The following is a 121,896-nucleotide window of genomic DNA, read 5'->3' as shown; positions in this document are numbered from 1 at the left end:
ACTACTTTTATGACTGCAGTGAATGATCATTTTCATCAAAATTAATCAGCTGATTTTTGATTAATCAATTGAATGTCTGGTTTTAAAATAAAAATAAAAAACTGTGAGAGATGCTGTCACAATTACACAGAAGACAACGTGTCCAAGAGTAAAGATCTCAAAATTACAAAATTGAAGTAATTCAAAAGAAGAAAATCTCATCTCATTTATGAAGCTGGAACCATAAACTGTTTTTGCATGAAAACTGGCTTTAGTTATAAAAACAGATAAGTTTGTAGAGAAAATCAGGGTTTTGACAATCGATAATGGACAAATTATTTCAGCTGTCAAATAACTGTACTGGAGGACAAGGTCAAATATTTCCCTCTGAACTGTAGAGGAGCAGAGGTAGAAAGTGGCAGGAAAAACACTGAAGTACAAGTACCTGAAATTTGTACTCAAGTACAGTATTTGAGTAAATGTACTTACTTACATTCAACCACTGAGTATATTAAATGTAAGTTAAATTTTAGAAAATTAGCAGGACCTGCTCTAAAGCTTCTGTTAGCACCCTCAACAGCAACGTAAGCTCAAACAAGTGAAATGTTTTTAGGATGCAGCAACTCGACGACGCCATTTTGAAAGTTTTCGCTGAAAACGCGCTCGCGCAGTTGTAGTTAACGGAAGTGTTTGACACGTACCGCGAGCCTGTTTTGCCAGTTCTTATCCATCATAAAACCCGTGAACACATTAAATCGCACGCTGGGCTTAGTTTCAGGCCTACAGGCAGGTGATTTCCTCTCATGAGTAACACAGCGTCCGTCCCACCTGTACCTATTTTAACAACACCCGCCCACTTCGCGCGTTGACCAATCAGCGGAGCTGACGTCTTGACAGACGCGTTTTCCTCACTTATACAGGTAAGCTCCAGTTGGGACCGAGCAGAGCGTGCTGATCTGTAGATGAGTAAATCTACTCCAGTCTCAGTCAGATTTGTTTGTATATTCAGTTTTTTAAAGCATCTCCACTCCTCGTGATGGCAAAGCGAGCCGCGCGCCAGAGGACTCAGCTGCCAGCTTGTTACTTCGAGGGTTACCTGGAGAAGAGGTCGTTCAAAGATAAGGTATCTTATAATGATGGAGAGATTTGTTTTGGGTTATTCTGTGCAAACTCTGTGCGAACACTCTTTGTTGTGGGCAACAGGTGACTACAAAAAGCTTCCTGTTGTTGTGACTTCTTTGTTTTTATATCTGTTGTTTATTTTTGGGATTTTAGCTGTTTTAGTCAAACTGAGTCAGAGTTAGAGAAAAATCAAAAAATCCATCAGAGCCAGTTAAAAGACAAAATGTTTAGCGCTCAGGAGATATAAGATCAAGATTTTTTGATGTAATTAATGATGAATGAGTCTCAATTGTCAATTAATCTGTAATGACTGTGAAAATGACTGAGGATTGCTTTTCTGTTCTTCTTTGGTGTAATGGTCAGTTCACTAGTTATTTCTGGTGTAAATGGCTGCTTATGTTTGAAATAGGTCTGCTGTTGTTGTTGATGGCTGCTCTGTGTGTGTGTGAGAGAGAGAGACACACACACACACACACACACACACACACACACACACACACACACACACACACACACACACACACACACACACAAACAGACATGCATGACTGACATCTCAACAATGTGCGGAAGATGCCAGGGATCCTGTGAACACTCACGTCAGCTTTAACATGTTTTAGTGTCAGAGCCATCCAGCACCTCTTTGATGAATGCATGTTGTTGTGCAGAGGGGCTCCGTCCTACTTCGCTGACCCTTTAAGGAGGAGCTGTAATTTGTTCCTTCATCTACCTGCGTTGGCCTGTGCTAAAAATGACAAAACTGCAGTTTAAAGGCATGCATCAAACTTTATTTGTCATCTGTCAGAGCGAGCATCGGTCTCGCAGACAGGTGAAGTCAGGTGAAGCGCTGTTTCCATGGGAGGAACCTGTCTGTCATGATGTCGTTTTTTGGATGTTGTGTGGTCTTTGAGTTTTTCACCTCTCCAACTGGTCTGACTGCCTCTCTGCTCGTCGTGCCATAAAGATTAGAACAAACCAAGAGCTGACAGAGAGCTGAAGACTGAAACAACTGGCAAGGCAGGCTTTGTTAATAATAAATCCTGTGCGCTGCTCAGCCCAGCCCTCGCTGATAACAGACCGTGTACACCGAGAGCAAACCTGATTCTAAAAAAAGGTGGGATGTAAATAAAGCAGAATGTGACAACTTGCTAATCCTTTTTGACATATTCTCAATTGAAAGCAGCACAAAGACAATATATTCAACATTTGATCTCATGGGCTTCATTGATTTTTGTAAATATCTGCTTATTTTGAATTTGATGCACATTTCAAACGTGTTCAATCACCTGTTTGGATCATTCCACAGGTAAACAGGTTGATTGGTAACAGGCGATAGTATCATGATTGTGTATGAGAGGGGCATCCTGGAAAGACTCAGAAACAATGATCAGGCAACTCTGAGTCATACAACTTACTGTAGACACCTACACGAAAAATGAATCCACTGACATACTTACCCGCTTCTCTTCACATCCAGCGTTAACATTGTATTCATATCACAAATTGGTTTCTGTCATGATTATAAAGGCCTGAGTCATCAAGTCTAATCCTTTAATGTCTCCCGCTCAGATCACAGCAGCCTTCTTTATTTCCTTATTGTGCAACCCTCATTTATTTTCCTCCTCTTCTTCCTCTCATGTCTTTGTGCTCTGTTCAACACAATGACAAATCTGTGGCCTTTCCTCTTCATATCTCCATTTTGTCCCCGCTCTCTGTTATTCAGCGTGTTTCTCTGTGTTTGTGCAGACATCTCTGAAACTGTGGACGTGCCTGTGCGGAAACACGCTCTTCTTCTTCAATGACAAGCGAGACACTGATGTAAGGAATCACAGAGATTTGCGTTAAAATAAGAGACAGAAATTGTTCTTTATGTCGCTTAATGTGTCTTTGTGTGTCTCATCAGTACGTAGAGAAACTGGATCTCAGTGGATTTATCTCAATAACAGATGACAACAGCCAGGATCGTAACTTAGACGCAGCCAGACTCAACCTCCAGATGAAGGATGGAAATATCAAATTCACTGTGAGGGAATGTGCGGAAAACGCAAAAATAATCCTCTTTTTTCCAAAGCGATTCCTCATTTTCACGTTTTTTGTCTCTTCTGTGGTCACAGGCCCCTAATGCAGAGGCTCGAGAGCTGTGGAAGGGCTACATCTGCTCTGTGATAGAGGTCTGTGGTGTTTACCATTTAGCTGTTACTCTGTGATTTAATTAGAGGACACTGGTGCTTAGATGCATTTAACGTCAGGCCAAAAGTAGGTAATTGCCCCTCGCTTGCACAGATCATTGAAAACACAAACTGTGCATCTCCCTGCAGCTGTCGGTGCCTTCCTCCCTCAACCTGCTTCCAGGCCAGATCCACATGCTGAAAGAGGTGGTGGAGAAGGAAGTGCAAAGACGGAAAACCGTCCCTCCACCTGCTGTCATCGACTCCGACTTCAGTCCTTATGTCAGCCTCACAGCAGACATGCCAGCGTGAGTATTAACATGTCTCCACGCTCTTCTTTAAAGTGGCCGCTGATACTGCGATGCAACACTCTGAAAATACTAAAATTAATACTTAGGAGGAGAATTTTGAAGCAAAAATCAGTCTGCCAGTATTTCAGTATTTAATTAACTTTTACCACTGAAAACAAGTTAAAGGGCTACAATATGACCAGAATCAAAGAACAGGACAAAGAAGGCTTTATGTATCTGTGTCTTGAAACGTTCTGGAAAAAAACAAATTTAATGACTTAATTCAGCTTCACTTCAGGCCATATTGTCTTGTATAGAGTCAATAGACACCTGCATTTGAGCCTCTGCATCATCACAGTTGCCTCCAACAGTTTACAGTGTTCACAATTTTGCATAGGAGTGCTCTCCAGGCAAAACTGTACCTGTATATTTGGCTTTCAAATAAACTTATGGCTCAAGAAGTGTCACCAAAAAAAATGCCCCAATTGAATCATCTAAAAAAATGCAACATTATGAAGCTTAAACCCAGACTGATGTGTGTGAGGTGTCAGTAGGTTTCAGGGCCAAAAAATCCAGACTGGAGCATCACAGGTATAGATTTCTCCTCTTGTATTAAGCTCAAAAGGCAGAAACACACCACACATGTCTACATACTGGATGCATCACTTATTAATAAGCCACTAAAATCAGGTTTTCTTTTGGTCTCATGGCTGTTTTCTGGCATCCTGCAGTTGTTACCACAGTGTCTCTCGACTGGAGGCAGAGCTGCTGCTTGAGAAAGAGGCCAAGAGAGGAAACCTGCTGCTGAGGCCGGGGAGTGAAAGAAACTCGTTCGCTGTCACCACCAGACAGGACCTTGATGGGTACACACACACACTGCATTTGTCTCACCTTTGCAAATCTGCCGTTGTTGCCTGTTGTTGTCTTGTTTTGATGGCCTCCCTCTGTCTTCCTCTATCAGCGCAATATTCAAACACTACCGCGTGGCTCGGAAACACGAGGGGGGCTTCACCATTGATGTGGACAATCCTGTGAGTATTAAAATAATCAGACCCATATTAAGGCACTGAAGTGAGAAGGAACCAGATGCACTTGACAGCTGGAGTGTTTTATTGCTCAGGTGAAAGAGGAGATTAAACGGGTTGTTTGGGTTATTTGAAGCAGAGCTGTATGAGCCACTGTGTGACGCCGCAGGGTCAGACTTTCAGCAGTTTGTGGAATAGACGACAAATACAAGACAATAAAAAATAGTTGACTGTACAGAAGAAGAGCTTTTTCAGAGAGAAGAAGCTTCTGTGGAAGCGACATTCTTTACAGGTTGTTTGGCGAGTCATGTCATTTTATTTGCAGTAGGTGATGGCTGAGTGCAGTCAGCTGGCTAACTTAGCGATGGTCTGGACCCGTGCGTGGAGTGTTGTTGAGAAATGATAATGCCAAAAGAAAGAGCTGTCTGACAGCAAGGCAAAGAGGTGAAAATCTTCACTTCAAGAACCCGAAGCATGCCTTTAATTGTGGCATATGACCTCCTGGAAAAGCAGAGGGCGGTTACAGGTAAACACAGAGGTGGCAGTAAACATGTCACATGTCAGCTCAGATGTCAGCCATATTTCTTCTGCTCTTGTGTTAGATAAGACTTTATGAGAGGACACGCCTCTGGTCTTTGCATGATATTTACTGACATGAGGTGACATTTTTTTATATTCGACATGACTTCCTTCTCAGTAATCAGTAATTAAAATAGTTTATTGTTCTGGAGTTGTTAAAAGGACGTTGTTCTCTGTGCAGGTCCCCTGTGCGACGCTGCACAACGTGGTCAACTATCTGGTGGAAAATACGGACCGAGCTTTAATTCCGCTCATCATTGAAGAGACATATGAGAAAAACATCTGTACGTTTTCATCGTCCTTTCCCTGTTTATTTTTCTATCTTTTCCCCTCTTTTGCTCACTCAAAGTCACTATTAGCTGTGTAATTATTATCCATTATGCCAACATACTTTCACCAAGAGGCATACATAACACATTGAAGCTCTGGCTTTATTTATTTTATTTTTTTTTACAGCTTTTGTTCGTTCTGATAATGAAAATGGAGAGAAGAGCGTTCAGCAGGCCTCGTCAAACCCCGTCCCACCAAGTCTGCCCCCCAAACCAGGTACAGAACTGTCTGTCAATGCAGAAACCCACTAACATGAACACAGACACATCCAGCGACTAATCTCTTTGCACTGTTTGCCCGACCTGTTTGCTGTGACTCCATGACGCATGCAGGCATTTGGAAATTCCACCGCTACAAATGCGTGGTTCAAAGTTGGACTTTTTCCAAATTTCAGTGACATTAAGAATTACTTTTAGTTGGACCATAAATCAACCACTTTCAGAGCAATTGTCAAAAATAAAGAAATGTTGTATAATCTTGTATTTCTTATTGTAAATCTACAAACAACAAATCTTGAGTGGTTGTTTAACTTGCTTTGTACCAGCAGGTGTGTTTAAAAACTGGCCCTAAAATATGATTACCAATCAAATACTCTTGAGCCACTGTGGTAACACTGAAGTTTTCCTGTGCAGGTATGACTGCACTGTGACGTACCCGCACCCACCCGATCACTCATGCTCTGCTTGTTTTAGAGCATCAGGTAGAAATTCCTCTGCAGTGTTTTGTTCTGCTCTGGACTTTGTAACTCAAGTAAATGTTAACCAGACTAAAAGTCTATGGTAATTGAATTTCATAGCATGTGACGCCTTAAAACAACACCATGTCTGCTCGAGGCCCCTCTTTGCACGTTGCATTTGTGTGCTGGTTGTGAGTAGCTGAACCGAGGAGTGGTCTTTTTCTGTGGTCTCAACTATTCTTGACTGAATAGTTACAAAAAGTTCCTGCAGGAGACGTGAATATCTAAGCTAAACTTTAGGGCCATCCATTTGTTGTGTTTTGGTGCATTATAAACCAAGATGTGCCGTTGGCATGGCTAGAAATGTTCATGTTAACCTTTATTTTACTGAACATGCATTTTCCCACTGTTCATGTTCTGTGTAAAACTCAGGGTTTCAGTGATTTCTCACCTTGTCCTTTTATATCTTACGTCAAAACTGCACTAATTATAATTACATTGTTTGTTTTGCAACAGCTCTCAAAATACCGACATTTGAACTGGCCCCAGCAGCATTTGAACACGAGCACATATATATGAACGACAAGCGTGAGTGTAACTCTTCTGCAGTCCCATTAATCAGTCCATCCATCATTCCTGTCGTTCGCCCGCCTGTCGTGCAAACATAAACAGGTGTGACTTCATTTTTTCCACTGCTGCCTCTAACTAAAGTCTGTGTTCAAACAGTGGAGGAGAAAGAAAGGAGGAGAGCAGAATCTGCAGCCGTTCTACTGCCACGTAAGTCCTCCATCTTATCTGTCAACTTACCCTTTTTACGAGCGTGAATCATTGTGTTTTTTTGGTCTTCCACAGAACCGCAGAAAAACGCTCCAAGGAAAGCAATCATGCCTCCAACTCCCACTCCTCGCAAATGGGCCTCCGCTACATCCCTCCACTCCTTGACCTCCTCCACAAACAGCTGGGATCCGAAGATGAGGACCCACACAGACAGTCTGGGACAGAGTAAGTCTGCAATGCTTCACTGAAGGCAATTTATGAAAATATACGTTCAGCCTCAGTTCATGTGTCTAACATCAAAGCTTCTCATCTGATTTGCTCTAGTTCCTCCGGCCACGCTATCTGAGCTGAAACTCAAGCTGGAGCAGAAGACGAGGAGTCAGGAGTGACCCCTCCTGGCGGGCGCCTGTCAGAGCATCAGGGACTCATCGGGGACTCGTCTGTCCCTTCAGGACGAACCAAAAACATGAGGGCAGAGACCAGCTGCTTCCACGCAGACGGCCTCTTCCTCAGCGGCATCGTGGCTCCGCTCCTCCTCGTCAGCTGGCTGTCGGCGGTAAAGCCTCTCAGAAGATTAACACTTTATTGATTCACCCCGTTCAGACACTCATTAGCGAATGAGTCGACTGTAACGAGGGGTGTACATGTCACATTATCTTCGCCGTGTTTCTCTGCACATTGTGTACATTTTCCTCATCAGATTCTCTGCATTAGTGTTGTTTTTGTCTGCCTTTTTTTGTATTTGTATAGTTTTCTCCATCGCTAAGATGGCTGTATTTATTCTGCCTTAGAGGCACGTGATGTTTATATGTATATACTGTTCCCCATTGAGTTGGCTTGTGGTTAATGTGCCTACTTAATGTGGATGTATTTAGTTTTTAAGTAAAATTCTTGCTTCTCTCACATCAAATTAGATGCATGTGAACAAGCAACTTCTCGTATGTGCCATGCAGCAGTTAGAGATCAATCAATCAGTTTTATGATGCAGCCCGTCTCTTTCCTGTTCCCGTGTTACACCTCTTGTCTGTCATTTTTCTCGCTATCATTGAAGCAGAAACCCAAGAATAAAGTGCTCTCTCACTCCTTTATTACCTCAATGACTGATACATTATAGTGGAAAAATTAAACTATGTACAATAAATTGTGACTTTATGTCAGCATGTGAAATAAAGTTAACATAATTCTCAAGCTTCTTTAAAGCATTGCAGGCTACAGTTACTCAGGAGATGCATACAGGAGGAGCAGCACGGCTAAGCGGGACTGTTACCGTGTGTGTGCGTGACACGGAGGTCGGGGCGGTGCACAAATAACGACTTCAAACATTTCTGTCCAGAGTTGATCACCTTCCCTTGGACCCCAACTCTCATGATGCAACTGGTTAGCTGAGGCTACTCGCTAGCTATTTGTTATATTTGGACCACAGAGGGTCCACTACTCATAATGGGATTCCTCTTCAGAAAATAAAGTGGTGTTATTAGATTGGACACATACACACTGCACGGATGAGCATGAGGGTGCAGTCAGGCTAACAGAGCGTATACAGTACGGTCATCTCCAAAATCCTGAAGCCATATCTGATGACTCCTCTACATGGGATGTAAAAAAGCTCCCCTCTAACGTCCTGTGCAGAATCTGGCTGTAGGACCTCAGCAGGAGGCTTAAGGACTCAGCTTCTTGCAGGCAAAGTGTGGAACCTGACTACAAAGCGTGAAACGCAGTAAACACTGTTAAGTCTGCATGCCTTGGCAAGAAATAAATACAATCCCTAACATGTGTTGTTCGTTTCTTATGATCTATTAGCTGCTGGCAAAGTCGAGTCTAATAAGTCCTGACTGAGTAATGAACTACATTCTATTCAGTAGCGTCGCCTAGGAGCAGGTTGTTATTTGGGTTACATACTGCAGGTTGGTTGGTGGATAGAGGCAGATTCAGTAGGTGATAATTACCACTAAGCTACGTTACAACCATGTTATATTGACACTGACACAATACATTGTTTTAAGTTGGAAGAAGGAGGCCGTTTGTTGCAGTGAAATACTAGTATGTTGGTACGGATCACCCGATTTGGCCTATCAGTTTGGAAATGAGGAGGAAGGCACAGGGAGAGCAGACAGGACGGGCCTTGACCCTGCGCCTGCAGCTGGCTGCATCGACAGTACGACTGACAGTTTTGTTGATGGAGAGGAGAGGAGGGGCAGCGGCCAGCGCTAAATCATTGCTCTAGCAGCAGCGGGACAGTGCTAAATGAATGTGTAGACACGAGAAAACTAGTAAGACTACAGCTAATATGTCCCAAGCAATCACAACAGCCAGAGTCATACATCTGAAGAATTCTGTCACTGACTGGCGGAGATGACTCGCTTGTTCCCAGAAACCATTTCTGTCGTCATGCAACACAGACTGCGCGCGTGGAACAAGCGGAGCCATCGTCTTCCAGTGATGTAACTCTTCCGTGATATGGCTTGGACCGCAGCCAGGGCAGAGGTGTGGCCCCGCGGCGGCGACCGCGGCCGAGCAGAGCTGGGAGGCGTCCAGCTGGCTGAGCCGAGGGGTCTAGGTGAGGCTGGCGTTGGAGCTGCTGGTGCCGCTGTTCTTCCTCTGGCCGCTTAGCACCACGCTGGGAACCTGCAGGCCCGTCACGATGGAGAAACTGCCGTTCCACACCTGTGGAGGGGGCGCATCGACAGGCAGTTTAAAAATATAAAAAACTCTTATACAACAGAGGAAACTTCCAGATAACAGACATACTTTAAAGGCTGTGGAGGAAATGTTTCTCACCATGAAAGCTGGTATAACTGGCTGTTGGAACTTGGTTTTGAAGGTGTGCATCAGCTGTTTAGTTTTGGCGTTGTAGAAAGACAGTACACCTGGAGAGAAGGGGAAGCCCACACAGTGTGCACGAAATTAAACAGCAGGGCTGCACCGAACATTTTCACAGCTGACTGATCTGTCAATTCTTTTTTAGTTTCTAAAATGTTTAAAAAGAGGTGGAAAATGTTATTTAAGACAATGGACCACAGATTGTTCAGCATTTTTGTTCAATAACTGAACCAATGAATCAGCTGAAAATGTTAAAAAGTATTTCTCCTTATGTAAAGACATAATTTCCGCTGATAATAAAAATAAAAAACCTTCCCAGATCAAAGTGGAACCTGATTTGCAACATAATTTTCATATCAGTGACAAACTGCAATGTTTATTTTGTTGTTTTGTGAAACAGACCATCGGTGATCCCTTCTGCACTCTTTCAAACACCGACCCTTTGTGTTGACCGTACCTTCATCGTAGTTGACGTAGACTCCTATACTGTTTGGGATGGGACAGTCCAGCGTTCGGGCCTTGTTGTTGTGCTTGGCCGTGAGGCTCTGCTGCAGCCAGTTGTTCAGGTGGATGCACCAGGAGGCGCTGCTTTTCCCCAGCTGGTCGAACCGGCCGAGGCTCCGCAGGGCGATGCCCACGGCGAAGGCTTTGCTCTCCTTATCGAAGCGCACCTCCCAGTACTGCTGGCCAGCATCGATCATGGTGTCAGCTGTTGATATGTTGAGTGACAGGTCAACACACTGCAGAGTGCTGCTTCATGCTCGAGAAGTGTGCCAGTATTTGAGCAGATTGAGGCGATTGCATAACATTTGGTTTGGCACGACTGGAGCGAAACTTCTTTGAAAAGTTATCTGTGTTGGCAGTTTCACAGAAGAACCATCCAGTAAAAATGGGCTTGGATTGTTTGAGAAATAGCAGCAATTAAAATGAATATGGAACGTATAAATGATGCCACAAAACCAGCTTTAAAGCAAAGAACTGCAGTGTTTACAGCACAAGATGGCCAACTGCGTCTATTCAGGAGAGTGGCATTTAGCAGGCTAGCTATCTAGCTTAACTTGGTAGCTACAGGCTAGTGTAGCAATAAGCTAGTGAGCTAGCCTGCAGCTTAGTTTCAAATAAATGTGCAGCCGTAGCTTCAGTGTGCTGTGTTTTACTCCTGGAGACTGCAGAAATGTGTCTGTTGTGCAGAAATGTGTCTGTTGTGCTTTGTCTCTTGCTAACTGTGTGTATTCTTACCCAGAACTGTGTAGGACTCTGCTGTAAAGCGGTCTCTGCTGGCCCGGGCTGTCGGTGCTCTCTTAGGTGACATCAGGGCTGACCTGATTACAGATGGTGGAAGATGCGTATTTCTGAGATTTATTCTTAACGTAAGTACATGACCACAGACTTTATGAGGGTTTTAGACTCCTGTTAAAGGTCAATTCTCAGATTTAACGACCCTGCATGTTCACATTGATGCAAACCTGGCTGGAGAGTGCATCGGGGAGTTGGTTCGGTTCTTTTCCTTGCGGATGTCCTGAATCTTTCCTCCACTGCTGTCCCACTCCACGCTCAAGTCCTCCACCTTCAGGTTCTGGTGGGCTGAAGCAGAGTCCAGCTTGAAGGTGAAGGCTGTAAACGGAAGTTGAGATGCGTTTTATTAACAAACACAATCTGATATTTGCATTCCTATCAGCAAAGACCCCAAAGACTTTTCATGTGTTGTCAATCACAACAGCTTTATGAACCCAGTCTGTGTGCAGAAATCTCACCGTGGGTTTCGAGTGTGATGGGCTCGGAGAACTCTCCCGCCACCGCCTTGTTGCACGCTTTCACCCTGAACGTCATGTAGCGGGTGTCAAAGCGCAGACCTGAGAGTAAAAACACAGTGAGCAGCCACCCATCAGTCATCCCAGCTCAGACAGCAAACATCTCCTCCTCCTACCTGTGATCGTGTGCTCCATCTCTCGTATCCCCTCCACCACCATCCAGGGGTAGTCCTCTCGGATGCGAGGCGGACCCTCGTGGTTCGTGCGTCGATGCTCCAGGATGTAGTGGTCAATCTTGCTGTCGGGCTCCGGCAGGGTCCAAACTATGCACACGGTGTTGTCGCACACCTGGCACTCCGACACCTGGATCTCTGGAGTGGCGGGAACTGGAGAGGGGAGACAGCTTGTCTTTTAGAGAGGACAAATAATATTTAGTACTGTGTGAAGACATGAGCGGCTTAAGTTGTAATTTAAAAACTGTTTACATGCAGCGGATCAAGTTCCTTATTATTTGTGACACATGGGATTAATGCTTCAAAAGCTGCATCAACTGATTTTTGCCACTTGGGGGCAGAATGACCCCACAGCAAGCTGACAGGTGTGCAGCTGAGCTTAAACTTCTGGCTAAAGTGTTAGCAGACAGGCGTTCATATACACATCAATCAGATGGACATGGAGTCTGTGCGAAGCTAATCAATACTATTATTTGTTCATCTGTTAGCCAATGCTAGCTAGCGTCCGTCCGTCCGTGTGCTGTTTGGTGCTGAACAGCTGGCGTACAGTGGCTTTATCAGAGCATTGTTTACTTCAGTCAATACGTGGGCTGTAAAACCACACCAGTGCACAGAGAGGTGAACCAGTCTGACACAGCTGCAGCCTCTGTAGAAAATTTCCTGTGGTTTCATCGCTGCAGCGATTACCTGTCACACTACATGTAGCCATGTGACTCATTAACAAGGAAATACCGAGAAGCAGAGCTGAGTGGAGCCACTGCGGCAGGCAGCTCGTAGACTTTCTGACTGAGTGCTTGAAACAAAGACCCAGAGAGAGGTTGTGTGGTCGCTACCCGTTTACTTCTGACTGAACAACTTTTTATTCTTTCTGCACTGTCCTTGCAAATATGACAGACCTTACTTAACTACAGGTAAAAATACAACAAGGTAAAAATACTATGTCACTAGTAAAAGTCTTAAAAGTATTTTCAGCTAAGTATACTTTCTGCTTATGTGTACACGTAAAGAAAATTTTATGATTGCAACTGGTTGAAGTGGAGCTGATTCAAAGTACTTTATAAACTGCTGGCTTCAGCCTTCAGTCTGTGACCTTATTTTCTGAAAACAAGTGAAAAAAATCTGTTGAAAAATGGGACCTGATATCAGAGCATACTTGAAACAAACTGAGCAAAAACAGGCTGAAATATTGTTACTGCACTGGAGGATTTTTGCTAAAGGGTATGAGACATAAGACCCACATCCATGTTCAGCACCAACCACTTTGTACAAAGAGACCTATTGCACTATGGAGCCACGGTATTTACGCTATATTGTGTATGGCAGCTATTTATCCTGAAACTCTTACATTTCTAGTACTTTTCAGCAGTTTTGCACCTCTGTATTCATTTTTAAATACTTTTTGTCTTTATGTTTTTGCAGACAAAAGGCGATTTCAGATTTTTTTGTATGAATGAAAGTAACCAGCAGCTAAGTAACTGTTAAATAAATGCACTGGAGGAAAACCTCTGATAAGTCCCACTGAAAAGCAGCATGAAATAGTTAAGTACAGGTGCAGACGTCGTCACCGTCCGCAGCTCTTTGCTTCCTATCTGTATGTCTTTGCATTAAAAGTGGAGCAGACCTGGCAGAAATTTGAGGCCCTGCAACATCTCCCTCTCCTGGCTGAAATCCACCATCAAGTGACTCATGTTGTCACTGGTTTTAGCCTTGAGGGAGAGGCGAAAGGCTGGAGCCATTGTCACGCTGTGGACAAAGAGAGAGACACACAAGAAGACACAAACACACGGAGTGGAAACAAGCGTGCTCCATTATTCAACTGGATCAGAGGCAAACGAGAAGGGGGCTTCTAACACTGCTCGCTAACAAACAGGCCGCTAACTAGACTTCTGCCACTACCGCCGGACTCGTCACCCTGATGGACATTTAAGAAGCAGAGCTAGAGGGGGAGCAGCAGTCGTCCAGGGAGGGGCTGACACAGGATGGCACAGACTTGAGAGGACAGTGGGAAACACAAGGACAAAAGGCTCTCGAGTGGACAGTTTTCCATTGTGCTTATTGTCTACAGAATGGGTGCGGTGGCTAGATAGTTTGAATGCATGCATGCTACAGTATGAGATGGCTCAACGGTTACAAAGGAGGCTAGGACAAAAGGGAAGCAATGGATGGCTGAGTACTATACCTATCCTTAATGTCTTTGGCCGCCTGGAGAGGAGAAGCAGAGAGGGAAAGGAAAAGGAGAGATACGGTGCCCATCATGTCGTCATGTAACACAAACAGTCGCCGGTGGCTGTGTTAAAATAAATGGCAGCATGACACCGCGAGAACGGCAGATTAAATCATATACAAGCCCGATTCCCAAAGAGTCGGGACGCAGCGTGAAACGCAATCAAGACAGAACGTGATCGCTTGTAAATGAGCTGTGATCATGTGTCCATCCTTTATCCAATCATGTGTTCACAGAGAGGTGACCCGCGCTCCATCCTCGCCTGTGAATGGCTGAGCCTTTCCAGGACGCCCCTTTCAGACCCAATCATGATCCTATCACCTGTTACCAATCCACCTGTTTACCTGTGGAATGATCCAAACAGGTGTTTTTCCACATCTTTCCCAGCCTTTAGCTGCTCCTGTCACAACTTGTCCCAAATTCAGAATGAGCAGATATTTCCAAGAGTCAATAAAGCTGATGAGCTAAAACATTAAATATATTATCTTTGAATTATAAATTATCACATTCTGTTTTATTTAAGTTTCACACAGCGTCCCAGCTTTTTCTGGAATGGGGGTTAAACAGTATATGGACAGTGAATGCACCATCGGTCATTAAGAAGTGGAGTTACAAACAGCGGGCAGAGGTGCAGCAGCAGGGCAGCGGGGCGGCTCGGTTACCTGAGTGAAGCCGTCCGTCTGAGAGGAGCACAGCGTCTGATTGGCCAGCTCCAGCAGCTCCTCCGAACTCTCCAGGGCTTTGGAGCAGGCGCTCAGCTGACTCTGAGGAAAACACGTAAACAGAGTCACATCTGCACACTCGCACACGTTCGTCTTCAGTACAATGGGACCGCTGTGCTCGCCGCAGGAGCTCAGCTGCATCATTTGAGAGTCATGGTTTGGTCCTGAGGCCGCACGGTTTTTGATGTACACAGTTCATGATGGCTCAGTCTCAGCGGCTTTAGAAGCTTCATATCACTGTGGGTAAACAAACCCAGCACACATGTAAACACTCCTGCTGTCAATGCGTCAATCTGTCTCTCCCCACATACAGCAGACTTCCTCCTTTCTCTTCTTCTGCTGCACCCATCTGTATATTTGTACAATTAGTTTATGTCAAAGAGCAGCCGTCTGTAATTTGTGTGTCGTCTAACGTTTCCTCTGCAGAGCCACCTTCTCTCTCTCAGGACACCTTTTCAGTTTTTAGTCAGGCACTAAAAGGTCAGGCGCTTTTTGTTTTTTAATGTGGGGACTTCAGAGCAAAAACACATCATTTAGGGATAAAGAAAGGTCAGAAAACTGACTTTTTTGCTTGCCACAGCTTCACTTTCTCTCCCATGAAACTTACTCTGCTCTCCTTCCTGACTGACACACACGCGTAGCAATTAAAGGCAACACCTTTGAGTGTGCAGAAATGCAGCTACCTGCAGCTCGTAGGTGCGGCTGGCTCGCTCCTGCTTGATGCGCGTCATCATGTTTTCCTTCATCTCGTCCAGGACAGCGTGGAGGGAGCTGAACTCAGACTCCAGGTCCTCCTGCACTCTGTTGGAGTTCGCCTGGAGTCACAACAACAACAACAACAACAAAAAGAGTGACTGCAGGAAGTAACCCGAGCAGGGATCAGCCGTGTGCGGCGGGGATGACGTTTCAGCTCAGCCTCTCGTGTTTCTGTACCTCCAGGTTGTCGAGGTTCTGCTTGAGAGTGCAGGCGAAGTTGGAAAGCTCCTCGTTCTTCATGGCCAGCGTGTGGGTGATCTTACGCAGGGATTCCTAAAGAAAGAGACAAAACGTCGACATTTTCTCATGTCTGGGGGGAAATCTGAAAGAGCCTGTAATGCTGAATATTGTCCTTTAAAGCCTGTAGCAGAGGGAGGTGGAGGAGGTCACGTTTCTCCTCCACCAGCTCCCTTCACTGCGTCCTCTGTGGTTGAATTTGTGCTCCTCACTGTTGGTTTGGAGAGCTTTAGGCTTTGAGCTCCTTTAAAAAGACGCTTAGACCTTCGGTGTCCTGCCTCAGAGCTCAGGGAGGGAGGACACTTCACGGGCGGAGGGATGCGCATTCATAATTTAATAACGCAGCTTCGCCATCTTCCATTGAACAGCGGACTTAAAAGAGGACTGGGCGCACGCCGGGTCGATCATTATCCGGATCACAGCTCTGATATGTCGTCACTCTGCTCGGATCGCATCTCAAGCTGGCGAGCGAGCCCATTCATGCTGAAGGACTGTGTAATGTTTGTTGATGCGAGAGGAGCTGCGCCAAGGCCCCCCGTCCCCGGCTGAAGCGGCGATACATCGATAAGAAAGTGATCGATGGCGAGCGCGAGGTAAAGCACCTTAAACTGGACGAACACTGACCCGAATAAAAGCGTCTCTGTGAAACACAAGTCCGGACCGCATCCACAAACTCCACAATTTCGCGGCTTGTCCCCCTCCTTCCTTTGTACGCTACGCCCTGAAACGGCTTCCCCCATCAGAGACACCTGTTCCTCGGGCTCCGGCTCACCTTCTGGTCTCCCATCTCGCCGCTCCGATGCACCGGCGCCGCTCGAGCCGCAAACCCCGCCGGTATTTCTGCTCCGTCGCCCGGTTTTTTTGGTTTATTAGCACAGCGGAGCTGGTACTGATGCTGCCGGAGTGCGACGCATCTTCGTGCGGACACCAACCACCAACGCCTTTGGGCCGTAGTGCGTAGTGCGCATGCGGCAGAGGAGCATTGTGGGTACTGATGTTTCTTACAAGCGGGTGAAGGATGCTGCCTTCAGGGACTGGCGGAGTTCAGGAGAGGCTGTAAAGAGGATTTTATTTTGTTCTCCAAACGTGGTTCATCAGCCGACTTTATTCAGAATGAAAAATATTAAAGAAGACACTTTAAAATAATAACAGGATCACCGAAAAGAGAATTTATTTAAAAATTAAGAGAAGTCAGTCAAAAATATATTGTGTTAGGTGAGGTTTGAGGTATAGTGTGAATAAACAAATTAAATAGACAAACTTTAAAGCGAGATTAAAGGACTGTGAAACACAATTAATGAAAGTTGAAATAAAGGGAGATATTTTAATGAACTTAAATATTTATGTGTCCTGACAATGGACATCCAGGGACAAATTTTAAATATTTTTAGGAAAACTTCAAATTGACATTATGTGACCGGTCAAAATGACAGACTACCCTTTCTACCCTAGTATCTACCCTTTCCATAAACTGACGCTGTTATTGATTGTGTGCCTCTCACACACAGGGCTGGATTTATCTGTTTGGGGGCCCATCAGGTGCAGTGCACATAGTACACAATAGATGGTGTATTTTACTCAGGGACTCAGGAACCAACCAGCTCTTAAACACAATAATACCACTTTGGAAAATCATTACATTTCCAGCATGACGGAGCTAATGTGTATTTGACTTTGATGCATCACCTTCGACCGTAGTATGAAAGCAGGTGCAGTTTATTAAATAAAGGCAGTATTCGGTCACATAGTGTGTCGCTTCTGGCTATGTCCCCTTTCTTGTCATCACTTATAGAACTTCTGAATGACACAAATATCCTTTCACCATTTTCACTCAGGTAGCAGTTCGAGAGATGACAGAAGCACTGCATCCGTGTGATTGTCAGTCTTTTTAGTATAACAGGATGGGACCAAATGTCCATAGCAAACTTCATAATAAACCCTTGATTAAAAGAGGTTATTAATATTGCAACTGAATATGCAAACTGTGAAAGTATGTTGAATGTTAACTGGTCGGCCAATAAGGAAAATGACACGCTGGATCATTTCACTCTCAAACATCAAAAAGCATTTTTGCTTTGCAGTCACACCTGTCACTGTTTCCAACCACAAAGTACTTAAACGTGCAGAAGTTACTCATAAAATATGGGAACACAGGAGCTGATTCACCAGTAGTAAAACAGAGGAAAGTCATAGTATTTCCAGTTTAAGTGAAAATATAAATGAGCTACATTTCACCCACAGCAACCTCTGCAGACTCCTGTCCCACTAAACAAATGATTTGTCTACATGACATTAAAGGCAGGACCTACTTTCAGTCTCTTTGTGAAAATGAGCTTGTTGAGGTTTCAGATGTTATACACCCCCTGTAAAGTAGAGATGTCTCTTTCTGAGGCCTTTTTTTCTTCACTGTTCACCCACATGAACAGATAATACACCTTCACATAATCATCAAGCTGCATCCTTTGACTTAAAGTGGGTTCAAGACAAGATTATACTAGATATCAGAGTAGATCTATGCCACATAGATTTTAGACACCTGTAAACATTTGAGATTATCATCTCATCTCTGTTGCCCCTTCTACAGTAAACTTGTCATTTGTGGTTGGAGTTTAATCAGAAAGCTCATCCACCCATAGTTGTGTCTTCTCACAGGAAGCTAAGCGTGCCTTTCTAGTCAGACGCTGTGGGGACAGAGTGAAATGCGTTTTCGCACCCTTGCACCAAAACCCACAAGGGTTTCACAAACCCCTCTTATCACTGTCTTGTGCCCTGTTTTCATCTGATGCCATTCAGCAAGCCAGTGCAAGCACGTTAATCTCACTGAGGCGCGCGCTGCCTGACACCAATTTGCAGAAGTGTGCCTTCAGCAGGATGTACATTTTTAGCAATGAGGCGACAGCAGCAGCTTTGATGTCTTTTGATTGAAAGCAAATGAAACAATGGTGCATTATTGTTCGGTCAGGTTCTCTGAAAGCCTACAACACTTTCCACCTTCACCTGTTGTTTATGTAACCCCCACACCTCAAAGAAAGCAACTTATTGTCAAAGCACAGCAACACACACACACAAAAACTCCACCTCCCACCCACACAGGTTTTCATGTCTTGATCTGTCATGTGTGCAGACAGGCAGCAGAGACAGGATGAGTCTGAAAGGAAGACCACCTCTTACATGAGATGATGGAAATGTGGCTGAAACGGTCGACGCTGGTGTTCCTCACAGGTAAGACCTGATATTCAACAGCTGAACGGAGACAAAACGCTACAAGCAGCAAAACCATAAAGATGTAACATGAGGCTGTTTAATGAATGAGCAGACTGAGAGTTCACCTGTTTTTGTTACTGCTTAACAATGTTTTATATATTGCTGTATTGAATTTAACTACAACTCCACTTCATCTGTCTATCTATAGTAGCAGTAGCAGCCATGGGGGTATCAGGCCAAGCTCCTGTGATCCTGAATGAAACACAACACAGAGTCAGCGTCTCTTTCGGGTCCTCTCTCATTTTCCACTGCTGCTTGGGGACCCAGACGAACGGACATACAGACAGATCAAGGGTGCGATGGTATTTTAACCCCAACGAATCTTCATTCAACGAATCCCACAAATTCCATGAAGAGCTCTTTAACAAATCTGAACGGACCTCCACCAACGACACAGAGCAGACTTTGTTGAAATACACCTTACCATATGCAAGGAAGGAGCACAGCGGCTGGTACTTCTGCAAAGTCACAGTGGAGATTCCCAAACTTACTTCTTCTGACAGCTCTGGAACATATGTAGCTATTAGTAAGTATTACTCGTAACTGATAAAGCTGGCAACACCCCACATCCAGTCGCTGTGCTTAAGATTTAAGAGCAGCACACAAACATTTAATAAATTGTTTATAATGCACTGTAGAGTAGTTGTTAATACGCAGCATTTGTCAATAGTTATAGCTAGCTTCATAGTTCACCTATGAAGACATATTTTATCATTCGTTAGCTGTTCATACACCAGCTTCCATGTATGGGTGCTCATAGTAGGAGTTATAGCTGTTGACAAACACCATAAGATAAGATAAGATAAGATAAGATAAGATAAGATAAGATAAGATAAGATAAGATAAGATAAGATAAGATAAGATAACACTTGAAATTAGGGAAATTAGGGAATAACATGCAGTACTAAACACTCAAACCTGCTTGCGATTGCATTAAAGTGGGTTATAAACCATTTATTACATGTTTATATGCTGCTTATTAATACAAAATATATATTCATAAAGTTTTGCTATGAAAGCTGTTGTGAAGGGATTCATTGATACTCTCATACTTGTCTAAATGAATGCTCCTTTAAGTTTGACTTTGCTTCCTTCATGACAGCGAAGAGCGTGGAACACACAACGCACCCGTCACTACCCATAGTTACGGATAAACAAGGTGTGTGTGCGTGTGTGTGTTCATGTATTTGTGTGTGTGCGTGTGCATAGTCCTCATGAGCAATCGTGGCCCAAATATCTTGAGGACCGAGCACAGTCTGAGCTGTTATTCTCACGGTCGAGGCCGCTGATTATGAGGTGAATGCTCTGACAGAAGTGTTGCAGGCATTTTTGCATTTATAGAGCTGTTGAGACCAGAGGGGTGAGGGGTTTTAACCGTGTTCAACTTTTATTCTGAGAGGTGTGAAGTACACACACACACACACATACACACACACACACACACAGGCATTGTGCGATAAGGTCGAACATCAGAGAAAGTCTGATTCTTTTACACTGACGAGTGTGTACAGTAAACACTCAATGAGTCTGTGATAATGGCTTGTTTGGCAAATGGAATATGGTGTGCACACGTTGGCCAGACTTAATGTAATCCAGTGTCAGACACTATTTTTCTCTTATAGACACTGTGCCTCCTCCAGGCGACTTCTCGCTCCTCGACCGGTGGCTGTGGATCACGTTGGGGGTGTCTGCTGTAATCCTGATCGTCCTGCTGGCCGTATGTGCCTTGATGAGGAGGAGATGGCGCAGGAGCAGAGGTACCAGTCTTCCTTTTCAGTCTGAGAGTTTAGATAATGATCTAGACACGGACGACACCACAGTAAACAACATCTATAGATTGGAGATAAGCTCTGTCTCGACTGCAGGCAAGAGAAGCTGCAGGGCTGAGATGAAAGCTGCTCTGAGGAAAAGAGGGCAAGAATCCAAATACTCAAACAGCAAACTTCACAGGACTGAAGGCAGTTCAAACACGCTCTGAGTGAATGTTTGCAAAGATCTGCATTTAACAGAAACGAGGGAGGAGGATTTGTGTGTGAGTGAGTGACAGAATAGAATAAAGAGAGGAAACACTGTTCACATCAGAGCAGGTAGCTCTGTCTGCCTGACTCGTGGCCGGTGGATGCAAACTGACTAAGCAGGTGGTTTGTGTGGTTTAACAGCAAAGCGTGAGACAATCTCAAAGTGGGACAAATGAGGCCGTCTGTCTTCTCCTGAGCGGCTCACATAAAAATGTAGGAGGATAGAATTTCTCTTCATTTCTAGAATAGGCCAGTCTTTAAAGAGAAGGACCTCGTTTTGCAGGCAGAGCAGGAGGAACACAGGGAGGACCAATACTGAGAAAAACGTTTGCAGAAGTAGTGTCAGCAATGGCAAAAAAACCCACCCACGCTGCACCACCTACCACTTTTACGGCTCTGCCAGTCATAAAGATGAATTTACCTGAGAAGTAGCGGGTGGTCGCACTCCAGAATCCACATGCATGTGCAGATTTTTACTAAACCGAAGCTTCTTTACCGAAGCCCTCGCAGGCGGAATCGGCATTTCCAAAACTATTGCCAGCTCTTCTCTGTGGCTTTTGCACAATCCTCCAATAGAAATCACCGCCGTTAAAATTTTGTGCAAAATTCTCACACATTTTTCCAGATTTTGAAAAAATTCAGCCATTCATTGTTTGACAGACGGCAAATATTTTAATAATTGATTTTGAGTTAATCGGTTGAAATCATTCACTGGCTGCAGCTTCTCCAGTGTGACCATTTGCTGCTTTTCTCTGGTTTTACATAATTATTAATTGGACATCTTTGGGCGTAGGATTGTTGGTTGGACCAAAATAAGACATTAGAATATGTCAGCTTACACACTGAACAATGAATTTATTACTCAGTTATCTGAGCAGATTGATTGATGATGAAAATAATCATTAATTGTGGCCCTAATTTTGTCACAACAGTATATGCATTTGTTCACACAGAATTCAAATAATGTACATTTAATGATTCAATCCAGTTGAACCAGTCATGCACTGAAGAAGCCTCGGTGATCAAGATGTCAAAAACTGCTTTTCTAATGATGTTTACTGTCATACAAAATTATTTTAGACACCAGTCACAACCTTTCAAACATCAACCAGGATAAATGCTGGCTTTGTACATTTCTTCCAGCCACAGATATGTTGAAGTTTTACATTTCTTTACCTTCTTTACGTTCAAAGTTTATATTTCTTTACGCTTCAGTTTTGAGTTTTATGTGGAGACATAACTTCTGGTTGGGTTTAGGCATAAAAACCACTGGGTTAGGGTTAGAAAATAACAGGTTTGTCACCACAAACCTCCACCTGCAAGTGAGAAAAACTCCCCTCATATACATGCTCCACTAATCTGAGCTACATCACTTTGATAAGTACTGTAGAAATGTTGATATGATACTATGAAACATACAAATTTAACTCAAAGTTTTTGCAGAAACGTGCAATGGCAGCGTTTCACTCTGGCTCATTACTTCTGCAAATATCTTTCTCAGTCCGTGCTGCGAACACACGTTTCCTTTAAAGTCATAATGCCGAATGAATCCCTTCTTGAAATGCAGTCACCTGGTCATATGTTGGTGCAGTGATTCCATCACACATCGCAGTGGGCTTCTCGTGCAGAGGGAGAGATGTGGTCGTGTGTGGAGCAGAGTAAGATGTAGCACAGGACGTTCATACACGCTACGCTCATGCAGAGAACGCTTACATCATGCCACAACAGTTTCTGTGTGTTGTAAGCGTGATGTTTGTTTGATGGATGCTTCTGTGCAGGATGTCTAACTGCTGCCGTGTGCAATGACTCAGTGTCTCAGTATGTCAGTGCTGACACTGTCCCTTTTCCATCTGAACATCCTGACTACAAAGAGAAATTTCATTTTTGTGCCATTGATGCACTTGTTGATTCATTAATCTACTTTTGGAACGTGATCCAAGTGTGAGTGAGTGAGTGAGTGACGGCTTTCATTAGGGAAAAGATGAAGTGCTGTGCTGCCGAGTATAAACCGATGTTTGTCATGTTTGTGAGATGAGTGACACAGAAAATGTGACGCAGACAGCGCGTCAGGAGTTTCCAGTTTGGCTTGTTTATTTTAAGGATTTTAAAGAAATTACAAGATGAGTCATCATTCAACGTTATCTGATGAACTCTATACACATGAGCCACCATAAGAGCACTGAATTTGGACAAATATGTGTATACATTTCCTGACTTTTAATTACAATAGAAGCTTCATGACAACATGTATTGAGTTCATGAACAATGTCTGTGAATCATTTATGCTGCAAAGAAATACCATCCTCCAATCAGAGCCTATATCTCAGATCTACACTGCAGCAATCATGTGAAACTTGATGTAACCATGCAATTTCTGATTTTCTTCAGTGTTTCAATATTTTAACAAAGGATATAATTAGAATAGATAATTGATCCAAAGCTACTTACATGCTAGTGACCAATTGTAAATGGAAATTGAAAAAAATAAAATTAATGATCAGTAAAATGACAGTATATTTAATTTAATTGGTTATCTCATCATTCTTTATAATATCAAATATTTTATTTTCATTTCATTCCCTCACTGGATTTTTGTGAATAAATCGAAGAAGTAAATAAAAAGTAAACGGCCTTCTTTACAATGAATCGTTTACTAATTTTTTTTTAATCTTCTATATTTTCTTTATTTTACAACTTTAAAGAGTCAAACAGTATTTCTGTTTTGTTTTTTTTACATTTTTACTTTCTTCAGATCAGACTTTCAATACTGGAAGAACTTATTATTATTATTATTATTATTATTATTATTATTATTATTATTATTTTAGGCCCATTGAGGTCGATTTCATCTTCTCTGGGGGAGATTTGGCCAACTCAGCAGCATACATTTAAAAAATAAATAAATAAAAATAAACAAATAACAAACAAACGCTCTAACAACTGAAATTCACCCTGTTTTCACCCTTGAATGCAGCAGACGATCCTGTCTACGCCAACACTCGCCCCGTGGCCAAGCAGCCCTCACCTCGGCCCGGGATGCCGGTGGACAACCTGAAGATGGTTTCCTCCTCTCAGAACCTCCGGAACCAGAGTCCCGGCAGGAGATACGACGAAGACAAACGGAGATACAAAGAGTGAGGAAGACCTCACCAATGACTTCCTCAGCTCCTGCTCATATTCAGCCATACCCTGAAGCTGTGACAGTCCTCACTGCAGTGAAAGCTGAATTAATTTCTGGTCGTGTGCTTTTAAGTTTATTTGATGTTTTGATTTACCTTAAACCTGAAATCTTATTTTATATTTCCTCTCAGTATTCACTGTAAAATAGCTATTTTCAGCCACTAGATGGCAGATGGTGGACGCTGTCAGTTCAAAGCCTCCCCCCCCCCCTTTTCTTTGTATTTCAGCACCTGATCATGTTTGAATGTGTTGCAGCAGTTGTACAGCAAAAAGGCAAAGAGAGACAAAGTGCTATTTCTAGTATGACTAATGTAATGATGGGACTAATTTCTGTTTATTATCAGAGCTTATATTAAATATCAATGTACTGTTTTTCCTGTTTGTAATATTCTGAATGTGAGTGTGTGACTATTGATATGTAGACAAATCCGGTTGTAGCGTCAATGCATTTCCACGTGGGATTAATACACAGCGACAAACAACAGCATAATTGGTCCAATCCAGTCAAATCATGAACATATTTTTGCGGTCGCACATCTGATTGGCTGCGAGGTGAGCGAGCGCTTTTGTTGTTTTTTTTTTTTTTTTTTTTTTTAAAGAAAGGTGCGATCAAAAGTCACATGACCAGCCCCTGCCTGGCGCTGAGAGCTGCTGGATAATCGCTCCCTGCAGGAATTAGAGGCGAGGTGAGCGTTAGGCAGGTGGAGCAGAAGGCATCGAGCCGGATCCGAAAGCGGACACACAGCGGCGGGTTTGAACGGCTCCTGATGTAGCTCCTGACAACTCCCGGTGAGTCTGACGCGGACGCGGTGAGACTTATTGCCTTGTTTGTGCGCGGCTTCGTCCCGCGGGCGTGTTTTTTTTTTCTTTTCCCGCGGAGCTCGGGCTGCTTGCGGGAATTGGATCTGACAACCTGTGGGGTTGAGAGGCGCGAATGCAGCGCCCTGTAACTTATCTAAGATTATAGGATATCCTAATCTAATAATAGCAGACGAAAGCAAGACTAAGCAGTAGTAGGATATGCGTTTAGGCTGCCTCACGAGCCCCGCACACTGTGACAGTGGAGGAAACGCTCCAACTTGGAGGGTCGCCTGTGCAGCTTCAGGATAAGCGCCAAAGCAGCGGATATGTGGCTGAATCCTGCGGAGAAAAATGCCTGTCTTTATTTAGTAGATGGATTCTCACCATTGGAAACCAACCGTTTAGGTGGCACACCTTCAAATGGACACATATGTCCAATATTTCATTTGGTGTCCCATTCTGGAATATTTCTGAGAATCTGCACATCAACAATAACACGAACAGAAAGTCTGAATATCCCTGCACAACTGACTGTGACAGGGGTTAACGTGATATTTAAGGGTGTGCAGTTTTATGGATGGTGTGAGTTTTAGCACATGATACGTGTCTGGCTGAGCGAGCAGAGGATATACTAAGTGCTGCCTGTGCACTTGCTCTGGGGATTGCCCAATTTTAGCTGTCATAGCTGCAGCTCAGTGGGGTCACGGGGTGTCGAGGCACGGCTGCACACAGCCACACCACAAATAATATACTGGCAGCCTGTGGTCAGAGCTGGCAGTGATGCATGTTTCCTTTTTTACTGTGCACATATGTATGAGGAGCACCCCCAGTATTAGTAATGAGAAGTCATCGAATGCCTCCATGAGAGAGTTTATTCTCTCTCTTCAGTACTCAGTGAGCTGCAGCTCAGGGCCAGAGCTTTGGGCCGTCCTGTGTCCTCAGTGGACCACACATGGTTGACCTCTCGCAGGTCTGCTGCACAGGTAACACACAGTCTGTGTAAAACTCAGCATCAGTGATGAGCATGTTGAATATGAATCAGCGTCTCTGTGTTGTTCATCAACACATCTGGCCAGGTGTTCGTCAGTGTGACAGGATGAAGGAGTTTCACTCGCTTGTCTTGTAAACTGGGTCTGTAGTTTCGCTGTGATGTTGGTCACACACACTCTTGCAGGTACTTTACACACATAAGTGACTTTTAGACTTTTGATCACACAAGTCTGGAGAGCCACAGCAGGAAAAAAAGCAGTTTAATGGTTGTTTCTGCCACCTGGTCTCATGAGAACAATCTAGTAAACAGTCCGTCCTCTTATTTCTCTATTGATTCAGAACCTTTTATTTGTGACAGCTACATATCTTCCACTCTGATGATTGTCTTGCTGTTCTTCTACAAATCCACCTGAAGACAATTCATCGTATTGAGCTGAAGTCATTCGTCAGTTAGTTCATTAGCAATCGAAAAAAAGCTACTTTTTGGATAGTGGATGCTTCAAGCAAAACTGGCAAACATTCCCTTGTTGCAGCCTCTCAGATGTGACGATTAGCTGCTTTTCTGACTCAATGAACTTCTCAGACAGAACTGGACATCTGAAAACGACACCTTGGGCACTATTTTCTGACATTTCATTGACCGAACCATTAATTGATTAATCAAGAAAGTAATCGAAAAATGAATCCATGTAGAGGTGATTGTTGCAGCCCTGGTGTTGGCTCTACAGAGATGAATAAAGTTTCATGACATCCGTTTCTTGGTTTTGATTTGAAATCCAACTTGAAGCGCTCACCACATTTTGTTTTCTTGGGTGTTTCCATCTTGTCAGTGAACTTGTCGCACAGTGCAGGCAGAGCAGGCAGAGATGTCTTCATATTTTCCTTTTGTGCCATGAATCCTGCTCAGACTTGCCTGGGTGTGTGCGTGTGTCTCCCAGTGTGTGCATTCAGGTGTGTATTTACACACAACCAGACCTGTCTCATCAACGACAAGCAATTTGTCAAAGAAGAGGCAACATTCTTATTATTGCTGCTTTTTTATTTTGTAGCTTGCTTGTCATCTTTATTTGCGTTGCGTGGAGGATTTAGGGAGCTCTGTTGGCAGGAATGGAATATAATATTCACAATTATGTTTTCATCAGTGTATAATCACCTGGAAAAAAAAATGTTGTGTTTTCATTATCTTAGAATGAGATCTTTGTATCCACAGGAGTGGGTCCTCCTCCTCAGAGATGTTGCACCACCATGTTTCTACAGTAGCCCAGACAAGCAAACACTGACTCCAGAGAGCACCTTTGCCACTAAATCCTACACATTGGGCCTTTTAAATGCTTAGACTGTTAGTTATCCATTAGTTTAATGATATAGGTGCTAACAGGCCAGAAAACTGTACACACAGCATGTTTTTGAAGTGTGCTTTTGGGCTAATTACTACTCTCCTGCACATGGAAACAAAAGGTGGGAAGCTGCTGTCATTATGCGAAAAGAACGGTTCATTGCAGCCATCTGAGCTTGCAAAAATACAACCCGCTGCTGAACCGGGGTGTGTTTTCCAGTGAATGTTTCACAACAGAGTCTGTGACACAAGGAGTGTCAAAGGTGAACACCCTCCCACAACCGGTTTCCTGTTCAGGCCCCTGTGATGGAACTCTGCTCGCCAGCCGGCCTGCCAGGGAGCCGCACAGCTTACGTTTGACTGGCAGGAAAACAGGCACCAAGCCAGTCAACCAGTGACTCAACCAGCATCAGACTTGTAGACCAGTTAGTCAGCTGCTCAGGTGAATCAGTTACAGCCAGAGGAGGCCTCGCCCATGCAGCCCGGCGTAACGCAGAGGAAGACGTTCTCCAGAGCCAGAGCTTACGCGCTCGCTCCAGCTGTTTGAGGGTTCACACGGCTTTTTGGATCTGGATTTGTTATGACTTGCGGTGATGACAACAGCGGGCTTGTCTGCGCACGTCTCACATGCTGCTGTTTAGGGTTTTACTTAATAGGCAGCATGTAGTCGTAGTGAGAATCTATGGTCGGGTATTGTGGATATTGTGGAGGCTTCTGAACAGGCTATAAATATCCTCATGCTTCAAGTGGTTGGAGTGTCTGGAGATACTTGCTGCAGGGCTTCTCCAGCCTATTGTACTGGCTCATGTGCAGCCTTTGAACCCACAGTTGTTCACACTCTACATCTTGATGAGTAAAAACCCACCAGCAGCCGCAGTGCAGACCCTTTCAGGAGCTCTGCTTGACATATATCGCACATGTGGGGAATGCATTTTCACATTTACATCCGGACTTATAGAGATGTAAAGACCCTGTTTTAGTCACGCTCTTGTTGGTTGTTCTGGTTTCGCAGATGTTCATCTTCCCTCACACTGACTTTGTGGTTGCTGTATTTTTATGCGAGCAGTGCTTCAAATGTCAGGTTGACTTTCAAGAGACACAAAGAGAACAGTTTTAAAGTGCTTTTCATCATATGCAGATACTGTACCATTCTTTCATAAACACCGTCATTCAGAAATATTCCACTTTTTTCATGTTGTGTGTGTGATCGGGTCATGTGTCGTCCCACATTTGGAGACTTGTATAACACAGCTGTGTGTTTAAAGACCGATCCTTGGCCAGGTTTCACTGGCTGTACATGAATCAGCATTAAGTCCCTGTAAGCAAAATACATAACTGGATTTCACACCAGTCTTTCACAACATACCCTTTGAGTCCAGGGGGTGAGCACACCTAATTTGAACGTTGGTTTATTATGATCTTGGTCTCTAGGTGCAGAAGAAACAGTGATTCAAGATGAAACAGAGAACTGAGACGAGAGCTCAGCCCCGAGGAGAAGTAAAAATCTGTTCGGATAAGGCATACATGCAGAAGGGCTGCTCCTATGAACATAAACAGTTAATAAATCATCCATCAAGTCTGCAGCTATTAAAGTGAGTGCACCATTACAAATGGATTTTGGCAGTGATGAAGTGAGAGGTCAACAGTCCATGGGTGGGTCCTTCCTGATAAATCAAAACGAACAAAGCAGGGAGCAAAGGTGCAGAGATATAAATGTGGGGCCATCATCTCGCAATCCAAAAGTTTTATTATTCATGCTTTATGTAATTCTGATTATATAATTGCTTCTATGGAAAGCTTAAAGCTGCACTAATCAATATTTTTCGTGAACGATGGATCAAATTGCATGCAGAGTGAAAGGTGTTGCTCACAGTGACGGGTGATTAGAACAGAACTCTGCAGCTCTGCGTGAAGTTTTAAAGTCTGATCGCTTTAAATGTTTAACTGGCTTTCGGGCCTTCGAACGCCTGGGTGCTAATGCAAGCCGCAGCTTTTTGCAGCTGATAAACCGACTGTAAGCCTCCGCTCCATCAACAAGTGACAGACAAAGATAGCAACTAGCTGGTGAAGACAGATGGAGCTTTTAGCAGCTAACGTGCCACATTGCCCCTGTGGAGCTGGTGAAGACCTGAACGGATCTGAAGTAGAGTAAATATTTGACTTGCTTTCGTCAGGTGGCCAGAAACATGACTCCAAACAAATGGTAATGCTGCCCTGTTGCTGAAATGTTGGCCACAGTACATTTATGGTGTGAGGTGATGATATGTCAGCTAGTCCCGCCTCAAAGTGCCGAATAAAAGGGCAATGAATGCAGCTTTAGATAAATGATTTGTTAAACTTTGACAAAGGAAGGACGCCAAAAAACATTTTAAATTACTTGAGACATGTTGAGATTTTGTAGGAGTTTATCCAGTAAAATGTAGACTGAAAAAAATGGCATTTCATTTAAATTAAGTAACTTGACAGATCAAATTTAAAGAACTCCTTTTAGAAGAAACTTAACCAGCTCTGTGTAAATAGTTACCAGCAACTTGTGTAAAAACCTCAGCTGTGCATGCCCCCCCCCCCCCCCCCACACACCCCTCCACACGTGTGCACGTCAATGTTTGAGTGTCACCGTGGATAAACAAAAGAAGAGAAAAGAGGGACAACTGCTGCATGCTCTTCTATTGCCGTAGCCATACCTGCCTGTCTGCACGGCACTGAAGTATCTGTCAAATGCTGTGAGAAACAACCTGCAGTCATCCCGTTCAGCTGTAACGCTCAACCTACCATCCCTGCCCTCCCCTCACAGCCTGAGGGAAAAAGTACGCAAGACGCCAGTGCTCTGACAACACACGAGCAGTCCCATACATGCAGCGGCTCGTCTGGCTGTGTCAAGTAACAACAAGGTGGGAGCATGGCAGTTTGTTGCAAAACGCACGTTCAAAACCGAGGTTGTGCAGAGGCAAAGGGGAGCGAGCGCCTGGCTGTCTCTCGAGGAAATTTGGATGCTGTCATTTTGGTTTCTGTCAACAGGCAGGGACTCTGTGGTGTGTGTTTCAAAGGATGCATCTCTGTGAAATCTGCTGTATTATTTTTTTCTCTGCAAGCTAAAATCTAAATAACGGTTGCAAAAGCAGCTGTGTGGTGCGGCGGTTTTTGAGCGACGTGCACCACAAAGACAAGAGTATAGTTTTTACCTTGCGAGTCTGACTCTTAAGTATGCTTTGTGTGTTATTCTGAGAAAAAGTGCCTTGATGAATTTTGAATGAGGCTGCGCTGCTCAGTTAGTCAAAACAGACAGAAACTCGCCAAAGAAGTGGTAAGTCTCAATTCAGCATGAATCCCAGGGTAGTGCTAAAGCAGCGAATTGTTGCGATCTGCATGCATGCCCAAACCTGAACTGATCCCCCTCTGCTGCGTGAACCCCGCTGAGCCCAGAGGAAGCTGGTTCTTATCAGGGAGGAGGACAGGAAGACACAGAGAGTAGAGGAGGAAGAGAGAGTGGGGGTTGAAGGGCAGCAGGGCACGCTGCAGAAATCAGTTTCCTCTGTGAAGTTTACAATTTCGACTTTTTTAAGTATGACTGTAAGTGGTGCTAGACTCCTCTGATGTAACAATGAGGTTAAATTTGTCCTTGGCTGGTAGACTGCATGTGTTTTTGACAAACAGCAAGGCATGTTCATGTACGTCACATTCCCTGCCCGCACACTTTTTGTCTTATCTTTAAACTTCAGGCAGTGAGCAGAATAAGCTGCACTGATTTTATACATGAGGACCACTCCACTTGTCACAAGGAGTATCACTCAGCTTGGAAAATAGTTCTTTTATGTGTTCTGTGGCTTTGAAGGGAGCTTTCTGAAGCCTGAGAAAATAAGCAGGTCATCAGGGGTATCTGGGATTCAACCCGGGACTGCAAATTTGCAGGGAGAGTCAGATGAAAGATGCTGCACAGGTTTGCATTATGGGAATTGTAGGATCTGGTGCTCTCTGGACTCATACATGGATTTAATCTGTCTGCTGTGAGTCTTACACCTTAATGCAAAGCTAAATGTTTGAAGTGTCCCTTTAAGAGGGAAGACTCTTTCATGCTCTTAGTTCTCCGGTGAAAGATCTGAATCTTTCTTTCATTCTTTCTTGCTGTGTTTACTGTAAGCAAGAATGTAAGTTACTTTACTGCTGAGATTTTCTTTTTGATAATTGAGTAAGGGAAATAAACACAGCAGACTCCATCACAATCACATTACAATAACTGAAAAGAGGGGGGCATGAAATCTTCATGTAGCTCTTTATAATACATGATACATGAAGTATATAACAAGAAATAAGGAGTCAAGCCAGCCAGCAGTTTCATTTTTGAAGCAAATATATTATCTTTTTTTGTTCGTCTTTTAATGTATGCATAATTCCCAATTCTAGCACTAAAGTCAGTCTTTCCACATCATGGGTCTCTTTAATAATTGAATGCATATCTTTCCTAGAGGTGGGCACCATGAAGCTGATCTCCTCCAGCACCCCTCACCAGTAGCTGGGCAGCATGGCTTCTGCTCCTCCTTCCATAGAGGACACCAGTGGCTCATTAGCGCTGCGCTGGAGGCTAACGCCGACATAGATCTTCACCACGCAGGACACCGACTTCAAACTGAATCGAGGGGGGTTGAGCTGCATCCCGCAGGCACTGGTTAAACATACGTACGAGCTCCCTGTAGAGGGTCTTTTAAAGCAATGATGACTTGTGGCAGAGCGGCACACGTCCAGGACAGTGACATCACCGCAGTGTAACAACAGCAACATCTGGACTGAGACCTTGGACCATGATCTGTCTCTGATCGGGTGCTTTGGTGGCAGAGCTGGACTGTGCAGCTCCTCCACACTTAGACAAACCTGGACTCTGAGCCATGTCTCTTCTCTTAGCCCTGAGCCTCATCTGTGGATTGATGCTCAATGTTTCCTTTAGTACACTCAGCAGTCACTACTGTGTCCCACGAAAGACTGTCCCCTACCAGAGTAAGTTGCACATTTTCAAAGCCTTCCCGCTCATAAGTCATTGCATATTCTTCCTTGGCTACTTAGCTAATAGAATTAACCCTGGCTGGATCAGTAATCATGAGAATTTGTAGCAGTTTATTGATGTATTTGAACAAATAGTGGATCTTTAACTGCTTGGTTTTTGTGCTCGCTGGGAAAAACTTCAGTGAATTTGCATTTTGTTTTTGCTGTGGGAGCATTTTTCCAGCAGCACAGAGTCACGGCAACTAAAATGTATAAAATCAAATGAAACAGTCACGCGGATCTTCTCCCGTTTAGACGAGCTGAAGTCGTTCAGAGAGGAGGGGATCTTCAACTACTCCACCATGCTCATGAGAGACGACCTGGGCGTGCTGCTGCTGGGGGCCAGAGAGGCCATATACGCTCTGGACATCAACAACGTCTCTGTCAGAAAGGCAGCGGTAAGCACATGTGAAGAGACTCGTTCGGGAAAATCTGTTCAGAAAAAAGTGCAGGTCGGATCATCGGTGTTCTGTTTGAAGGTCACATGTCTGCAGAACAGTTGGAAATTAACATGCAAAGGCTTTTTTTTTATCAAATAGCTATTAATTTATCATTATTGCAGATAAAAAGGAAAGATTTTTTTGAACAATTAGATTTTGTGGAGTCGAAGTTGTCGTGGCTAATTGTGGATTATATCAGTGGTTCCCTTTAAAATGAAGTAGTGTCTAATTGTGACTCCACATCATCGTGGCAGTATGGACACGAGTCGCTCAGGGAGTTAAAAGAAAAATCTAATTTGGTGCAACAGAGGTAAATGTTTTTGCATTCTCATCCCTTGAACCATTTCATGACCTTCAGGTTGGGTTTGTATCATAAAAAGTGCAGCCTTCTGTTGCCTTTTACTCACAATTTGGAAATGTTTGACCAGCTCTCAGTCATGGCTCTAATAAGTGCGTGTTTTGAATATCTTTCTCAGCCATCCTTCAGGATTTTGAGTGCATTTTGCCTGAAGGTACGCTTCAGATTCAGATTTGATTGATTAGAACTGCTCTCACATCAGCAGCCGGCGCATGTTTGCGTGAGGAATTTGAACGAGATGGTCTTGTTGAGTTCTAGACTGAGGTCTGTTGATTCGTAATTGTAGTTACACAGCTAAGAGTCCCAACTGAAGAGCTATCGATGTCCCCCCTCTGCAGTGTACTGGCTGGTCTTGCTGTTAGACAAACAAGGAAATATGTGAGGGTAGATGGGCTCCAGCTCCACTGTTGTGTTGTGGGGTTGCGACACCGTTCCTGCATGCTTTGACAAGACACTTTCCCTCTGTTGATGCAGGTGTATTGGCGAGTTACAGAGGAGAAGCAGAGGGAGTGCACATACAAAGGAAAACACGCTGAGGTTTGTGTAATGTCTGTCAAAACAGTGCATGCTAATTTTTACTTCTAGGGCAAGGATATGGCCTTAAAAGATGCAGTTTACTCCCCTATGCAGTTTATCGCTTTGCATTTGTAAATCATTTATATGGGAGCCTTTTTTTTTTTGCCTTTTCAAGTAACACAGAATTCTCTTTGAAGTGCTTTGCTCGCAGCTTCAAACTGCATGTCCAAATAAAGGCTTGAGAAGAAAATGCATGTACACAGCCTTGACCTTCTGGTCACCAGCTCAACTCCAGGCAGCCAGTGCAGCCAGTATGTGCATGTGGCATGTTTGTGTTTTTGCGGCTGAACTAACAAAGCTCTGACCTTGGCATTCTCTCTGCTGGATCTTGTTGCAGGTGGAATGCCGGAACTACATTCGGACCCTGCACAGAGTGAATGACACTGCGATGTACGTGTGTGGCACAAACGCTTTTAGCCCCACCTGTGATTATATGGTGAGTACACAGCAGAGTACGCAGTTAGCCGAGAGGATTTTATAAAGTGTGTCTGTAGGCAGCACCTCTGCCCTTTTCCCTTTACTTTGATTATAAACCTGTCACTGGCTCCTTCAAGCTCTTCAGTGGTTTTGCATGTTTAAAGGATGAAGTTGGCATTCTATATGTTTTTATTGTCAACAAATCCACAAAAAAGATCAAAACCAACAGGTCCATCGCTCAAAGTTCCTCTCCTGGCATTGGTTAAACCCTGAAAATCCCTTCATGTCTTAAAATGACTTAGATGTAACGCCATACCTTTGCCTTTGTTCAGTATGCGTCGATCCAAATCGTCCTCTGCCTCTATCTCCACCCACCCCTCCGTCGCTCTCCTGCAGCTCGAGCGTACCTGTTCACCTTCATCTCTTCTCATCAAACACACAAACCTCTGTTTGTTGTCTGTTTTGCTAGCTACTGTACGCTACGCAATGGCAAGTTGTGATATAGGAGTTATTCAGCTATATATGTGACATGAAACCTTGCCTGTCTGTCATTGGTCCACTGCAGCGCCAAAGGTGGAAATGCTCAGCCATGGTGTTGACTGCTTATTTTGCTCATGATATGTCTGGTGGCATATAAACTGCATCCCATGGACGACCTCCCAACCTCGTCCTTGGCACTCTGCCCCAAGGCCACTGCTTCCTGCTGAGGAATCAGGGCTGAATCTTTTTGTGAAGTCTAGTTAAGTTTGTAAAGTGTCCCCTCAGCGTGCGACATGAATCATCGTGCCACTGGCAGCCTAACTTTGGTAAACAGATAAAACCTGACAAAAATAAACTGACCAGCGCGTTGGCTGGTCGGTTTTTTGGCTCTTGGATTTTCAGACTGATAACACATGGAGGGTCACCATTTCTTCCTTTGCAGCTTTGCAACTGAAAAGAGATCATTTTGAAAATAGTGAAACCTATCTTACAAAACACCGATACGTAGCCACACCTGCTTCTCCTCAGCTACGTCACGCTACAGCTCTAAACGGCAAATTGATATGATTGATTACTTCGTTATGTGACTTATGAAACCCTGGCCATCTGAATCCATGTTTGTGATTGGTCCACTGCAGTTCCAAGGAGGAAATGCTCAGGCACGGCGTCGACTCATAGCATATTGAAAACACCATATGTTAAAAACTTGATTTTCATTGGATGAGTTCTTAAAAAGTTTTCCTTTCCTCTCTCTCCCTTTGTTTCCAACAGACGTTTGTTAATGGACAGCTGAGGCTGGAGGGAAAGCAGGAGGAGGGGAAGGGGAAGTGTCCTTTTGATCCCTTCCAGAGATACTCCTCCCTCATGGTTGGTGAGTGTCTGAGTCAGATTTGCAGCCAAAGGGAACAAAGCACGAAATACTGCTGAGCATTCAAAGTCCACCAACAGAAAAGATCAGGGTATGATAACTGTGTGCAAATTTCACTAGCCACAAGACCGGAGCACCGAATGCTTTGCAAATGTCACCCGGTGCCCTTGCTAGTGCTACCTGCTCACTCCAAATATGCACTAATTAGTCAGAAAAAAAGCTAGTTGGTTCAGTCCATTAGTAGGCATATAAATGAGATATTGTTCCAACTCAATATAAATAATGGAATTTTCCCTGATCTCTTGTTCCTGTCCAACAGGAAATGACCTGTATTCTGCTACATCCATCAACTTCTTGGGCTCTGAGCCTGTGGTTCTGCGTACCTCGGACTTGGCTCTCCGCACTGAGTTTAAGAGCTCCTGGCTCAGTGGTGAGTTCCTCCTCTGCAAAACCCGGCCATTTAAAGTTTTATATAATGGTGTGCATAGTTTAGAGTCGACTGCAGCAACAGATAATACTTGTGCATGATGCACTCGATGATATTTGTAGATACAGTATTCTTAAACCAAACGGAGGCAGATCAAACATTTTAGATTTTTCTGCGCTAGTCCTGAGCGCTAATGTCATGTTCTGTGATTTCAGAGCCAAACTTTGTCTACATGGACTTTGTGGGTGAGAGTCTTGATAGTCCTGATGGTGATGACGATAAGGTCTACTTGTTCTTCAGCGAGAATGCCATGGAGTACGACTTCTACAGCAAAGTTGCAGTGTCTCGAGTGGCCCGTGTCTGCAAGGTATAACTAAGTTCAGTATGAAAATGTAGTTTCTGTGGGACCTTTAATATTTTCAGAGACATTGAAAACATGGAAATGGACTGTCTGCCAACTGTTTTTGGTAAGCCAGAGAAGGTTTACATTCCAGCTTGATTCTGTGTTTGGCCTCACGCTCCCTGTCTGACGCTGCTCTGGTTGTTGTGGTTAAGTGGAATATCTGCATAGTTGCACATGACAGAGCGCTCTGTCTCTGCGTTTAGGGGGATATGGGCGGCCAGCGGACACTACAGAGGAAATGGACGTCGTTCCTGAAAGCACGTCTGGATTGTTCCCTCCCTGAACCCAGCCTGCCCCCCATTGTCCAGGATGTCTTCCTGCTGAAGCACGATGACTGGAGGAAGAGCGTCTTCTACGCTGTCTTCACGCCGCAGTCGTAAGTGCTTACAACCAAAACAAATGGCTTAGGGTGGGCGTTGGCGTGCGGCATGGTGGGAAGTAAACTGAGAAGTCAGTAAGGACGAATAAAAAGCTGTTGGTGGTCAAAAGACAAAACAAAAACCTCAAATTAGAGTTTTTTTCCATTTGATTCATTGTGTCCATTCGAATAGAAGGCATTAAGCAGTTAATATTTTAATTTGACACATTAATTAAAGATTTAAAAAGTCAAAGTCCTACAAGTCAAACAAACATTTGGCAGTTTGTTTGACTACGTGTTTGACTTGGTGTGTCCAGGAGCTTGTCCCAGACCTCTGCAGTGTGTGCATACAGTGTGTCGGCCATTCGAGACATTTTCAGCGAGGGCAAGTTTAAGACGCCTGTCGCTGTGGAGACATCTCACGTCAAGTGGGTGATGTACACTGGAGAGGTGCCCGTTCCCAGACCAGGAGCGGTGAGTCTAAAGAGGTCATACTGGATATTAAAGCATGCAGGGCCTGCCTGAAACCCCCTCAGTTCTAAACTAAAGTTTTCTGTTTCAGTGCATCAATAATGTGGCACGTAAAATGGGGATGAACCGCTCCCTCGACCTTCCTGACAAAACCCTCCAGTTCATCAGGGACCGCCCCCTGATGGACGAGGCTGTTCGGCCTTTGACAGGAGGGCCGATGCTGGTCAAGAGGGGAGCTCTGCTGACTCGGATTGTAGTGGACAGTGTGTTGGCGCTGGACGGACAGAGATACGCCGTCATGTTCATCGGCACCGGTAAGCTTTGACTATGTGGGTGCAGCTCTACTAAGATTAAAGTAGAAGAGGAAATATTGTGAGCTCTTAGATAATTAGCTTAAATTAAACTTAAAGCCAGACAAAACTTGGTATTTCTCATTCAATGTGAAAATGTCATTGAAAGTTTAAGAAGCTATTACTTATAATGGTTTAACAGTCTGTTTCATTGGGACTGTGTGGTTTGTTCAGTAACACACAGTAATAAGAGGGTATATCAAAACCAGGATCTTGGTTAATGTTTGTCTTGTGCTAAATGGGTATTAAATGGTCCTTTTTTTTGTGTCCTGATAGAAAACGGTTACGTGCAGAAGGCTGTCAACTACGGTGGAGAGATGCTCATCATTGAGGAGATTCAACTGTACGAAAACCCTGTGCCTATAAGCACCCTGCGCCTCCTGTCCAGCAAGGTAATTCATAGCAGGTTCAGTGTAATGGCAGCACGGTTTGTTAGCTCATCATGATTATAGATGATTTTACTGTTGACTGATGTTTTTCTTGGCAAATATTGCACAGTAAGCTTCAGTCTGAAGTTATCTAATTTTAAATATGTTGTCACTTAATTGCCACAAACAGCCAATAAAGAGGCTTCAATGTAATAAAGATTACATGCTATTGGTTTGTTAATGGGTGTCTGTGCAAACATAGGGCCAGCTGTATGCAGGTTCAGAGTTCGGTGCCATCCAGATGCCGGTCAGTAACTGCAGCCGCTATGACACCTGTGTGGACTGCATCCTGGCCAGGGATCCCTACTGTGCCTGGGACTTCACCGCCCAGCAGTGCTCCTCAGTCCACAGCTCGTCACCCTCCTCAAAGCCTGCACTACAGAGTCTGAAGGAAGGAGACGCCTCACAATGTCCTCAGCCAGGTACGTCCCCTCACAGGATGCTATTTGCATGCATTACTGGGAGGAAACGGCATCCCAGCAGCCTTCACTCATTAGTATGCAGTGGGGCCAACCATGTGTGTGTGTGTTTTTAGATCCAGTAGCTGCTGTGGACTTTACCCTAGTTCCTGAGAACAACATCCAGCTGCCCTGCCAGATCCACTCCAACTTGGCGCAGGTCCTGTGGCGATTCTCTGACCAAACACTTCACTCCAACAACAAATACTACATCTACAGCGGGGGCCTCCTCATCCTGAGTGCCTCCGAATCGGACGCTGGCCTGTACACCTGCCACTCCGTAGAGCAGATCAGCGGCAGAACGTACAACAGGACTGTGGCGGCTTATCAATTACAGCTCGCCTCGGGCCCAGGAGGCGGGGGCAGCGCTACTCCCGGCAATGAGGTGACAAATTCCTCTGGCACTAACCACGGTCGAAAAATGGCTGCAACAGCGCGGCCGCCAAACGAGGACCCGTTGTCCCCCGAGACTCAAAGCAACCCTGGCAGGGTGACTCATTTGGAGGTGGCGGTGGCTCTGCTTTCGCTGCTTTGCCTCTGCCTGATGGGGGTCATATTTTTTATGTGGAGCCAAGGACGTTGGGGATGTTTCAAGTTTGCGCAGCGCTCCAGTGAAAGCGAGGGGAAAAGGCAGTCAGCCGAATACATGCACATCCAGAACAGAACTTCAGAGATAAAGCTCCTGGGGCCTGAGTGTGGAAGACCTTTCAGTGCCAATAATAATCACTCTGCTGTTGACTTCAAAGGGAACGGGGAGCACCACTTCACACCTATGGCCAACATTTCAAGTCTGGACGGTCTGGGATACATAAATGATGAGTCAGAGATTTGACTCTGCTGAGGTATAGAATTCAGTCGAAGGCCGACGACAGTGGACTAATTATCTTCCTATAGATGCACCGCTGGAGAAGAGGTTTTCGCATTATAAATTCTTTTGACTGGTGTCCCGTTGCCACCGTCTGTCATTTCCATACTCAGACTGGGCCACTGATGTTCACTGCACACGCTTTTCAGGATTCTCCTGGTGGAATTTTCACTCCAGGAAACTGCTGAAAAGTCCTTTTTTGTATATGTATTTTTTTGTATAATGATAAATTGTGAATACACTTGGTGTATATTTTCTGTAGAGCCAAGACCTTTTTTCCAGCTATTTATTTGTCACAATGAAGTTTTTATTTCAGCAATTATAATACTTGTGATCCTTGACACATTTCATTTTATGGCTTTTATTTAAAACAACATTCATCAGAGAATCGAGTCTCTGGTTGTGTTCATGATTGATAAATAGCCTGTGCTACTCTTTTATTTCCAGATGGCTGTTAATGAACTACAAATGCATCTGTGTGTGTGTGTGTAAGCATTCAAATGCCAATGAATAAAAAAAAGATTATTTCACTCCACTAAATGTTATATCATCACTGACAGCGAGCTAACGTGTCACTGGGATGCAGAAGCGTGGGTGTGCGCTTCTGTCAGCGAATCGGCTCTTTGCATCAGAGACGCAGCACAGATAAGACTTTGAGTTTTTGATGTCAAACTTTGGAAAATGCAGCCCTTGTTGGGAATAAAAAAAAAACTTTATTGAGAATTTGACATGTGTCTAGCAGTCAGTAATGATTAACGTCTCTCTCACAGACATTTATTTGAAAGTGATGCTGGAAGTTTAAGCGACAGGCTGGTTGCCTTGATGTTTCCCAGCAGATCCTCCTGTGGATTGTGTGGCGCAAAAATATCAACAAAAAAACAGTGACTCCACAATTACCTCAGACATGTTTGTTTTTGCCGAGTGAGTCTGAGACCCAACGAAATTACAGGAAAGTCGCCTGAATCTGCTCCGTGTTTTTCGCACTCTGTCATTAACAACAGCGCTCAGAGCTGCTGCACGTACTGTAGATATGAAAGGCTTGAAGTGGGTCTCTGCTCAATTATTCAACAGTGCTGTATGAGGAAGTTGTCATAAACAGAATTAAGGTTAACCTATATTGGTCCAATAAAATTACAATTAATAAAATATTGCTGATGCAGTTGCCCAGATTTTGCAGGGCTTTTTTAAAAAAACAAAACAAAAAAAAACCGCTTTCATGCTTCATGTGCAGAGGCCTATTTACACCGGGGAATTAAGGCAAACCACTTGTCAGCTATTGTTTTGAGTTTCTTTATTCTAAAAAAAGCCAGTGGGCTTATACAGAGTTGTTTTTAAGTTTCAGAAATCACTTTTTTTTAAGCTGCCCTCTCTCTTGCTCATCAGCCCTACTTTTCCTCCCAAGATTTAATGAGGTTTCTTCGCTTACTTTTTAGTTCATGCTGTCTTCTACGTTTTTTTGCTATGATGCTCACAGGGCTTTTTATCCCACACTCACTTTCTTCGAACGCTTCTGAATAAATCAATACGGCAGTGTCATCTCTTTGCCAGGGTGAGAGATCTCTACGCTGAGAACAAGGGATACAGAAAAAAACCACAGCACACGTGGGCATCCAGACCCCACGTGGGCCGAGCGGTGGACGGTGGTCCAGAACAACTGCCATCAATGACATTTCTTTCTGGAGTATCAGTTTGTTTTAGGTGCATTCAAGGACAACACAGTTGTCAAGATACGAAAATGTAAAAACACCCCAAATTCAACCAAAAACACAAAACAGAATGTGATAACTTACTAATCCTTTTTGACATATATGACAACATATTTAAGATTTTAACTCATCAACTTGATTGATTTTTGTAAATATCTGCTTAATCTGAATGGGATGCAGCAAGATGTCTCAACTAAAGACTGGGAAAGATGTGGAACGCTCCAAAAACACCTGTTTGGAACATTCCACAGGTAAACAGGTTGATTGGTAACAGGTGATAGAATCATGATTGGGTATGAAAGGGGCATCCTGGAAAGGCTCAGTTGTTCACAAGGATGGAGTGAGGTTCACCTCTGTGAACACATCTGATAAAGGATATTAATAATACGACATGAAGAGACTGCTTAAGTAAATCTAACTTTAAGAGTGTAACCATTGCAGCGTGAAAGTGGATTAAAGTGGACTGAGCACTCGACTGGGTCGCTAGATGGACGACAGCTTTGATTATGACCAGACAAACACAGACCTGCTATATTTTGTAACTTTTTGGCCATTTCTCACATTTTCACCAAACATTTCAACCATTAAAATGTCTTTAACATTCATATTGGACAGACACACGGTGGCAATAAGAATATTTATTGAAATTTTGCAATATTTAAAGGTTACTCTCACGTATCCGTTTCATTTCATCACTTATCAAATAACAGAGAAAAATGAAAATACTAATTTTGGCAGTTGGCCACGAAGGACACTTTTGTAACAAGAAAAGAAAAACAAACAGTCAAACCATGAAGTGGGCACCTTTCACTTCCAGTTGGTGCTCACGTTTCCAACAGGCTGTGACTGGATCATTGAGCCAAAATAAAAGGAGATGAAAGCGTTGCACCACCTGCACAAAACTCCACAAACACTGGGTTTAATCAGGTTCTTTGCCAAGGTGTGCTGGAATGCCAGTGGGTAAGTCCACGCTTGAAATATCAGACTGCATTTAAAGAGACTGTGACTACATTTACATGCAAGATTTCACCTCACTGCTGATCCATTTGCAGTCATTTTGAGCCAGTTCAGTTTTTTGTGTCTATCGGTTACACAAGGCCAGTTCTTTTGAAATAAGACTACTGTTCAGTCCCACTCCTTTGCTAGGCTGCATGCAAGCAAAGTGCAATCACTAAACACAAAAATTCTGTCTATCTGGGGGAAAGTGAAAGTGACTAGAACATTGACAGCAGCTGATAAGGTGCTTTCACAGCAGGGCGCTGACCGCTAAAAGCAAACAGTGTAGCTTTAGAAATACAGAAACTGAGGAATACTGAGAGTACAAAACAACATCTACTTTGGGTGTGGCTCTTGTTCAGTATCAAAATAATGGAAAGAATCGAGTATTTGGCACATCACTGCTCAGTGAGGAATCACAGAGGAGGATTACGCACCAGTCCAGTTTAAAAACAAAAACTTCTTAAGGCGAAAGTCAAGCAAGATATTTTTCACATGCAAAATCTGCACGCAACATTAAGGCGCATTTCAAGAAATCACAGCCAAAGCAGGCAAGCACGGATACTGAATAAAGCACATTGTATCAAAAATAAACTGAGCTCCTACCAGAACACACTTAACACACAGGTATAAAATCGTGCAGTTTGCAGACGTTCTCTTGTTGCAAAAGAAAAAAAACCCCGTTCTTTAGCATACTACGATTTCTAGCATGCAGTCTGCGAACACGTAAAACAATGCTATCATAAAGGTCCATAAGGCACACGTCCCTCACATAATGCAATCCACAAACAGCCCACACTCTTTTTGAGTATCCAATTGCATAATTGCAAGACTGTATGCATTTTCCTCAGCAGACTTCTGGTGAGCATAAAAATGTGTTTCCTTCTCTTTCATTTGAATAATCTATATGTAAACAGAGTTGAAATGGAATGGTATGTTTTGAAGACAACCCTGCACTACAAGGCTGCGGCTTTAATGAGCTTTGGTGACAAAACTCTTTGATAAAACTTTTAATAGCAATCCTGTCCTCTCATTCAAAAAATACGTCTATGAATTTTGTCATGTAGGGTGAAACGATATGGCGCTTTGAAGTGCCTTCTTGTGCGCCACAGAAATGGCCAGCTATCTGTCTCCACCTAGAGGCGACTCTCTGCTATCACCAGTGACTGTTGTCGGGGTAGCTCGGCACTGCGGCAGGGTACTGGGGCAAGCTCGGGCCCTGGGCCGTCTGAGCGACGGCATTGAACCCCGCTTCCCTCACGGGCGCACTCTTCCACAACCCGGTGCTCCACTCCTCCTGAGCACGCTCCAAACTGCCCCCGCCGCCACGGTACATTCTGTGCACCTGCCACATGAAAAGAAAAGGGAAAAAATGAGTCCATACTGTTTATTTGTGTCTGTTTTCAAAAGTCTCTGGAGGATTATATACACGAGGAACAAAAACCAAATGCAAGTGTGTGTGTTTTCACCGTATATGTTCACTCACCTTAATGAGAACCAGTGCCATTAAAGCAGTCACCAGAGTGAAGAGCAGAGTTGTGATAAGCATCACTATAGCGGAGCCCACATTTTGGGAGAAAAACATCACTGTTGCAATCCAGCCGCTTTGAGGTGTTGGTGAGAGTGAGATGGAGTAGCACGGGTTAGTGTATCGAACAGTATGCAATTAGCAAAGTGGGTTCAATACAAATATCCAAAGTTACTACTGAACCATCAAGCAGTGAGGAAACAGGTGTGGTGACAACAGCATAACTGACTTTATGAGGCACATCGCATCATGAGTGGACATGTTATTATCACAGGCAGATGTACAATCATGGAAACTTAAAATACATAACTAAAAAAGAAAAAAAAGGGGTTTAAAAATGACTACTATTATTATTAAAATAGCATTAGTATTATAATTAAAGCTATTCTGACTGTAAAATTGAGTGTGTTGACATTAAAATTCTTACAATGTACTCAATGTACAGTGGATGTAATACATCCTCAATCAATTGCATTTTCTCAAATAACTATTAAAAACAGAAATGTAACTTGGGAAGCTGATTGGCACGAATGTGAATAATACTGTATAATTGTTTTAAATCACTTCAAAAATATATCAGTGAGGACACAGGAGATGACAGTTTGTTCAAAATCTGCTAAATTTAGACACCTTAGTGTTCAGAGTTTGACAGAGTTGATCTTTCCGCAACTCAAGCATGTCTTCTTTCTGACTAAATGGAAAAAATCCACAATAAAATAAAAAAGAAGGAATATCTGAACTTGATGAACATACTCTTTATACCTCACTCACACTGAACATCGAGAGGCTGATAATTCTGCAAACCGGCCTGCCAACAGCACGTCAACAACTCAAACAGACCAGAAATATAAATGTAAAAAGCTGCAGACGGTGTGTGACTACCTAATTCTGTTAACAGCCTCATCGTGTGTTAGCTTTACATTTTATTTTAGCGTTAATTCTTTCTTAGCGTCGTAATTTGGACAGACGTGTGAAAATGCAAGTGTCTGATGGAAGCCACATCTTTCAGCTGCCTTGATCATTTGACCCACTCTGTGGGAGAAAACTGGCAGGCAACATGCATGCAGTCTTCAAAGCCGGTTTGATTCAACTCACCAGGTTCCCCAGCCAGAGATGCCTATAGTCTGGATGAGGGCCAAGACACACTGGAGGAAGAAGATGAAGAAGAAGGCCATGAAGTTGAAGGAGCTGTCAGCCCTGTGAATAACATGGGGAAAAAAAGAGAACACAAAGGGTGATACAGGAGAGAACAAATAAGCCAAGAGTTGTTCTATTTTTGATGTAACGTGGCTTCTTCCTACTAGAACGAACCCACTGTGGGTCTTTTTAATACCACACAGAATACAACCTCATACTTGTTTCGCAATTATGCTCTCCGGAAGTACAATGGAAAGCCAGTAGGGACGATAAACTATTTATTATTATAGCACATTTATACCAGTAATTCCCAGCATTATATAATAATAATTCCCAATGAGATCACTGAGTAAACTAAGGCAGCCTGGACCCAGATGACTGCAAGAAATGGATGGATGGATGGATGGATGGATGGATGGATGGATGGATTAACCAATGAGAGGCAATGATGCATAGCATTTTTATGTGGTTCACCTTTAGGCTGCTTATTAAGAAATCAATGTTAGCCAAATTAAAATCCACCAAATTATATCTTCTGGATGCAATTATCTTCATACTACATCCAAAACAAACTGCCTAAAAATTAATATTTGAGGGCTCAATTTCTATATTATGAAACATGGAGATTCTATTGATGTAGGTTCTTAGGATGGATTAATTCATAATTTTTGGAAGATTCAAGATATTTTCTGTCTCAGTTGCCTGATATTTGGCTTGACGATTCAGTTTTCATGGTAAGTAGGCACCTGGATGCATCACTGTGTATGTATTGCACCTTGCAATCAGCACATACAGTGACAAAGAGCAGTGCAGCTCAGGACAAACTGATAGCGTTTGCATTTTCCATGACATTCAGTCTTACACCTGCATTTCGTCAGCTGTTGGCAACACTTTGCAATAGGTTGGACAGTCGTCTGGCAAACCTTCCTCATGCTTTGTCCACCCCCTGTCACTAGGACGCCATTTACACCTGGTATTAAAATGCAACATGAATGCATTAATAACACCAGGTGTGAACACAAAGGCAAGTTTGGATCATTCATTATCTAGATAACCTGGCTGAATACAGATCCTATTTTAATACAAGGTGTAGATTGAGGTACTGAGGCTAAATACAGTTGCCTGACTCCATATGCATCCTGCCTTGTAGGCAGCACATTTTGCATGTTGGAAGGCATCTTGAGTTGGTGGAATAGAGTCATGCATCAGTTCTTTAATCTAATGTCGTCAATGACTGGTGTTGTTGGCTAAGTTTCGGGAAGACGACTGTGGCCTGATCATCAGACACTGTAAGTGGCCTTAGCTGACTTCTTTCCTTTGCCTCGAAATGCTGACATTACATCACAGCCACTAAAAGCATGGAAGAACAGGATTCCTTTTGTTTTTTTCTAGGCCAAGTACAGAGCAGATCTCATGAACGGTCATCCATTTCAGGCTTTGTCTTTGACCAGAGGCAATCCACAGTTTCGCAAGACCCAGCTCTTTCGAGGATGGAAAAAGCGATACTTGATGACAGTAAGCACTTTTTTGTGTGACATACAACTAGGTTCATGATTACAGTGTCCTATGTCTGGACTGATTGTTCAGTGTCATTCAAGTCTTAAGCGACCTTTACGCCACGCATCCTGTCAATCCAAGTGTGGTTATTTAACTGACATGGCAACTAATTAGATATCATTTGGGGCACTTAACTGTATTACTTTACAGAAGGTGACACTGAACCCCATGTTTCACAGCAGTGATGTCACCAGTGTGCCCTAGTACTGTATGACATTCACTCATATAAATACCACAACAGCCTGATTTTCAGGTGGCCACATTATATTAAACCCCTGATGAGTACCTGTGTGAAATCTGGTGCTTGGATCAGAAAGTGCAGGAATCTGGCCAAATTTGCACTTAGCTGTCCCACTGTTGAGGTTGGGAGGGTAAGAGATCATTGAAGAATCATCTAAAGGAAATCCATCCTTAAATGACAGATGATGAATCATCAATCTTCGGCAACCAACCTCTATTCTGACATGGACAAAAGGGAAAAACACCAGACTGTTAACAATACTGATAAGCTCACCAAAAACCACCCTGCCCACACGGGTTTCCTGTTAACCAGATGAGGTTTCAACTTTCGACTGGTTAGGAAAGACATGACTGGTAAAGCTGTGCCTCTTTCCTCTGTTCAAGAATAAGCTGACATTTGCAACTTCCAACATCTGAATACCTACAAGTCCAAAACGCTGCTTGTTGGTCCAGCCAGACGTAGAACCATTTTCATGGATTTTTACATAAATCTTGATGGCTGCACAATTCCTCAGAGCCATACACTTTTTGAACCCTCTCTTCCTTTGAGCCACTTATCAAGTATGTTACAAAAACTGCCTTCTTTAACGAAGCCAAGATCGGCCCCATTGTACAAGCTTTGATAACATCCAGAATCAACGACTACAATGAGCTTTTCTCTCACTCACCTGTGTCAGAAACAAGAGACTTCATTTTGGTCCAAAACACAGCTGCCAGAGTCAGATCAAAGAAAGTCTGATCATGAAAGTCCTGATGTCTCTGCATCGGCTACCAGCACACGTGAGGGCTGACCTCAAAATCCTTCTTCTGCCCTACACGGATGGCTACTTCCCACATATCCAGTCTTTTTACTCCATTCACTCAATCACGTCTTTTACATTCTCTTGATAGTGGTTATTCAACAGTTCCCAGATTTCTAGTGGGGGTAGAGCCTTTGCTCATTGAACAGCCCTGATCCCTGTTAATTTCACTTCAAACGATTTTTACTGATAATCAGTCACCTCAATGTTATTATATCAACATTCCTACCTGTATGTGTGGGATTCTGTCTTTTGTGTGTGTACTTTACAGGTGAAAAAGCAGCACAGTTGTGTATCTAATGTTGTATGTTAACCTGTTAAGCACAGCTGAACAATCGATTGAAAAAATAGAGAAATTGCAATCATGCAATATCCAACTTGCAGGAACTGTAATTCTTTGATGAAGGTAAAATGTGTGAGAGCATGCATCTTTGCAAATGAAGCATCGTGGTGCTACAGGAAAAATATCACTCCCAATAAGATTGTGACTCTTTTTGCAATATGCATCAAAATAATGGCAATATGAGTGGGTTGCATATTGTTCAGCCCTACTGTTATGTGCATAAAGGGTCTCTGGGTGACGTGCACTTTAAATAAACTTAAGTTAGAGCTCAGAAATGACTCTGGTCAATGACTGACCAACCTGAAGGCTTTGTAGAGCGGTCTGAACCAGCAGGTGTAACTGCAAGGGCTGAAGAGGATAAGCCAGAGCAGAGAGAAGCCAAAGTTGGTGGCACCTCCACCTCCAGCCCACCAAGCAATACATGAGATCACATTTGCGCACAGCGTGCCTGAATACACTGCAGAGGAGAGGAGAGAAAAAAGAAGAGGGAGGGTGGTGATTGATTTTTTTTAAGTTACTCTTCTTCTAAACAACACACAATTAGAAAATGTATGCGAAAAAAGCCAGAACAACTTACTCATCCAAAGCATGTAGACTCTGCGCACCAACTGCTGGTGGGGTGCAGGAATTTCCTCTTCTATGTTCTGGTAAAAGCATGGCTTTATTTTCAAGAACTGGGGCAGGGGAGGAAAGTTATTTGTTCGATCTGAAACAGGAAGGAAAGTGTCACCGTAATATTAATCTCACTATGGACTGTTTGAGAACATGCTGGAAAACATGGCAGAAGAAAGAGGAAAGAGGGATGTGGAAAAGTGGAGTGTCCCAGTGTGACTTTACAGACAGATAGACAGATAGATAAACAGAAAGATAGATAGACGGACAGATAGATAAAGGACTGTTTTAAGTGACAAACCTGCCATTTTGAAGTCCCAGCTCCTTCCTGGATAATAGAAATATACAAACATGGAAATAAGCAGTTAACACTTTCATATTATTCCAGGCAGGAAACCCTTAACCAATTTTCATCTCTTTTTACAACACACATCACTCCTTATTTTTTATTGTCCCCCTATTACAGAGCATACAGAGCATTGCTAACACTGATAACAATTTACATGCTAATGTTAACCTTCAACCAGTTAAAGTAGCGACTTCAACAGCCGGCTGCACATTTCAACTTTGGTCGAGCGGTCAGGATAACTGATTTTAACGCAAAAACACGAAATTCTCCACTAACATTGTTCATCTATGTCACATAAAGTTATCATGTTCATACTTTATGTGTGATATTATACAGTAGATAGCAGTTAAACGGTGTTAGGCAGCTCAGGGGTCCAGCAGAGGCGGAAATAATCGTGGAGTCTCTTTCTAACGCCGCCGTTTCATTTGACTAACCAGCTGGCAGTTGAAAATGAGTGAAACGCCCGTTACAGCTAACAAAGTCACCATAAAGCGAAATACAGCTTTGCCAAAATTACCGGAATAACGTTTATCTCCTCACGTTTCCGTCGACAACCGCAGGGGTCCAGGAATCGTTCAAGATGCGCTTTTTCGACCCCATCGAACGTACTGCGGTTGCGCACCACCCGAGCACTTGTAGTTCCGAGCCGTTTATATTCAACACGGCGGGGGACCTCGCGAACCACAATTCCCAGGATTCATATGAGCGACAAACGGGAAACGCGTGACTCGAACATGAAGCCCTCTCCTAAGGATCCCACCCATGCAATTAAAGGGAGGGGAATGTGTACGTTTGAGTTTCAAAATGAAGTGGATCCAAAACTTTTGTCAGACTTTTTGGTATGACCTTAATATTTTTAAATGGAAAATTAGGTACTAAAACCAGACTCAAAATTGAATTTATTTTATTTTATTACTAGTAAACTGTCTGAGGACTATTGAATTGAATTGAATTGAATTGAATTGAATTGAAGAAAATATGTGTTATTAATCTTATTTCTCTATAAGCAATAATCCATATATATGCCAGCAAATTTGCTAAACAGAAACCCAACCTCACTGTCTTCACGTCTTCTTTAAAATCCTACTTGGACACACTGCAATACTACAAAAACCTCAAAAACTGTGAAAGCTAGAGCCTTAAGTCATTAATTTTCTATGTAATTTATTGAATCTGATTTGTCCACACATTGCCATGTTACTGTTGCTCAAATGGTAAACCTGCAATAAATTCCACTGTGTAAATCAGGTTAAAAAAAAAAAAAAAAAGTCCACAAACAGACGAGTCCCCGTTATGGAGACAGTTGAAGACAGACTCTTATCACTTTGGAGCAGAGACGTGGAAGCTTTGTTGATGTTAATCAACGCTTGACAGCAATCTCACGTATAGCAACAAAACTGTGGTTGTTGACAGTGAGTGACAACCTTTTTATTTTCATTTTTTCAAAATATGTAAAAGCAACATCTCGACTGATCATTTACAAATGTACTAAGTGTCGTGTGCCATGCCTCGTTCATGATCAGACTTATGTCACTTTCCTTTCATTTTTCTGACACAATATGGCTACCTAGACTTGTTAAAGTCAAACTCCGTGGCCAATCACAAAGCCCCAAACAACAGACAGAAGGAGTGTCCTGTAGGATACAGCTGACTTTTTATGGTTTGTAGTACAGGATGTCCCGGACGGGGTGGATAGTATTTTATCTAAAAACTACACAGAAAGAGCTTTAGACCATTAAACGAGGTAAGCTCAAATTATCTCGTCTTTCTGATTAAATATTTAATATCGCACATAAAATTTGAAACTCTAGCGCTCTTACTAATATTCCAAAACGTTTTACTACACGATGCACCGTGCAACGCACGCGTACAAAACAAACGCCCCCATCGTTGAGCAGTAACGTGGTTTTGACCAATCCGCGCCAGTTATTGATGCAAGTGACACACTCCCGCCAATTCCGACTGAGGAGCGCGAGGCAGGCAGCAGAGTAAACTAAGGGTGTATGTGGGAGATGCGGAAAGGTAGTGTGTTACGTTTTATGTTAAACAAATTAGAAATACATGTTGTTTGATTAGCAGCATAATATTTAGTTCGTTATAGGGGGGTTTCTCGGGAGTTTACACAATCCGCACCGTAGTTTTGAAGTTGTTTTGCTGGAGAATATCGCAACCGAGAGGAGCCCCGGGTTAGTGGTTGGGATGTTGGCGGCGGAAAACCCATCTGTGGACGGACATTTGGCAGCATCGACTCCCCGCAGAAGAGGTAATGCTAATACCATCCATAGCAAGCTTACAGATGGTTCTATCAACTTGTCAAAATGTTTACTATTATAATAAGGACGGAGTGTAGTTGCGTCAACACAGTTTAGCATCCAATAAACGATGGCAGACTTAACGAGAAATATTTGTTGCTTAACGTTACGTCAGTTGACTTAAACTCACCGCTGGCAACCTCGTTTTTCCAAACGGCACCGGTTAACGTTAGCTATTGTCGTTGTTACAAGGCCAAAGTCAACTGATTTAATGTGAAAATCTGCTGCTAACTTTTCAGACATCAAAGCTAGCTGTGTACAGCTAACTTGCTGCCCGGTATTGCTGATGTTCTAGTGTTACCTCATGCTAATTCGGTAATTTAAACGTCAGATAATAAACAATTACGTTGTGTTTATTGTAAGTTAGGCCTCAAACTACCGGTGTTTCCATTTACGAGACAGCAACCTTGCCATTAAAAAGTCTAGCTTGTTACCGTTGTGGCAAACTTGGCTACACGGGTTGCTCTGATACCATTACTCTGCTAAGTCCTAGCTCTGTTTGAGGTACTTAGCGAAGTAGCTGGTTAGCAGACAAGCTAGTCGTATTAGCATCTGAGAGTTGGTTAACGTTAGCATCTTACATGAAAGCTGTTTTCATTGGTAAAGCTCGAGAGCTGCTTCGTTGTATTCGCACACTCGAGTTTCTTGTGGCGGTGGTAACTTTCACGCAACACTTCCATAGACACACGTCCATAATCTGATAGCGAAGTTTTTGGTATTGTGGTCGGGCATGCATCCTATGCCTGACAGCCCTATACGGTGCCTGCCCTGTGGACTCAATCGGGCCTGCAACACCGACTGACACACCGGTTGGCGGGAGAGCACACCAAACACAACCATTATACTCAATGTAATACTATAATGTTAGAACACCGACGTTGCAAACTAAGGTGACATTGAATGCAACACTTTAAAAATAGTAGTATCTTTGCGTGTTTGTTGTTCGGTATACTTCCACATTAACACAGGGTGATTAGGATTTGACGACCCACAGTACACTGACTGCACCGACATGCGGGTATTACAGTAGTACACTAATCTTACGTTCCTGCTAGCAGAGTCTTCTTTACCGTAGTTTTGAAGTTAGTTCAAAGTCAGTTCCACGGCTATCAAAACTTGTCATTGATTGATCTTCAGCGCCAGTTAATTATTCCCAATTTCAGTGGGGTTTTGGCCTTAAGTGTTATTTTCTGATGTGCTCTTGTTTTTATTCTTTCCAGGCATGGATTGTAAGTCAAGGAACGATGTTAACAAGAAACTTATTCAAGGTAAATACAGTGTTTCATTTTTCTGAAAATTTGATAATAAGCTAGCTCTGAAGGTTGATAACTCATACTATCCATGTCTTACCATACCTTACATTTACAATGGCTATTGATGACTGTTGCACCTTTTATGTATTGCTTCTTTTCTCTTGATTATTGTCCAAATGGAATTAAATTTACATTGTAGTGCAAACTGAAATTATGGACCCTACTAATACACATAAATTCTTCAGAAGTCAAGTCAGTCATATAGTGATAGTAGCCCTCTACAGTAATGAGACCTGAATTTGTTGTGCCCCTTAAATCTCTGTTTTCATTTACATAACTTAATATGTAGTAAGGTCAGTATCAATTAACACATTAAAACCTTGCAGAATTTTTGAAGGATGCATTTTGATGCACAACTTTGTGATAGCCGCATCATCTGTTTTACATTATGCAGACACGTAGCAAAACAGCAATGATGATGACTTTTTTTTTTCTTCTTTTTTTAATTTAACTACCTGCAGCTCGTCTCCCGTTCAAGCGCCTAAACCCTGAACCTAAAGACAACCAGTCGCCTAAACGCCCCTGTGCACACGCCTGCCCTGAGCCAGGAGTCTCAGATAATGAGAATGAGTCCTCTGCCCTCCCTGTGCACAGTGGACCACCCTTGGTTAATGGTCGAGGGCCCCTTGATGGCTTCCTGAGCCGAAGGCACCCTGCACCCTCAAATGATATTGTGGTAGTAGATCTGACTACGGACACGAGCTCGTCTCCTGTTAAACACCTTGTTTCATCTGCTCCTGCCTCTTCTTGCCCTCCAACAAAAGACAAGCATCAGGGCAAAAACAAAACTGCCTCCTCTCGGAAGTCCAGCAATGTTGACAGCACTCCAAAAACACACACTTCAGACTGCACAGTTGTGGATAAAGATGAAGTAGAGGAGGTGGAAGAAAAAGATGGGGATCTGACATCATCAATCTCACAGCTTGATACAACGCAAGATTCTGAAAGTGAGCCAGAGGAGCAGAATGAGTCAGGAAATGTTTCCAGTTTAGGAAACAGGTCCCTGCTGTCAAATTCCTCCGTCAGCTCCTCATCAGAAAGCTCACCTGAGAAGAATGAAGACCTTACACCTAATACTACGCCCACAGTATGTGCATCTCACTGCCTACTTTTTATTGAGTCCCTCTTAATAATGTGAAGCATTAACTGATGCAGCATCATTCAATATTAATCAGTATTCCTAAGAGTTTGTTTAGTAATGTATCTGCGTACTACACACACACACACACACACACACACACACACACACACACACACACTAAACTGTTTATTTAAAAGTACAGCATGTGGTCATGTACATTGTGTTGAAAGTTGTCAGTGGTTCATTGATTAGAGGAAATTGATTAGCATTTGCTTCCTACCATGAATAGAATTTGTAACATGTTAAATTATTTAATGATGTTTGCTCATAAAAACCTGTAGAAATTAATTGCTCAACAATTAATGATGATGTAGTTTATTTTTCAACTGCTTATCATATTAGACATGATCTTTTTTTGACAAAATCAAGTATCTGTTTATTCGGACAAAGTCCTCTGCTAATTAACTGACAGCATCTTGAGGATGTCTGTGGGTGCTTTCAGATGTATTATAGATATTTACACACAAGAATATTTATGAAATAACGACAGCATCAAAACATATCAAAATCCCAGTTCAAAATATAGCACAGTATAAGATTGCATTAATTTGTCAAGCTGTAAATCATGCAAAAACAAAAAAGAGAGACTAGGCTGGATGATATTGTGTCACGTTTAGACAATGATTGTCAGTTTCGTTTTTTGTTTTTATTTTGCCCTCTTCTCGTAGGAGCCAAAGACCACCCCCAAGATTCCAGCAGACCAGAAAAAGATCAAAAGACGCTCACTGAAGGTGGTAATTTTACACCACACCAACACCCTCGTTGACAGTTTAAAAACAAGGCTTTAAACACATCCTCTTTTGTTATGAGTCATATTTCTCATGCACTTGTCATTTATTAAAACTATTATTTTAGTAGAAGAGAAAACCTGACAAAACTTTTTTCACTTGCAGAGTCTACAAGAACAAGAGGAGAGGCTTCGGCTGCGGCAGGAGAAAGAACGGCAGAAGGAAGAGGCTAAAGCTGCAAAGGAGAGAAAGAAGGAAGAAGCTCGCAAGCTGAAGGAGGAGCGAGAAAAGGAAAAACGAGAGAAAAAGGAAAAAGACGAGCGAGAGAAGCGAGAGAAAAAAGAGAAGGAGGAGAAGGAAAAGGCAGAGAGGTTAAAAGCAAAAGAGGAGCAACGAAAATCAAAGCTAGAGTGAGTAATGCAAGTCTCTGTTCCTCTAAAGTCAAGACGTATCCATTTGACATGTTTTCAGTTCCATAAGTCAGTGCTGGTTAAAAATGTGGTAACACTGATTTTGGTGTGCTAAAGATTTTGCTTTAATCTTGCTTCAGGGCAAAGCTTGAAGAAAAACGAAAGAAAGAAGAGGAGAAGCGATTGAAGGAAGAAGAGAAACGGTTGAAAGAAGAGAAGGATGTGAGTTTACTTAGAAAGTGTTGGTATGAGCTTGGTAGATGCCACAACATTTCTTGTTCCAAATTTGCAATCGACCAATTGTCCACTGAAGTGTCTGTTGACCGGTGTGTATCTGTTCACAGCGCCTTAAAGCTGAGAAAGCAGAAATTACACGTTTTCTACAGAAACCCAAGATCCAACAGGCTCCAAAGGTTAGTAGGTATCACACCTCATAACAAGAAATGTCAGATTTGTTTGACTTGGTTCCACAAAGTTAGTGATTATCTTAACATCTTCAGTGCAGGTTCAGCATGAGCATAAAGATTGCAACACATTCTCTGATCCCCTGAACCCCACCTTTTAACAAAGACAGTCCACTGAATTAATAAGTACAAATAATGTAACTGCAACTTGTGACCCTTTTTCAGACACTTGCAGCTGCGTGTGGGAAGTTCGCTCCATTTGAGATAAAAGAAAACGTGTCTCTGGCACCTCTATGTCGCGTTCAGTGCGAGGACTCTGTTCTGGAGGAACTGGACCGATGTTTGTTGAACCCAACCGATAATAAGAACGGACTGAAAGATTGGATCAGTCAAAAACCCCGTCGGTCAGGACCCACCAAATCCAGGCAGACTGGCTCACTTAGGTAAGACTGGCAATAGTGATTATCCTCATTTGTGTACTCTGCTTTCCCCTTTATATATGCTGCTGAAATGAAGGTTCCTTTCCTCCAAAACAAAAGCAGGACACCAGGCTAACTAGAGCACCAGCACAAAATTAGGAGAAACGCTTGCCTTGATATGCAACAAAGCACGTTAATATTCTTTCCATCTTAACGAAACTACTGATAAATGCTTCAGTAATAAATGAACAATTTACAGGAATGGCAATTAGGGATGGGCATTTAAAGCAAAATTGTGGTTGATATTCACTGGGAACTATTCACTATCCTTCCTATTGCTTTTCTCCCTCTCTACATTTTACACTGACTATTATAACTTGCTCCACCTGTAGCATGTGTTTGATGGTGGCTGCAATAACATGCAGGTACTCTTCATTAGGTGACATTAATGCTGAGAGCTATATTGCTCATAGAGAATATTGTCAGCCAAAAGTAATTAATGAAGGGGCAAGGCTTTTTATAACTGATTTAAATCTGAGACACTCAACATAACCTCCTCTATAGCAGGTAAGGTGTGTGGCATACGTTACCATGGCAATCTAGCCAGGTTAGAGGAGAGCCACCTTTTTGAAGTTGAAAACTCTGGCTTTAGGCTCAACAAACCTCCCCAACCCACCTCATAGAACATCCTGCTGGTGTTTATCATAATATATGAGGATGGTTTCTTGGCACATTTGGAAATTACGCTGGTACTAGTTATAAAATTTAGTTGCATTGTCTCCAAAACTGTCCGACTAAATGGTTGCAGTCTGGAGGCCCCAAAGGTTTCATTTGGTTATATGCTGGGTTGATTGTGGCAGCACCACACTCTGTTAAATGTTTGCCGGGCTCAAAAAAGTTTATTTCTGTGGGATTCCTCTCTAACATTCACTGTTTTGCACCATGGTTTATGCATTACCACAGCAAGTTCAAAACAGACAACACAGTTTAAAAAAAACAAAACAAAAAAAATGTGATCTTGTGTGTAATTTGAGATACTTGTGAGTGCCTGTAAATAGATTTTGGGGGCCAAAAAAAACAAAAATTAACAATTTTTTTTCTGTACATCTTCCCCCATGTGTATTGTTTCCTCAGCGATTGTGTAACAGTGGAAGGGCCTAAACCAGATGGTGTGCCGGATCGTAAACGTTACGGACCCATGAAGCTGCTGCAGTTCCACGAAAACTACCGTCCAGCGTACTGGGGCACCTGGAGTAAAACGAGTTCACACATCTCTTCTCGCTGCCCCTTCAGACAAGACAAGGTGAGACCCTTTTTATAGAGGCATGAGTCTGTTCAGTTTACTCTTCACCCAAAAAGGAAAAGCGATCCCATTGGCACTAAGCATTACTTTTTTACTGGTAGGATTATATTAGCATGTATTTAAATGCAACAGGCGCCTGTATCAACCCCAGATATAACCATGCTTTTTGATCACTTTTAAGATTTTAACTTCGATTCAATATTTTCACTTAATTCAGTATTCAGTATTGGCTTAGCTGTGAGACTAACAGCTGTATTTGTTACAGGATTTGTTAGACTACGAGGTGGACAGTGATGAAGAATGGGAGGAGGAGGAACCAGGAGAGTCCCTGTCACATAGTGAAGGGGTGAGTTTCATCGGAGGGGGAATTCATATCTGAATAATCAAAGCGTATCAGAAGTATTGTTGGCGTGTTTTCTCTGAATGTGTTAAAAACATGAATGGAAATGGGTTTTCATTTGTTTTATCATTTTGAGCAAACAACAAAACACACTGTTATCATATTCAGCTTGTGTCTTCGTGAAATGAAAGGACAAGATGATAGTTTTACTTTTTAAAGACCCGCTAAGAGGACTGTTGATCATTTTTAGGAAGATGAGGAGGAAGGAGGTGACGATGATGATGACGACGGCTTCTTTGTTCCTCACGGCTACCTTTCAGATGATGAAGGGGCTGTAGAAGAAGAGGTATGAAGGGAACTATTTTTGCAGTCAGCTGTCCTTAATCTGACAGACAGCTGTTATTTGGATTTTCTTGTTTTAAAGTACTTTATGTTTCTGCTTCCTGTTTGCACCACTGTTGATACACATGCATTCCTCCAGGGGGGTGGTGACCCGGAGAAGCTGAAACTACATCAGAAACTGAAGGCAAGGGAGTGGGATGAGCTGATGTCCACCAAAAAGAAGATGAAGGTGCTCGAGCCAGTGGTGAGGGGCTGTGTGTGGCACGGAGAAGGACCTGCTTTGCAGCTCTTCCAGCCTTATGCTATGTGTCTGGTAGAGCCCTTACCCAAGGCAGACACCAGCCCCAGCCCAGAGGAGCTGTCACAGAGGTGTCGGACAGAAACACAACGTAAGTGTACGACTTGATTCACTTGGATTAAAGTTGGAGAACAAGCTAATGATGTGTTAAAAAAAAATCTCTAATATTCTTTTCTCCCGCAGTACTCGGTCAGCTGCTGCCTCTGCTGCACGGCAATGTCAACAGCAGCAAAGTGATCATCACGGAGTTTCAGGAGTTCTGTCGTCAGCAGACCTCTTCCTCGTCGTCATCATCATCATCATCATCAGTGCCTCCTGAACTGTCCAGCCCTCAGAGTGCAGCAGAAAACATTCCCACCAGGTAAAACGCCAATATCTGGTGATAACAAATCCAGTGTAAACATGTGAGCGAAAAAACATTATGATACAATATTTTAAAGGTTTAAATGTCATGATAATAATCATCATTTATTGATGATTGAAGTAAATTTACCTCTAAAAACATCTCGTAAAAAACGTTTTATTGTAAAGCATCTACAATGGAGGATATATTGACATTCTCTCCATATTCAATGTTCAGTATGCAAGGGAACAAAATAGTTTCTTTATTGCAACGGTTTACACAAGAGCAAAAAAAAAAAAAAAGACATGTGCCATGTGTGGCCTTTCAATAATTAGTTTCAACAAGCTTCTGTATATCTTGTTTCAAAATACGTCTTTTACATCAGCTGAAATGACTTCCTGCCCTCCCTCTGCCATCAGAATACAAGTGAAGCGCCTCATGAAGAACAATGCTGTTTATGAAAAGCGCTCAACATACAGACGCTGCTGCTGGTATGTGCACACAGAGGTCCTGTCTCGTTTCGGGCAGGACACTCTCCCTGTGCCCTGCCAGTGGACCTACCTCACCACGGGAGCTCGAGAAGAGTCCCGCGAAGAACCCCAGGCAGCCACAGGCTCTCAGGGAAACTCTCCCACCACTCCTCAGACCTCCTCCACCACATCATCCTCTAACAAAAGGAAGAGCACAGGCAGCATGTCAATCACCAAGTTCATGAAGAGATGTAATGACCCCGAGCAGGTAGAGAAACACACTCAAACAGATTTTCAAATGACCGTTTGTGTTCTTAGATTGGGCACAGTTTTTGGCATCTTTCTAGCATCTCATGAAAATACGCTTCTCGCATGATGATTGTAACTCGCTCAAATGGTCTTAAATCCCTGTATTTGTCAGACGGAAGCAATGGAAGCAGATGGTTTTCAAGCTGACACTGAGGATGACGACGAGGAAGACTGTGTTCTCATCTCTACACAGAGTGGTGAGTGACACAGGAGAGATAAGAAGTCGTCATCGTCACCTTTTAATGTTTGCATTATCAGGATTTTTAAGACGTATGCTCGAGCGCATATTACTTAAACCAGTTGTGGTGGTGGAACAGGACATTGTGGTCCACATAGTGAGCTTTTCCAACACATACAAGGCGTATTTAGACATGCTTTCTTATTACACATATACTGTATCAGAGTTGGCATGACTTAATTTGAATAGTTAAACATTTTGGCAAATGTGCTCATTTGCTTTCTTTATGAGAGTTCACTTTGTATTGTGCTTCTGCAAAGATGTATGTAAACATCTCTGCCAACTAATGGCTAACTTTAAGTCACAGAGATGGATGCACCTACTAAATCTCAATAACATGCTGTGCATTGGACATGATTCTCAAACAGCTAAGGAACACTGACATGTTAATGAGAAAAAAAGTAATAACAAATATCAGCTGTGCTCCATCATAAAACTCTGACCTTTTGATAATTCCTGAAAAACTGCAGCTTGCTCTCGTTCATGGAGGACAGCACAACTGACTGACTAACATGCACGCATGTTGCCACATTGTAGCAGGGCTCAAGCACTTTTACCATATGCTTAAATTCTGTATTGTCTGTGATCCCGTATGGTCACATATCTGCAGCGATTGAACACTTATTAGTTTTTGCTCTGGCAGGGTCTGAATCTGCAGAGGCTGCCTGAACGCTGTGGGCAGAAGGACTTGTCTTCCAGTCTGTTTTTGTCCTGTTTGCTACACAGATGTGTGATGCTGTCATAAATGACACGTTTGAGGTGTTTCTGTAGACATACACAGCGGAAGCACAGATTCAGTTGAACAATGTCAGGATACAGTTTAAGACCAGTTGTTCATTTTTGCTGTGACTAACAGGAAAACTGTAATGCTCTCACACAGTGGACCTGAATGTCACAGGAGGATCCTCCAGCTCTGTTTTTTAATTTCTGTGGTACTGACACTGAATGAGCTGATGAACCTGCCTAACAGGGCTAAGCAAACTAGCATGCTGCAGCTGACAGGTGACAACTGGCGCACTGCCAAAACTTTTCAGGTTAAACTTAAAGAATTTTGTTCTATGCATTCGAGTCTTAGACATAAATAGACTATTTTGGCACTAATTTATTGGGCCACAGGGCGTACAGAACTGTGGGAGTTGCATACTGAACTGAAAACCCTGCACCGAACAGTTTGGGATGAATACATGTGCGGTTACTCCCCTATGAGTGTGTAATGAATACTACAAGTATAGGGACATGGACTGATACCACTCATATCTGTCTCAAGTACATAACTGAAGCCAGGAGGCAATTAGCTATGTCTGTCCAAAGCTGAAACTCCACCTACCAGCAGGTCTTACCTGTATCTCATTTGTTTAATTGTACACAAACTGAATAGTTTATCCATCTGTCCAGTGCCGCTGTGCAGAGTATCTCTGGCTGAAGTGCCTCCTGCTGACTCCTTTATTAATGTATATATAACACCTGCAGTGTTCAGGTAGATTCCAGTTAAGACAAAACAGATGCTGAAGGTTTTTTTTCTCTTCATAATCTAAACAAACCCTCTTTAAATGTTACCCTGTAGGCCCAACCAGGGAGAACTCGTCCAGCGAGGGACACTGTCCGATGGAAGTCACCCCCTCCGACACAGCTGCTCTCCCCGTGGCTAGTGCTGCTCCGACACTCGCCACTGCCTGAGGTCAGGATAGGCTGTGTCCTCTAACCAAGCTGCTCTGTTTCCACTCATAAATTCCTCCCTCCTGGTTCTGAACTCTACTGTGTCCAAGACAGAACCAAGTCTTCAAGCAAGATGAAGCACCACGCTCTGGTACAAGCAGCTCACAGCAGGTGGCGTCTGCTTGGTCTTAAGAGTTTCCTCTCACCTAATTTCTTAAAAGGAGTCAGGAGTCATCTTGCCTGAGTGCCTGAATTGATTATTGAGGACAGGTCTGATTTTTTTTGCATAGAAGTTTCAGTCAGGCATGTTTGGCACGGGCCTCTTTCATATGGAAGGTGGGAGTCTCTCTGGCACAGCTTTGCGACAGCAGACTGGGTTGAACAGAGGGAGGAGGAGCAGAACGAAAACGCCCAAATTTCACGAGAAACATCCACGACAACAAGATGGGCATTATATGCGGTTTTTGAAATATTGAATTCATGACGTGATTGGATTTCCTCTAGTATAAATGTATATAACATACCAGAAATAAGAGTTGGGAAATGAGAGGCTGAAAGTCCATCTGAACATTTCCCTTTGGTGTCAGCGGGTGCATTTATTCTGCGATTTCTAATTCTGACAACTCACTGGAGTAGTTGCTAGACCTGTACTTGTACAGTTAGGCCCAGTTTCACGGTGTTTTATAAATATGTATTTTCTGTATTTTTCAAGAATACTTGAACAGGATAAATTCATTAAACATGAATAAAAGTACTGCACTTTTATATTGCATTCATTCCTTGCCATTCATTTGGGTATTTTTGGTAGCATGAAGCTAACACTGTCGCAGTGCTTACATTCGCTAGTATTAACCACAGCCGTACTGTGTTTGGGTTGGCTGAGACATGAATGTTTCTAGGAGCTGCTGTAGTGCCTGAGGCTGCTCACCAGTGACAGTGGATGTTATGAGGCTATCTGTCATTTTTATTATTGTTAGAGACTGTCAAACAAGAACAGGTATTCAACCCTTGAAGTCATGTTTAGTCATCCATCAGCTGTTACAACTAGAACATCTGGGCACTAATATTTTGCCAGTTCCTTGTAAGTTTCCTGGAAAAAACTTAATTTGATACAAATTAAAGCAAAAGAAAGATAGAACTTCAATGTTAATTTATGATTGGAAGCTTTATTTTTTCCCCTTATGTTCAACTGTATGTTTGCATGTAGAACAGTTTCACATCTTCCACATGTTCAGCTGACCTGTGCACTGTAGGAAACACTCCTGTTCGCTCCAAACTGATTTAACTTAAGTTGAAAGTGTAAAAACTCTACATATCTTTTTTCTCCAATAATAAGGACCACATTGACTCGTTCTCTCTGGGAAATTTCTGGGAAAATAAATCTGAAAAATAACTTCACTGCAAATATTCCCCGTCTTTTGCAAAACTTCAAGCTTTTCTTTCTAATGTCCTTTGACAACTCTTAATTGGATTAATGTCTGGAATGTGATTGGCCATTCTGAAGCAGTAAAATTGTTGTTTTGCAACCTCTACTGAGCAATTAGTATTCATGTTGATGGTCTCTGTTCAAATCACTGTTACACAAGCTGCATTATGCCTGGTGAACACCTTCTAAAAGCTGCTGTGTACAACTCTGCTCCAGTCATTTGTGTTTTGATTAACTTTTGAGATGGAGCAGCGAAACAATAAGCCTGAAACATAGTGTGTACTGAACCCTCTGTTGTTTCATTTGCAGGTGCTCCTTTTCAATAAAGTATTATTTAACTTCTACATGTCCAACATTAGTATGCAAAGCATTTCTTTTCAGGTTTACTGTTCTAACGGAGCATGTCGGTCTGGTCGTGTCAGAAGGCATAAAGTTCCTTCTCTTTGGGTACAGATGGAAGTTAAACACTGATTTGCCTCATAATCCTGTTTATTAAACAAAAGGTAAGATGCAGTGCAAGCGATCTTTGTTACAGGCAGGTTAAAAAGCAACACAACTCAGAACATCTGGACAGATCACAACTGCTCACTAATTCTTTTAATAAGGTTACAATAAAACATTTTCTCCCTTCTTTTGAACACCTGTGGGCGACTGGTGGACAGAATGAACGAGACAGCAGAGGAGTGCAGAGATGACTCGGCCTAACAGATCCTGGGATTGTCCATCAAATATTACACGACATCAAATTGAACCCAGCAGTTATAAATATGTTTGTGTGAAATTAATACTAGTGCAGATTTAAGGTGTTTCTATTGTAAAACAAAAAACAATGCCAGGACTTTCAAGATCTACTTCTGTTATGTTTGTGTGAAACTCGCTTGGGATAAATTACAGATGAGCAATAAGAGGTAGGTTGTTGTCATCTTAACCAACCACAAGCAGGAGATACTATAATTAGCGTTTAGATTTACTTGGTATAGATTCGCATACAGCAAAACCACGACCAAAATGAATGCACTAACCTTCAATGATGTGGATCTACAACATTTTACACAATTCTGGGGTAAATCTGAAACTCAAGTCTATCATGATTTATGTATGGCCACCATGTTTGAAATGCAGACCACTTTTAACACAAGGAAATGTGTTTGATACAAACAAAATACAAGACTTAATTAAAACCATCATGATGGAGAAACATGAGTCCATGCTGCCAGTTTTAATAAAACAATAATGAAATGATTCATGCCTGCCTGCATGCCAGCAAGTTGGTTACACGGAGCTTCTGCAGTTTATCACGTCAGTGTGAACAAAGCAGTGTTTGAGTTTTTTTATGACATTTAACATTTAGGGCACATGATACACCTCAGTTTTATAAAGTTTTAAATAATCTTGAAAAGTGCTTCAAACTGGGAAAATATAAGAAAATATTTTGGTATTAGAACTTCATCACATCATCGTCACACGGCCAACAGAAAACACATCCGGGGCCTTATCAGTAGATAACGTTTCAGGTTTGGGCCTCAATTTGAAGTCAAATGATCTGATTTATGGTTTCGGCTTGTGCTCGTAAATGTAAAAATACACTATTATTATCAAAGCAGTCGGAGAAGTCAAAGCAAGGCCGCTGCAGAGCAGAGGACAAACGGACAAGCCAGACTCATATCACACCAAATCAGACAAAACACTGTTTAACTCGAGCACCGCAAAACAAAAAGAGAAGCACTTCAAGTGTTGCGTGACGCCAGGGCTCAGACACCCGGCGGCTCGAGGCTGAGACGCTCAGTACAAGTCCTGACCAGACACGTGGCTTCACTACTTTTCTCCTACCTGACCCGTCAGTCAAAGCTGGACGCTGTTAGTCCAGCGGGCGGCTTACTTCAAAAGAAGGGGAGGAAGTGTGGACACAGTTAAAAGAAGGTCTCTCAACACGCCACGTGAACTACACCTGACCGGCCGACGGTGCAGCTCAGAGGACTGCGGCCACAGTCCGTTTATTCCACAGCGTGTACATTCAGTCAGGATGCAACAAACAAAACAACACTTGGCCCTCGCTTTCTCCTCACATCTGTTAGTAATGCTTCCTTCAACACAATGTGCTGCTGAGACGCTCTGTAGTGTGACTTTATCCCCACGTGGAGACAGAGGGGCGCGCTCAGCAGAAGCATCGGGGTGAAACTGCCCCTCGTCTATCGCTGCTACTGGCTTCAGTTAGAATTCGTATTAAAAATAAACTCATTGCTCGTCATCTGTGAGGGGCAGTTTCACCTCATTCATGCCAAGGGGGGAGGTACTGTAGCAGGGGGCGGGCTTCAGGGACAGCTTCTGCTCAGCTGAGGGTCCGAATGGTTTCCAGCAGCTCTGGTTTGAGGAGGGAGGGGCTCGTTCCACCCGCAGCTGCAATATCCGCCTGCACGGCTGCATCCCAGGCGAACGTGAGCAGAGCTGCAGGGACCTAAAGGAACACACACAGGCGCAGCTTGATGTTAGCTGACAGCTTACTTTGTATTGGGAGTGCAGCTCAGTTATGTTCATCATTGGGTGGGTTTCTATCCAATGTACTGCAAATTCTAACCAAATTTGTAGGAAATCAGCATAAGAAAATGTGAATGGATGCTTGTTTTCATCCACTGCCATTACGCAATTGTTAGGAGTTTGGTTCATTGAAACCAGAAGTACAACGAAGAAATCGCAACAAGACAACATAAAAAAAAAGCAACAGTTTGAACCTCAAACGGTGAAACAAAATGTAGAAAACACAACAGAAACACAGCACTTCTGTTTTTCTGTGTTAAGGTGAGTCTTTCCTTTTGAAAACGCCACACCAGCAGTGTGTCGTTTCATGTCTCGCTGCTCTCTGACTTCCCTGACCTAAAAAAGTCAGTTTTACTGACAGGTGCAAACATCGCCTTTGTTGGGGATTATTTTCAGCGGTGGATGAATACATGTTTTTTGTGACGATTTACGACATCAGGACGGTAAATGTGAGACTGACTCAAAATAAAGTGGTGGTATGGTAATAAAGCAGTTTTGGTCTTTTCATTGGATTTGTTTGCAGTAGAAACATTTTACCGGCCTTACCTTTAATTGAACACATGACTTTAATCTGCAGATACTTCTGTATGTGGGCCTGTTTCACGAGGTTTCAACTCACCAAGTTACACTCTGCAAGAGCGACTTCCTCAGACTCTTGTAGCTTCTGACTTCCAGGAGCGATGAGCTCAAAGGGCTGCCAGCCGTCCACCAAAGACTCCCGTACAAACGCGAACAGCGCAGGCAGCCGGTCCCACGCATAAAAGGTCCCTGGAAACACGTCATCATCACTGACTCACTTCCATTTCCATCAGCCTTTCGACTAAGATTTGTGTTGTCAGGTTGTTGACTCACTTCCTGAATCGATCTTTAAAAAGAGACTCTTACCTTGAAGCAGGTTTCCATCGGGCAGTCTGACCCTGAGCAGGGTGTAGTTGTATTTCCTCCTCTCCCTCTGCTCCTCTCTCTCCCTCATGGCCTTAGTGCGCAGCATGGCGTTCTTCTCCACCAAATCACTCCTGGGAAACACACACAGGGACACTGAGTGCAGGCTCTTTAAAATGATGATGGACAAACACAAACGGGCCACAGTCCAGGGAGAGGAGGGCGATGCACACTTTGCACAGCACACCCAGAGAGCACATCAAACAGGGCGGGATCACAGGGATCCATCATCGTGCATTATTGATGGACGTGCCTTTGAGGCCGTGAAAAACCATGGCCGATTACATCTGCTCATCTTCTCAAATATTCAGCCAAGTGCTGATGATATCTCAATTTTTAATAGAGATTCTGGACACAATGAATGTTTTAAAGCCAACCAGCCCTCAGCAAAAATCTGAAGGTTTGCAGGCAAAGAAAATGTCTGTCTCCTCCGGCGCTCTTGAAAAGCAGCTTGCAGCACAAGCTATAAGCGACCAGCTCGCTGTGCAGGAACAGCGAGGACATTAAAGTCGCCGTTCTGCAACAGGGTAGTGCTGCTTATGCAAGATTTAATCGAGAACAGCGAGTCAGGAGTTTATAATCTGACTTTGACAGAGAGCGTGACTCAAATGGGAAAATGCAGATGTTAGGATTCAGCTTGTGATCTTATCCTCCTTGGTGAGGAGTCTGTACCTCTGCTGTTGCTCCTTCTTGAGCTCCTCTGCTGACAGGTTGTAGAATTCCGGTGGCAGCTCGAAGCGCTGGGCGTTGGGAGAGGGTCTGAACGCTTGAGGCTGTCTGTTCAGCTGCGCTCTGACTGGCTCTCCCCTCTGGAGACGATCCCTCCTCTCCTTCATCAACTCCAGGGCATCGGGACTCTGCTCCGTCAACACCAGGAACTCCTCTTCCTCCTCTGTTCTCCAGGAAAGGCAAGCACAGACCAAAATATGTATCAGCCAGGTTGGCTTTTTAAACAATGTGTTGACTGTGATAAATCAAAGGAACTATTGAGCCTGACAGCCTGTTAGTAAAGAACTTATTCATCAAAGGGCATCAGGATTAGTGTACCTTGACCGTCGACAGGAAGCATGATGTTGGTGAAGCCCAGGGCCTGCAGGAACTCTCTGCTGCCCTCCACAGAACGAACTTTCTCCTGAAATAAATCAAAAGAGGGAATGATATGAAAGAAATGCAGAAACATCTTCCTCAAGCCAACACACAAAGAGATGCCGTAAAATCAGTCAGAAACGTGCAAACACACCTGGTACACCTTGTTGCTGAGTTTAATCTTCCTGTATTTCTCCTCTGTGGGATTCTTGCATATGTTGTCAACATACCTATTGACAAAACAATGAAGAGCATGAAATTACACAAGACCTTCAGCTCTGTGAGAAGAGCAGAAAACAAGTCACAAACTGAAGCCAGTCAGCAGTGTCTTACTTGCTTATGATGTCCACAGCGGCCTTCACTTTCTCTCTGTCTTTGTTAAATGTGTGGACCATCATAACAGAGGCCTCAACTGCATCCTCCTCAAACCGCTGACAGTGACAACAGAGTGCATGTTTTATCAACAAGATGTTCAGATTCAGTTATTGTGCAGCCAAGAATTGCAAACACGTTCTAATTCGTGCTACAAGAACAACAAGGGACAACATCTTCAGACGTACCATTAAAATGGCCTCTTTAATGTGTACCTCCCTCTCACTCTTAGTTAAAGTGGCTCCAGTTAGCGGACAGGTGAAATACACACCTGACACTGACAGGCAGGCAGCATCTTTCACCGGCACTTTGGATCCCTGCAGAAAATTGTCAATCGTCACACTTGAAAGTGATGCCAAACATAACCTTAATGGCGTCATTTGATTTAACCTAAAAGATCACTGTCACACACACCTCTGCTGCAGCTGCCTTTTCTTTTTCAGCCAGTGCAGCCGCCTCTGCCTCCAGCTCTCTTTTAACTGCAAGCAAACACAGAAAACCATGCAGTCACATGTCTTTTCTATTAACCATGTCTTTAACATGACAACAAATCATGGATTTTAAATGATTAAGACAAAAAAACTCAAACGCAGAGAACTGAAGCAAGACTAACAGTCAAGTGAAAAACACCACTTCACATGCAGCAAATATATTACTTTTTAAATATTACTTTCTAAAATTTGCATAAACTGATGGTGACAGTTGCCATATAAACTGCATGTTTAATGAGGACTGTCTTTACCACAGCCCACGACCTTGATCTGAATAAGTGTTCCACAAACACAAACCTCTTATGACAACTGCATGTGGTAATTTAAAGCATCATTACTCAACGCAAACACGCCCTATTATTCCACAAAGCAGGCGATGTGGGGGGTGGATCTCAACTATTTCTGATTCAGGCACCACCCCGAGTGAACCACAGCTGGATCAGAGTTGCTGGCTCACCCTGGTTCCTGATGGCGTCCTGAGAGGTGTGGACCTTCGGCCGCTGGTGCTGCTCAATCCTTGCCAGGGCTGCAGCTCCAGCCATCTGGGCTCCTTCACTTGGAGCATGGCGATTATTCTTGACACTGGAGCTGCTTTGCACCCTATCGGGCTTCGAACTACAGTGTAGAAGAAGATAGAAAAGCGAAGTGAGGAAACATGTTGTGGATTCATGTTGGCCCGTTCAAGTCTGTTCCCCCACAGCTACAAACGTTGCTGTGATGTTAACACACAAGAAATGTGCATCTTAGCTTGCTGGGCTACTTCACATGCTAACGCCGCACTATCCAAACGCCAAAGACACAGCGAGTCTTTTTCTAGTGAGCAGTTCGGTGGCTTAACCACGAGTAAAAGTAACTTCAGTTACTAAAACCATCCGCTAAATAAGCTTGTTCAGGGATTATCGTCAGCGTTAACTGTTAGCTACTCTGAAATTAGACGCGCGTCTCCCGCTGTGAAGAGTATTAGCGTTATATAATCCAGTAGTCAATGGAGGAAAACCGTTAATGTTAGCCCGCTAAACGCTAGCTTCAAACAGTGAAAAACACTAATCAGCACTGTTCTAGTTAGCTTTGAGGCATGCTAACAGCGACCCAATAATCCTTCATGACATCAACTAGCTAATTGCTAACTCAATTTTGCAGACGTTAGACAGCTAGCTATGTGGCTAACGTTGCAGGAGCGTAGAAAAGTTTTCTATTTGCCTGGCTTCATCTGTCAGTTTCTTCCCAGGTCCCGCAGATTTAAATTTAATGTCTTTCTTAATGTCATCGAAAAACTTCTTCATTTCCTTTAGCTGTCACAGAGCCGACGTGATCGCAGAAAACACAGATAGATGAGGAGTGCCTAGCTAACCTTAGCTAGGAGGCGGACCACAACAAAACTGTGTCAGCTGACAGAAAACTGCTTCCGCCTGAGAAGCGGTCGTGTCGCCCCCATGTGGTTGACTTCAAAACTGTAGAATAAAGTGGCATCATATGTACATAAAATGCACATTCACTTACAACCGGCCTCATTTTTAAATGAGAAACACAACATATGAGAAACATTAAAATAAATATTTTAATGATACCAACTGAGACGTTGAGACAGTGCTGACTACAGGAGACTACTTCATTGTCAGGAGTCATAAACCAAGCCACTGGTTTACTCTTTAGCAGTGCATTTTATTTTCTAGAGTGTTTTATTTATGTTTTTATGTAAATTTTGAAGATGAAAGTACAATATTTCCCTTTGAAATGCAGTGGAATACGAGTCAGAATAGTGAAAAATGGGAATACTGAAGTAAAGTACAAGTACCTGATAATTATAGTTAAGTACAGTACTTGGGTAAATGTACTTAGTTACTCTTGGCTTCTCTAATCTTTCCGCAGTTTCAGACACACGAATCGGCCCCAGTACATTCTGACTTTGTGATGTTCAAATTTACGAGACTCATGAAAGCAGCACCCGCCTTCAGCTATCTGCAGACACCCAGCACTTCACGACACGCCTACCGTATGATACCCCCGCGGATTGGTCGATTTAGCTTTAGCTTACGTTAGCTTAGCTCTTTTGCTACGGCGCTGGCTAGACCTTGCGCGCCACGTCAACGTGACGTACCAGGAGGTGTAGTCCGGGTGGGAGGCGCCCTAACCATTACAAGAAACCACACATCACTGGCATAAATGGTCTTAAACCCAAGAAGAACGCTTCTCAGAGGTAAGAGTTTAATATTTCATTCAGGTGTTCTCTTACGTTTTCACCGAGCTAACTGTTTCCTGCACAGTTAGCCGGATAGCTGCTAGCATCTGCTCGGCTTTGGTGCCGCTGTCACTCGTGTGCCGCTCCTGCCGAAGACAGCGACTAAAATGATCGATAAATATAACGTTAGCCCGACCAGCGAACACAGTTTTTGCGGGCAGCGGAGCTTACTAACTGCAGCTTGTTTCATTACACCAATTAGCGTGAATTTCTCTCTGCTACGAGCCAAATGAGACATACCTGTGTTTAGGTGAGAGTAACCTCAACTTCAAAGTCCTATTGAAGACTTGACTAGAGCTGCAACCAGCCATCATTTCCATTGTTGTTTAATCTGTTGATAATTGGTTTTCTTTATCAGTCGATTATTTGTCAGAAAAAGATGTCAGTGTTTCTCAAAACCCAGGACGACATCCTCAAGTGTCTTGTTTTGTCCACAACACAAATATATTCAGATTACTGTCACAGAAGAGGAAAGAAACCAGGAAATAGCAACATTTAAGAAGCAGGAATCAGCTGGCGATTATTTTCATAGTTTAAATCTAATCGTTGCAGCTCAAGACGTTACACAGCATCCTGAAAACATAAAGCTTTACAGTATTATACATATTTAAAATGACAGTTGCACCATGACTCTGTCTAACAGCTATCAATCTGAAGCAGACGTGTTGTTGATACAGCCCTCAGCATCCCTTTCAAATGCTAAAAAAAATCCCCTCCAGTAACTCACTGGTATGATTTCCTGGTCTAACAAGTTGGTCAATGTGGGTGTTGGTTCATACGAAGACAGCAATTAAACATTCCATCAGTGACTTCAATCAAGGTCTTTCCTACACGTCCAGCACAAGATGTAAATGTCACGCCGGGTGTTGCATTATGTCACCAGTAATGTTTGTTTTACAATCACAGAATCACAGTTTTCACCAGAACGACCCCACCCACCTAAGAAAGCTTTGACTTATCTCCCCCCTTTATCATCTATCATCTTTTTTTTTCACTTAAACACAATCAGATTTTGTCCAAAGAGTATCAGAATCAGCCTTAAAAAACCCAATATATGTAATATGTATGTAACTATTTCCAGAAATATGGCTGAGGAAATGAACTTGCTGTGTGTTTGAGGACATTTTCTCATCTGTGTTTCACTGCGGCAGAGTTAAATCAAAAGCACCGTTGATCATGGACCCAAGCGCCAGTGGACTTGTCCAGAGATTGGCTGAAGCCGGCCAGTCTCACCTCCTGCGTTTCTTGGACGAGCTGAGCCCCGCGGCGCAGGCCGACCTGACCCTCGAGCTGCAGGGGATGGACTTTCAGGAGATCAGTGGATTCTTCAAGAATGCCATGGAGACGTCCAGCAGCAGCAGACACGAGAAGATGGATGCCCGCATGGAGCCGGTGCCCCGGGAAGTGCTGGGGAGTGTGACAAGGGACAGGGACAGTCTTAAAGAGTGGGAGCAAATAGGTGAGGTCCATCAAGTCTGTTTCTGTACCCAGAAAGTGGCTTCATACAGCTGCTGTCTGAGCCTTAACCTTCAATTGAGCAGTGTAACATCTTAGGCAATATTTGGTTTTGTTGCATTTATTACAGTGTCGCACAGCAGGAGTAAACATGAAAGCAGTTGCCGAATGGTTAAGAAAGACTCGTGTGGTTACTGCGGGAATAATCCCAGCAGCAATTAAGTCTTGTTGTTGAGCAACTTCCAAATTTGAAGCGATGGCCCACAGGTGAGGGGAGACAGATTTCCTGGTATCCGACTGGGGGATTAAGACATCACATGGTAACAGAGATGCTTTGATGTCGAGATGGGACGGTGGGTGCGCTGATAACCTGTGGTCCTGATATTTTAGGCCCATATAAAAGAATCCTTTGCCGTGAATGTAAATATCACACATTTTCTTGCTGTGCGGTTTTCTAACTCATAAACTGTTACTGGTCTCCGTCTCCTACTTGACGCACGAGCTCGTCAGCTTGCATTGTTCATTATGCTTTGCGTGCGCAATCGCCCTTGCAGTGGGGGTCTGACCACTTAGTGGGTCTGTTGAGTTTTTTTTTTTTTCCTGGGGGAGGATGACAGAGGAGGGAGGCAGCAGAGAACATCTGCTTTTGATTTGGGCCTGACGTAAATAGCGTTGTTGCTTGACCCTCATTCATGAGGTCACTCTGCTCTGTCGGGACCAAATCTGGGCGTGGTGTGTGTGTGTGTGTGTGTGTGTGTGTGTGTGTTTGGGCGAGTAATCAAAGTGTTGCAGGCCTGCCCAGTCTGCTTGTATAAAACTTGTCTTTTGGCGCTTGTCAGAAAGAAGAGTGTTGGATATGAAGTCATTTAGTAGCAGTTTATGTAAGATAATGGACCACAATAAAGGCAGTCAAGTGAAGGTTTTTTTTCCAGTTCAGGGCAGAACAGAAAGAAGAAACAAGAACAGAAACAGTGGTTTGCGAATCCCTTCCGACCCGTGTTCAGTTGAATACAGCACAAAGACAAGACTCATTCTGAATTTGATGCTCGCCGCTTTGTCCAAAAATGAGGCACATTTACCGACGTGTTGCATCACCTCTTCTTTTCACAACTGGCTCTGAAATGCTGTGCATCACACAAATGGATCAACCTCCAGACACTCGTAAAACGAGACCAGGTGATCCCCTCTAATCAATTTAAGTCTCATTATTTGAATTGATATTATGTCTCATTGCGTTGCCCTTTGCCAGTCTGTTGTGAAACTTGTCTCATTTGTGTACCACAGGTGCTTTATATGTGATGTAATTTAGTTTAATTATTTTAAATGTATTTTCTATTAGGGTGTCATCATAAAAGAGAGCTTGCTCTCAGTGGCCCTCCCTGTTTAAATATCTTTGATTTATAACAAGACTCAGTAAGCATTTGGGAACTAAAGACACTAAATGTTGAAGTTTTGACTTCAGTTACTCAGCAGCTTCTCAGGATGTTGTCGATACCTGAGTCTTGCTCTGCGTGGTAGAGTCTTCAGCGATGCAAATGTGTTTACCGACAATAGATTACTGAAGTGTTCCTGAACCCATCTAGTAATATCCTTCACACATTCATGTCAGCTTTAATGCAGTGCTGCCTGAGGGATCGAAGGTCAAGGGCGTTCAATATTGGTTTCTGACAAATGTTCTTCAAGCGTTGAACTATTTGCTCACAAAACTCTCCATCCTCGTTTGTGAACGACACCCAATCAACCTGTTTACCTGTAGAATGTTCCCAACAGGTGTTTTTGAACATTCCACAGCTTTCTCAGTCGTTTGTTGCTCCTCTGTGTTGCTGCATCAAATTCAGAATAAGCTTATATTTACAAAACTCAATGAAGTTGAGCAAATTAGCGCATAAATGTTACAGTTAATCAACATTGTTTTGGTTGTGTTTTGTTTATCCAGGACATATTTCCAAAAGCAATAAGAAAGCAGTACTACTTGGTCATCCAAAGGGATTTTGTGCTGGTGTGCCATCATATCAGTGTGCAGGCCTGCGTGTGTTTCACTATCTGTAAATGCTTTTTACAGCACGCACATTCTTGCTGCTATTTATGACCGTTCAAGCTGCTCTGTGCTCCTTCAGGTCTGCGCTGCATCTCTCAGAGCAACGTGGCGGTCCTGCTGCTGGCTGGGGGCCAGGGGACCAGACTGGGGGTCTCTTACCCCAAGGGCATGTACGACGTCGGGCTGCCGTCCCACAAAACCCTCTTTCAGATCCAGGCCGAACGCATATTGAAGCTGCAACAGCTGGCTGAGCAGAAGCACAAAATCAAGTGCTGTGTTCCCTGGTAAGACGTGGTGAGATGAGGAATCATTTTAGTTAGTGTGACTGTCCGTCGAAATGCTGCTTTATTTTTATTTTGGAAAAAAAACAAACAAATCTAAGCTGCTGAATACTGTTTCTCTGGTTGTAATGAGAGCTAAAACCATTTGTCCCAGTTGTATCTGCATGGTGATTCATTGGGTCATATGATCACTGCCAGCACCAAACGACGCGCTGTCAAGGAAGTTGTATTACTGGAACTGGATTACTTCCCTGTGGAGGAGATCCACGGACAGTTTGACAATTTAAAATATGAAGATGCCAAGAAGGAAGTGGAGCACATAAAATCTACATAACATTGCAGTCTTAAGAGTTACTGAAGATAATGTGATGATAAAATCTTCTGCAGGCCTGATTCTGTCAGGAAGTTATTGCCTGTCACATCCTTAAGGTGGCAGTTTTGAAGACTTCAGTCCTGGTTGGTTTGGCGACACCTGTGGTTACTGCTGGTAACAGCAGATGTTGTTTAATACTACAGATAACGTGATTCCCGGCACGGGGACGGCAGATCAAAAGGGAACTGAAAGCAATTTTATACCTTGCTGATAAGTGAGTGATAAACGATAGTGGCAAGTGCAAGTCTTACTGACAAACACTGCGTTTCCAGTGACTTCACAATAATTCAGCTCGTGTTTTGCCAGTTAAATGCTTTTAATGTGAAGGTGCAGCAGTAGGAAAAGCTCGGTTTGCATTAGCTGTAAGTTAGTACGCATTGTTTTTCAGGGAATGTTTGCCACAGACACTCAGATACATAAATACTGCAAAAGAAATGACGTAATTGGAAGTGGTTTCCTAACATGCACTCCCTCTTCCCTGATGATTTAAACTGGGGAGGAAAAGAAATAATGCATGACTCAGCGCCGACTTCCCTCTGTGTTGCCTTCAGGTACATCATGACCAGCGGCAGGACGATGGAGCCCACCAAGGAGTTCTTCTCACGCCATAACTATTTCGGCTTGGACAAGGACAACATCATCTTCTTCCAGCAGGGCATGCTACCAGCCATGGACTACGAAGGCAAGATCATCCTGGAGGGCAAGGGGAAACTCTCCATGGCCCCTGGTGAGTCCACTCAGGAGTGGTGCCTTTTGGTTCACTTCACAGTCTCGCTGCCGTGTCTCAAAGTGGAGTTTGTGTGTTTCAAACGAGTGTGTTTGCGTTTCAGATGGGAACGGGGGTCTTTACAGAGCGCTGGGGAACCAGGGCATCATGGATGACATGGAGCGGAGGGGCATTGAATTCATCCATGTGTACTGTGTGGATAACATCCTGGTTAAAGTGGCAGACCCCGCCTTTGTTGGTTTCTGTGTGCAGAAGGGAGCGGACTGTGGAGCCAAGGTTGGTCTTAAGATGAATCATAGCGCTGTTTAGGTGTCAAACTGGCTCAGTTTTTTTTATTGTAAACATCTTAATGTTCTGGTTTCATAGTTTTAATTTTCAAGAATCAGCCCACATCAAAAACGCCTGAATCATGAGTTTGTCACTTTTTATATTTTGATAATAATCGTCTTGAATATACAGAGTTCTACAGAGGATTAGAAAGTCTTTCTTTGATGTCAGATGCCACCAAAGAAACGTGATATTACTTGTTCAAATATGCAAACGTGTCACACAAGTAACCAAAATATGTCAGCAGTTAAGCGCTCAATGTGATCCAGTCCAATCAGTCTAGTGTTTTAAAATTCCAGGAGGTCTTGAAGTGTGACGGCTGCTCTTTCATACCTTTCAAGTGTCTCTTGTTAAGAGGTGTGGCCAGTTTGCTGTCACAGCTGTATCAAGACAGCTGCACCTTCATCAGCTCACCACTGGGTGGCGATATATGCCCCTTTGTCTCCTACAGGCTTTAAAGCAGCAAATTCATGACAGCTTTCTAGGAAAATTTGAGGGTTGAGCCCTTTTAATCATGGTCTCAGATAACATGAGTGAGATGTGCAGATGCCACTTTTTCCTAAACAGTCTTTGGACAGAGTGTACTTTCATTTTGGGAAGAGAAAAAGAAAAGCTTTCCAGGGTACAACGGATGAACTGGAAACTTTTTCCACGAGTATATAAACCATATTCATGATGAGTTCTTCTCTTTTTTTTTTTTTTTTTTAGTTTGTGATATGTATCAGCGCAGCCAACATACAACGTACTGCACGTGGAATAAATAGTTTGAGATTTGTTTGGAGAGAAGATCCACTGGCAGAGTGAGTTCAGTCAGTTTCGTCATGTCGTTGTTAAAGTCCACTCCTACATGCTACATAATACATAATATCAAGAAAAACAATACAAAGCAACACATTATGCTAGAAATATCTTAAATACAGTGTTACATCTTGTTACAAGAGATGAAACAATGATAAAGATTTCATGTATAAATACATCTTATTGTTGCTCCTTTTTATCATGAAGTCACTCAAAAACCGTCAAAATGGTTTAATTGTTGATATTTCCTGATGGTATCACGGTCACATAAATACTAGTATTTTATCAGAAATGCAGCAGTGACCCAGATTTATCAGTGAAAGAAGTTCCATCAAATTCATAGAAACCGCAGTCAGTATTACTCAAGAATTTCACTGGGTGAAGCTGGACGTGACTTGTCGGCCGTGCTGGTGGAACACTGAGTGGCCTGTTGCTGTTGACATCAGCTGGATCCCCTGCTGTTAAAGCTGTTTGTTGAGCATTTGTTGCCAAGGTAAATGTCAATAAATGGACATCGAGAGCGGGCTTGCGACAACCAGGAAACATGCTTCATGTCTTAAAAAGTCCAAACACAGTATGTAAGACCTCCTGCTTGGGAAATAGGATATGACCTTCGAGTTGTTCATACGTCTGTGACTAAGCGCTCCTCTTAATGACATTAAAGATGTGACCTGCCATGGCAACTCCACCAACATACAGAGGAGGGTTCACACACGTTTGCTTCCTCTTCCTCTTCAAACTCACGTTAATGAGATCACGTTTGTTGGATTTCCAGTGTGTGTCTGAAGCTCTTGTTACCGCCGTGCATTTGTTTCCAGCTCAGGCGGAATAGGTAGAAATATTGAACTGTGCCGATCGTTCCGGCCGCGCTCCTCTTTGACATTACGAGTTGTGCGGTGGAGCGGAGATGGAGGGATCGCATCAGAGCGCAGTCCCACCCTCACGTCATAAATTTCTAAGCTCTGCTACAGTTCATGTGGCTTCACCACCACCCCTGCCCCTCACCCCACCCAATTCACCAACCCCCTCATCAGGACTCCACTCTGTCATTAACAGCCAGCAGATGGGGAGAGGGTTTTTTTTTTTTTTCATCAGTGCAGACTTTAACTTGCTTTCTGTACAAAGTGGATTCAGAAAATCAGTTCCTTTCGCAGCACTTTTGGCTTATTTTGACTCCTTCCTCTGCTGTTTTGCCCCTTGTTTAAGAGCAGTGTCACAAGTCCAATTTTAATTTGTTATCCACCAGCTATTCTGTACTTCATCTCTGCCAGTACGTTCATATTAAATATATGCTAGTTAGCGGCCAGTCTGCTAATTCCTCACGTATTGCACAATTAAAGTTGACTGACATGTGGATTTACTGTTCAGTTGTCCGAGTAGCTTCAGTTTTTTGGTCAGCAATTTACCAAAAAAGACATTTTTTCCAGGTGGTGGAGAAAACCAACCCCACAGAGGCGGTGGGCGTGGTCTGCAAGGTGGACGGGCGGTATCAGGTGGTGGAGTACAGCGAGATCACCCTGGAAACTGCCGAGAAGCGCAGCGCCGACGGGCGGCTGATGTTCAACGCGGGAAACGTGGCCAATCACTTCTTCAGCTTCCCCTTCCTCAGAGACGTCGTCCAGTAAGAAGAATTCACGCTTGACAAATTTTGTGCTCTTTTCTGAGTGAAATCATCTGTTGCGAGGGGTGGGCGATATGGCCGATAAAACATGACACAATTGTCCTGTTCGCTGTTGGATTTTCTAAATTCAAACCATGTCCACACGACAAGTCGCACCTTTCTGGGAACAGATTTTTGGGTGGGGTGCGATGCCGCCTGCTCTGTTTACAATTCACTCCATGTTTTCCTGTCACTCTCTTCTTCTGTGGTAGTTGTTAAACCAGCTTAAAGGTGCACCACCACCACTGTCGATCTCACGTCCCATGAGACTGTGGTAAATGGTCCAGCTGTCCACATCACCTTGCGAGGCAGCTGGAATCCAGCTCTGATTTACTGCAAACACTGACCTGAATATGTACCAGTGAAGCTAAAGCATAGCTCCTGTGGTGGAAACGGTATTGTGGCATGGTAGATGCCGTCATATCGCCCAACCCGACTTAATTGCTCAGTGTTTAGGTTTCTTGCAACAAGATCAGTAGCTCGTCGTCATTGCAAAGTAAAGACGGTGGTGAACCAGCATCTTTCTTGCTTTTCTTTCTCTGTTTATACATCAGGAAGTACGAGCCAAAGCTGCAGCACCACGTGGCCCAGAAGAAGATCCCGTTTGTTGATGCGGAGGGTCAGCTCATCAAACCGGACAAACCAAACGGGATTAAAATGGAAAAGTTCGTCTTTGACATCTTCCAGTTTGCCAAGTGAGTTGCAGTGTGTTTTTTCCATAGAGGGCACAGAGTGTGTGACAGCATCAGCAGACGGCCCCTCAACTCAAACTCAGAGGCCTTAAAGAAGAAGAAAACAATGAGTATCTTGTGCTTCTTTCGAGAAGTGGCTGCATTGCATATGTTCTTCTGGCACGCCTTCTGGCCCGGGGTTTGCATAGTCCTTGATCTGTCCTTCCATGCACGAACCAGCCCCTTTTTCCAGTCCCAGTCCCTATCCCACCAGCCCCAGTCCTGCCGTTGCTCCGAGCTCTGGTCCAGCAGACAGAGCCTGCCAAGCTCCCTGCAGGAGGATGGAGGTTTATGAGCTGTTCACTCATTCCACCTCCTCCAGTGTAGCATGACATCAGCTTTGAGTCACGCCACTACTAATAGAACTTTACATCTAATGAAAGGATTCCTGTAATGATTGACTGATGGAAAAACACTGCAGACATGTCCAGCTTCCTTCGAGGTTTATTCGATGTTTTTCAAAGCGAAAAGGAGGAGGAATTATTTTTGGTGTTGATGAGGAGATGGATTACAGTTGTGCCCAGACTGGCAGCTTTAGCAGAATCCAGATGGACTGGCTCACTGTGCACCAGTCTTGACTCTTTTCTGATCTTTCTTTGTGCTTCTTGGTCAAAGCTCTCATACTCTGTTGTGTGGCCACATGTGCCACGTGTTTTTTTTATTGAGTTTTTTATTTATTTATCTTTTATTATAGCATGGAGGACCCACTCAGACCGAGATCTCTTTTCCAGAGGAGCCCTGCAACAGCACGACAAAAATTAATTAATCATACACATATAACATTTCTGTATTTACTTATACATACTTGTAAGCCCATACCCACATGTGCACAGTTAAAAACAGTTGCAGATGTTTTTCTTTAGCAGCTGGTTTCAGCTTTAAAGGAAGGCCGAGTACGGTTTGATAGCTCGTCATACCTGACGTGCTGCTGTGTGTCCAACAGGACATTTGTCGTGTACGAGGTGCTGCGGGAGGACGAGTTCTCCCCGCTGAAGAATGCGGACAGCCAGGACGGAAAGGACACGCCCACCACAGCCAGGCACGCCCTCATGTCCCTCCACCACCGCTGGCTGCTCAACGCCGGGGGCCACTTCATTGACGAGAACGGCAGACGTGTGCCCGCCATACCCAGGTGACCGCAGCCAGCCTGCTAAAACGCAGCGCCACGCATGAAGCTCCTCGGGGTCATTCCCAACACTCCCCACACTTTGTGTACAAACATGCATTGCCTTTTTTTTGTTTGTATTATCCACATCGTATTCCTTTAGCCTCACACTCTCACTTCCCCATCTCTCATGCTTGGTCTTGCTCCTGTGTGTCCCATGCAATGTTTCCAGAGACGGAGCAGCAGGCAGTGTCACAGATGATGGCAACAGAAAGTAATTATTATCCCTCTGCAGTATGAGTGCATGATGATGGGGTTCTGGCTTTCTTTCGCTCTCGCTCAGACGTGTTAACACTATATAACATTACTTCCGATCCTTGATGTCCACCCCCCTTCATTACTGCTGAAAGGAGGCACACATGCCGCTTGGCAGCCATTTTTGTCTCCTTATAGTCGGCTGTGATGAAGGAAATGACAGCAAGGATCAGTTTAGATGACTGAACGCAGTCCGCTTAGCGTCCTGGTCAGATGATGTGCAGTCATAATGACCTGCTGACGGATCATTTTCCCCTCAGACGGTGGCTACTAATACACATAATGTGTTGCATGCTGGGTAATGGGCGCCAGTCAAGGCAATTAGTGACGGTTCTGCAACAGATGATGAGCCTGGATTTGTGTGTTGGATTTCATTCATTGCTTGCTAGTTTGCCTTTGAGTTTAGATCCACCTGCTTGTTAATAAATGAGCATGTGCTTCAATAACGTTCATGGGTGCCATGAACGTTATTCAGGCTCTTACAGGGCGCGCTTTGTCCTCAGTCATTCAGCTTTCCCTTCATCCTCATGATACAGCTGTGTGGACAGCTGCTCAGAAAACACCTGAAGTAGCTGATGTGTGATTAGTGACTTTGGTCTGTATCGAGAAGCGAACGAGCGGAGTGATGGCGGCGTGGTGGAAAGTACCTCCGACACCACGTTCCCTGTCATTCGTCTGTTTTCTTCCGTTACGGGTCAGAGGACTAATCGCTGGTCATGTCTGGGAGTGATGAAGCTCTGCCTTTTTGAACTCTAATCACAAGCCGCAGTAGAAGAACAGCTGTGTCGAGGATGTACAGCTGCTTCTCTCAACTACAGTCCCTCTGCTTTTCATGAGAGAATCACTCACTCTGTTTCTTTTTGTTTTTCTTCTGACCTCCCCTCCCGAATTCATTCCCTTCCCAACGCAGCCTGAAGGATGGAACAGACCTGCCAATCAAATGTGAGATCTCCCCACTGGTGTCCTACGGGGGAGAGGTAAGGAGGCAAAGACTAACCTGTTAAATGCAAATTGCAGATGTTGTTCCGCTCCTGCTGTCCACCTGAAGGAATCAACCTTTGCACACACTAATGCTGTCCTGACGGTGTCGTTAACTACTTTAAGGGCCTTGAAGAGCTGGTGAAGGGACGCGAGTTTCATCCAACCCTGCTGATTGACCGGGATGGAGTCCACGAGCTGGTGAAGAACGGGGTTTAGACAATGAAGGAGAGAGAGAGAGAGAGAGGGACAACCCAAAGACCAACCTCCCTTTGTCTCTCAACGTTTTCGGGGAGAAACTGTGACGTCATCGCTGTGCAATAACAAAATGTCACGTGCATGTGTTCATGAAAGAGGCCATCCAAAACGAACAAATGAGAAAGATGAAGGGTATTGTTTACTTTTCGGCGCCAAGGTTTCTTTGCTTTGTATGTTGACGTCATACTTAGTTCCTGTTTGTTTCGACGAGCACTTGAACACAGCATGAGATGAAGGACGAAATCTCTGTCACACTGACTGGATGAAGCAGTCTTAAGGCGCAACTATTTATTTTGCTTATGAGACATATTTTTATATGTACTGATGGATGCTCTATAGGGGGAAATTACCTTCTACTCATTTTACAGTGATTTTTATACAACATTGGACTGAGATGGAATGATCAGAAAGATGTTTCTTACTAGCATGTAACATGGGGTACATGGTACAGGCTGTGGGCGTTTATTTATGATATCTGCTTCTTTTCTGCTTGTAATCATTGAGGATTAGATAATATGCAGCTTTAAGAGATGCTATGATTTCTATCACCTTTATTAAAAAAAGAATCCTGCTTGGGAAAACCTCCTGAATGTGTTGTCATTGTGGCTTTGTGTGTACACACAGTTTAAATATGAGTATCAGCAAGTTTTCGAACAGCGACCAGTATGTGAATGTGTGAGTTTCGCTGCCCTGGGTCTGCAGGATGTGTTTTTTGCATTATAGCTGCTGGTGTCTCGAATCAGAGTTTCCAGCACATGGTTTATGTTTAAGATGGGCCAGAGCATGCAACGCCGCTGCAGCTATTCAGGAAAGATTCTTTGTGGCTCCGTTTTGACTCGTTTTCCTTCTTGCCCTGCAGCTCCAGAACTGCATTATATGAAAAACTCTTAAATTGACCATGTCTTAGTCTGTACATGGGTCTTTACGTCCATGTTCTAGTCAATTAGTTTAAAAAGATCAATCTGACTGAACAGAGCTGTGACACTCTTTACTTAAAAAGGTTCATGAACTTTTGAAGTAAAGGTGTTTAATGAGATGAGGAGTGTACAGCTAAATGCTAAAGCTAGCATGCTAAGATTCGGTGTGTAGTTGCGTAAAAGCACTTGGGGTATTGTTCTTAAATTTTGTCCCTAAATGTGAGGATGCCTCAGAAAGAAATCAGAAAATCACCATAAGGATTAATTTAAGATGCTTAATTTAAGATTTAAGATGAAAAACTCTTTGGGAGTATTTGCCCTTAGCTTCACATGTGTTCCCTCATGCACTGCTAGAGGGTCCTTCATAACCATTTTCCAGAGAAAGTTTGAAGGGACTCAAACTCTTAAAAGTGAAGTAATTTCTGGAACATAAGACATTAACTGAATTTAAGGTTATTGAAGAGCAGAACTCACTGAACAATATTAGCAATGAGCTACTTGTTAGAGGGTACAGATTTGACGTAGCTAGCTAGGCAAACGTTAGCTTTATCTCTTATACAGTAAAGTTAGCTATGTTTATTAAAATTCACCAGTTTTTGTTGACTCCTGTCAATGTTTGTCACAGTAATACTTTCTTTTTCATTGCTTCATCTACGCTTCTTTTCGCTCCAAGATTTATCGCATTGACTTTGTCAGTTTCTTCTTGCTGCATCTTTGCTGTTTGTTATGGCTGAGTGAAATTCGCTTTGGATTACAAGCTTGCACTTCATATTATTCCAGGAGAACAATATTTACATCTTCTGTTCACATGTTACATGACTGAAACATAAACACTTAGGCAAGGAGACGACCGAAGAGACTTTCTGGGTGCTGTTTAAGTAAATATTGTCCATAAGGGACAAGCGTAAGTTAGGTAAGGTAAGGAAGTTTAAGCAAACGGGCAGCTAGCATATAGTTCAAGTATTTACCGTATTCACTGTCCTCGTTTGGTGTGTTTGCATGCTAACTGTTGCCTATTAGCAAGTCAAGACTAAATGTCATTTGGGCAAATTTGGATGAGTTAAACATTTTAACCTGATGAAGACACTACAGGAGCAATTAGGGGATCACCAAAAGTCACCAAAATTCATCCTGAGAGAACATCAAATCAATCAATCTGTCCAACAGATCAAGGCATTTTAGTCAAAACCTCAGATGCTCAAGGAGAAGTCAGTAGGCTTCATCCTCTGGGGGACGTGAATGTCTGACCACAGTGGTCGATGAACAGACCAACACTGCCATCCCTCAAGGGCTAGCATGCCTAAAAAAGTGCACCAACAGCTGAAGAAAATCTGAATTCAAGCAGACAATAAACTCTTTAAATTCCAATACGTCCGTCCCGGCCACTGGAGTCACTTTACTGCAGGAAAGTATGGCTTCCTCATCAGGAAGCACTAAACTTTTGCATGTCAGGAAATAAGAAAAACCTAAAGTCACAGCGTCCTTGAATCGAAACCTCAATATTTCCAAATAACTGCTGAATTTCTTCGGTCTGGTCAGAGGGTTCAGGTCCCACCAGCAGCAAAACAACACACTTTATGACGTTATTAGAGGACGACCTCTCTCTGACACTTGACTCACACTTCTCGTGGATCTGGTTTGAATATTAAGGCTGTGATGAGCTGCACTGTTACTGTCACTGAGTTCAATAAAGAAAAAGCTGCTTCTAGCAAAGTCATGACAATTCGCCTTGAGGGGAACACGAATAAACAAACTTCACGACAACAGTTCTGAGGAGAGGTCAGCGTGTTTCATCCTCTGGGGACCATGAATGAAAGACCAGTGTTTATTTCATACGATCAGTGGAAAGCAAAATATAAAATCCTTACAGGCCTGATTTTGTGTTATGAAAAGACAGAGAAGGGGCTTCAGAGGACGTTACCCAGCATTACGGTAGCTTCAGCCTCTAGCTGTCAAAAGAAAGGCTCTTTTCAAGAGGACGAAAGCTCTCTGATTGAGCATTGGATTTGAACTTAATTGAAACCTTATGTGTGCCATGTGGAATTCTGGGACTTTGGCTCGCTCCCAAGAATCCACAGAATGTGAAGTTTTTTTTCCCTCTCTTTCTGTCTCTGTCTCTCTCTCTCTCCTCCTCCTCTCCCTCTCTTTCTGTCTTTTTCCCTACATGCAGGGGTGTCTTACATCAGCCCAGTGAGCCGTGCTGAAGACGACTGACGGTCAGAGAGTGGGCGAGCGAGCGAGCGAGAGAGCGAGAGGGAGAAGGGCTCGGATTGTAGCGTCCAGCCGTCTCGACTCTCACTGGAATAATCTGAAACCACCTCTGAACAAATGGTCTGCAAGGATAAGACATCTTAGAGGTAAGACATCCTTTTCTTTTCCTGTCAACTTGATCATCGTGTGCACTGAAGTTAGGACTTCGCTGAAGCCTCTGAGAGTACCTTTAAGTTTCCTTGAAGTGTTTCAAAGTGGGAGCATGTTTGAACTCCATGTACCTTTTGTGTAAAGCAGCTGCTGTTTGCACGGCAGACTGGAGGACAGCAGGGCAGAGTGATGCAGATCCAGCTGTTTCCAACTGAACACACTGTTTTACTTTGCTGGGGTTGAGTCATTTAAACACCATGTCACCTCAAATTTGATCAGGGTGGAAGAAAAGAACATGAATGATAGAAGCTGTTCTTCCTAATCGTCATCAGAACTCATGCAGGGGCTTGTCTCTTCAACCGTTAAACAATATTTTTTATCCCATATAAAATCCAGCACCTTCCTTAATGTCAAATAACAGACATGTTGTAGATTTCCTGATGTAAGTGTGATTCTGGCTGTCTGGAGGTGCATCAAATGCCTCTTGTGCAGAATAGCATCATCTCCTCTTTTTACAAGCAACGTAAATGTAACGTACAACTGATGATGGCTCTTATTTTGGGTGCCTTGCATCAAGCTCACACACATTTTTGTTTGCTTTATTGTGGCGGGGCAGTCAGGGGTATGTTTTTGGAAAAGTTAAACAACTGACTCATTTATGGCCGCCTATATTCTCTCAGAGTTTACTGCGGTCAGCTGGTGAAATGTTGAAAACTCAAGTTGCAGCTTTGAAAAAGATTTCTGTCCTTCCTGTACACGTCCTGCTTTTGTGTCACGGAGGTGGTGTGTGTGTTCCTCGGTGCTATGTAGGTGTTACGTAGGTGGTATGTAGGTGTCCTCCTGTGGTATGTGGGTGATAGGCATCCACACAGAGGCCTCTTTTCTATCCCGATGAAGTTATTTGGTAACTTGACACACATCTGAAGAGCTAAGAATATATATGAGCAGACTCAGGAGTGGCGCTGATCAATGGATTAATTGTTCCAGAGGTGAATCCTAAGGTCACATTTGATGTGTGTGCCTGTGTGTGTGTGTGTGTGTGTGTGTGTGTGTGTGTGTGTGTGTGTGTGTGTGTGTGTGTGTGTGCCCACAGTAAGTGGTCAGGTTTTATTCATCTGCCCGCATGACATGAGCAGAACTTGTTTTCTGCCTTTTTAGTCGAGTAACAGAAAATTCAGATTAGCTGTATGTCATTTAGCACACCAAAAAATCCCAAACATTTGTTTCTTAAAGCCTCACCAGTATGATTATTTACTCCTTTTACGTTGTCAGATACCAGTGTAGGCTGTTTTTTTGGCCATTGATCTAAAAATTTGCCCGAAGCTACAACTTTGTGCTCTGGGAACTTATTTTGTGTATTTTTGAGACTATGTACTTAATTGATTAATAGATATATATATTATATCAACAGTATAGATACTATGTAAACATGTAAGGTGCACAGCTGGATTTTCAGGATGGAAATATTGAGAAAGAACATACCTTCAAATGTCCAAACTACATGGAGCTGCAAATAAGTATTTTACCACTGACATTTAAGGAGGAAATCTACCTTAAAATGTTTGTTAAAACCCTTTATTGAATGAGCTTTAATTTTTATCAGCCGTATCTTCTTGGCAAATCACAAAACATATCATGTCAGCCTATTTTCTTCATCGACGATGTTGTGGAAAACATCTGTGTCGAGCTATCTAAATCATCAATGGTAAATGTTTGTCATTTCTTTGGAAATGTTCAGTATTGATGATATACAGTGATTGTAATGACTGCTATCAGTTGTCCCCTCTTCACCCGAGTGCGGGCTTTTTCCCTGCGCCGCGCCGAGCCCTGCGGAACAAAGAAGTCATGGAAGTGCAAGTAGACATATCAAGTTGAGGAAAACAAAAAGTGAAATTACAAAACTTGACCACAAATTAAGTCCTGGAACGCACTGATCGCCGCAGATAGACGATTTATGTTGGCATTAGAGAACAGAGGCGTGGGATTTTCCTTCAGGGCTGTTTTGTTGTGTGCTCACTTGGCTGCGTAAATAGGAAACCATCTTTATCAGGGGCAAACGAGCTCTTTGTCAAAGCCGAAATGGAGGACTTATTGCTTATGACAGGGAAATATATGAAATGCCTGTGGTGGATGTCAGAGGGGAGTGGATAATATATTCACATCAAGTAGTTTTTATTTGTTCAGACAGTTGGAAAACAGAGAGGGAGAGAGCATTTGAGGGGGATCTGATCCCACGCCATCACTTAATTATCTCCCTGTAACTTAATATTTGAAGTACACACATATAGAGGCTAAAACGCACTCAGGGATGGATGGAGCGCAGAGGAACCGCATCAGGAGTGTGCTATCACTGCATCTTTCTGACATGTCATTTCAATTAGCAACCCTTCCCTCCAGCGTTTGGAGGCTGACTGACATCCTCACATACAGACCCTAATCACACACCACAGCAGAGGGTGTAATTTCAGCCCCACATTCAAAACACTGTGCTGAAGGCAACCGGTGCTTACTTAGCTTAGCTTTAACTCGACGCAGACGTTTGATTGGAAGTGTTTGTAAATCAATGCTTCTTGCAAGAGGAAGCCAGCTGCGCACTCGCGAGCTGAGGTGCATGCTGTAATTTGGTATAAATAGCAGCGTTTCAGGGAATATCATCCCTTAAATACTGCGCTGTTGACTTTGCGCGCCGCACGTGCTTGAACTTCGACCCTGCCCAAACCAGCAGCCCACTCATCACCTACAGCTTGAGGGGGATTAGGTTACTCGTAGCCTAAAGCACACTGCATTTAAGCCTCTTACTTCTGAGCTTGAATTACTTGTTTGTCTCTGACTTGAGGTCCGCCTCCAAAACCAGCGGCGGTTTAGTTCTAGTGACAGGAAATATGACAAAAATGTAATTTCTTCTGCGATATGTTCCTTCGTGGAGTAATTACTGAAGTTAATATTGTTCTGCTGCTTTGATCCATGCGCCACAGCACGCTGCTCCACTCACATAAACCAAATAATTGCAGAGGAGCCAGAAGATAGACGCACATGCACATTAACACTCGGCAGTCGGTGCTTAAATCCTCCTCTGTGTTTGCACATGTGGCCTCTTTCTCTCTCTCCTGTATAAAAGTGGCGCTCTCTCTTTGTTTGTTTGTTTGAAGCTCATTATCTGTCTGTCCTCCTCGCCGTCTCTCAGTTGCCCCCGACTTCCTTAATTACAGGCTGTCAGGGACGATTTGAGGTAATATTTCAACATCTGAAGGACCTCAGGATGCTGCTGCAAGCTGCCACCATGTACAAATGACAGCCTGGGCAATGAATGAGTTGTCACTGCTGACGTATGAACGTATGGTTACCATGTGCTGTCTTTTATTTATTTATTTTTATTTTTATTTTTGGAGCAGAATTACATGTTATCAGTGATGCTATACTTGAGTGCAATTCTGAGATACTTGAATAATTCTTTGTCTTCATTTAACTCCATTGGATTTACCTGACAGCCATAGTTACATTGGAGAGTAATGTTTCGCATTAAAACACATGATAAGTTTAGAAAATCCAGCACATTGTTAAAGATTAAAGCTGTGTGTGTGTTCCCAACCTTTTTGGCTGTTTGGTAACTGTTATCCAAAATTTGAGAAAAGTCAAAATTTGCACAGCAGAACTTTGTCTTCTTCTTTTTTTTAAAAAATACCTAACTATATGTAAAGTAGTTCAATTTCACCTCAACCTGCTATAACAGTACTGTGTGTAGTGCTCACACGTACTTTACAACAGTTAGCTGATTATACTCCTGCACAGGAGGATGTTGAATGCAGAACTTTATTCCCTTATTTCCTGCACAATCGAGCAGAAAAGGACAAACGGTAATATGATATTATCCTGAACACATGTAAATGTAGATTATCATGGGGTGCTTTATTTGTTTAACCATTTGATGCGTTGTTTAAGAACACAGGTGTACTTTTTCTGTCGAAACTGAAGAAATCGCTTCTCGTCTCAGCTGAATGCACAAACGCTCTTGATTTTAGCAGCGTGCAGGGGATGGACCTCTGCTTTAACGAGCGAAATGGAAAGAAAAAAGAGCTTCTTGGCGTGAACCGGTGTTTTTCCAATCTGACAGTGTAGCTGTAAAGTTCAGGGCCTGGATATTCAATCAAAATGGATTTCCAGTCACAGATTTGGTTTTTTTTTTAGGGCTACTCTCCTTACATAACAAACACAGCCCTTGTCACTGCAGGATATTCACAATGAACAACAGAGCCTTGGTTGAAATATTTTGGAGATTTTGCACTTTGCTGGATTAGTCTGTGAGTATTTACAGGTGAGGTAAATGTGTGTGTGCAGCCCCTCCGGCAGTTTCTCACTTTCTGTCTCCCTCGTGGTCACTAAACATCAGCCGGTAGCTTTTACGAGCACCTGCAACCTGGCTCGAACAGCTCACGTCCTTAGGCAGCTGTAGGTCCCTGAAGGCACCACCACTGAGGGGCTACAGCAGGTGTTTAACAATAACAGCTACAGTGTTAAGGACAAACCTCAAAACCTTAACGCCTGCTTTACCACATATCGCAGACGGTCATTACAGTGAGTGTATCCCTAAAGTGTGTGAGTTTTAGCTCTGATCTCCTTGTAAAAGAACACACACATTTCTGTGCAGAAGGACGTGACAAGACATGATTCACCACATGGATTTAAAGCAGCGCAGCCCAGCTTGTGAAGCTGTGCACGACCTTAACTTTTCAGCTTTTTTGGTTTCATGTTACCGTAAAACTACTGCTTACGAAGCAAAGTCTTGTTCTTATCCTCTCGATCATAGTGCGACGCTGAAAATCTGCCTTGTATATCATTACATGCGCATATGTGGTGGATGATATCCTACAATTAAGCGTGTAGACTGGACCGCTTCTCCCCAGGTGTCACATCATTCCCACACAATAGAGTATTGTTTTCTGTACAGCTTTCTCTTCCAGTCAAGAGAATTTAATTATATGTGTGTGGGTGCGCAGGCCCGCATGCATGCGTGTGCGCCTCATTCTCAGCTTTTACCGCGTGTGTGTTTACATGGCTCCACCTGGATCTGATTGGGAAATGTGATTCGGATTTCATGCATTCCCATAAAAATAAAATATCTGCGATGCTGTGTTACGGCCTTTGGGGAGAAACAAGAGGATATAATAGAAAGCACATGTGGATGGTTATGGTGCATAGCATACGGGCACACTGTATAGCAATCAGGCCGAGCTCCAACAGTGCACATAAATACACACACGTCCTTATGCATACTGTATATGTAGTTTAGAGGAGGCCTGCAAGATTTCTGGGTTGAAGCAGTACACGACAAAGTAAAATTAGATATCATTTGACTTCCTGCAGCGTAGGCCTGCCTTGTCTTTAGCAGTTATTTATTGGTTATTTATTTAACAATCCATTTTTAGTAACTTTTGGTTGGGTTTTGCCTTAATTGAAGAGTTGATAGTACAGAGGCAGACAGGAACAGCGGGGGATGGAGAAGCTTTCAGCAACATGCAACAAAGGTTCCCGGCTGGAACTGGACCAGGGATGTTGTGGTCATGGGTCTTTAGCAACAGGCCAGCGGACGACCCACAAAATACATTTATGGCACCAGTTAGAGCTAAAAGCTAACTGTCATCAGTGGGCGCTGACATGGAAGCAATGTGTCATACTTTTATAAAGTTACAGCATCCAACACATTTTTTCCTAAATGTTGGGAAGTGTCCAGTAGTTTGAATTGGCTTTGAATTTTTATTTTATGTGATATTAAAGTATATATTCTGGTGGATTTGTAGCCTGAAGATTGATCAGTATGATGAGGCGGTTTTCAGCCTTGTTCCACTGCTTGTTGGGTGGATTGTCATGAGAGTTTGTGCAGACATTCGTGTTGCTCTCAGGACGAATTGTAATTATTTTGGAAATTCCCCGGCTTTATTTAGCACTCCAGCTATAATTTGTGCTAATCAGCAAATGTTAGCATGCAAATGTGCTAAATTAAGATGTGAACCTGGTGAATATTATGCAACCCTGATTCCAACAAAATTTGGATGCTGTAAAATATAAATAAAACAATATGTGATGATTTCCTAACCCTTTTTGACATATACTCAACTGAAAACAGCACAAAGACGATATGTTTATTGTTTGACCTCATCACCTTAATTGATTTTTGTAAATATCTGCTTATTCTGAATTTGATGCACATTTCAAACAAGGTGGGACAGGAGCAACTAAAGACTGGGAAAGTTGAGGAATGCTCCAAAAACACCTGTTTGGATCATTCCACAGGTAAACAGGTTGATTGGTAACAGGTGATAGCATCATGATCGGGTATGAAAGAAGCATCCTGGAAAGCCTCAGTCGTTCACAAGCAAGGATGAAGCGAGGTTCACCACTTTGTGAACACATGACTGTATAAAGGATGTTACTACATGGACTCAGGAACACTTGGTGAAAACTTTGTTGGTTCGTTTGTTAATGACAGCATCCTCTTTTTAAGTTTTAGTGTCCCAACTTTTTTGGAATCTGGGTTGTACCTGCAAAACATCATCATATTAGCATTTAGCTACATGAGCCTCACTGAGCTGCTAGCGTGGCTGTAGATAAAATTTGAGAGGTTGAAGAGAAAGAAGGAATGCATCGTCCGGTATTTTGATGTTTAACATAAGATCTTTGATACGTCACATTGTTATTTGTGAAAATTCTATGAAAATATTGTAAGTGCATTTTACATTTCAATCAAGATGAATTCATACAGAAATTGCTGTGCTGTGATTATGAAAGAGGAGACTTCAGCCTCCATCCTCTCTCTGGAGCCTGATATCACCTGATACAGACAGTTTTTAACGGCTGATTGGCTCCATTGTTCTCGACCCTCTTAACCGCCACCGGGTGCTCGCTCTTCTCACGTAAAGCCCCGACTGTTGTTGCTGCTGTGTGACAGAGGCGGAGAGCAGAGCCGGGTAAACCTGTGTGTTGACTTTACAGGCTTTCCCAGGCTGCAGGACCTGGTGGTGCACCAAGGTTACTCTGTGTGCTGTGTGCCCGACCCTCCCACGAAAATCTGAGTATTCATACAAACAAGAAAGCCTGGGAAAACAAATTAAAACCGCTATCCTGTTTGCACGGTGAGAGTTCTGCCAGAGGACATGGTGGTGAGCTCCTGCTGAATGCATGGGAATGTTCCTGGGGTTGTCTCACGACTAACCAGATAGAGGTGGACGTCTTGATAGCTGTTGAAGTTGCAAGAATAGTCATTTTTCCTGTGAGTTGTACAAATTTTAGAAACTCATCAGTGAATTTCCAAAGCTTTTCATTCGTCCCACTGATTTAAAAACGTAGCTACAGTATCTGTGTGTTTCTCGGTTGAGCTCTGTGGGCTGGTGGGTTTCTGAGGGGACTATCTGTCCTTCACCACTTCCTGAACTAACCATGAGGGAGCTGATATTTATGGGGACTTCCCTCCCCCCACCCCCAGGAGTCGAAATCCAAGTCAATAGTCGTTCTATTCAGGAAAGCTCTGCTGCGAGTTGATACAATAAACTCTGCTTGCTGCCGATCAACATGCGTTTATGATAACCTGTCTGAATTCAGACAAGGGTCCAGTCACAGTTTGCTCTGCTGTAACACTTCATGTCTGTCCAGTCTGAGTGGTGCTGTAGCCCAAATATGTATGGATCCATCTGGAGACAGACATTAGCCTGAGGGAATAGCTGACGTGTTAGATATTGTGTTTAACGTGAAGTGACGTGCCATAACTCCCAGCGGTACAGTAGATGGAGTAATTTGCTGCCACGTTCGGTAACATTTGCCACATATGGTTTGGTTTTTCGCATGTGACAGTGCTGTTAACGGCTGTCATGCTGTGATATACTTATGTTAGTTCTGAAATGATTCAGAGATACAGAAAAGTATGTCGAACTGTTTTTGATTTCACCATTTTATTTTGCCTCTAAATCACTGACTTTACGTATGTTTTTAAAACGTATACTCACATGCACAACGAGTCCTATTTAAGCGTATATTGCTAGATACACACAAATGTAAGTTATAGGAAACAAATGCACTTAGCTCTCCTTAAATCATCCAAATGTCTCCCTGTAAAGAAAGGGGGGGATTACTGATGGGGCCAAAGGAGCTGGTGCCCAGGAGCCTCTTTACTGGGACTCCTGGGCACCAGCTCCATTAGACATTTGGATTATTAAAGGCAGGTTTAGTGTGTTAATGTGTATTTCACATAACTTAAAACCCTGGTGTTTAGCACAGGAAATATGACTGTACATTTCACACTTGAATATTTGATGATTATGGAAATATAATGAGAAGGAGGTAAAATATGATCAGGGTCTCCGGATACTATGATATTTTTTAATGCTTTATTAATTTTTTCAATGTGAACAAAAGTTCAAACAGCATCAAAATAATGTATAATTAGACATTTTCTGTACCTACTGTATGTTTTAATGATGGAACAAGCCTGTCGTATTACAATAGAGCCTTTATATCTTAAATATGAGGGCACTGGAGTGTACTGCAAAAGTACCACCACCAAGGCAGACAGAAATATAACAATATCCACAAGCAAAAATAATTACAATATGATAAAAGAGATCAAATCCGCCATGAAGGCAGGACATTGAAACAGTTCAACAGCTCTTTTAAAATTCCACTGCGTGCTTGAAATATTTAATATTTGCATCAAATGTTGACTGTGTACATTCGGCGAGATGGTTTGCACGAGGATGTAGACTGCAAACACATGACCACGATCACATTCTGATTACACATCTGCCTTGAACATACAGTATGCTGTGTTGGAAAGCAACACTAATATACTCTCTCAAAGACGGAGCACAGAGCATGTGCTAAAAGGACACGTTGTTATATTGATATTGGTTTTGGATACGTACAAAATCAGAGCCAGGGGCCCTCTACAGACCCTGTGCTCAGGGGCCTCATCAACCCACATCATGGCTAAAAATGACAAATTTAACTCAGAGACAGAAAAGCCTTTTTTTCTGTCCCTCAGTGAAATATTTAAGAATATATGAGGCCAATTTTCCTTTGGGAGTTGCTACCCAGATATTTATTTGAATTGCTCTGGAGGAACAGCACAGTAAAGGTGGGCCCTCTGCTCCGTTATGCCTCTGTCATTCTCTATACAGGTGAAATAGTATTTTTTTATTTTCTCATTCTCTCTGTGCGTCTTCTCTGACCATCTTATCTTCTATATAAATTTGGCTCCACTCTCAAAGAACAACCAGCAGCACTCATGATTTGTGTTTGATGAGAAAAATCTCCCTTCGACCTTTGAAAAGTGTCAAACATGCTTCTCTACTTCAACAGGCTTTGTTTTGATTCCTTCATACACTTTCAGCTCAGGTTTATTTTTTTGTTCCTTTTCTGAAAGCTTTTCGAAGTGTCGGTGGCCCTGACTTTGGTTTATTTTCATAATGTGACCCTGGATTGAATTGTGTTGTGGCGTAGAGACTTTCACGAAGGTTAGCTGCTCTGTTTGAACGACAGGAGATCAGAGAAAGTTTTGATTTTTTTCACGACCAGCTGAATCTAGAACTGAGAGCTGACAGCCACATGTGGCTCTGTGAGGCCATATTTATGTACTTTGAGCTAAATGCTAATGTTGGAATGCTAGCATGCTCTCAATGACAGTGCTAACATGATGATGTTTAGCAGGTATAACACTTAGTATGTTCACTTTCTTAGTTAATATGTTAGCATGCTAAAGTTTGCTAATTGGTACTCAGGGCTAAAGTAGTGGACAGAGCGACAAAGACATTCATTTATATACTTTGAGCTAGTTTGCTAATATCTGCATGCTAGCATGCTCACAATGCTAACATGATGATGTTAAGCCGGTATAACATTAAGTATGTTCACTGTCTTAGTTAATGTGTTACCATGCTAAAGTTTGCTAATTGGTACTATGAACTAAAGTGGTGGACAAAGTTACAATTCATTTATGAGATCTGAGCTAAATGCTAATGTCACCATGCTAGCATGCTCACAATGACAATGCTAACACCCTGATGTTAAGCAGGTAAAATGTTTGGTGTGTTCACTGTCTTACTTTAGCGTGTTAGCATGCTAAATTTTGCTGAAGTGGTGGACAGAGCGATAAACACAATCATCTCCAGGGCTGTAAATGTGGCTAAAAACACCATACACATATACATATTTGACAATCCTCAATACACACCTCCACAATTTAGTTTATTATAATGAATGTTTATGTACTTTCAATCAGTGTCAATAGCATATTTGTATTACTAAGACCCTCCAACAGTAGTCAAGTTTTGTTGTCAAGGATCCCTTATTAGAGACATCGGACCTGGGATGCCGTTATATATGACTTTTGCAAAATGAAATGCTGTTTTTAAAGTACTCTAACTCAATAGCATCTTCGCTCCCCTTTATACCCTGCACTTCTCCCCCATCTCATCCCCTCCCTCCTCCTATTTCCCCCCTTCTTGTACCTGTTTATGTTGGACTGCCTGCATTGGTTCATTAGTGTGTGAGCTCAACACAAAGTAGGTGGACCAAGTTTACCTGGACGCCATGGTTACAGAGGAGAGCAGACTTTACCTCAGACCAGCGTTATCCAAACCAAACTCTGCCTGTTGGTGTCTGCTGAATGAATTGTTTAATTAGCAGTAAAATGTCAGACACACTGTACCTGGAAGGAGACATTTTTTCCATAATTTCACCTCACTTGGAGAGTTTCGGGAAACCTTTGAAGCACTGTTTATTCGCTGGCCCACAGTATGCACTCCTGCATGCCAAATAACAAATCCCAAAGGTCAAACTTATATCTGTGCTCTGCTCTGACATAAAGGAAGATGTGACCTAGATCTCCTGTCTTTTTCCTGCTGCGTCTCTCAGGAGCTATGAGAATAAATTCACCACTGAAGGGTTTGTGCAGCTGCGTGGTCCACGCTAGGTTCCCCTGTCTCCAACCCCCTCATCTCCTACTGTTACTGCTTGTGTTACTGCAAGGTGTAGCGGTTGAAATGAATTTTACAGAGCAGTGCCCACTTTTCAAACACCTACTTGTATGACACGATTGCTGGAATAAGGTTCATTATGAGACGAGACAACCCACGACCTTTGTGTGGAAAAACTGTAGTTTAATGAAAATGAGAGCATAATAAATAAAAGGCCGTAGACACTTTTGAATGTTGAAATTTAACCCCTCGGATAATTTGACAGTATTTTCATAAGCTTATTACAGTTTTTCCCTTAAAAGTTTGAAATATGTCTTTGAAAGCAAAAAGGAAAAAATCCTGGAATAGACACTATTTGAAACCGAGATAGGACATGAATAAGTTTTTCCTGCTGTGTTCCTGTAAGACGAGAACGCAGGGAAGTTTCCAGAGCTGTGAACCTGCGTTTGACTGATCTGATGTTACTGTAACAGAGGCCAGTGGTGGAATAACAGCTGTTCACCTCATACAGGTATCGAGAACACAGCCGGAACCAGAGGAGGCAATGGCAATAAAACAAACACTAAACCATGACCATCGAGAAAGCTTCTGACTGTACACTCAACATAAACTCAAAAGTCTGTCAAAGCTTTAACTTTGAGGATGAAAGAAAGAGCAGAGATGATGAGAAGCGTCTTAAATTCTATCTTGAATAAATCATTTAAGGGTCTAAATGTCCTCGAAAGGACTTTTTCTTTTTACTGTGTTTTCACACCAACTGAGCCCATTTCCTACATTTTACATACAGTTTACATTAAGACAGCCTCTTTCCAAGCCTACCGATAAAAGCATTTTCCCTCCTGCTGAGTCATGGGTCTCAGCACGTCAGGGCAGTATTAAAATAAACAAGGAGAGATCCCAAATTTACTTAAGATAGGTAATCCATCACAGTTAATATTTTAGTAGTCTTTCTCTTTTGGCAGAGTTGTGCACTGCTGCTAAAGTAGTGATTACTTTTGACTTTTTTTTTTCTTTCCAAGACCATAGTCTCAAAACTTAGATGTCTGAGCTTTTTAATACCATTTGAACGCACCACACAGTAGACTTTTCATACCTGTCTGAAGCTGGTTTCAAATCTCTGCAAGTGTTTTTTTCTTACTACACTGACATGAACCAAAAGCTGCTGCCTAGACGATAACATGCATTCATCAAATCAAATGCATACCAGAAAGCAAAGATAAAAGATGGAGAGACAACTTTTCTAGTCTTTGATCTTTATCGTGGTGAGCGGTAATGTGAAATGTATGTGATTTGCAGTAAATGGGTTAAAACACGCAAACACACCAGCATGGTCCTTTGAGAGTCTCCAAGTATAGAACCAAAGGTCAGTTCTCCTCCCTGATACAACACAGGCAGCCTTTACATAAATATTCTCCAGCACATGGTAAACACATTTTTGACTTCCAAACGCATACAAGCCGTCAGGTGTTTGTGTTTCATTAGCTATGAAAAGCCAAGAGGAGTTAGGCTCAGTGAAGGAGTCTCAGTGGGAAGTGGCTGCAACCTGAAGCTGCAGGAAGTGGAAGCAAGAAAAGCAATAAGATTTTGTGTGAAGGCACAATGAAAGACTCAAGTCAGACTGTAATTAGTGTCACAAAATTCAGTGGGTGGACCATCAACGCCGTTCGCATGAGAATAGTTTGAGGTTTTTACTGCAGGACTTTTTAAAGGTCTGTTTGAGGATTTGGCTTATAAAGTGTCAAAGTTGTTCTATTTGATTTGGCGACACTGGTGCTAGCAGCAAATGTGGTTTAATACAGATAACGCAATTCTGGGCAGAGCAAAACTATCATATTAACAAATAAATCACGCAATTATTTGCCTTTTCTGTCATGTTGTGAGCCACCGTGATCTGATTTTATGATGCTTACAGCATGAGTCTGCAGGCAGCAGACTGTTGCCTGCAGCTCGTCATCTAACAGCTCACTGTGGCTGCTCCTTCTCGATCCATTACTTCTTGGAGTTTTTCAAACTGATCTGCTCTCAACAAATGTTGAAAATGACCTTTAATTTCTTTTGTAGATGCATTTTTGCTAAACGATAGCGGTAAGATCAGAACTCGACGTACGCGTAGCATTTCCTGTGACGACTTACTGCGTGACTTGTGTTTCGCTAATTAAATGCTTTTAATTCAGATGCCAGCCTTGTGTCTCCACCACCAGGACCAAACAGCTGCTCCCTCACTCCCCAAACACATCTAAGACCTCATCAATTTTTTCCAGAAATTTCCAGACTGACACCCAGTTTATGATATTGCAGATATATATGTATTGTAATACTTTCATCCGTGCTGAATTGCCATTGTGTTAATTCACTCTAAAAATCCGTTTTCATCCACAGTATTTATCTTTGGAAAAAAACAAACCATAACAATCAGTGTTTTCCAGCTAATTTTTCATCTTTCCAAATGCACATGTCCAATCACAATCATTGGAGGTGATGTGGGAAACCTGAGGAAATTTGGGCATGAGCTCAAAATCAACAGGTCTGGATTTGATTCCCATAGATCGAGTACAGCGAATGTGAACCTGCACTTCATTTATGTCAGAGGTTAATTTGGACAGAGGTTAACTGCAGTGTTAACTGCAGCGTTAGCAAAGTTACTGCTGAATATAAGCAACAGGAGAGAAACAGAGATAATGTTTGGAGAATAGGCCTGATTTAGTACAGCACAGTCACCGATTGACAGCAGATTGAACAGTACGTGAATGAAGGTCTGTACTGTAGTCCAGTCATGTCCCATTGACCAGACCACAGCTCTGCAGCTTTGAGCGGCATTCTGCTGATCTGTCTGTTATTTCAATGGGGGAACGTCAGGAAAATGTTGTTTTTGGCCAGTGATGAAGACCAGGAAACGTCTGATATGCACACACACTGATGTCTCTGTGAAAATTCCCACAACGCTCTGGTAGTTTTGTTTTGTGTCATGTTAAATTGGGTTTAGATAACCCCGCTTTGGTGCTGTCTTTCAGTATTTACATTGGAGCTGTAGCACAAATTCTGTTGCCTGCACAAGAACGAGACAAACTCATTAGATAGCAGCTAAAAGAATCTGCCTTGGACATCTTAAGAAAATTAACTCTTGATTTCTGGATTTCTCATTTGCTGCACAATTGTGTTACATAAGACGTGATTAACATGGTGCGAACAATAAAACTAACCTCGGTTATATAACAGACTTTAAGCAGCAGTAAAAAGTGGCCAAGCTGGGTTCATCAAGTGCTTAACTCTGTCATGATCAGATAACTGCATCAAGCTGTTCAAGTGAAGCGAGCCAAGTGGAAGCTTTTGCTAATGAACGCATCCATGTCCCATCAGAAATATATAAAATTCCTCTCATGGCATTGATTAAAAACTTAAAACTTGTCTCTGTTCACCACAATGATACATTTAGAAGTTTTTTCCATGGAAAAAAAATCTCTTTATGCCTTAAAATGGCTGAGATAAAACTCTTTGGATGGAAATGGTCTCCGCCTCATCTCCACCTGCAGGATCTGATACCACTGCATTGGTGTTGCTCCTACAACTCTACATCACTGCAACTGACCAATCACGCAGTCAGCGAATCAAACATGAGAAAAATAATCCTACCAGCTGACCAACATGTTGGCTTGCACTTGCCGCGTCCCATAAATTAGTCCGTCAGACAGTCTGAATCTGTGTTTTTGTGTTATTGATCCACTGCAGGTCACTTGCAGAAATGCTCATTCATGCCGTTAACTGCTTATTTTGCTCATAATGTGTACTGCAGCATGTAGAAACAACTGTATGGACACATTAACAAGGTTAAAAACTTGACTTTCATTGTGGAATGAGACGTCTGTGTACTTCCTGTTTTGTCTGTTTTTTTGTTTTAAACTGGACATTCATGAATTCACATCATAAATGAGATGTGGACAGAAACTAGCTGAAAACCATTTTGCTCTGCTGTTGGACTAAGTGGTCAGTTGGAGGCGGCTTGTTGGCGCTGCGTCTGTCCGGCTGAAGTCATGTCTGTGACTCAGTGTCTCAACGTCTCTTTCTCCGTTTGTCCCTCCACTTCTTCGTTCGTCATTTGTTCCTACAATTAGCGCATTATGTAAAATTATAAACCAAAAAGCTTCATATTAATTGCACAGGGACTGAGGCTGTTCTGTCTTGTATGGCTGATATTGAAATATCACCGCTGTTGGAATTTAATAGGCCTTCCCTCATAGAGTGATAAAGCTCTAAATAAATGGAAATTCCAGTTTGGTGGCAATTATTGTGTCTTTTATTGAGTGAAATAAAAACATGCTTCCAATTAAACTCTCATTTTCCCCTTGTATATCCAAACAAATGTTGGTTCCCATGAATACAGAGGAGCAAATACAAAATAAACTGTGTTCATCGTGCTGCTTTATGTTTCTCTGTTTTAACCTTCTGGTGATATGATCGAACTGCGTATCACACACTTGTGTAACCTGCTGTGTCCACCTTGTCTTTCAGATTGGAAGCCTGTCTCTGTGCACGTGTCTGGGATGAAGCACCTGTGGGACATTCACTTCCTCCTGCTCGTCCTCCTCTACCTGTTAACAGCCGTCACATCACAGGTCAACCCAGGTGCGTGCTGCATCTCCCATGCTTCCGCGCTGTGTTTAGGTGCCTGCATTCAAGTCCCCGACTGCAGTGAGATCATATTCAAGAGTTTGTGAACGCTATAAAATGAGTTTTGTGAGTTTTGGGCAGTGTTTTTGGGTCCAGTGCAGACTGCGACTGATTCAGATTTTGGATAAGTGGTGCTTTGTGGGAGCCATGTGGTCCCCTCTCTCTGGTTTGGCCTCTTTGATCCCAGCATGCACGCCTTTCTCCAGCTCTCCCTCCACTGTACGGGTGGTTTTTGTGATGTCAATGAAAAAGCAACCAATAATTTTTTACAAGGAAATAGAGTAGCAACATTTGGTGGGCAGAGACGGAGTCAAATAGGAACCAAAGAGAGGTTTTTAGTTATTGTTGAAATTGTAGAAACACAGCAGATATTTGCCAGTAAAAACCCCGATCTGGCTACTGTTTATGACTTCAGTCTCAAAGCTGCTGTCATCAGGCTGAGTTTTCTTCATTGTTGAAAGGATAATGAACGATATGTACTCAGATCTAAACAGTGATTAATGATGGTTTTGTCAGAAAAGTTTACGGGTCGCGCTGACCTCACTCTGCCAAGCAGTGTTTAAAAAGAAAGAAATACCAGTGGAGGAAAAACGCCCCATCACCTCCACATCCTCCCGCCTCACTCCATCCCACTTCCACTTTCAAAATAAAACTTATGACATTATGATCTACACTGTTGTATGACTGCAAATCCAATTTCATGTTGAGAATATATGAAACTAAAACAAACATGAGGCTGTGATGACAGGCCTGGGGGTTTCCTGCCCCCTCAGATGGAGATCATTCAAATGTGCTGGGGGAAAACATTACGTTTTTCAAACTGAGCAAACAAAAAGTTATGTTTAAACCTGGATTTTTAACAGCTGTTTTCTAGAGCGACTTTTATCCACACACGGACACACCGTGCGTAAACACGCGCTCAAATCCTGGCTCTCCCTGCTCATCATTCATTCGTTCTGTGTGCCAAAGCTAACAGAATAAAAGAGACAGCGGAGAGTTTTCTAAGGAGCTTTTTTTAAAAAAAAAAAAAATGGAGTAAAGAAATGGAGAGGGTGATTGAGATAGAGATCATAGAGCATTTATAGAAGGAGTTTTCAAGTAAAATAAAGCGTGCGTGCTGTGGTTCCTTTCCTTTACTCTCCTTACATTCATTTATATACATAAATAACTTCGCTTGCGACCTATTTAACCAGATGTGAGTCTAACATCGGACATTTCACATTTTCTTGTAGCATTTAGCATTCGGCACCAAGCATTTCTATTGGCTACTTTACGAGGCATCTTCTCAACCACACTTAATTAAGGATTTGAGTGTTTGACCCTCGTGGGAGTAACTTTCTTCCCTTGTCTGTCTTCTTCCTGTGTTTTGGTGAGCGTGTGTGTGTGTTTGTGTGCCTGCTCGCATGCATATTCCCGCATGCACACGCATACTGTGGATCCAGCTATCCCACTGGAGTCTGTGGCTAATGCATACCAGACATTCTGACAGCAGGAAAGTCCATTCAAATAGGCTCTGTCTTTCTCCCCCAGCACTTGTGTGTGTATGTGTGTGTTTCCCAGTATCTGACCACTCATAAGTCATGGAGAGGACTGTTTGTGCATCTGATCATGGTCAAAGTTCAACAAGTTCACCATTCAAGGCAAAATTTTGTATCTATAATCTGACCCAAGGGATTTCTTGGCTGAAAAACCACCAACGATTATTGTAAAAAATGAAATGAAATGAGATAAAAATCACCTTCAGTGTCTCTAAGAGCTCAAATCTCAACCTGTTCTGATATATGGAAGCAGGATATGTCCAGCTATAATTCTGTCTGAAGCTTTAGTTCTGCTGCATTGAGAAGAGGGTCATTTTTCCATAGTCTGGAAATATTCATGGCTGAATTTAGTAGAGCTGAGATGTTGAGTGATGCCAACTTTCCCCTGTTTAAAATTCCCAAGCAATGGAGTTATACCATCCCTGTCTTTCCCATTTTACTCGTGAGTGGGCGAACTTTATTTCACTGTGGAGGGGGAGGAGGCGTGGACATGTGCAAAGGCCTGAGCGGAGCAGCCAGATATCAAGCAGCGCTGTTATTGTGTGGGCTTCTTCTCGTGAGGATGATTTGAGTAAATCTTGAATGATTGAACAAGTGAATGCATGAGGACTTTCTCTTTGAATCATTGAATCACTGCAGTAACTTTAAACTGACACTACCGAGAGAATAACTAATCTCCTTACAAATGAAAAGCAGACTTCAAAAGCAATAATAACACATCCTTGCTCAAATCAGATTTAACTGCTGCAACCTGTCTTGGTCTAATATGACCAGTTGTTCATGTTAGCTAACATTAGCTAGTGCAAGCCAACTTTGGATAGATATGTGTGTTAACATTACTGGGTCAGTGCGCAGCCGTTATAACCTGCTGCTATGCCATGTTTTAGCCAGTGACAGATAGACATTTTATTGTTTGTCACAAAAGTAAGTGAAAACTGAATGTATTTGAATATCTTTAAAACATTAGCCTGATAGTAGCAGCAGAACAAGGTGTAAACACAGTACTGACGTGTTAGCTAACGGTCTTGTATTTATGAATCCAGCAGACACAAAGAAAATTAGCATTCATTGGCAGACGTCTTTCTGGTCACCTGATGAATGTAAGTCGTCTTAGCTCTGAATATGGGAAATATGAGGCTATTTAGCAGTTAACTGTTCCACTAGCGTCACACGGCTAGTTGCTAACTTTGTCAGCCACTCAGTGTTGGGAAGGAAACCTACAACAGAGAATGTGAGAGTGAACGAAAACAGTAAAGCTGTGGGCTGTAAAACCAAAACAACGCGCTAAAAGATGCTAACAAGCTTGGATGAGAAAGGCAGAACTGGCAGATATTAAGAAATAAACCCCCCTTTGTAGTGCATGGAGTCATTTAATCCATTGTTAATGTAAAAATATTGGATTGTGCAGCTTTAATGCAACTGATGCAAGAGGATTTGATGTGAGCATCAACTTGCGTGACTACACAGCATGTATGCATGTGTGTGTGTATGTGTGTGCGTGTGTGTTTGGAGCCAGCGGTTGGACAGCAAACACTACAGAACAAACCTGCCTTTCAGTAGTCAGGGTGCGGTAAAAATCAAGAGGTGAGAGAGAGGGTTTGGTCCGTTACTCCTCCATCTCTCTCGCTCTCTCTCTATCCCTCCACCACACAAGGCTGGTATTTTTCCACCTTTTTCTGGGGTGATATTTTTAGATACTGTGGCCAAATGTTGAGCCTGATGGGTGGTGGTGGTGGTGGTGATGGTGGTGTGTGTGCGTGTGGGGTGGGGGGGTTAATCTGTGTATGTGTGCCTGCCCCCATAGCTCACCCCAGGGGTCACCTCTGAGTGGGTTGGGTGGATAAATAAACACAGCAAAAACCAACATTTTGAAGAGCGGTCATACATCCGGCGCTGCACACTGAAACCCGTCTCTCTGACTCTCTTGAGGATGTGGTTAAAGACTGATAATGACTCCTATTTTCATCAATTATGTCCCAGGCAATTGCTGTGTTTTCTCCAACTGGTGATAGTGCGCTGTCTGCATGTGGATCACTGTATGTTTCTGGCAAGGCTTCATAGAGAAAATGCACAACTTATGTCATCACCTCATACCACATGACATGTGCAGAATCACTGCAGAATTTCCACTGAGAGCGCTGAGTGGAAAAAGTGTTTTGTATTTTTTGACAATGTGTCATCCCAGCGTGGAGACAGTGAAAGATGACATGCTGTACTGTGGTTATCTGCTTCTTCATCTCCATGTCTGTTTACACTCTGCGTGAATGAAGCTCAAGTGCTTCTCTTCTGGCCCTCGCGAGCGCAGGAACGCCAGCCACCTCAAACCCCATAACCTCTGGACCAGACTGCACCAGATTCAACGTTTCAGCTACTTGATCATTCAAGCTCGTGCACTTTATTTTCAAATGCTGATGCTCTTTGTCATCGTATCCTGCCCTGATCTGAAATCTTTTATTGGAGAGCTGTGTTGTTTCTCTTGAAGCAGGTTCTGACGGTTTGTGTTAGCTATCATACGTGCAGTTTGATCACAGCACCTATCATTAAAATGGTTTGTAATTACATAGGAAAGGGTACCGCTAATATGAGAAGAGTAAGATGATTTCTGTTGATGTGGTCTGCTTATAGCCAAGGCGATCTGGTGCGAGGAGAGTAATAGGAGTGGAGTGGAGGGGAGCGGTGTAAACAGTTGGGGATGAATGATGAGGGATGAAGTGAAGAGGGCAGCATGGAACAAAGGTTAGAGAGGACAAGATGAAAGGAGAACAGAGGAGGCGAATGTAGACATCTGGAAGAGTTTTTGTTTGTGCCTCCCTCAAGCTGTCACTGTGTCACTGCCAAGACGAAAGCCTGCATGCGTACGTGTGGTTGCACTGCATCCACGTCTGGTTTTGTGTGCACAGACATGCGAGTCGTCGGTCCGAGGCCCGAAGCTTCAGGGGACTCCACGTCTCGACTTTTAAGCAAATATTTGGAGGAAGAGGAAGGGAGAATCACATGGAGAGAAAAGCGAGAAAAAGAATGAGGGATAGAGCACGAGAGGGACAGAGGAGGCCTTGAACCTCGAGCTCTGCTGTTGCTGGCATCTTCTCAAAGGTTTTTCTGTGAGACAAGGGGCCAGGCTAACGGACAGGGTCAGTGCGCCCGCTCCGCTTGATGCCGCGACCCCAGCGCTATCACACACACAGAAATCAACTTTTTCCAAAGCCACATTCATCCGTGCACGAGGCTAACTAGCGGTCATATCCTGCTAGGTGGAGTTATCAATGTTCGGCCAAAACACAAGATCAACCCAGCCCTGCAGATAACACCAGATGGAAAAGCACCCTTTCATTTTTGCTCCTGGAAACACCCAGAAATCAGTAGATTCATTCAGAGCCTTGTAAAAGTTAATTGATACCACATCGGCTGTGCCATGCTCAGTTAGCCACATGCCCGCCGAGTCTTAATGGGAAGAAGATTGTCTAAATCACGCTGTTTAAACGTTTATCACCTCTTGCCACTGAGGAGGACAGAAGAAATGAGAGAGGGGAGAGACCACACAGGAGGAGTGAGGGGAGGACAGAGAGGAGACAGAAAAAAGGAGCATGAGGGGGTGGAGGAGCGTGCAGGAAACAGAGGGCATATTCCTTCTATTGACCGCACGGTGGAGGCGTGATGGGCTCAGACCAGCCAGTTTCACCACACACGCACACACAGTAACTGACTCCTGTACATGTGCTTGATACCAGCACTGTTTGGACTGGCAGAGACACTGAATGGATCCAGCTTATTATTTCAATAAAGGAACCACAAGTGCAAGGAGTGTGTAGTAGCTTGGTTGAATGTGTGTGTGGCGGTGCATGCGTGCAGTCCTCTCACCACCCCACCCCTTCAACCAGCACTATCCATCACATTTCGCAGGTTTTTTGACAGAAGCTGGGAATTAAGTAGTTCCGTCTTAGAAATGTCTGAGAGCGTCTGGTGAATGTTTGAGTACAGTTTTGAGTTTTCACCACCGACCAGCGCTGTGGTTGGTCTGAGACGTGTGAGGGGAGCCGCATGTTGGAGAATGTGATAATCCAGGTAGCCTTAAATACCAGGGGTGGAACGACTATTAGAATATCCTGCTTAAATAAAACCACTGTTACAGACTTGAGCAAGTAGAAGTAGAGTAGTAGTAACAAGTAAATCTAGGTTTAGGGTTACTTTATTCAATAAATAATTAATGATATTGACATAAGTTTACATCTTAAAAGTCTGATGTCAGGTCACAAACAGCTGGTATTGATCCATTGATCCTCTGCCCCCACAAGGTTCAACAAGAAGCCCATTCCTAAAACAATGCTCTCATTGTACTTATGTTATGTATTGTTGGGTAGTTTGACATACTGTGTAACAATGCACCATATTTTATATCATCGTTGTATGTTTTTAAATTGTGAATGTGAAAATCAAGTTGTCGATGTGTTGCCTGCAACTAGTTGTACAAAGTTTTGTCAAGGGTAGCAGAATGAGTGCAGTATTTCCATCTGGAATGAAGTGCAGTAGAAGTACCATAAAATGGTCAGGTAAAGTACCTCAGTAACTTTTCATAAGTGCAGTACTTGAATATAAACCTACAGCAGTGACCATGCACCGCCTCCATCTGTCCTTCATGAGAAATCATTTCTCCAGGCTGCTTACAATGTCATATTTTCCTGAATGTGTCATAACAGCGTAATCTAAGGCTGTTCTGTAATTCTGGCCTTTCCAAAACTGCATAATCAAAAATGAAATTACAGTAAGCGTAATCTAAGGCTGTTCTGTAATTCTGGCCTTTCCAAAACTGCATAATCAAAAATGAAATTACGGTAAGATAAAGTAGAAGTACTGCTTTCAAAAACAAAAAAAGCTACTCATTAACAACACTGCTTGTAATTAGTCGCTTCCCTCTCTTGGTAAAATACAGGATGAGTGTTTATGGCTAAACAAACAGCGGATGTTCCTCTGTTGATCGTATTCATCTGCTTATCAATTAATTTCTTTTAATCAAACGTGTCGTTGTGTCTCAGGTGTGTGTCGGTATCCTCTGGGCATGTCCGGAGGGCAGATACAGGACGAGGACATCTCCGCCTCCAGCCAGTGGTCTGAATCCACTGCTGCTAGATATGGCAGGTAGGTCTCTCTTTCGCGCTCTCTCTCTCTCTCTCTCTCTCTCTCTCTCACACACACACACACACACACACACACACACACACACACACACACACACACTCACACTCGTGCTTCATAGTATGTTTACCCTGATAATGAGTGCGTGTGTGTGTGGTTTATCCTGTAATGTGCCTGTGCCTGTTTATTTGCAGTAAACCACAAACTGGGGTATCAGTTCTATTTGCAGCCACATGATTAAGGAGACACTTTGTGTGTGTGTGTGTGTGTGTGTGTGTGTGTGTGTGTGTGTGTGTGTGTGTGTGTGTGTGTGTGTGCGTGTGCATGCAGAAGAACTTGGGTGGCCTTCAGTCAGTATCAGGGTAATGATGTAATACGCTCTCCCCATCCATCCTGGCTGTGTTTCCAGTCTCGCCAAGCTCCCCCTCACCCCTGCCAGCCCCTTGCCCAAAATTAACACTTTAGGCTGAATTTACGACGCAGGCTGTCACTGAAGTGTTTTTACAACAGGCTGTAAGAACTGAAATCCACCACCGCACTCACTTGCACTTTCCTCTCACCTTTTCCTCTCCATCCTGTCCTAATTTTTCTTCCCCCTCGCTCTTTTCCCTTTTCTGCTGTAATTCAAATACAAACATCCACCCGCCGTTATTTCATCTTTCCCCTCGCCCTCCTTTTCTCTCTGTCTCTCCAAGGTTGGACTTCGAGGAGGGCGACGGCGCGTGGTGTCCAGAGATAACAGTGGAGCCGGACAGCCTGAAGGAGTTTCTCCAGATCGACCTCCGCTCGCTGCACTTCATCACCCTTGTGGGCACCCAGGGTCGTCACGCGGGAGGCATCGGCAACGAGTTCGCCCAGATGTACAAAATTAAGTACAGCCGCGATGGAAGCCGCTGGATCTCATGGAGAAACAGGCAGGGCAAGCAGGTCGGTCAGCCTATCAGTCAGCGCTTCACACCGGCAGAGGCCTCAACCACGTTTTACTCTATAATCAACTTTGACCTTCATAATAAACTGATACTGACCATCTGTCTTCAGGTCATATTTTTATGGTCTGTCATTGTTTATACCTGGTATGAGCGTGTTATCAGTCATCATAAAGATGCAGGTTGATGCTTTTAAAGTGCAACAGTGCACTCCAGGGTTGACAGAGAGTCTCTGAGCTGGATTCAGCTGGCTGGCAAGGCGGGGGACCAATCGCAGAGGTTATGGCTTTAAAAAAACATTCTGGGATTGTGACCTTGTATAGTGATCAGTTCAGAAAAATAGGTCTTCCTTGTTTCTTTGATTGCACACTGATATGTACCTGCCTTGCCTCTTCAAGATCCTTAATTCTTCAATCTAAAATGTTGATGCAAGAGCTGTTAAAAACACTGAAAAGCTCCTCTACAGAGAGGCCAAGTTGTTCACTGGTTTTAATCACTATGTTGTGATCAGAGACAGCAAAATCAACTGAGTTCACCTCATGGAAACAGTGGGAAAGCTCAAGGTTGAGTGCATCAAGTTCAAGGCCATAGTTTTATTATCATGCTGATTCATTGTCAATCATTAGCGAGCGTCATTATGAGGTCAAGGTGCTTTTGCTTTACCTGCAGGTGATCGAAGGCAACAGGAACGCCTATGACATCGTGCTCAAGGACCTCGAGCCGCCCATCATCGCTCGCTTTGTCCGCTTCATGCCCGTCACAGACCACTCCATGAACGTCTGCATGAGGGTGGAGCTCTACGGCTGTGAATGGCTCGGTAAGAGGTGGCTGAGGTGGAGGAGAAAAGGGAGAGTGGGTAAAGACTGATGAGCGAGGACGCTGGCAGCAAAGGCCATCGGGCCTCACCTTTGAGCCCATAAAGACAAGACAGATGGCAGGACACTGTTTAAACAACACTGATGTAGACCATAATAATCATATCTTCATATCTTTGTATTTGAAAAGTGCTGAAAATCACAGTTTTTAAATGCATGCACTTGCTACGTGTATCACTTCTTTTCCTTTTGTTCTTCAACTTTGGTCTCGCGTTTCATGAGACTCCCATGCTCAAAATCTCAACTTTAAAGTTGACAGCTTGTCAAGATTCATGCCACTGTTGGTGTTTTTGGTGCCCCCTGTAGGATTTTTTTGTGCACACATGCTCACCTAAAATGTTCACGTGCATGCCAGGCATCAAGCAAACCTCCTTAAATTTAAATATTGTCGGAACAAAGGCACATTTTCTTTTTAAATCCAATATGGAAGTAGGTTGGACTTGATGGGTCCTGTGAGCAAAATTGTTTAATGAAAATATGGAGATTTTTCTCAAGTGTGTGAAAAATTGCATGATGCAGTAAAAATTTTTGAGTCTGGAAACCGTAGACGAAAAGACAAACAAAAACAGCATGTTTAAGAGCCTTTTAAGTGTCATCAGGCCCTTGAATCAAACATTACTTCATATTGTTCAAAATCATGATACATCTTCCAGCACTTTATTAAAATCTAATGTCACATTTCTACTTTTTTCTATTTCACACGATGGAAGGTTTGACCCATGCCTTGTGCATCATTTTGAAAATATTTCTCTGTCATTGCTTTTGTAAAACACATCATGCACAACATGATTTTGGAATGATGGACTAGACAGAAAATATTATTTAATCCAAACAATGAATCGCTGTCTTTGCTCTACAGATGGTCTTGTGTCGTACAACGCTCCAGCAGGAGAACAGATGAACCTGCCTGCTTACCCTGTCTATGTCAACGACTCTGTCTATGATGGAGCTGTCATCCACAGGTGTGTGTGTGTTTCTTCATTCTCTCCTACTTCCTTTCTCACACTCCACCACACTGCTTCATCATTGCCCTCATCCTCCGTCAGTGCATTTTCCCCTCACCTTGTTGTTGCCCGGTCACCATGGTGAAGCAGAGAGACAGACGGCGGTGAGTGGGTCATGGTGGTTGACTGTTAGGCAATACCTCATGGGAATGACTGAGTCAACCACGCTTATGAAGTTTAAACCGGAATGAACCAATCTGTGTTTTGTTGACAGTGGTGTTTGGATGGTGAATAATGTCCTCCATGACACAGACAGGCTTCTGTCTTTCTGTCAAGGCAACAGTGCAGAGGGAAAAGAAAATGGCTTTTATTACAATATGACAGCCAACAGCAGAGGCGAGGTCTTGGCTTTACAATGCTGCCACCTAGTGTTAAATGGCTGCATCATTAAAACCTGCTTACCGCAGGGATGCTGATTGGATGCTTTCTGCCTGTCTTTTACACTCTTTCCTCTGTTTCTCAGTATGACAGAAGGTTTGGGCCAGCTGACAGATGGAGTGTGTGGACTGGACGATTTCACACACAGCCACGTCTACAATGTGTGGCCCGGGTATGACTACGTGGGATGGACCAATGAGAGCTTCCCAAGTGGATATGTGGAAATCATGTTTGAGTTTGACCGCACACGAAACTTTACCACCATGAAGGCGAGTCTCCTGATGATAGCGGATATTTTCAGCCTTTACGTCTCTGATCCGCTCTAAAGGTCTCCCCGTGTCCTCTTTACGTGCATCCAGGTCCACTGCAACAACATGTTCTCACGGCACGTCAAGGCCTTCCGCCAGGTGGTGTGCTACTTCCGCTCCGACTCAGACTGGGAGGCCTCGCCGCTCTCCTTCAGCCCTGTGGTGGACGAGAAGAACCCCAGCGCCCGCTTCGTCACCGTCAACCTGGCCAATCACATGGCCAGTGCCATCAAGTGCCAGTTCTACTTTGCTGATGCCTGGATGTTGTTCAGTGAGATCACCTTCCAGTCAGGTATAGACCAAAGAACTGTGTGTGTAAGCTGTAACTGCATTAAGATCCCTGATAGTTTAGTATTGATGTTTATCTAGTTTTACGCTGTAAGATTTATGTACTTCTGCAAATCTTTGGAAACTCTGCATCTAAAAAAAACTCTGTCTGGCCTCTCAGATACAGCCATGTACAACACAACACTGGCTCCACCCAAGACAGGAGTACCACCTAACACACAACCAGGTCAGTGATCACACACACGCTGAGTTGGATTTTTGTCATTCTTGGGGGCATTATACAGACTTACATTAATTTCCTGGTGACTTACCCTAAAAATAACCATAACCACTGCTTGCCTAACCCTAACCTTCACCTTAACCTAAGCCTAACCTTAATCCAAGTCTTCACTCTAAAATGTAATGATTTACATTGTGGGGACTTGCGTTTTGTCCCCATAAAGAAGGCGAATCCCCACAGTGTGACTGTGTAAACAGATATGTCCCCACAACATGAGTAACATATGGCCACACACACACTTGCACTTCTATCTTTGTGAGGACAGTCATTGACATAATGGCTTCTCTAATTCTAATGTAACCCTTAAAACCAACTCTGAGCCTTCAAACAGGACTTTGAAGTTGCAAGGACTGGACAAAATATCCTCCCTTTCCAAAAATGTCCTCACTCTGTTGGTTAAAATATTGTTCTGCTTGTCACTGTGTACCAAGTACAAGTACACACACACTTGAGACTTATACACATTCAATAAGACGTCTGCGATAATATGGCATCTTGAGACAATGTCTCAGCAGTAAGACAACATGAAAACACAGACAGCTTGTCAGAATTAAGAGCATTTATTGTACATGGAATAAATGTCCTGAAATAGAGGATTTGATCCAATGCTAATGTTGTGCTAACGTTGCCTTGTTGGTTCCTGTTTGGCACATTTTACCAACAAATCAGGGATGGATCTGTAAAACCTAAGCAGAAAATAGCTCTTTCCACTTCTTGCCCTTTAACAATGCTCTGAGAAGGTGGGAGGGTGTCTGGCTTTCCGTTCGTGTGTGTGAGAGTCAGAGCTCCGCCAACTGAGAGTCTCCCTGCTGTGTTTCCTCTAAAACCGACAAAACAGTAAGAGACAGCAAAGGGGGAAAAAAAGATTGCCTTCCTTACAGAACAATCATCCAACACTCCCCTCGTCCTGATAATGTGCTCAATGGAGGCTTCCCACGGGAGACATTTCAACTTGTCGTAGCAGGAAAAGCACAGGTGGAGCTAACAGCATTGCTTCTCTGGCTGTCTTCCATTGAGGCGTGTCAGCTTGCACAGTTAGGTTTGCTCAATTGTCCTAAAAACTTCAGGTGTGCCTGAATGGGAGTTTTTAGTTAGACCTGTTTGACAAGGCACACCATGTGCTGTGACAAAGGTTTATTTGTTTCTTCAAATGTTCACTTTTTGTAAATCAAAACTGTCACTGAGTCCAGCTGTTTGATTTGGGAAAAAAAAAAACTCTGACATAAAGTCTGATTTCATTGATCTGTACACATGCATGCAACACAGTCTCCATCTTAAATGTCCATCTGTTCCCTCCCCAGAAGACGACCCCACCCACAAAGTGGATGACAGCGACACCCGGATTCTGATTGGTTGTTTAGTGGCCATCATCTTCATCCTTGTGGCCATCATCGTCATCATCCTGTGGAGGCAGGTGTGGCAGAAGATGCTGGAGAAGGTGAGCTCATGTGCATTGAGATTCCTGAGTCTTCTTTCGGGAGGTGGTCAGATCTGTTCCTTCACCCCCCGCGTCCTTTATTCTAGGCCTCTCGCCGGATGTTGGATGATGAACTAACCGCTAGTTTGTCAATACAGAGCGAGACGTTCGCCTACAACCACAACCAGTCAAGCGCATCCAGTGAGCAGGAGTCTAGTTCCACCTATGAGCGCATCTTCCCCCTCGGTCCTGACTACCAGGAGCCGTCGCGCCTCATATGCAAGCTGCCGGAGTTTGCTCAGAGCTCAGAGGAGCCTGGTAGGCGGACGCACACGTCTGCTTAGACACACACATGCATTAATTATCAGCATGGCCAATGGTTATTGAGATTCCTGCTTACAGTTTCCCGCATTGCATTGCAGCCTCCACCAGCACAGCAGCGTCTAAATCCACCACAACTACTGTAGCCCAAGATGGCGTCCCTCACTACGCAGAGGCAGACATTGTAAACCTGCAAGGCGTGACTGGCAGCAACACGTACGCCATCCCTGCAGTAACTATGGACCTGCTGTCGGGGAAGGATGTTGTAGTGGAGGAGTTCCCGCGGAAGCTGCTCACGTTCAAAGAGAAGCTGGGAGAGGGTCAGTTCGGAGAGGTGTGTGCTCGTTACCTCGTCTCTACAGCTGCTCTCAGACCAGCTTCAGGCACAAGCCAGGTCCTAAATGATGTGTTCCTCCTCTCTTCCTCCTCCTCTCAGGTGCACCTGTGTGAAGCAGAGGGAATGCAGGAGTTCATGAATAAAGAGTTTTTATTCGACATCCCTGAGGACCAGCCAGTTTTAGTGGCTGTGAAGATGCTCCGTTCAGATGCCAACAAAAATGCAAGGTATCACCTCCAGATGCTCGAGCGATCTGAACCAAATACAACACCGAGCATCCCAACTCTCCCAAAAGAGTAGGGATGGTCAGCTTCATTGATTTTTGTAAATATCTGCTTAATCTGAATTTGATGCAGCAACATATTTCAAACACGTTGGGACAGGAGCAGCTAAAGACTGGGAAAGATGTGGAATGCTCCAAAAACACCTGTTTGGATCATTCCACAGGTGAACAGGTTGATTGGTAACAGGTGATAGTATCATGATCGGGTATGAAAGGGGCATCCTGGAAAGGCTCAGTCGTTCACAAGCGAGGATGGAACGAGGCTCATCTCTTTGTGAACATATGATTGGATAAAGGATATTACATGGGCTCAGGAACACTTCAGAAAACTGTTGTTAAACGCAGTTTGTTTGCAAATAGTTCCATTCTACTTTTATTTTGTCTTACAGAGCGTCCCAAATCTTTGGAATCAGGGTTGTACCTAATTTTTAGCCTGCACCTGAAACTGAAAATACATCTTCATCTTCGTAGAATTATTATTTTTCTCTGAGTGAAGTAAGCCACTTCATCTTTGTAATTTGGTAGGAACGACTTCCTGAAAGAGATAAAGATCATGTCACGTTTGAAGGACCCCAACATCATCCGCCTGCTAGCGGTGTGCATCTACAGCGACCCACTCTGTATGATCACAGAGTACATGGAGAACGGAGATCTCAACCAGTTCCTGTCCCGCCACGAACCCGAGGGACAGCTTGCTCTGCTCAGCAATGCGCCTACTGTCAGGTGAGCGGCGGTGCACAAACAGCGAAGAGACACGGCATACGTCTGTCTGTGTGTGTGTTCATTTCTATTCCCGACACGTGACGCTGCTTCTTCTCTCTCCAGCTTCAACAATCTGTGCTACATGGCCGCTCAGATAGCATCGGGGATGAAGTACCTCTCCTCTCTAAACTTTGTTCACCGAGACTTGGCCACGCGGAACTGCCTGGTGGGGAAAAACTACACCATAAAGATAGCTGACTTTGGCATGAGCAGAAATCTGTACAGTGGCGACTACTACCGCATCCAGGGCAGAGCGGTGCTGCCGATTCGCTGGATGTCATGGGAGAGCATCCTGCTGGTAAGAAAACCAAGAAAATCTACTTTCATTTATGTCTTCTTGACGAGCTGATTGACATATTTGCAGAGCTTGGGACATTTGTGTCAAGGAGCAGCATATTTCCAGGTTGTCCAGAGTTCACAGTGTCCTCACTACTGTTTTCTTGTGCAGGGTAAGTTCACCACAGCGAGCGATGTGTGGGCCTTCGGGGTGACCCTGTGGGAGATACTAAACTTCTGCAAGGAGCAGCCCTACTCTCAGCTCACAGATGAGCAGGTGATAGAAAACACAGGGGAGTTTTTCAGGGATCAGAAAAGACAGGTGAGTGTCGTTGCAAACGTCTAATCTCCATGTGAAAACCTGTGAAAACCTGGCTTCATGTCTCGCTCCCTGTCGTGCAGATCTACCTGCCTCAGCCTGTGCTGTGTCCAGACTCGCTCTACAAGATCATGCTGAGCTGCTGGAGGAGGAACACAAAGGAACGGCCCTCCTTCCAGGAAATACACCGAGCCCTGCTGGAATAAGAGCCAGGGCGACCTTTTAAGACAGTGATTCCCAGTCTGCTCATCTCTGGAGGAAATGGTGCATGACAAGAGTAGACCACAATTCAGACACAGTCCAGGTTTAAGCTACCTTGCTTCAGTAGAGAAACAGGGTGAGAGCCACCTGTGGGGTCCAGGTTACCATATGGGAAACACTGTTTTATGGACTTACACACCACAAAGATGGACTACCAGGAGACTTTTGGTGTGTGTCAGTTTAAGTTTAACTGTCGGGCTGAGATGTTTTATAGACCTGCAGGTATTCTTAGAAAAATCTACTCAGTTTTACACGACACCGAACCCCGAAACACACGCAGAAACAGGATTAAGGTTTGGTTGTTAAATGTAGCAAGTGACATTTGGCACTTTTGAAAATGTACTTAAATTTTGTTTGTTTGTTTGTTTTTTAACATGAGTTTTTAGTGAGTTCCCATGTTACAGTGTCTGATAAGAAACTTTCTTGTGTTTTCTTTTGGAGGACTGCTTGAATGTAGAGAAGTGCAGCGAAGCCTTACCATCACATTTCATTATATTTCAAGTATTCATCTCAGTTTCATCTCATTTAGGAAATATCAAGCAACTCAGCCTTTCTCATCTCCCTGCAGTTTCCCCACGGTGATTTGAACATGAAGTGTATATGACTGTGTATTTTTAGTAGATAAGTTTAAATCTCAAATAGCAATATTTTGTATTAATATTTATATGTTCATATGTGTTTGTTCTGTTTATGTTTTGTTGATATGTTTGTGGACAGTTGTTATGTTTCAGTCATTTTCCTGCTCACATTTTGGATCTAAAAACTGCTTCAGGAGAGTCTTTTTGTTTCCCCCTGCAAACTATTATTGTCTTGCATTGATCACAAACTTATATCAGCTGCAAGCTCTCTGATAATTGATCAGATGTTTATGAGCTACAGGGTGTCGCTTCAGTATGTGTTTGCAGTCTGCATTATTGGGAAGGTGTTACTGAGTGTGTTGTGGGTGTTGATTTAAGCATATCTGCTTAAAGAAAGTGTGTTGCCCCTGAAATCATCATTATAGAGGAAATGGGAATATTCATCTTAAATAATGTGTTTAACTGGAGCGGTATGACTGCCTCAGATCAGTTTAGGTTAGCTCATGAAAACTATCTAACACGGCTAATGACTCATCTACAGGTTTTAGTTATCAGCAGTCAGTTTGTTCCTTCTTTTATCGACGTGTGCTGGATTCTTTCTTCTTCTTTTCTCACATAATTCAGTGTATAACTCTGTGATAGCTTGAACTTTATCCTGCATACCACTATTTCAGCCTGTTCAGCAGAGGCCTTTGGCCCTCTTGTCATGGTCACATCATCCTTATCTTTCTGTGTTTTGCAAGCGGGCTAATACAAATCTGTACGAGTAAGTTAAATATGACATTCGGTTTGGGGGCGAATTTGTGAAGCATGTGGTGATTTCCATTTTCATTTACGTTCCTCTCAGTGTTATAAATGAATCAGATGTAAAGCTGTAAAAAAAATGTAATGGCACCCTGACAAATTTCATGTTTTATTACATATTTGTACTCATATGTTTTTCTTTTCCAGTCAGAATGTTTTTATATACGTTTTAAACAAAAGTTGTACATTGAAAGACAAAATACAAATAAAATTCAAACAGGGAATTCTATCTGATTGAGGGCTCCTGCCTTATTCATAAGGGCTAAATATTTGATCCTGAGTGGGCGGTCCTTGTCTGAGTAGACTGATATGAGATCTTACTGGCTGAGTGCTGCTGCAGCATCCAATCACAACGCGGAGGTGGAGCAAAGGCTATGACTCACAGGACTGGAAAACTTTCCACTGACCAGATGGAACTTGTTGTTGTAAAGTAGTATTTGCAGTAGTATTAGTAATGTGTGAAGGATTCGGAATGCACTTTGTTTCCAGTTTGGATCGGAAAAGATGAATAAGGTGATTTTGGTGACGGGAGCAAACAGGTAATGACTGTACTTATTGTTTTTATTAATGAAGCTTAACTCTGGTGTCTTAAGTGTAATGGTTTCATAACAAAAGAGGCCTTTCTTCAAGATCTTGAACCAAACGGTTTGAATTTTTACTGAATGTAACGGCTGGTTTATTGTTTTAGCCATGGAGTTTGTATTATTCATATTTTACTAATTTATCTTTTTAAAATCTCCTTGTCAAGAGAGTTTTGGCCCAACCAGCAGCATGATTTTGTCATACAGTACATTCATGAAGAAAAACAAGATTATTTTGGTCAACATGTACATTTTGTAGATTCTGTGTTTTGGTTGCAATTACAGGTACCAGGTAAGTGCACATGCAAGTACAACAAAGCTGAACAATGATAGTATGTGAAAAATATAGATGTTTGGTGTACAGAGCTGTATTACTGTACACTGTATGTGTTTCCCTGCAGCGGCATTGGCCTGGCGCTGTGTGAGCGTCTCCTCTCAGTGGACACTGAGGGTCTCCAGCTGTGTCTGGCCTGCAGGAACATGCGCCGGGCTCAGGCTGCTCGCTCCGCCCTCCTCACCTCTCACCCCACGGCCCAGGTGGCCCTGCTGCAGCTGGACACCAGCAGCATCTCCTCAGTCATGGCTGCTGCACAGGAGGTCAAACTCAGGTGGGAGGATAGCCTCACACAGCAGCATCGATACGCCAGTATGGAGCAGGTTCTGTTCTGCACACCTGAGCTTTATGTGTGTTATGTAACTGGGTTGGCTGTCTCCTGCAGGTATAACAGACTGGACTACCTCTACCTGAATGCAGGCATCATGCCAAACCCACACTTTGATGTAAAAGCGTTTTTCAAAGGCCTCTTCTCCAGGTAATTGATTTTACACCCTGCCTCTGAAACTACTCTACAACCGGTGCACATTTCCCGTGCTGTCCTCCTGAAACTCAGATTTCTATGATGTCTTCATTACAGCCGCGTCGTCAGCATGTTTGCCACTGGTGAAGGCATTCTGACGCAGAGGGACCGCGTCACTCCTGATGGCCTGCAAGAAGTTTTCGCGACCAACCTCTTTGGTCACTTTCTACTTGTGAGTGACAGCTATTTTGGCCACTGAATGATCTAATAGTGTGGTCAGATCCACACCTGGCATCTGACACAAAGCCGTGTTTCCTCTAGTTTTTCTCTGCAGGGCGAACAGGTCAGCTATTTAACCTTGATGGAATAAATATAGGTGATACCAGATCTGTCTGTCACCTAGCAACGAAGCTCATTAAAAATGAACAGTCTGTAGTGTTCCAGCCATAAGGTCGCTGCGGACAGCATTCTGCTTACTGTGTGTGTTTGTAGGTGACGTGTATTAAGTTACCATCACAGAGAAACACTCTCAGAGCTCCTGTTTAGACTCTCCAGAATTATAAATCCATCCTCGCTGTTCAGTTAGAGGTCTTTGGGAAACACTCGGTGAAGTTAATAAAGTTTCTTTGCCACTCAGTTTAAGAAATCTGAGAGGACTTCAGCAGTTAAGACACAGCAATTTTACCTGTTTCTCACACATTTTTAACCGAGTGCTGTAATTCTGTGCTGTTCTGCTGTGTTATGGCCCAGATCAGGGAGCTGGAGCCAGTTCTGTGCCACGCAGGCCGGACCTCCCAGTTGATCTGGACCTCCTCCAGTAACGCTCACCGCTCAGCTTTTAACTTGGAGGACATGCAGCACCAGAAAGGCACCCAACCGTATAGCTCCTCCAAATATGCCTCCGACCTGCTCAGCCTGGCACTCAACACACACCACAACAAACAGGTGGGCTCTCACACACCGTTTTTTTTTTTTTTTTTTTAAACCTCTCATGATGTCATTAACAGTGATCCTGCCTGTCCTTTCCAGGGTTTGTACTCATCAGTCATTTGTCCTGGTTTTGTAATGACCAACCTGACGTTCGGTATCCTGCCCTCCTTCCCAGCCTTCCTCTGGACGCTGCTTATGCCTGTCTTTTGGCTTGTGAGTGCAACTCCGACAAATTATTGACACACACCTGTTTTTCCAGTTAGTCTTGTTTAACTTTGTGCTGTAACAGATGAGCGAAGAACAGCTCAAAGGAATCACTGTCACATATAAATGCATCTTTCTCTCCTGACATCAGATAAGAACGATCACCAATACTTTCACCCTGACCCCTTACAATGGCGCTGAAGCTCTGGTAGGTAAAGGAGTTTTTCATATTTCCATACACACTTTAGCAGACATTCATCATGAATGCTGCTCTTTCTTGCAGTTCTGGCTATTTAAGCAAAAGCCTGAATCACTGGACCCTCAAGCCAAGTACCACAGCTTAACATCTGGGCTGGGCAGCAACTACACACAACCACGCCAGGTAGGACAACACAACACTGTCCATTAAAAGGACGTTTTCTAAAATAAAATCATGTGTTCTGTTTGGCTTTGCAGATGGACATTGACTTGGAAACATCAGAGGATTTGTATGAGAAATTACTGCAACTAGAAAGTGAAGTGAGGAAGAAACTGAAGGAACAAGAAAAGGAATCCCAGCGTGTTCGCAGCAGTGCTGCAGGACCTGTTTCATCCTGATGCATATCAGGGATGGAGGGCATTTTATTCCTGTCACCTGGGAGCTGCATGTGCAGACCTCACAAAAATAACATTCCTCCGCTTCATACAGCAACATGCAAGCCTGAATTCACAGCACAAAATAACTCCAAAGAAGTTCAGGTGACTTTATAAGCAATTTAATTTCCATCTTCATTGTCTGTATCAGGCATCTGTTATAGGAAAGAACCAGAATTATGTTCAGCATGATGTTAAAAAATGTAAAATAAAACTGAGAATTGCGCGTTTTGATCCACAGCTTCTTTCCAGTGCACTCACTCCGATAATAATGATGTTATGTGAGGAGAATCAAACGCATTTATCCAATATGCAGACATGGATGAGTTCAGCAGCTGTTCAGCCTACGCGGTCCAGGAGAGACTATTTCCAATGTGGTTGTTGATTCCTCGATCCTCACGGCAAAATGCAGTGCAGTCTGACAGCAGGCTATCAGTATCATCCCAGAAGTTTATATAAGTGGTCTGTGTGAGACCCTCCGCCGTGTGCGGCGCGGCCGGCACATGAGTACAGGCGCACCTGAAATTCCGCTCCGGAGAATTTGGGGCGCAAATCCAGCTGTCGTCCCCGTGCTGCGCTGCTTGTTTCCCGTTCCCACACTCCTCTTCTTCTCCGCTCAGTTTCGGGTTGCAAAAAGCCCACACCATCCCACAGAAATAGACGAAAAACGTGCCCATGACCATGACCATGAGCGCGTAGGACTCTATCATGGCTTTGGTGACTGGAGATGTCATCTTCGGACGCGCAGCGGTAATAATCAGTCCCAAAGTCAAGTGTGTTCAGGACGGACTGACAGTGCGACTGGCTTCTCCCTGTGGGCTGGACCACCTCAGCATCACTCAGTTCAGTAACGTGAGATAGAGACAAGCAGAAACCAAGTGATTGCTTTTCTTTCCACATCTCTCCTTGAGGTACAGTCACAGTATAAGTGGCCATAATTACAGCTGTGTGAGATATAACAAAAGTCAAATTGTGAGTGAAATAATGTCATTAAGCAAAATGAACACTGCACAAAAACTCCAGTGAAAACATGTAATTAAGCCTCTTAATTAAACTTAGCTTAATGCTTGAAGATAAATCTTAATTCCAGTGAAATCAAGCTGGTAACGTATGTCATTTATGAATAATAACTTTTTATCCTGCCTGTGTTTGGTTGTTTCTACTGAATGTAAACTGTAAAAAAAATCCTCTTTTTATCTTCATTATACATTTAAGCCGACCTGAAGTGCTGGTCTCCATTTGTCTCCCTGACCATCACACAGGTCGGTGCTTCCTGACAGGGCTATCAGCTGGCAGGGTTTGACTTTCCTTATAAGGTCAAACACCACCAACAACCCCCAAAATACCTTCAGGGATCGATGAGACTTTCAGGCTTGGTTTTAGTGTCTTTCTGTTGGGCTTCACATATGAATTTGTTAGACTAAGTTTTAACAAATGGGCCAAAAACTAACTTCAAGAGGCTGCTGAAAACTCTGAGATACTTCAGCAATTCTTTTACATGCTATGGTGCAGTGGACAAACACATAAACATAGCTTATGATCCAAAGAGGAGATCACATCCACTCTACTAGAGGACACAGCAGAGCACAAACCTCCTCTAACAGTGAACAAATGTGACCACGAGGAAGTTATGATGATAAAATAAAATACCAGATGCTATTTCAAAATGGCACCTGACTGAAAAGATCCCAATAGATGAAAGTGGTGGTGTTTAGAGGTGGAGAGCCCTCAAAAGACAATGTGTCAAATTTCCTCCAATCCGATTTGAAGATTTTTCTCTGCCATTTTTGCCTTAATTTGGCAGAGATAGTACAACAACAAAGCTCCCCAGACAGACTCCAACAGGGGACATCGTGATTATGTGGTCAGGATTGTAAACCCTTGGGCCACCGTGTCGCCCAAATGTTCTAGAAATGATGCTAATAAACAAACAGGCAGATGTGTGTATAAAGAGACATGTGAGGGTGAAAACGTTGCCTCCTTCCAAACTGGTAAAAGTCACACCAGAACAACTGCAACTTATCATGTGCTACCCCAATGTTATTCTCATCTTCCCCAGCATCAAGAGGATCATTGCAGCTGAGAAACGAGAGGAGTTTATTACCCCAAGGACTAACCCCATATATCTAAAAACCACTGTGAAATATTCAAGTGCTAATAATACAACAGATGAGGCATTCTGGCAATAAGATGGTGTGCTAGAATTAATAAGAGGCTTTTTTGTTAAGATACATTTTGAGAAGTGATTTAAAAGATGTCAGTGATGAAAGCCTCAGACCCTCAGGCAGGACGTTCCAGAGCTGAACTGAGTCCAAGTGGGGTGCTGACTTATGCAGGGGTGGCAGGAGGTACATGCACATGTGCACACCAGCACACACACACACACACACACACACACACACACACACACACACACACACACACACACACACACACACACACACACACACAAATTGGAATAACATTAATTTCCCATTTCTCATATCTACTGTAATTACTAATATGACAGTAATATGTCTTACGGTTTCTTACATACCTAGTATGTTTTTCTTTTTTCTTTTCTCTCACATTACATTCATTTAGTTGATGCTTTTATCAAAAGTGTTTTACAATAAGTGCATTAAAAGATAAATACTCCTATCAATCACAACACCACAGAGGAGCACCATGCAAATAGAATACAAAACCTCCATTCTTTGTTGTTTAAATCCACATAAAGAAACTGTGCCTACAAAAGAAAACAATGCATCCTCAAAAATACTTGTCAGAGGGTTGGAACTAAGGTACCGCCTCTCACTGGGCAGATAACCAATCATACTTACAATAATGAGGTGGCATGTCAGGTGGCCAATCAGATGACAGGGGTGGCCAGTGCCACCCTAAACATTGTCTGGGCCTGCCCTTGTCTGAACCAGGACTGGGGAACAGCCAGAACTGTGCTGGCCAAGTATCTGAGGTTGCGTCCCAGTAAGGGAGCAGCAATTCAGTAATGTAGCTGGAAGCTAAACCATGAAGTCCTTTCAAGGGGATCAGTAAAATCCGAAAATCAATTGTAAACCTGACAAATCACCCGTGATGAGAGGCAAAAACAGCGCTGATACGATCTTGTCTGCGTGAGAT

The 121,896-nt window shown here is 43.2% G+C and overlaps 9 protein-coding genes across 13 annotated transcripts; 6 read left to right on the top strand and 3 right to left on the bottom strand.

The window, feature by feature from the left end:
* Positions 1-985: 985 nt before the first annotated feature.
* Positions 986-7,467, top strand: LOC139330260 (signal-transducing adaptor protein 1-like). Its single transcript, XM_070961082.1, has 13 exons — positions 986-1,102; positions 2,848-2,919; positions 3,005-3,124; positions 3,216-3,272; positions 3,420-3,577; positions 4,291-4,422; positions 4,521-4,590; positions 5,345-5,447; positions 5,620-5,709; positions 6,686-6,757; positions 6,896-6,946; positions 7,022-7,171; positions 7,271-7,467. The coding sequence occupies exons 1-13, from the start codon at positions 1,016-1,018 to the stop codon at positions 7,333-7,335; spliced, it is 1,227 nt and encodes a 408-aa protein (XP_070817183.1). The 5' UTR covers positions 986-1,015; the 3' UTR covers positions 7,336-7,467.
* Positions 7,468-8,016: 549 nt separating this feature from the next.
* fsd1 (fibronectin type III and SPRY domain containing 1) lies at positions 8,017-16,669 on the bottom strand. Its single transcript, XM_070961081.1, has 13 exons — positions 16,462-16,669; positions 15,630-15,725; positions 15,380-15,511; positions 14,637-14,738; positions 13,930-13,952; positions 13,372-13,493; positions 11,694-11,903; positions 11,521-11,619; positions 11,233-11,380; positions 11,006-11,088; positions 10,224-10,475; positions 9,725-9,813; positions 8,017-9,610 (listed from the first exon to the last, which is right to left on the bottom strand). The coding sequence occupies exons 1-13, from the start codon at positions 16,474-16,476 to the stop codon at positions 9,500-9,502; spliced, it is 1,482 nt and encodes a 493-aa protein (XP_070817182.1). The 5' UTR covers positions 16,477-16,669; the 3' UTR covers positions 8,017-9,499.
* Positions 16,670-24,812: 8,143 nt separating this feature from the next.
* Positions 24,813-40,746, top strand: LOC139330093 (semaphorin-4E). The gene is made up of 14 exons (XM_070960826.1): positions 24,813-24,940; positions 31,742-32,267; positions 32,568-32,710; positions 33,585-33,647; positions 34,024-34,122; positions 35,355-35,454; positions 35,771-35,881; positions 36,094-36,245; positions 36,485-36,657; positions 36,957-37,113; positions 37,202-37,424; positions 37,737-37,852; positions 38,091-38,310; positions 38,424-40,746. The coding sequence occupies exons 2-14, from the start codon at positions 32,159-32,161 to the stop codon at positions 39,176-39,178; spliced, it is 2,421 nt and encodes an 806-aa protein (XP_070816927.1). The 5' UTR covers positions 24,813-24,940; positions 31,742-32,158; the 3' UTR covers positions 39,179-40,746.
* A 790-nt stretch (positions 40,747-41,536) lies between these two features.
* Positions 41,537-49,086, bottom strand: scamp4 (secretory carrier membrane protein 4). Its single transcript, XM_070960827.1, has 7 exons — positions 48,997-49,086; positions 48,432-48,458; positions 48,096-48,224; positions 47,819-47,975; positions 44,537-44,638; positions 43,400-43,517; positions 41,537-43,258 (listed from the first exon to the last, which is right to left on the bottom strand). The coding sequence occupies exons 2-7, from the start codon at positions 48,436-48,438 to the stop codon at positions 43,070-43,072; spliced, it is 702 nt and encodes a 233-aa protein (XP_070816928.1). The 5' UTR covers positions 48,439-48,458; positions 48,997-49,086; the 3' UTR covers positions 41,537-43,069.
* Positions 49,087-50,394: 1,308 nt separating this feature from the next.
* On the top strand, positions 50,395-62,279 carry chaf1a (chromatin assembly factor 1, subunit A (p150)). The gene is made up of 16 exons (XM_070961100.1): positions 50,395-50,742; positions 52,012-52,059; positions 52,566-53,191; positions 53,914-53,976; positions 54,139-54,383; positions 54,524-54,605; positions 54,728-54,796; positions 55,013-55,230; positions 56,341-56,509; positions 56,775-56,855; positions 57,100-57,195; positions 57,331-57,580; positions 57,673-57,850; positions 58,252-58,570; positions 58,724-58,808; positions 60,414-62,279. Exons 1-16 carry the CDS (start codon positions 50,679-50,681, stop codon positions 60,524-60,526), a joined length of 2,706 nt encoding a protein of 901 aa, XP_070817201.1. The 5' UTR covers positions 50,395-50,678; the 3' UTR covers positions 60,527-62,279.
* A 126-nt stretch (positions 62,280-62,405) lies between these two features.
* On the bottom strand, positions 62,406-68,738 carry ubxn6 (UBX domain protein 6). 2 transcript variants are annotated; one of them, XR_011602136.1, is made up of 12 exons: positions 68,558-68,738; positions 67,815-67,972; positions 67,281-67,345; positions 67,055-67,183; positions 66,828-66,925; positions 66,649-66,724; positions 66,456-66,540; positions 66,081-66,300; positions 65,352-65,482; positions 65,086-65,234; positions 64,200-64,386; positions 62,406-64,109 (listed from the first exon to the last, which is right to left on the bottom strand). XR_011602136.1 is itself a non-coding variant. In XM_070961417.1 (11 exons), exons 1-11 carry the CDS (start codon positions 68,638-68,640, stop codon positions 64,261-64,263), a joined length of 1,320 nt encoding a protein of 439 aa, XP_070817518.1. In that variant the 5' UTR covers positions 68,641-68,732; the 3' UTR covers positions 62,406-64,260. The 2 variants fall into 2 exon arrangements, 1 of the variants encoding a protein (XP_070817518.1); XM_070961417.1 differs by having other exon boundaries at positions 62,406-64,386; positions 68,558-68,732.
* Positions 68,739-69,424: 686 nt separating this feature from the next.
* Positions 69,425-81,232, top strand: uap1 (UDP-N-acetylglucosamine pyrophosphorylase 1). Of its 2 annotated transcripts, XM_070960639.1 has the most exons (11): positions 69,425-69,554; positions 70,748-71,055; positions 73,169-73,373; positions 74,295-74,470; positions 74,574-74,746; positions 77,023-77,216; positions 77,810-77,950; positions 78,930-79,118; positions 79,324-79,365; positions 80,317-80,383; positions 80,511-81,232. In XM_070960639.1, the coding sequence occupies exons 2-11, from the start codon at positions 70,773-70,775 to the stop codon at positions 80,601-80,603; spliced, it is 1,563 nt and encodes a 520-aa protein (XP_070816740.1). In that variant the 5' UTR covers positions 69,425-69,554; positions 70,748-70,772; the 3' UTR covers positions 80,604-81,232. The 2 variants fall into 2 exon arrangements, with proteins under 2 accessions (XP_070816740.1, XP_070816741.1); XM_070960640.1 differs by lacking the exon at positions 79,324-79,365.
* A 2,522-nt stretch (positions 81,233-83,754) lies between these two features.
* Positions 83,755-115,865, top strand: ddr2a (discoidin domain receptor tyrosine kinase 2a). 3 transcript variants are annotated; one of them, XM_070960638.1, is made up of 17 exons: positions 83,755-83,916; positions 99,388-99,501; positions 106,115-106,217; positions 106,910-107,141; positions 107,810-107,957; positions 108,875-108,977; positions 109,483-109,666; positions 109,757-109,997; positions 110,154-110,219; positions 111,575-111,711; positions 111,849-112,008; positions 112,113-112,345; positions 112,448-112,575; positions 113,157-113,354; positions 113,457-113,691; positions 113,842-113,991; positions 114,072-115,865. In XM_070960638.1, exons 2-17 carry the CDS (start codon positions 99,420-99,422, stop codon positions 114,192-114,194), a joined length of 2,523 nt encoding a protein of 840 aa, XP_070816739.1. In that variant the 5' UTR covers positions 83,755-83,916; positions 99,388-99,419; the 3' UTR covers positions 114,195-115,865. The 3 variants fall into 3 exon arrangements, with proteins under 3 accessions (XP_070816739.1, XP_070816738.1, XP_070816737.1); XM_070960637.1 differs by having other exon boundaries at positions 111,578-111,711; positions 111,798-112,008; positions 114,072-115,863; XM_070960636.1 differs by having other exon boundaries at positions 111,798-112,008; positions 114,072-115,863.
* Positions 115,866-116,098: 233 nt separating this feature from the next.
* hsd17b7 (hydroxysteroid (17-beta) dehydrogenase 7) lies at positions 116,099-118,871 on the top strand. Its single transcript, XM_070961330.1, has 9 exons — positions 116,099-116,170; positions 116,614-116,820; positions 116,932-117,024; positions 117,127-117,241; positions 117,760-117,954; positions 118,039-118,152; positions 118,295-118,351; positions 118,427-118,525; positions 118,600-118,871. The coding sequence occupies exons 1-9, from the start codon at positions 116,136-116,138 to the stop codon at positions 118,738-118,740; spliced, it is 1,056 nt and encodes a 351-aa protein (XP_070817431.1). The 5' UTR covers positions 116,099-116,135; the 3' UTR covers positions 118,741-118,871.
* Positions 118,872-121,896: the final 3,025 nt, after the last annotated feature.

The sequence above is a fragment of the Chaetodon trifascialis genome, chromosome 4 (genome assembly GCF_039877785.1).
Source record: "Chaetodon trifascialis isolate fChaTrf1 chromosome 4, fChaTrf1.hap1, whole genome shotgun sequence".
Lineage (NCBI taxonomy): Eukaryota > Metazoa > Chordata > Actinopteri > Chaetodontiformes > Chaetodontidae > Chaetodon > Chaetodon trifascialis.
The sequence above is the reverse complement of the archived record's forward strand: the minus strand, read 5'-3'. Positions and strand labels throughout refer to the sequence as shown.

Excerpts from the sequence above, each read along its gene's own strand:
- LOC139330260 (XM_070961082.1), top strand. The coding sequence starts at position 1,016 with ATGGCAAAGCGAGCCGCGCGCCAGAGGACTCAGCTGCCAGCTTGTTAC. Across the intron at positions 1,103-2,847 it reads AGAGGTCGTTCAAAGATAAG|ACATCTCTGAAACTGTGGAC; the intron begins GTATCTTATAAT and ends GTGTTTGTGCAG. Across the intron at positions 6,758-6,895 it reads CATATATATGAACGACAAGC|TGGAGGAGAAAGAAAGGAGG; the intron begins GTGAGTGTAACT and ends GTGTTCAAACAG.
- fsd1 (XM_070961081.1), bottom strand. Across the intron at positions 13,953-14,636 it reads AGACGGACGGCTTCACTCAG|GCGGCCAAAGACATTAAGGA; the intron begins GTAACCGAGCCG and ends TCTCCTCTCCAG. Across the intron at positions 9,611-9,724 it reads CAGTTATACCAGCTTTCATG|GTGTGGAACGGCAGTTTCTC; the intron begins GTGAGAAACATT and ends CCCCCTCCACAG.
- LOC139330093 (XM_070960826.1), top strand. The coding sequence starts at position 32,159 with ATGTCTCTTCTCTTAGCCCTGAGCCTCATCTGTGGATTGATGCTCAAT. Across the intron at positions 34,123-35,354 it reads GCCCCACCTGTGATTATATG|ACGTTTGTTAATGGACAGCT; the intron begins GTGAGTACACAG and ends TGTTTCCAACAG. Across the intron at positions 35,882-36,093 it reads TAAGAGCTCCTGGCTCAGTG|AGCCAAACTTTGTCTACATG; the intron begins GTGAGTTCCTCC and ends CTGTGATTTCAG.
- scamp4 (XM_070960827.1), bottom strand. Across the intron at positions 47,976-48,095 it reads AGTCTACATGCTTTGGATGA|TGTATTCAGGCACGCTGTGC; the intron begins GTAAGTTGTTCT and ends TCTCCTCTGCAG. Across the intron at positions 44,639-47,818 it reads CCGCTCTACAAAGCCTTCAG|GGCTGACAGCTCCTTCAACT; the intron begins GTTGGTCAGTCA and ends TGTTATTCACAG.
- chaf1a (XM_070961100.1), top strand. The coding sequence starts at position 50,679 with ATGTTGGCGGCGGAAAACCCATCTGTGGACGGACATTTGGCAGCATCG. Across the intron at positions 57,581-57,672 it reads GTGTCGGACAGAAACACAAC|TACTCGGTCAGCTGCTGCCT; the intron begins GTAAGTGTACGA and ends TTTCTCCCGCAG. Across the intron at positions 58,571-58,723 it reads GATGTAATGACCCCGAGCAG|ACGGAAGCAATGGAAGCAGA; the intron begins GTAGAGAAACAC and ends TGTATTTGTCAG.
- ubxn6 (XM_070961417.1), bottom strand. The coding sequence starts at position 68,640 with ATGAAGAAGTTTTTCGATGACATTAAGAAAGACATTAAATTTAAATCT. Across the intron at positions 67,973-68,557 it reads AAACTGACAGATGAAGCCAG|TTCGAAGCCCGATAGGGTGC; the intron begins GCAAATAGAAAA and ends TCTACACTGTAG. Across the intron at positions 64,387-65,085 it reads CTCTTGCAGAGTGTAACTTG|GTCCCTGCAGCTCTGCTCAC; the intron begins GTGAGTTGAAAC and ends GTGTTCCTTTAG.
- uap1 (XM_070960639.1), top strand. The coding sequence starts at position 70,773 with ATGGACCCAAGCGCCAGTGGACTTGTCCAGAGATTGGCTGAAGCCGGC. Across the intron at positions 79,366-80,316 it reads ACAGATGATGGCAACAGAAA|CCTGAAGGATGGAACAGACC; the intron begins GTAATTATTATC and ends TTCCCAACGCAG. Across the intron at positions 80,384-80,510 it reads TGGTGTCCTACGGGGGAGAG|GGCCTTGAAGAGCTGGTGAA; the intron begins GTAAGGAGGCAA and ends AACTACTTTAAG.
- ddr2a (XM_070960636.1), top strand. The coding sequence starts at position 99,420 with ATGAAGCACCTGTGGGACATTCACTTCCTCCTGCTCGTCCTCCTCTAC. Across the intron at positions 112,009-112,112 it reads TCAGAGCTCAGAGGAGCCTG|CCTCCACCAGCACAGCAGCG; the intron begins GTAGGCGGACGC and ends ATTGCATTGCAG. Across the intron at positions 113,692-113,841 it reads CATGGGAGAGCATCCTGCTG|GGTAAGTTCACCACAGCGAG; the intron begins GTAAGAAAACCA and ends TTTCTTGTGCAG.
- hsd17b7 (XM_070961330.1), top strand. The coding sequence starts at position 116,136 with ATGAATAAGGTGATTTTGGTGACGGGAGCAAACAG. Across the intron at positions 117,955-118,038 it reads ACACACACCACAACAAACAG|GGTTTGTACTCATCAGTCAT; the intron begins GTGGGCTCTCAC and ends TGTCCTTTCCAG. Across the intron at positions 118,153-118,294 it reads TTATGCCTGTCTTTTGGCTT|ATAAGAACGATCACCAATAC; the intron begins GTGAGTGCAACT and ends TCCTGACATCAG.